Genomic DNA, 144,179 nt, shown 5'->3' with positions numbered 1-144,179 from the left:
AGTATAACTCCTTCCTGAAAAATCAATATTACATTACCCAAAGGCACTCATGAATACTTTACATCTGGTTGAGCTAGGTAAAACCTGATTTCACAAGGCAACATCTGTGCTTATTAAGTTACCTGCTTCAACTCCTGGAGCTGATAATATAACTATTCACAGCAGTCAAATACTGAAAAGAGTCCTTTGAGATGAGGCAGAGAATGAAATGTGAAGATGAGCAAAAAATGCATTCTCTAAATTATACTAAGATGGTCTGCAAATCTCTCAGGGCATAAAGAAACCCAGGAACTGAATAAGATGTCTTTTCCATCCTTCTGTCTCAAAAACCATTTAACAGAATAGCTTCAGGCAGCTAATGTCTAGCCCAGATGCTTAGAACTCAAGGCCTTTAGTATTCAAACCCACCTCACACAAGTTCCCCTTTCTAGGAGGTGAGTGGAGTCTGCTAATGTTTCCTCTGTTTGATAGCTTTGCTGGAATTCCATTTTTAATTCCATAATTGTTAAGAATTATCCTTATCTGAATCTGAGAAAGAAAGACGGACGGACGGAAGGAAGGAAGGAAGGAAGGAAGGAAGGAAGGAAGGAAGGAAAGAAGGAAGGAAGGAAGGAATTCTGACTTTATATTATAGCAGTTATAAGTGTAACTTATCAAAATTATTCTGATCCAAATTTGAGAAAGGAAGGAAGGAAGGAAGGAAGGAAGGAAGGAAGGAAGGAAGGAAGGAAGGAAGGAAGGAAGTAATTAATTAATTCTGACTTTGTATTACAGTTATAAGTGTACCTTATCAAAATTATCCTTACCCAAATTTGAGAAGAGAGAGAGAGAGAGAGAGAGAGAGAGAGAAAGAAAGAAAGAAAGAAAGAAAGAAAGAAAGAAAGAAAGAAAGAAAGAAAGAAAGAAAGAAACCATATCATAACCATATCAATGGTGGGTTGCTATTGGTTCACTCCGGTTCGACCAAACCAGTAGTAGCAGTGGTGGGAGGCTCCACCCACCCGCCCAGACATCAGCAAATATGCTCTGCGCATGTGCAGCAATCCAGTAGCAATGGTAAGTGAAACCCACCACTGAACTATATCCATATGTATGTCATCTCTATATATTTATCTATATCATTTATATCAATATCAATATAAAACATCATATCATAGTGCAGAGAAATAGAATCTTGCTTAAGTATTCTAAAATTCTCAGCTTTTTGTGGAGGTTTTGGAGGTCAGTTTTGATTCTACCAATAACTTACTTTTTTTAGTAACTTAAAAATCTTGTTCAGTCATTTTGGCCTGAGTTAGCAATAGGAATACATAGAAATCACCCAATCTCTATAAATTCCATTTCTAAACAAACCAGTCCAATCCACTTTAAAACATTGACAAATGATACTATTTCTCCCCTCCCCCTAATCATTTTTATAAATTGTACTTCAAGACACATCCTCAGCTTTATATACAAAAGAAATGTGTTTGATTATAATGAAATTATATTGATTTCAGTGACATTTATTTGCAAGCTGAAAAACACACTAATTTAGCTGCAGCACAGTTTTACCAAGTAAGAATGCATAAGAGATATTCAAAACATGTTAAAATATTAATTATTTTCAGTTAATATTAGCTGTGCATTATTTTGTATAATTTCCTTTTTCTGTAGTTTGTTTTTATTATTTTTGTCTGATGTTAGAGTATTGTAAATTTTACGACACTGTTACACAATGAGGAAGTATCTTTTGGTTTTATATGCTTTGCCGCAAATCTCAGCATAACTTGATGCATTCATTTTGTATATGGATAAATTTCAATACTAAAAAAAAAGAAAAAGAATAGATAGGTTATATTTGCTCCACCCACATTGTCAGCCACATTCTAAATGTAATATCATTTGATGTTTAAAAATCCAAATTGGCTATGGAACGCCACTTCTTAGTCTGTACTTTGAAAAACAACTTTGGAAGATATAAAAATTGAGAAAAAATGCAGCAGCTTTAAAGAAATGTTACACTTGTGCTCCTGTGTCCTGAAGTACTTCTTCAAAATAATTTTCAAAACATACTCTGTCTTGCTGTCTATCCACTGATTTTAGTATATCAAATTAAAGTTTCCTTAAATTGTGTTACACACACACACACACACACAAATAAAATTTAAAAAATGGTTTCAGCCTTAAAATTGGCTTAGTACATTTTTAATTAAAAAATCTATCACAGAGGCATTAAGCAATCAATCAATAAATCTGTATAATTTTAATAATAGAGAGATAATAATTAATAGAGAAATAGAATCAAGATCACGTGAAGTTCTGGTATCACTTTATAAAACCGTGGTAAGTCCACACTTGGAATCCTACATCCAGTCCTGGTCACCACAATATAAAAAGGATGTTGCGACTTTGGAAAGAGTGCAGAGAAGAGCAACAAGAATGAATAGGGGGCTGCAGGCTCGAATATACAAAGAACAGTTACAAGAATTGAGTATGTTTCGTCTAATAAAAAGAAGGGCTAGGGGTGACATGATAGCCCTGTTCCAATATTTGAGAGGCTCCTACAAAGACAAGGGGTGTGTGTGTGAAGCTAATTTCCAATGCACCAAAAATCAAAAGATCAAGATCACGTGAAGTGTTAATACCACTTTATAATGCCTTCGTAAGGCCACACTTGGAATATTGCATTCAGTTCCAATGGGTGGAAACTAATCAAGGAAAAAAGCAACTTAGAACTAAGGAGAAATTTCCTGACAGTTAGAACAATCAATAAGTGGAACAACTTGCCTGCAGAAGTTTTAAATGCTCCAACACTGGAAATTTTTAAGAAAATGTTGGCTAACCATCTGTCTAAGATGATGTAGGGTTTCCAGCCTGGGCAGGGGGTTGGACTAGAAGGCCTCCAAGGTCCCTTCCAACTCTGTTGTTATTATTAAAAAGTAAAACAAGAAACAATGGATGGAAACTAACCAAGAAAGGAGGCAACGTAGAACTAAGGAGAAATTTCCTAATAGTGAGAGCAATCAACCAATGGAACAGCTTGCCTTCAGAAGTTGTGGGTGCTCCATCACTGAAGGCTTTCAAAAAGAGACTTGACAATTATTTTGTCTGAAATCAGTGGTGGGATCAAGCCAGTTCGCACCACTTCGGGAGAACCGGTTGTTAACTTTCTGAGCAATTTGGTGAATTGGTTTTGGAAGAAATAATTAAGGCAGAGAACCGGTTGTTAAATTATTTGAATCCCAACACTGTCTGAAATGATATAGGATCTCCTGCTCGAACAGAAAGTTGGACTAGAAGATCGCCAAGGTCCCTTCCAACTCTATTATTCTGTGTTCCTTTTCCCTAATGTGGGATAATGAAAGGAACAGTGGGTCAGATCTGCTCTTATATTAATTCTTATTCAGATGGTCTTTGTGTACAACCTTTTTTTTTTTTTACTTTCTGTCCTGTATGCACATTGTTATAGCTTCCAATATTTAGTAATGGCTCTTCTGTGGTTTGCAGAATTCTTTTTTTTATACTACATTTTCCATTTGAAACAACAACAAATATGACTATGGATCAAAATTCCATTTTCTGTATGAAGACTCATTAATACTGAACCAGAAACCTTGAGATAGTGACACTTATTCCTGGCTGAAATAATAAAATAATGAAATACCCAACAAGCAACTTGTTGGGTATCTGATTCTTATGCTTTCTTGTGCTTTATTTATTTCCCACAACACCAGGATAGTATTTGTTTCATATTCCTATTTCCTCTCTGAACAATATTTTTTGTATTTAAGGCACAGGCAAGATGTGTTTTAATTTCCAACCGAATGCTTTGGAAAACAGCCCGCATAACGCTGAAAACTTGGAAGCTGCTCCAATTACCAAAAAGCATAGGGAGATTTTGGTAAAGCAACTATAGGTTGGGATGCTGGGTGGGAATGCCCTGAAAAATAGTAAAACCTAATAAAAGTCTCTAAAGCCAAACCTCAATCAGAGCTGTTTTATAATAGGCTCTGGTTTTCCATTGGCTAATATCACCTTGTGAGAAGGTGACACCAATGGCTTTGCTTAACATGCCCCATAGACCTGAAATCAGGAGATGACCTTCTACTGAAGACGAAGGGAGTGAAGTGGAGATCTTAATCTGGAATTAAGATTTTGGTAGATCTCTCAGATGAATTTAGGAGTTCTGTGAACTTGTATTGGAAAACAGTTATGAGTTTATTTTCAATAATTGAAATTTAGCATTTCAGTAGGCAACGAAGTAATTGATAGCCTTGAAATTCCAAAAGAAAAAATGTTTGTTGACTTCAGTAAATTTATCTAAAACTATTACAACTGAAAAGGGTATTAGCTTGTATTGACATAATGATAAAGGAAAAAAAAACCCTTATCCATCTACATGATATATTTATTTTGGTAATGTTTTTGAGCATAATCATTTTCTTTTGTAGTTTAATTTCTATCTATGCAGTTTCAACTATGCATTTAGTTACATTTTTTTTTTAAAAAAGGTTCTTTAGGTTTCACTAGACTCTCAAAGGAGTCCATGACACAAAAAAGGTTAAAGTGTAAAGTCATTGTGGTGACTGATAGTGGGGAAACCAAATTTTATTGTGTTATAGTTTTCTGCTGGTTCAAGGACAGATGAGCAATTTTCCAGCTGAGCTATAGAACTATATCTGGAGACATCATCTCTTTTGAAGGAAAAATGATGGCCTTGAATCAGAAAGAATTGTTACATTTATCCAATACAATAAAATAAATGTTTCTTTTTGTGTGTGCCGGCACTAGTACCTAATTGTGAATCGTTATAATTTTGTCATTCCAAAAAAATGTAGAAATAAATAAATGACATTGCTTTTCATGCTATAGCTTTAATTACGAGCAGTACTGTAGAGAGATGGAAAAAATGTCCAGCTGTTTCTATAATAGTCCCTCCCGTGTGTACTTTTAGTAAATGAAATAGCTTCTGACTTTTCTTTTTTTTATTATTATTTGCTTTTAGTAATTCATAATTATGCTCTGCATGTAATTTTCACTTAAAATCTTATGAATGAGACCTGGGAAACTATTGGAATGTTTTTTGTCAATTAGTTTAAAACAACCTAACAAACATTTGTGGCTTTCATTGTGTGCCTTGTTGCAATTTTGTTCTGTATGATTTTTTATTTTTTTTTGCAATTAGCAGGACATTTTGAGGATGGAAATGAATTATTTATTTTTCTATAACAAAATAAATGGAGATATCCCTCAGGGATTGCAAAACATAGTTGTTCTGCATCTTTATTCTTTTGTATGATATGCAACAATACAGGACACAAGTTGTCATCTGGGAACAACTTTTTCTGTCCTGGAAATTGTTATCAATATAGATTATTGAAAACTTTAAATCTATTTAATTTGCATTAATGTCTCTGAAACTAGATGGTAACAATTCTTCGGAATACCATAATGGTCAAAATTCCTGCTACTATACAACATGAAAGAAATGAGTGTTTCCATGTGATACGACACTGACAGTCAACCTCGTCCCTACCGCCCACTAGTGGGGTTCCAGCTTTCATGGTGGGCAGTAGAGGTTTTGTCCAATACTGAAGCACTTTCCTTTTTTTAAATTTAATTGACTTTTTAAAAAAAATTCATAGCATTATTTAAAAACATTTTCATTAGGTTTTCATAAAATTCCCCGCGACAATTTAAATTTCTGAAAATATACTATTTGTATCGCCCGTGCGTAAGTTTAGTTCACGTTACGTAAGTGAAACTAAATGGCGCTATAGTGCGACTACAAACAAAAGAGCCTTGTCCCAGAATAGTTCGTGCACATCCCCCCACACCACCCAGCTGTAATAGACAAGTAGAGCTGGTAGCCGGCGCACCCCCCAACCCAATCCACGAAGCGCGAGAGGCATGCTCAGACGATAATACACGGCACATTACTGTGGAACCAGTTGGCGGTTAGAAAATTTTACTACTAACAGAGATACAAAAGTGGGTGGTAGGTATAAAAAGGTTGACTACCTCTGTGATAGACAATAACAAAATCTGTTTTTTCATGGTGGTTTCTTTTTTTCTCCCTCCCTGTGCTTGTTCTACCTAACATGTGAGAAATAGATAATTAGAAAAGACCAACCCATGACCAGGTCAGCAGGATTAAGGTTGAAAGAAACCAGAGTCAGAGTTAGGTCACATGTGAATTATCAGTGTGCATTCTGATGAAAGACTATTTAATCACACAGTGTTGACAAGGAAAATGTTACCAAACTTTTCCTGATGCATTAATTTTCTGGGTTAGGACTAAAAAAACAAATTAGCCTCTTTCTGTAGTTCAACAGTTAACTACCAGTTTCTACAGCAAAATAGATAACGCAGACTTTAGTTGTGTTTATTCTCTAATCAAAGTTTTGTTGAGATACTTAACGTTTAAAATGCACTTGGAGAATATTCATTAATATGCATAAATTAAATTAGTTAAATAATTTGTTTAATTATTTTATACCTTCATTTCAGGGGAAGGGCCTTCTCTGTGGGGGCTCCCGCCCTCTGGAACGAACTCCCCCCAGGACTTCGTCAACTTCCGGACCTCCGAACCTTTCGCCGCGAGCTTAAAACCTACTTATTCATCTGCGCTGGACTGGGTTAGTGTTTTAATGGGTTTTAATGGGTTTTTAGCTCTAAATTTTAATCCTGGCCAATTTTAATAAGTTTTTTAATTGTATTTTAATTTGTATTTATTGTATTGTATTTTTACCTGGCTGTGAACCGCCCTGAGTCCTTCGGGAGAAGGGCGGTATACAAATTTAAATAATAAATAAATAAATAAATAAATAAATGTACAGTATTAACATTTAATAAATTACATAAAAGACCTCTATCAGAAAAAAAACAAAACATCACGGATATAGAGTAGATAATTGAAAACCTTTGTTAGAAATATATTTTAAAAACTCATGAAGTAAAAAAAAAAAGGGATTGGGCAGAATCAAACAGCCACAATGCTGATACTATTATGGGACATATGAATTTGTACGAAAATAATTAAGAAATAATCAGTCAAGGGTAAGGTCACAGTTCTAATGATCATCCCATCAACTCCAACATATAGATCAAATCAGAAATTAATTTAATAGGAAAGAAAATTTATTTTTATTTAGGTTGGCTATAGTAATCTTGTAAGTCTGATTTTTTGTACCTCCTTCTCCTTTTTATACTTCAGTGAATTGGGGAGACATCTCCTGAACTACTTTTAAATGTTATCTTGTTGTTCGGGACTTAAAAAATGTTTCAGTCCCTGAATTCTCGTCAGAGATCTCTTAATTCTCTGGTCAAAAAAGTTAAAAGGGTTACACCTCCAATTTAAGCTAGATAAAAAATGCATACTTAGAATCAGGGATGGTCTGCAGGGGTTCAGGAGAACCTCTAGCTAAGACTCTGTTCAGTTCAGAGAACCCCCAAATCCCACTCCTGGCTGGCCATGCCCACTCCCCTCCTCCCCTCCAAGGAGTCCCCACATGGCCCATTTTGGATGCAGGTAAGTGCAGGGCACGCAAGGAGGATGAAAAATGGATCAACTGGAAGTTTGAAAAGGCTGGAAACGGACCCGTTTTCGCTCCCCCGCTCTCCTGTTTTTGCTCTCAAGGAAAGCCTCCGGAGCCCAGGGAATGCAAAAAGCCTCCCCCCCATCAAGTAGGAGGCTGACTAGGCCAAGCCCACCATGGCAATGCCCACCCAGCAACCGGGCAAAGAACCCATTGCTAAAATTTTGGAAGAGACTCTGAAGAGTCAAGAAGAATATCAAGATAGTCTTGAAGTTATTCAAGATAGTCTTGAAGAGATTCTTCAAGACTATCTTGAAGAATATCAAGATAGTCTTGAAGACAAGACTATCTTGAGTAGAGCCAATATTAGCTACATTAACTGTTAACATAATAAAGGTCCTTATGCTAATTAATACAGTCACTAATACCTTAGTTACCTCTCATTTGGACGGCTGCAATGCATAGTATATGAAGCTGAAAACCACTTGGAAGTCAGAGTTGATGCAGAGTGTGGAACTGCAAGTATTATAGGTTATTTCTGTGTGACTATGTAATACTCTACTGTGTAAACTACATTGGTTGTCTGTGGGCTTTTGTTTTGCTTTTGTGTGGTAATAAAAAGAAATGTTCTGACAGTGAGAACAATCAATCAATGGAATAGCTTGCCTTCAGAAGTTGTGGGAGCTTCATCGCTGGAGGCTTTCAAGAAGAGACTGGACTGCCATCTGTCAGAAATGGTGTAAGGTCTCCTGCTTGGGCGGGGGTATTGGACTAAACGACCTACAAGGTCCCTTCCAACTCTGTTAATCTGTTAAAACCTTCTTAGTTCCTGAGAGTCACTCTGTGTCAATGGCATTGAAGAATAAACAATTTATTTAACTTTTAAAAGGTTAAAAGGCACCCCACTAATGTGCACCTCATAATGACAGTCTGAGCTGTTGTTATCCCAGCCCTAATTTTAGAAGCTGTTCTAAAATTTTGCCACACGGTAAGCTAATTTGATCACCCTTATCTGATAAATAGAAATGAATAAGAATGAAATGGTTCAAAGGACTTGGAAAATTCAACGGAATTGACTTAATGTACATTGACTATCTCTATTAACAACTGCAATATAGAAAAACAGATGGATAAGCTTTTTAGTTCCTTCTAAACCTCGACTGGGACTGCAGAGCCTAACTGAGATAAGTGGATAGCTGCTCTAATCTTTTCTAACTATTTCTCTGTCCTTGCAAAAATCCACCCAACTGCCTTGGGAGAGAAGTTCAACGGCTATTTGTTTTCATTTCCTTCTCCCTTTCTTATGACACCAGTATAGCTCTGAATTGGGAAAACAAAAAAGAACCTCATCACCCAAATTGTGGCTGGATTTTTTTTCCTTTTAGAATAGAATAGAATAGAATAGAATAGAATAGAATAGAATAGAATAGAATTGAATTTTTTATTGGCCAAGTGTGATTGGACACACAAGGAATTTGTCTTGGTGCATATGCTCTCAGTGTACATAAAAAAAAAGATACGTTCATCAAGGTACAACATTTACAACACAAATGATGGTCAATATATCAATATAAATCATGAGGATTGCCAGAAACAAAGTTACAGTCATACAGTCATAAGTGGAAAGAGATTGGTGATGGGAACGATGAGAAGATTAATAGTAGTGCAGATTTAGTAAATAGTTTGACAGTGTTGAGGGAATTATTTGTTTAGCAGAGTGATGGCCTTCGGGAAAAAACTGTTCTTGTGTCTAGTTGTTCTGGTGTGCAGTGCTCTATAGCGTCATTTTGAGGGTAGGAGTTGAAACTCCTAGTTTTGAGGGTAGGAGTTTTAAGGCAGGGGTACCCAACCAGGGCTGTGAGACGATATTCCATGGGGTGCGAAAACTTGGGTTTAGAAGTTTCAAAATTATAGTGTATATGCATAATTATATACATATAATTATTTACTTTTGTAAGGGGTTCAAGAATATATCAGAAGCATTCTAGGGGTGCGGGCTATAAAAATTTTGGGAACCTCTGTTATTAAGAAAAAAAAAGAGAAAGTGGCTAATTATAGATTAGATATTCATAGAAAAAAAAGTATCATGGATAAAATCTGCAAAACATGATCACCACTGAAAAACTGAAAAAAATACACATTACATATTAAATATTGGATAAAAATATGTACATGGCTGGAGAAGACGATACAACAGCATATTGATATGAAACCTGAATTATTTTTGGTGGTGATTTTACCAGAAATTTACAGTAAAGAAAATGTATATTTGATAATTCATGTAATACCTGCAGCTAGGATTTTATTTGCATAAAATTGGAAAAAATGAAGAGATCCCTATGGATGACAATGTGATTAGGAAAATATTAGAATGTGCAGAAATGAATAAATTAAAAAGAAGGATCAATTTGATTATTATAACATATGGGAATTATTTTATCAATGGTTAGAGAATAAATATGAAAAGTGAAAAAAATCAGGAATGAAATAGAGAAAATATTTTAATAAGGATAAATAAGTTAAGAAGAGGACTCTTATAATATTAGGTATGGTATGTATTAATAATAGTATTAAGTTAAGAATAGATAAAATAATAAACATGACTGTAAATTGTTATTGTATAAAATATTTGCCCAAAATATTTGTATCCAGACAACACTCTGTTTAATGTAAAATGAAGTTTGAATCAAAATAAAATTTAAAAAATTGTAAAAAAAAATACACATTATTGGAATGACCAGGTACTCCTTGTTTAGGGACCACAACTGGATCTGGCAACTCGGTCAGTAAGTGAAGCAGCTGCTAAGTGAAACCACAATGGTGCTTACCATATTACTTCAGCTTTCCTTTGCTTTACAGACTTGTACAACCCATAAATCATAGTTGTAACCGTGAATAGTCACTAAATAAGGCAGTTGCTAAGTAAAGACTGTCTGCATTTTTAAAATTCTAATCCCTCATCAGTGATGCCCATGTTTTAAAAAAACTTGTCCAACTGTAGCCTTCTAAGAAAGTGAAGTTAAATTTGCTAATTTGTGTTATAAATGTTGTACTTTTGATGAAGCTTTTCTTTTTTCTTTTTCTTTTATGTACACTGAGAGCAGATGCACCAAAACAAATTCCTTGTGTGTCCAATCACACTTGGCCAATAAATTCTATTCTATTCTAATTCTCATGTTTTCTTTCCATCCTTTTGGGTCCTTCTTAGTTTCCCAGAGTTGATTATCTAACTTATTTTATTTGGTTAATGAGACAAAAATCCAAATGTTCCTTTCAGATCTCTTGTCAAGTTCTGCATTTCTAGCAACTTCTTGGGCAGAGTGGATCGTGGGGTTGAAATCTGATAATCATCCGCAAACACTACTTTTGGGGTTTAATACAATTATTTTAATTAATTTGCATATGTGTGTGTGCATGTATTCTTTGTTTCAAATCAGATCTGCTGATTTTAGCATTCTAAACAAAGAGGGTTTGCTCTTCTTTTGCAAAGAAATTTTGGTACAAACCACCTATTAAAAAGTGTCTTACAACTGACAATTACTCCAAAAATGGTTATCTATATCCCAGGAAAAAAGTAAAACACAAAGTCACTAAAACGTTGTCTTTAAAACTCGTATAATTAAACCATTTCTTAAAAGTCTTTAAAGCTTCCTTTAAATAATGCAGAAAGTAACCAACTGCCTTTACTAATGTCCTTTTTTGTCAAAAATGGCAAGACTCCAGTTATTTACAGAATGCCTGGTAAAAAGCGCTGAAAACAGCATTTATGCAACATTTATGACATCAAACAACATTTAATGGGAAAATAATAAAATGAGAAAAGCTTTGGGCTTTATGGGGGAATGAAAAAAAAAAGAGAGTTTGAGGTAGAGATAAAGAAGACAGAGGAAATAGAGATAGGGAGGGAGGGAGGTGGGTTTCAGTAGGTTCTGACCGGTTCTGGAGAACCAGTAGCAGAAATTTTGAGTAGTTTGGAAAACTGGTAATAAAAATTCTGACTGGACCCGCCCCCATCTATTCTCTGCCTCCCAAGTCCCAGCTGATCAGGAGGAAATGGGGATTTTGCAGTAACCTTCCCCTGGATTGGGGATGGAATGGAGATTTTACAATATCCTTTCCCTGCCATGCCCACCAAGCCACGCCCACCAAGCCATGCCACACCCATCAAGCCACACCCACAGAACTGGTAGTAAAAAAATTTGAAACCCACCACTGGAGGGAGGGAGGGAGGGAGGGAGAGAGAGAGAGAGAGAGAGAGAGAGAGAGAGAGAGAGAGAGAGAGAGGGAGGGAGGTCTCAGCTAGTTAAGTACTTTGAAACACTGCATGGGCTTGCTCTCATTTTGTTTCAAAGCAAGCGCTGAACTCTTGCCTCACTCTCAAGTCCAAATCTGACTGCAAAATAAGATCTGTTTCTTCTTATTATTGATTAAATCGAAGCCTCGGGTAATGTTCCTCTGTGCTTGTCCTGTTTTTTGCCATTTCATTTTGTAAGATTACAAAAGCCGTAGAGAGTAATTCAAAGAAAAAGCACCTTTATCAATTTGTTACTGATCAGCAGAGCATTTTGTCATAATACAAGGTTCTTCCCAAGGAATGAGTTCATCTTTGCGATGGAGAATAACAGCTATGTGTCTTTTTTTTCTCTTCCAGAAATGAATTTGCACTTATCTAATTCAAGCAGCATGTCAAATCAAGAAGATCTTGCTTCTTCCCTCCCCTGTGATAATTATTTGTACAAAAATTGTAGGCTTGGTATAATAAAATAAATGCAATAAAAATAAAGGAAAAATCCTGTCTCTCCATGTGCTATGCCTTGTTAGTTTCCATACAGCAGAAAGCATCTTGTCTATGACAGTAATATGTAACTATTATTTGATTTTTTATTTTTTATTTTTTTATTTATTTTATTTATTTATTTATTAAATTTTTATACCGCCCTTCTCCCGAAGGACTCAGGACGGTTCACAGCCAGATAAAACAGTAAAAAGTGCACAATAAAAACAGTAATTAAAAACTTATTAAATGTAAGACCAAATTTACATTTACATTTAGGGGGGCAGAGGTCGACCCCGAGGCGCCTCACTTGTGGGGTGCCGCAGGGGTCGATCCTCTCGCCCCTTCTGTTTAACATCTACATGAAGCCGCTGGGTGAGATCATCAGTGGTTTCGGCGTGAGGTATCAGCTGTATGCGGATGACACCCAGCTGTACCTTTCCACGCCGGACCACCCCAACGGCTATCAAGTGCTGTCCCGGTGTCTGGAGGCTGTACGGGTCTGGATGGGGAGAAACAGGCTCAAGCTCAATCCCTCCAAGACAGAGTGGCTGTGGATGCCGGCATCCCGGTACAGTCAGCTAAATCCGCGGCTGACCATCGGTGGCGAGTCATTGGCCCCGATGGAGGGGGTGCGCAACTTAGGCGTCCTCCTGGATGAACGGCTGTCTTTGGAAGATCATTTGACGGCCGTCTCCAGGAGAGCGTTTTACCAGGTTCGCCTGGTGCGCCAGTTGCGCCCCTTTCTGGACCGGGATGCCCTGTGCACAGTCACCCACGCACTCGTGACGTCTCGCCTGGATTACTGCAATGCTCTCTACATGGGGCTCCCCTTGAAGGGCATCCGGAGGCTGCAGTTAGTCCAGAATGCGGCTGCGCGGGTGATAGAGGGAGCCCCTCGTGGCTCCCATATAACACCCATCCTGCGCAGACTGCACTGGCTGCCTGTGGCCTTCCGGGTGCGCTTCAAGGTTTTGGTGACCACCTTTAAAGCGCTCCATGGCATAGGGCCGGGTTATCTACGGGACCGCCTACTGCTACCGAATACCTCTCACCGACCCATGCGCTCTCACAGAGAGGGACTCCTCAGGGTGCCGTCAGCGAGGCAATGTCGTCTGGCGACGCCCAGGAAGGGCCTTCTGTGGGGCTCCCACCCTCTGGAATGAACTGCCCCAGGACTTCGTCAGCTTCCGGACCTTCGGACCTTCCATGAGCTTAAAACATATCTATTTAATTGCGCAGGACTGAGTTAGATTTTAGTTTATGGGTTTTATCTTGGGTTTTAATTTTTATATTTTTAATTAAGGCTTTTGAATAAGTTTTTTAATTGTTTTTAGAATTGTATTTATTGTATTTCTTGCTTTTAAATGCCTGTAAACCGCCCTGAGTCCTTTGGGAGATAGGGCGGTATATAAATATAAACAATAAATAAATAAATAAATAAATAAATTAAAATCCATTTAAAACCATAAAACCCAATAAAATTTAAATCCAAATATTAAAAACTACTAAAAATTCTATGCCAGTCCTGCGCGAATAAATAAATATGTCTTCAACTCGCGGCGAAAGGTCCGAAGGTCAGGCAGTTGACAAAGTCCTGGGGGAAGTTCATTCCAGAGGGTGGGAGCCCCCACAGAAAAGGCCCTTCCCCTGGGGGTCACCAGTCGACATTGCTTGGCGGATGTCACCTTGAGGAGTCCCTCTCTGTGAGAGCGCACGGGTCGGTGGGAGGCATTCGGTAGCAGCAGGCAGTCCCATAAGTAACCCGGCCCTAAGCCATGGAGCGCTTTAAAGGTAGTAACCAACACCTTGATCTGTCATTTGTAGATTCTTGACGTTGCAGGCCATCTGAAGTTAATGTAACAAATGAAATTCTAAAACTAATGGATCTTCCCCTTTTTCTCCTACTGAGAGATGGAAACTTTTCTTGTGGAAGGTCCTCATGGATTTGTCAAACAACTGAAGTGGCTAAATTGAAGTTATTGGTAGAAGTGATACTACCAAGTTTGGTTGGTGTTAGGAACAGCTGATGTTAACATTTGATCTTGTCTACATGTATGCATTAATCCTGTAATGCCATCCCACCTAAAGCTTTCACAGTATCCAATTTTCAGTATTTCAATATATCCAGTATTTTGCCTTTCACATGCTGTACATGCCTGCAATATCATGGCAAATACAAATAGGTGGAACTTCCATTTGTCTCCTTACAGATGTCTACAATAGTGGCTAAAATTGTGGAAACATTTTGGGAAAAGTGAATTTTCTAAAACTAGCTAATAACACCATTTTTTTAGGAGTACCATAAAATTCTATATCAATGGAAAAATAATTTAATCAAGAATGTAATACAATAACTTTTATGAAGGATTTGCTATTAGAATATACAGTATAAAGTATAAAGAAGAGAAGTGAAACACGTAGAAAAAACGAGATATACAAAAATTATCACCATGTCTGTTAATACTAAGTTGAGTAAACTTTAGCATGAATTACGGCCTTACAATGTCTTCCCATGGAGTGAACCAAGTCTTTTAGTTCTGCAGCTGTTATAATGTGAAACCAAGATTGAATGATTGCTTCCATTAACTGGGTTTTATTGCTGGGTCGCTTCTGACTAACATGTTTCTTTAGTCGGCTCCCCATAGATTTTCAATTAAGTTAAGGTCTGGGCTATTCCCAGGCCATTCCAGCAGTGGAATATGATAATCTTGAAACTCGCCCCCAAAAATGGTGTTATTAGCCATCAATCCTCAAAAATACCCTTTTCCCAAAAGGTTTCCACAATTTTGGCCACTACCGTATGCATCTCTTGTTCTTCTCTCTCCCTCCCTCTCTCTTCATATGCTGAGCAGAACATTCATTGAATGAAATGGGACAGACAAATACTCTGGTAGTGTACAAATAGTCCTCAACTTACAACCATTTGTTTAGCCACAGTTCAAAACTATAATGGCATGGAAAAAAGACCCTTATAATCACTAATCATGCTTAAGACCATCAGACTATCAAAATTCAGTCACTTAGCAACCAGCATGTATTTGGGATCATGAAATCGTCATTTCCAACCTGCTTAATTATTTTATTTATTTATTTTATTTGTCACAACATTATATATAAGCATAAGCATGAAATAACTATACGATATATAGGCATATATATAACCATAAGTATTTAATAGCTATATAATTGTATACAATCAAAGGGAACATTAGGACAGGAACGGTAGGCACGTTGGTACTCTTATTATTAGTTGACTTCCAACAAGTCAAGTCAATAGAGGAAGCCAGATTCGCATAAATATTACATGATTCCCTTAACAGCTACAGTGATTTGCTTGGCAAAAGGACTGAAAAAATGAGTTTCACTCAGTAAACCAGGGGTCTTCAACCTTGGCAACTTTAAGCCTGGCGGACTTCAACTTCCAGAATTCCCCAGTCAGATGGCTGGGGAATTCTGGGAGTTGAAATCTACTAGGCTTAAAGTTGCAAAGGTTGGAGACCCCTGCACTAAACAATTGCCTTGCTTAGCAATAGGAAGTCTTCTCCCGATTGTGATCATATGTTGAGGAACTGTTCTGTTAATTATACACACAACCAGATTGTGCTACAAACTCAAGGTATGCCTTGCATTAAAAGCCCTTATAACTCTTGGGCAATGGGCAAAGGCAGTGTAGTCCAAGGCAACTTGACATTTCAACTTATTAAACAACTTACAATAATATTACTACATTTTTAAACCAATTTTTTTTTTCTGTGGGGAATATTATTTTCATGCTTTGTCACACGGGAAATGGATGGACGAACAAAAATCCCATCCCAGACATGATTGTTGTCCATTGCTAGCATTGCTTCTGGAATATGGAATATATTTCAAGTTCTGTTCCATAAAATTCAACATACTGTTTTAGATCTGTATTTCTCAATCTTGGCAACTTGAAGGTGCGTGGACTTCAACTCCCAGAATTCTCCAGCCAGCATGCTGGCTTGGTAATTCTGGGAATTCATCCACTGATTTTTCAAGTTGCCAAGATCGACATACACTGTTCTAGATAGACAGTTTTGTTCTGACTTTGAACAAAAATACTTTTCTTGTACTGTTTAGGTTTCCAGCAATTTAAGGCTCTAGCAATTGAGAGGTATCATATCTCTTGAACTTCTGCATAATATACAATAGATGCATTTATTCTATTGCACTGCAAAAGGTCAGCTACTCTGAAAACCAGACAGGAACAATTGAGTGGCATCTGAAATTTTAAAGAGCAATTGCGTGCTTTCAATTTCCATACTTAGACTGCCTAAATGAGCATTTGTAGTGTCTTCCAGATCTTTTGGACTGCAATTTGTACTGATTTTGGATCAGTTTTGATTTGGCCAGCGAGGTCATTCCAGAGATAATGGCAGTTGTAGTTCAAAACATTTGGAAAGCAATAGAATGCCTTCTTCTGGAACATAGACCACGTAACATATATAAAAGAGAAAAAGCTTGCTTTCCAAAGCATTTTTACCAAAACAGTACTGAAATGGTTACTAGAGATTTATCTGTGCATAAAAAACTTGATTCCTAAAGAATTGTAATTAAAACACAAATGTTTCAGAGAGTTGGTTACATTTCATGGTTAGTGCTCTTCTTGACCTTGGCAATTTACATGCATTTCCACAGTGGTGTTTTTCCAATGGTGGGATTCAAGTAATTTAACAACCAATTCTTTGCCGTAGTGATTTCTTCCAACAACCAGTTTGCCAAAATGCTCAGAAAGTTAACAACCAGTTCTCCAGAAGTGGCGCGAACTGGCTGAATCCCACCACTGTGTTTTTCCCATTCCAATTTATTTCTGTTTCTATGACTACAGACTGAAATTCAATCAGCCCCCTCAAAACTAGATACTTTCATTGACCATATCAATCAAAATGGTTGCATAACTCAACGAAATTTTTTTTTTAAAGTTGGTTGACAGCGCAAGTTTCAGAATTTCCTTGTTAAATGATAGCTTTGATACCATTTTTTCTCTCAGTTCTTCTGTGGGATGAAATTTTGTATTTGGTATTACTGGCATCATAGCTAGGTAGCAAGGGGGATTCATGACACATTAAATACAGATGAATGTGATATAGATTTGTTGATATAGTTACTAACCTATGTGACATTTCAGTTTCAATCTTATTGTCAGAGTTTTTTAAGAAGAGGAAGAAAATCACAAGCAAAACTCACTCCTGGTGATAACTCACCCCAAACGTGCTTTAAAGAACTATTTCAAATCACTAACAGACATATTTTTTTAAAAAATAGTAAAAAGTAAAAGAGAGTTCAAACTACTGGAACCATTAAATTTAATGGAAGAAAGTTAAAGACATGTTTAACTCCGTTTTAACTAAGAAGATTTACAAATGCTTAACATTGGATAGCATCAAATGCATTTATTTCAATTACTATCATGTTTCTCCAAAAAGAAGGCCAGTTCTTATTTTTTTTCACCTCCAAAAAAAAAGGCTAGGCCTTCTTTTTGGAGGGTTCTAATTATTGAATCACCTGACAGCCCCACCCAGCAGGAGCCCGCTACTGGCCCACTTCTTCTGCACCCACTTGCTGCCACTCACACACATTGCCCTGGCCTCTGTTTCGCCTTCAGATGCCTTTGGCAGGCTCCGCAGCCAATAACCGAGCTCCAACAATACCAATCCTGCTATACCTTTGACTGTTATCAGATTCTGTACAACAGTGCTTAAAATTTGTTGGATGATGACCTATATCATAAACCAGTCATAATTTTCATCTAGTTCAGGGTTCCCTAATCTTTCTGACTTTGTGGAGGGGGAGAGAGGAGATGGTTCATGGTCTGCAATGGGTAAATAAATGCATGTGCAATTTCATTTGCGCAAGCAGCAGGCACGCAGGACTACTGATCCCATAATTGGATCCGCAAGAGCTTGCCCACTGATTCTGCAGCCCTGTTCTAAATGGGCCAAGGCCCAGTATGGGATCGTGGTCCAGGGACCTCTGATCTAGTTCTCCATTCTAATTTGATAGGCTCTTGTTTACACACAGACACACAGACACACATTCTGTTTTAACACATATATTTTTCATATTTTTCAAAGATTCTGATATATTTTCTATCCTTTTAAATTGACTATACCTCAAATGCCTCATGCAGATCTATGGTTGAAATAGATTTGACTTCTGTTCATTTCCATGTTGCCTTATTTTACTCACTTGGCAAAATACATGGAGAAATTAAAGAAACAAAGCTGGTCTCCAAAGCATTAAAACAGCTGCTTCCTTTATAAAAACTCTTATTGCTGCTTTCAAGCTCTCTTTAGCAATCCCCTATGAGAGTACAGACTTCTGTTGTATCATCCCTTCTGGTTTTGGTGATGTTCATGTGCATAGATTGACGGAATCGAAGACAGTTTTGAAACACTTGAGACTTTCAAAAGGTCATAGCTTCCTCTAACATTTAAATCAGAAGTACTTTAATCGTGCTAACACTTTTTTCATAGTACCTCTTCCAAATGTTTTGTACAGTCCTATTGCAGGCCCTGAGGTGAACCTTGCATTATTTCAACACTTTAATGATTAATATGGTACCTTTGGTGTCTTAAATGAGCAAGACATGAAAGTTCATAAGGAATTTTCAAGCTAATATTTAAGAAGTTGGATTTAAATAGGAAAGCAATTTGTGGTTGAGTTACTGACTGAGTTACAGTCAGCAACTAAAAATTAATTTATTCATATTTATGGGATGCTATACATTTTCTCCTCTTCGAAAACTCAGTTTAAAATAAGTAATTTCCCTAAAATAATTTCCCCAGGCTCTTTTCAAAAGTTGATTACAATATAATTCTTTTAGATGTCATAAAGAATCAACTCAATATCAGAGATTTCTGTTCTAACAGTGATTTCAGACTGATGATTTGATTGTTTCTTTAAATTGAACTGGAAATCTGCAGACCAAATTGGATGCTTTCAAATTAATGTGGTGGTTTCAATGGACATCTTTGCCCAAACATGCTCAGTTTTCACTAAAACAGTGGTCTGATCATGTGAACTCATTCCACTGAACTGGGAAGATGAAGAAAATCAACTTTCAACTTTTGAATTGGACTGACAGTTGTTATGAACATTCATGTTTGATCATTCCCTTTATTTTTCTCATGGTATATAAGAGAAAGTGTTTTTCTGAAATGAATGGAATATTTTCTTAAGATATATAAGTTGGATGGATAGGATCAGTGGTGAAATCCAATTTTTTTTACTACCAGTTCTGTGGGTGTGGCTTGGTGGGTGTAGCAGGGGAAAGATACTGCAAAATCTCCATTCTCACCTGACTCCAGGGTAAGGATATTGCAAAGTCTCCATTCCTACCCTACTCTGGGGCCAGCACTCTGAGGTGGTATTTGCCGGTTCTCTGAACTACTCAAAATTTCCACTACCGGTTCTCCAGAATCTGTCAGAACCTCCTGGATTTCACCCCTAGCTGGGATCCAAACATAAGCATTACATTCATGCTATAATATCAGTCAGGATCTAATTATCAGTTGTTTAACAGCTAAATCTAACAGTGTCTTTTGGTGCCAAACTATATATGACATATAGGTCAGCCTAACCCTGAATCCTAGCCTAACCCTAAAAGGGATGTGGTGGTTCAGTGGCTAAGATGCTGAGCTTCTCAATTGAAAGGTCGGCAGTTCAGTGGTTCAAATCCCTAGTGCTGCTTAATGGGGTGAGCTCCCGTTGCTTGTTCCAGGTTCTGCCAACCTAGCAGTTTAAAAGCACATAAAAAATGCAAGTAGGAAAATAGGGACCACCTTGGTGGGAAGGTAACAGCATTCCGTGCGCCTTTGGCGTTTAGTCATGCTGGCCACATGACCACGGAGACATCTTCGGACAGCGCTGGCTCTTCGGCTTTGAAATGGAGATGAGCACCACCCCTTAGAGTCGGGAACGACTAGCACATATGTGCGAGGGGAACCTTTACCTTTACCTTTAACCTTGGATCAGTTCTGATCTGGACATTTCACCTTCACTTAATAAAATGAACTTCAAATGAAATTCAAAACACTTCATAATACTTTCATTCAGTGTGACACCTCATAGATAGTTAAGCTTTTAAACATGACCTTAAATTTATAAAAAACTTATGGCTAAATAATGAAAACAAGCACAAGTGTTCTGGGTTAAAGCGTGCTATGAACTGAAGATATAATTATACCAGCTTCTTGTTTATAATTTTGGCTGTATTTTGAAATGTTTATGTAAACTAATTCCCAACTTCCTACATCATGGCTGAATGTCCTGCCTCAGCACACACTTAATGACAGAAGCAGACATTTGGGGCTTAAAACTATCAGCTTGAAAAGCAAAGATGCCAGCCCCCATTATTCATTGTTGGTGCTCAGTTACACAACGCAAATCATTGCTCATCTACTTGGTGCATTTCCTGGTTATTGCAAAGACCATACTTCTGTTTGGTGAAACAGATTGCAGAACTGGAAAAAAGGCAGATTTTTGAAAACATAAAATTGATTATGTTTCTATATTTAATACAGATTATATTCCCACTTAAGTAACAATTACCAATTCTGCAAAAAAGGAAAAGAAAAGAAAGAAAGAAAGAAAGAAAGAAAGAAAGAAAGAAAGAAAGAAAGAAGAAAGAAAGAAAGAAAGAAAGAAAAGGAAAAACAAGATTATCTTGCAATTCAAGGAGAGAAGCAACTTAGAACTAAGGAGAACTAAATTTCCTGACAGAACAATTAATAAGTGGAACAACTTGCCTCCAGAAGTTGTGAATGCTCCAATACTGGAAGTTTTTAAGAAGATGTTGGATAACCATTTGTCTGAAATGGTGTAGGGTTTCCTGCCTGGGCAGGGGGTTGGACTAGAAGACCTCCAAGGTCCTTCCAACTCTGTTATTCTAATTCTAATTGGAAAACCTGTGTCCAAACAAGTACCAAAATGATCTTTATCTGGTTCATCTTTTATCATCTCTCAACAGAAGGAATAAATTGCCACAAAGCTGAAATTGCGTCAGATTTCACATACCGAATTGCTAGTTCCCTTATACCAACTTCCCAGATTTTCTTAATTTTTCTGTACTTCTGTCATCAAACATTACCAGAGATTCATGTGCACCGTACTGATACTGTATCCAAAGTGAGTCTGCATGAATAAATAACACCAGATTGCTTGTTTAATCAATTTCATCAAAAAAGTCCTGTTTCGCTTTGTTTCTAGGTACCACCACTTTTTTGCTTTTTTTGCTTGAAACTGAAAGAAATGAAAGTTTAATTTGGGGATTTGACTATTACATCTGTTTGATTATAGAAACACTGTACTATCATGATTTTTAGAGTGAGAGTTATGTATGTCATATTTGTAATTGTATCAAAAAAATTAGGAAAATACTTTTTTTGCATCTTTCCCTCACTGATTCTTTCCTCTGTAGTTTATTCTTTGTTTTTCTTTATTTTACTTTTTATTAAGATTTAATAGTTTTTTGGGGTGTATCATCCATTAAGTCAACCAATATGTAGTGTGCCAATGGAAATTATTAGCCTCTGGTTTCAGTAACAAGTTACATCACTTTTAGCTGTGTTAACATCAGGCAAATGCTTCTTGTAATTACTGATTAGTCTTTCACTCATTACTGTATTTTTCGGAATATAATATGCACCTTTTTCCCTCCAAAAAAGAGGGTGAAAATCTGGGTGTGTCTTATACTCCAAATGTAGCCCCACCCAACTTCTCAAACAGAGGTTTCAGAAACTGAAAAAAGCATCAGAAACTAAGCTTCAGAAAAGAAGCTCCCAGAACTTCAGAAAAAAAAAAAGCCCCAAACAGAGCTTCAGAAAAGAAAGCCCCAAACAGAGTTTCAGAGGCCATTTTTCTGAAGCTGTTTCAGAGGCTTTCAGAGGCAGAAAAAAGTTTTTTTCTGAAACAAAGTTTCAGAAGTTTCAGAGGCAGAAAAAAAAGCAAAAAGAAAAAAAAAGCAAGGCACAGAGCTCACAACCAAGGAACCTGTTGCTAAAATTTACCTTTGGGAACAGCTGATTGGGGGTATTCCGGGAGGAATCAGCTTTTTTCTTATTTTCCTCCCCAAAAACTAAGGCACGTCTTATACTCCGGTGCATCTTATACTCCGAAAAATATGGTATGTAGGGATTTAGACCATCCCTCCATGAAAAAGTCTTCCAGCTCAGTAACACTTGAAGGTTTTCTAATATAAACTACTCATTTCAAACCCTGCCATGATATATCTATGACGTTTAATCAGAGCTTTGACTTACTGCAGCCATTCCAGAACTGTTGATTTGTTCTTCATCATTATTTTGTTGACTTGGTTTTCTTGGAGATGATCTAAAATACTTGCTACTTGACCCAATGGAACTTCAGTTTAGGTAATGGGTACAAGACCTAATATTCTCTTATGAATTTCACTGTTACATAGGACCATTTCTATTTACTTTGGTGGTGGCAAGCCATGCAGATTATAAGGCAGCAAAGCATCCTGAACTAACATGTTGTCAACTTCATGCAGTGTATAAGGCTCTTAATGTAGAATGCATTATTTCATTTTTGCAGTAAGTATTAATAGTTATGTAGCTTGAAAGCATCCACTTTTATTTCATCTGTCCATGGAATAGTCTTTCTAGACATCTAGAGAACAATCCAAGTGGTTTTTGGCAAAAGTGAGATGAGCATTACTATTATTCTTAACAGTGAATTAACAGTTACTATTAGCATTACTGTAATTCTTAACAGTGAATTCTGTTGTGCTATTGTCCCATGATCTCCATTTGAACTTCTATGCCTTTGAGTTGGTGGAGTAATGAAAACTGAGCTTAATGCTATCATTTATAGGTAGTTTTTTTCTAGTCAAAGATGATAGTGAGCCATGGTGGCGCAGTGGTTAGAGTGCAGTACTGCAGCTACTTCCGCTGCCTGCTGGCTGCCTGCAGTTTGGCAGTTCGAGTCAGTTCGAGTCAGCCTTCCATCCTTCCAAGGTCAGTAAAATGGGGACTCTGATTGTTGGGGGCAATAGGCTGACTCTGTAAATTGCTTACAAAGGGCTGTAAAGCACTATGAAGCAGTATATAAGTCTAAGTGCTATTGTTATTGCTAGTGGCTATTTTCCAGTGACTTTCAACAATTAACTGCCACCTAGGACAACAAATTATCTTTATTTTCATCTTTCTTTTAAAATGAGTTTACCACAAAGGGGGAAAGGGCCCTAAGGAACCACAGAAATTTTTAAAAGCTGAGAAAGTGGAAAGTAGTTACTCTCATTTTAATTTTTCTGGCAGATCCCTTACAGGTGCTTTGGACTAAATACTGTTTTTGTGGAGAAATTAAACATATTGTTCAGAACATGTCTGGCACAAGATATACACATTTTGTCACAATTATTGGTGTATATTTGATACATACCTGTTGGATTTTCAAGTTGAAAGTCTTATTTTGAATTATAGTTTTTCTTCTTGTTTTTATAGTTGTATAATAAAAACTCAAAATGTGGGATTGAGTCCAATCTTAGTCCCATCTGAAATTGTTACAACAGTAATAAGTCATGACTGACCTCATTTTACTGGGTTTGTTCCAAATACTATTAAATCTGGATCAGTGTTCTTCAAATAATAGTGTCAGTTAATGCATAGATTATAATGCACAAGTTTAGCAAAACTGAAGCTACCACAAATAATGAGAACTAACTATAATATATCTTGATTTTTAGTGTAGTCACAGAGGAAAAAAATTGACACCTAACTTTTAAAATACCTGAACACTAGGAAATCAGATGCAGATAATGGTTTGCAATCCCATAGTTTTTGCAGCTACAAAATAGAGTATATAAAGGTATAGGTAAAGGTTCCCCTCTCACATACGTGCTAGTCGTTGCCGACTCTAGGGGGCGGTGCTCATCTACGTTTCAAAGCCGAAGAGCCAGCGCTGTCCGAAGACATCTCCGTGGTCATGTGGCCGGCATGACTCAATGCCAAAGGCGCACGGAACGCTGTTACCTTCCCACCAAAGGTGGTCCCTATTTTTTCTACTTGCATTTTTACATGCTTTCGAAACTGCTAGGTTGGCAGAATATATATATATATTATATATATGTAGGTCTTTGGTTATTCGGGTTTTCTCCAGCGTAAAATTGGAAGTGTCTTGGTGACGTTTCGACAAAGTCTCATTCGTCATCTTCAGACTTCAGCTTCGTGCTTCTGGGAGCAATGTGTGATCACAGCTGTTTCTTCCTTTTAACTGCTAGTGGGGGTTTGAACTGATTGGGTGGGAGCTTGGCTGTGCTCTGATTGGATGGGGTTTTTTTGTGCTCTGATTGGCTGGGGGTGTGTCCTGTTTGGGTGGGGGCTTGGTTGTGCTCAGATTAGTCTGAGTTGCAGGGGGATTTGAGCTGGTGAGCTGCATTGCTGTTGTTTGGCTTCGTGTTCGTGTTCGTGCTACATCTTCATAGTGGGTGTCAGTCTGCTGCATGTATGGATTGGAGGGGTTTGAAATGGCTAATGTTGCAGCTGCGGTCTGGCTTCTGGTCCTTGGTCATGCTTCATCATCAGTGTGGGTTTGGGTCTGCTTTCTGGGTGGATGTGTGGTGGTGACATCCTGTGTGGACCTCGTGAGTGTGGGTCTGGTGTCATTCCTCGTGTTAAGGACTCGTTTGTCAATAAGGGTGGTTTCCAAATGGCTGGTAGGCGGGAGGTATCATCTCGTTTGTTCATGCTGTGTGGGCGTTTTTCTATCTCGATGGCTTCTTTGATTATTCTGTTGTTAAAGTGTTCAGTTTTGGTGATAGTTCTGGTCTTTTTAAAGTCAGTATCATGTCCTGTGGCTTTAAGGAGTTGGACCAGGGAAGAAGTTGGTTCCTCTTTTTTGACTAAGTTCTTGTGTTCTTCAATGCGTGCACTTATTCTTCTGTTGGTTTGTCCAATGTATGTGGTGGGGCAGGCGGTGCATGGGATTTCATATACTCCTTGATTTTCTAACTCAATTTTGTCTTTGAGGTTTCTTAGGATGGTGGATATTTTTTGGTTTGTGCAGAATGCTGTCTTGATGTTGTGTTTGTGGAGGATCTTGCTGATTCTGTCTGATTTTATATATGGGAGGAGGATCTTGCTGATTTTATATATGGGAGGAGGGATGTGCCGTTTTCTTGTTCTCTGTCTTGGATTTTATGGGGGGGGATTCTTTTTGGATTAGTTTGGTAATCTTATTTCTTAGGAATCCATTGGATGTTAGTACGTTAGTGAGAGTGTGTAGTTCGGTTTTTAGGTGTTGTTCGTCAGCTAAGCGTTTTGTTCTGGAGATGAGTGTCTTGACTACGGAGTTGATCTGTGCTGGGTGGTGGTGTGAGAGTGCGTGCAGATAGTGGTTTGTGTGTGTTTTCTTCTGGTAGATGGCGTGTCCTAAGGAGCCATTGGGTTTCCTGTAGACTAAGACATCCAGGAAGGGAAGTTGGTTGTTAACTTCTGTTTCCATGGTGAACTGTATTTTGGGGTGTAGGCTATTGAGGTGTGTGAGGAAGTTGCCAAGTTTTTCTTTCCCGTGTGGCCAGATTATGAAGGTGTCGTCTACGTATCTGAGCCAGAGTTTGGGTTTGTGATCAGATTTTTCTAGAGCTTGGGTTTCAAAGTGTTCCATGTAGAGGTTGGCAATGACAGGTGAGAGGGGTGATCCCATGGGTGCTCCTTAATACATACATATATACATATACATATATATACATATACATATATACATATATATACATACATATATATATATCCTTCATACACATATATATATATGTATATGTATGTGTAGGTCTTTGGTTATTCGGGTTTTCTCCCGCGTAAAATTGGAAGTGTCTTGGCAATGTCAGGCTGGTGTCTTCAGCTTCGTGCTTCTAGAAGCTTGCAGCTGAAGACACCAGCCTGAAGATGACGAATGAGACTTCGTCGAAACGTCACCAAGACACTTCCAATTTTACGCGGGAGAAAACCCGAATAACCAAAGACTGACATACAAACACCCGCAAAAACCTCAGAAAATACACACACACACACACACACACACACACACACACACACACACATTATTGTCAGGCTTATTGAACCTGTTCTATCCTAATTATGTCTCATTTGAAAAAGGTTTCCCAGCAGTAGATCTATACAAATAATTGAATGAATGGAATATATCCCAGATCCATTCCTGAAGGCCATAAAACAGTAGCTTGAAAGCTTGGTGTGGGCATTTCGAGTCCTTGCCCAGAAAACCTCAAAATGGTTTTAACAATTTCTACCTTTGAAGAATAGATCACTGATTTACACACAATCAGCAGCCAACCAAAGATAGACTATCTGAAAGACTATTTGAATGAATCCCCTTGCTCAAATTAGAAATTAACTTGTGATGGGCAGATGGGATATCACACTGGCCTGAAACAGGCTGATCTGTGTCATGTTAATAATAGAACAGCTCTTCTCATCCACTCACTGTGCCTCTAGTCATACAATTGAGATCTTACTCTACATTTGTTTCAATCCCCTAATGAGGACTGTATGTCTGCAAATATAGTAAAATTATCTTCAGTTAGAAACTTGGTGACTATCAATGGAAACTTAGTGACTTCCCAAACCATCTGAACCCTTTTCATTTTATTTGAATTAATTTTCAATCTCTTGTATGATTTCCTCTCATCTCATTCTTTATCAATTATTTTCTTTCAGCATAAAAAAGGCAGGCATGATTTAATTTCCTTCACAAGTAGGCATGCCTACACAAGAAAATAGCTATACTAGATATGGAAATAAACTATCAATTTGCAGGATCAAACAGGATCAGATTTATCTCTTTTTCCCCTCAGAGTTCAGATTAAGAGCAACACTGGGCCAGTGCTTACCATTGGCTCTAATGAATTTTATACTTCTCTTTCCCTGTGCCTGTTTTACAGGTTTTTTTTTTATAGGAAGGGGAAATGTCTGGTTCACAATCCAGCAGAAGCAATTTTTTTTAATTATTGTTTTTCTTTCCAAGCTTCTTATTTTCCCCTTAGCTTTATTTCTATTTTCCCCACTCATCTGAAATAGACACATCAACTTCCAAATAGCCACTGGCCCTTGTTAGCCTCAATCTAGACAGGATATTTTTGAGCAAACTAAGAGTTAACCCAGCATAAGCACAGGACAAGAGCAGCTTAAATAGTGCCTTTAATCATTTGAAAAAAGAGATGGATTTACAAATGGAGTTAGGGCTAGACATTGAAATGGGGAAACATCAGCTAACTGGCACAACCAGGATGTTCTTCCTCAAAATGTTAAGAAAGCTACATCCTAATGAAGGCTTTAAACACTATCTGATTAAGCAGAGAATCTGCATCTGCAAGCAAAAGACTGAGAAGGCATCCAAATATTGAACCTTCTATAGCAGGGTTATCAAACTCAAGGCCCGGGAGCCAGATTCAACTCATGGGGTGCTTAGATCTTGCCCACGGGGCCACCCTGGAAACAGTGAAGGACTGATTTCGGTGGTGGGATTCAGCCGGTTTGAGCCGGTTTGGGTGAACCGGTAATTAAATTGCTGGCTAGCCCCGCCCCTTCTGGACCCACCCCTTCCAGGATTCCCCACACGCCCCATTTTGGCTCCCAGGTAGGTGCAGGGAGGCCTCCTAGGCCCAAAACAGGGCATGTCAGGCAGCGTGCTTCCCCTTCGGCCTGTTTTTGCTTCCCAGGAGGCTTCAGGGAGGTTTCCTAGGCCCAAAATGGGGTGCTGGGTGAGTGGTGTGTCCCCCCATGGCCCATTTTTGCTCCCAGGGGGGTACAGGAGGCCGAGTGCTGTCTGTCACACCCCTGGCCACACCCACCATGGCCACGCCCACCAGCTGGTCATTAGGGCAAAGAACCAGTTGTTAAGTTATTTGAATCCCACCACTGACGGGCCCGCAGTGTCTCCGTCAGTGAAAATGGAGCTTGGGAGGGCAGCATATGACAGACGGTTGAGGAGCCAGAATGGAGCTCAGGAGCCCATTTTCTCCTGCAGAGCACTCAGGTCACCACAGGTGCCCCTGACATGAGTGACATCAAGCTGGCCATGCCCATCCTGGCCACGCCCACTCTGCCCCCTCCCCCCGAGGTAAAACATAACCCTGATGCAGCCCTCAATGAAATCAAGTTTGACACCCCTGTTCTAGAGCAGGGGTGTCCAACCTTGGCAACTTTAAGACTTGTGGACTTCAACTCCCATAATTCCCGAGCCAACGCTTATGTGGAGAATCTCTTGAAGTCTTAGTCTTATAAAAAACAGCCATTGTTGTGGTGCTGAATTCATAAGTATTGAATTCATTCATTACAATGATGAGGATCTGTGGCTAACTTTTTTCAAAAGGTTAAGAAAGAAAATAAATAGTTGGCACACTCAGGTGCAAGTATGTATTGCCTTGGTCTACTTCACTTTTACAACATTAAAGGTGACTGTTCTGGATTCATATTCAGTCTCTTTTGTTGATCCTTTCCTCAAATCCTCCTGAGGATCATTACTTTGATTGGTACACAGTGTGGCATGCCTTTTCTTCTCTAACCAGCGTGGCTCAAGTAGATAAAAAAAATATTTGCCAGATACTGGTCATTTTTGTAGCTTAAAGATCTGAGAACTTTTATTTTCCAGAAACCTTATTCAGAACTCATCCTATGATCAAAACATGCATGCACAGAGTGTAATACAATGCACAATATTAATGACATTTCCCCACTTTTCTATTCTGTACCACATTGCCTAAGAAAAAAGAAAAAAAGGAGTCAAATTATTCTCCAAAGCACCTGAGGGTAGGACAAGAAGCAATGGGTGGAAACGAATCACGGAGAAAAACATCTTAGAACTAAGGAGAAATTTCCTGACAGTTAGAACAATTAATCAGTGGAACAACTTGCCCCCAGAAGTTGCGAATGCTCCAACACTGGAAGTTTTTAAGAAGATTTTGGATAACCATTTGTCTGAAGTGGTGTAGGGTTTCCTGCCTAGTCAGGGGGTTGGACTAGAAGACCTCCAAGGTCCCTTCCAACTCTGTTATTCTATTCTAAAACTGGCATGCATGAGCTCAGGTTTAGAAAAATTTGAATTTTTGGGTGGAAGGGGAGGTGGAAAATAGAGCCTGAATGTCCGTGTGCATTACCAATGAATGCACAAACTTAGATACATACACACGAAGTCTAGCAGGATATAATATAATATAATATAATAACAGAGTTGGAAGGGACCTTGGAGGTCTTCTAGTCCAACCCCCTGCCAAGGCAGGAAACCCTACACCATTTCAGACAAATGGCTATCCAACATTTTCTTAAAAATTTCCAGCGTTGGAGCATTCACAACTTCTGCAGGCAAGTTGTTCCACTTATTGATTGTTCTAACTGTCAGGAAATTTCTCCTTAGTTCTAAGTTGCTTCTCTCCTTGATTAGTTTTCACCCATTGCTTCTTGTTCTACCCTTAGGTGCTTTGGAGAATAGTTTGACTCCCTCTTCTTTGTGGCAACCCCTGAGATATTGAAACACTGCTATCATGTCTCCCCTAGTCCTTCTTTTCATTAAACTAGACATACCGAGTTCCTGCAACTGTTCTTCATATGTTTTAGCCTCCAGTCCCCTAATTATCTTTGTTGCTCTTCTCTGCACTCTTTCTAGAGTCTCAACATCTTTTTTACATCGTGGTGACCAAAACTGAATGCAATATTCCAAGTGTGGCCTTACCAAGGCGTTATAAAGTGGCACTAACACTTCACGTGATCTTGATTCTATCCCTCTGTTTATGCAGCCCAGAACTGTGTTGCCTTTTTTGGCAGCTGCTGCACACTGCTGGCTCATATCTAAATGGTTGTCCACTAGGACTCCAAGATCCCTCTCACAGTTACTACTATTGAGCAAGGTAGCACATATCCAGTACCTGTGCATTTTGGTTTTTTTTTGGCCTAAATGTAGAACCTTACTTTTTTCACTGTTGAATTTCATTTTTTTAGTTAGCGCCCAATGTTCAAGTCTATCAAGATCCTTCTGTATCTTAGGTAAATGATAAAATGATAGGATAAACTATCATTTGTGAGGGAGGTTTTCTTGGTATCTACTGGTAGTGTATTGTGATAGCCATGATGTTGATTTCCAGGAAGAGTTCTGTTTATGACTAAGCCAACAGATGGCTGGTGTTCTCAGAGGCTGTTCACAAGCCAGAATATAAATAGCAATAGTAAGCACAAGAGAAATGTTCAATCGGAACAAATTATTAAACAAAGCTACTTTAAAATAGTCTTTGTTTCCTCTTTAATTAGATCAAAACTCTAGACATACATACACACTCCATACAGAATATCTAAAAGCTCAATTACATGACTCAGGGTTCTTTTCAATGCAATCCACCCACAGAATTACGTTATCATTGTACGCATTCTCTTCTTATCTCTGAAAAAGATGGCTTTTCATCAGAGACCCTGTCAACTAGGAAGTTGAGCAACAAATCAGAATTGCCACTTCGCGTACAGTGTATTAAATGGCAGATTCAGTTTTATAAAACACCAGAATAAGGGTATCATGAGATGAAGAACCTAGACTGTTTGAACAAATGATCTGGGTTGGCAGCTATCTCAACTTCATCACTATGAATCATGATGGCTGGGTAACCAACCTTTCTAGAACTTTTACAGCAATTAAAAGGAGACCATTCCAAACAGCCCGTCAAAAGTTAATTATATCACAATCTAATCTCACTCATTTTTAAATTGGTTATCCCTTATGTTTTCAGAGGTGATGGATGGGGAAAAGGATTGTTACAAAAGGCGATTTTTGTTCCTGACATTCTGCCAATCTTTACAGGTTTGTTTATCCATGAAAAGATTTGTTCATTCCTAACCTCCCCAAAAGATCATATATAAACTGACAAGTTCACAAGGGAGGTACATGCAATATTAGTGTACAAATATTAGTTTATTTGCAGTTAAACAATCTGAGGTAACATTATTATTGTTTACCTTTCCTAGACGCCATGCTGCAAAACAGGTTTGATAAAGTGAAAATACCATCTTTTCCCCCCTCAAAACACATACACACACAGCAAAACTTAAAGGGAGGTGGGTGGGAAAAACCTGATCCCAAACCTCTGTATTACTTTTTCCAAAATTGTCAAGCTTCATTGATTTATTTATATTGATTATATCCCACCTTTCTTCTCTGCCAGTACTCAGGAAGTATGGGTGTGTATTGGGGTGAAATCCAGCAGGTTCTGGAGAACCGGTAGCGGAAATTTTGAGTAGTTCAGAGAACCAGCAAATACCACCTCTGGCTGGCCTCAGAGTGGGGAGGGAATAGAGATTTTGCAATATCCTTCCCCCAGGAGTGGGGAGGGAATGGGGATTTTGCAGTATCCTTCCCCTGGAGTTGGGTGGGAATGGAGATTTTGCAGTATCCTTCCCCTGCCCCGGTGGGAAACTGGGAGGGGGGATTGTATGGAGCAGGGGTGATATATAGTCATAATAACATTCCTTTCTCAGAGAGTCAAGGACATCTTGCCCTGCACCAGGAGGGGCATGACTGGGTGGCATCTCCAGCTGGGATGGTGCTTTTATTGGACCACATGATGGACTTGTGGGTGCTGGGCAGAGACTTGGACTTTCCTTTGGGTGGGGAAAATCTGGAAGATTTCAGATTCAAGTTTCCCCAAATGTGCCAATATGACATCTCTAATAAAATAGAACTTTGAGGAACTTCCAGCCTTGGAGTCTTTTTTTTGTTGGGGGTGTTACTTGGAACCCTGACACCTGTTTGAAGAAGAAATATACTTTTTCTAAAATGTATGAAAAAGGGTTGTAGGAATTGAGTATGTCTAATCTAGTGGAAAGAAGGACTAGGTGTGACCTGATTTCAATATTTGAGGGGTTGCTACAAAGAAGAGGATTCTGATGCTATTTTCCAGCGAACCAGTGGTAACAAAATGTGAAACCCACCACTGATTTCAATACAATTTCTACTCCTTACATATTGGATGCATAGAGCAATGCAAACACAAAAGGGCAGAGCTTGCATCTTGGCAGCAACTCATCATACATAGGAATGGAGGGCTATGATTGGCATTCTGGCATTCCTACCTGATGCTCAACCTTGTGGTAATATTGGTGGCCAATACATTTTAAAATAATTTTTTTAAAAAACAAAACCTTAGCACTTGGCCTACTCTGGAGGTGTGCTATATCTCCTCAACAAGACTGGTTTTTAATGGTGTGCTTTTTTGGGGGGGGGGAGGGAGGGAAGAATTAATATGACCTAAAAGGCCAAGTGGAGATTTGTAACCTTTAGAAGAAGATTAGTTTGAAATGAAACTAATTGTTTTGCCCCCAGTGCCATATTATGTTCACAAAATCTAATTAGAATAATGTTTTTTCTTCAAATAAATAACTAGCATTTTTTGGGAGGAATAGTGATTGAAAGCAGAGAGGAAGCAAGATTGCCTTTCTTCTTCCTTTCTGTATAGGATAGTGTTACTATGAATTATGGGAAGAATAAGATTAGAGAGAGTGCCTGGGGCAGTCACTCACTCTGCAGAATGAAACTCAGCCTTCTCATCTCTGATCACCAGGAGCAAACCAAATGACCCATCAATTGCAGTAGCAGAATTTCAAACAGGCTATCTTATGTACTCTGTCTCATCAAACCTTCACCTTATTCAGTCCCAGCCAAGAGTTGGATTTTCTAGGTTCTCAAGTCTTAAAATGGATACCTAACATGAAAAACCAAAGGTACAAGTACAGATTAGGTGAAACATGACTCAAAAACAGTAGCTGTGAGAGTCCTAGTGGCCAATCACTTAAACATGAGCCAGCAGTGTGCAGCCGCTGCCAAAAAAGCTAATATAATCAGGACACATACACCTAACATTTATTTTTTTATTTATTTATTTTTGTCACAACATCATACAAAAAGATTATATAGTATATAAACATATATATGAGTAAATATTAGGAGGTATAAGCACATATATAAAGAACCCCCCACTAAAATCCAAGACAGAGAACAAGAAAACGGCACAGCCCTCCTCCCATATATAAAAGGCACCACAGACAGAATCAGCAAGATCCTCCAGAAACACAACATCAAGACAGCATTCTGCACAAACAGAAAAATATCCACCATCCTAAGAAACCCCAAAGACAAAATTGAGTTAGAAAATCAAGGAGTATATGAAATCCCATGCACCGCCTGCCCCACCACATACATTGGACAAACCAACAGAAGAATAAGTGCACGCATTGAAGAACACAAGAACTCATTCAAAAAAGAGGAACCCACTTCTTCCCTGGTCCAACACTTTAAAGTCACAGGACATGATATTGACTTTAAAAAGACCAGAACTATCGCCAAAACTGAACACTTTAACAACAGAATAATCAGAGAAGCCATTGAGATAGAAAAACGCCCACACAGCATGAACAAACGAGATGACACCTCCCGCCTACCAGCCATTTGGAAACCCACCCTTATTGACAAACGAGTCCCTAACACGAGGAATGACACCAGACCCACACTCACAAGGTCCACACAGGATGTCACCACCGCACATCCACCCAGAAAGCAGACCCAAACCCACACTGATCATGAAACACGACCAAGGACCAGAAGCCAGACCGCAGCTGCAACATTAGCCATTTCAAACCCCTCCAATCCATTCATGCAGCAGACTGACACCCACTATGAAGATGTAGCACGACCACAAAGCCAAACAACAGCTATGCAGCTCATCAGCTCAAATCCCCCTGCAGCACAGACTAGACTGAGCACAACCAAGCCCCCACCAACACAGGACACACCCCCATCCAATCAGAGCACAGAAAAACCCCCATCCAATCAGAGCACAGCCAAGCTCCCACCCAATCAGTTCAAACCCCCACTAGCAGTTAAAAGGAAGAAACAGCTGCGATCACACATTGCTCCCAGAAGAACGAAGCTGAAGCCTGAAGATGACGAATGAGACTTCGTCGAAACGTCGCCAAGACACTTCCAATTTTACACGGGAGAAAACCCGAACAACCAAAGACCTATATACAAACACCCGTGAAAACCTCAGAAAACAAATATATATATATATATATATATATATATATATATATATATATATATATATATATATATATATATATATATATATATATATATATATATATGAGAAGAAGAAAAGGAAAACAATAGGACAGGAACGGTAGGCACGTTTGTGCGCTTATGCACGCCCCTTATGGTCCTCTTAGGAATGGGGTGAGGTCAATAGTAGAAAATTTTTGGTTAAAGCTTTTAGGATTATGGGAAGAGACCACAGAGTCAGGTAAAGTATTCCAAGCACTGATGATCCTTTTACAGAAGTCATATTTTCTGCAATCTAGAATAAAACAGTTAGCATTAAGTTTAAATCTATTGGTTATTCTTGTATTATTGCAATTAAAGCTGAAGTAGTCTTTAACAGGAAGGACATTACAATAGATGATTCTATGAGTTAAACTTAGGTCTTGTCGTAGGCGATGGAGTTCCAAGTTTTCTAAGCCTAGGATTTCAAGTCTGGTGAGATAAGGTATTTTGTTGTTTTCAGAGGAATGGAGAACTCTTCTTGTAAAATATTTCTGGACACGTTCAATTGTATTGATGTCAGAGATGTGGTGAGGGTTCCAAACAGGTGAGCTGTATTCTAGAATTGATCTAGCAAATGTTTTATATGCTCTGGTTAGTAGTGTAGTGTTTTTGGAAAACATCATTAAAAAAAAAAGCACAACAAAGAATGCTCTTTCTGCATCAACTCAGAAAGCTCAAACTGCCCAAGGAGCTGCTGATCCAGTTCTAAAAGAGGAACTATTGAGTCTGTCATCTGCACCTCTATAACTGTCTGGTTTGGTTCTGCAACCCAGCAAGACAGACATAGACTTCAGAGGATAATTAGAACTGCAGGAAAAAACAATTACTACCAACCTGCCTTCCATTGAGGACCTGAATACTGCATGAGTCAAAAAAAGGGCTGTGAAAATATTTACAAATCCCTCACATCCTGGACATAAATTGTTTCAACTCCTACCCTCAAAGCGAAGCTATAGAGCACTGCACACCAGAACAACTAGACACAAGAACAGTTTTTCCCCCGAACTCTGCTAAAGAAATAATTCCCTCAACACTGTCAAACTATTCACTAAGTCTGTATTACTATTACTATTAGTCTTCTCATTGTTCCTATCACCCATCTCCTCCCACTCATGACTGTATGACTGTAACTTGTTGCTGTATCTTTACGATTTATATAGATTGTTTCCTAGTATGATTCAATTGCTTATTTGTACCCTGTGACTATCATTAAGTGTTGTACCTTATGATTCCTAATGAATATATCTTGTCTTTTTATGTACACTGAGAGCATATGCACCAAAGACAAATTCCTTGTGTGTCCAATCACACTTGGCCAATAAAGAATTGTAATGTATTGTATTGTTACCTGTTGTTACTTGGCAATTGCCAAAGTATTTGCCAAAGATTTAGAAAACAACAAGTCGATTACAGTTTTTGGAATGCACAAAACCATATGACCAAAAAACCCACTTTTGTCCTGAGCTCAGACCAATTCTATTCAGTACGTCTTTACACAATACATACATAAACACAAAAACGCTTGTGTTTCATCTAATGTTGAAGATAAAACATTTTAGAACAAGATTGTTTCATTGTTTCATACCAAGTTTGAAGTACTCAAACCATCAATTCCAGGCAGAGGAGAAGTTGAACTCTATGTGTTTGGCATAATCCTGCTCAGCAACTCCCATATAATTCAGCAGTAGCCTTCTTCTATCGGCACATTGAAGATTTAGTAGTAGGCAGAAAAAGGGGGGGGGGGGAAGAAAGAAAAACCTGCAGTTGCATATCGAAGTAACTCCTTTTCCCTCTGTCATTTTTTCACAGGTGTGTTTTTATAAAACATTTTTATAGATGTTTTAAATATTGCTTACCTTTAAACACGAAAGAAAACCAAAACATTTTTAAAACAAAAACAAGTGTAAGATGCATCCTTTATGTGTAAATATATTTAGCTATTGCAGTTTATTATGGCACTATTGCTTATCCTAACATTTCTTTTGTTCTGGAAAGCCTGGATATCATGTAGCTATTAATAAACTAATAGCGCCAATTATGCACATAATTGCCATTGCTATTATGTCTCCACTACTTTCTATATGCAGACCCTATTTTTGCTTTAGGGAGTATATTTTAAAGAAAAGGGAAATAAGAGAAGAGTAAAGAAAAAAAGGAGAAGGGAAAAGAAGAGAGAAGAAAGAGAAGAGAAGAGAAGAGAAGAGAAGAGAAGAGAAGAGAAGAGAAGAGAAGAGAAGAGAAAAGGAAGAATGCATAGGTATTTCCAGCAGTGCTTTGATCAAGTATACTATAGTTATACACCTGAAGATGGTGCTGTATCACAACAGTTTCTTCTGATCTCAGATAAACAGAAGGTACCAGTGTGTTCTGAGCTTTATTTTTTCCCATTTTAAATTAGCAGACAAAAAAATTACACGTCGTTGCCCAGGAAAACATCACAGCGGGCAAAACCTTAACAGCATGCAGTAACTCATATGGTCATTCTTGAGTTTCTTGTAAAAAAGTTATATCTATCTATCTATCTATCTATCTATCTATCTATCTATCTATCTATCTATCTATCTATCTATCTACATCTATCTACATCTATCTATAATCTATCTATCTATCTATCTATCTATCTATCTATCTATCTATCTACATCTACATATCTATCTATCTATCTATCTATCTATCTATCTATCTATCTATCTATCTATCTATCTATCTATCTATCTGAGATGCACAGGTGCCTTTCTGATTTGAAACATTTGGTTTGGTAGTTCTGTATTAAGTGTATTATAAATTTTCTTCACCATATCTGATCAGTGCAGGCAAAATTCTGGGCAGAAAAGTAATAATAATAATAATAATAATAATAATAATAATAATAATAATAATAATAATAATAATAATAATAATAATAATAATAATAATAATAATAATAATAATTTAATTTGTATACCGCCCTTCTCCCGAGGGACTCAGGGCGGTGAACAGGCAGATAAAATATAAATACACACAATAATTTAAAAACAACCCTTAAAAAACTAATTTAAATGCCCAAAACGTTAAAAAACATACTCCCCTGTAAAATAACACAATTTTAAAAACCCATCCAATAAAAATAAAAATCAGGCTAGTCCAGCCATATGAAATAAATAGTAGAATTTAATGCTGATGATAATTGCCTTTGAGAGAGAATCCTAAGTACAGAGTATTATAAATCTCACAATGAATGATCAGGAAAAGGATTGGGGGGAGGGTAGTTATTTATTGATTTGATTTGTATTTTGCTTCTCTTTCATAGCTCTAAATAATGTACACAGCAGTATTTCTTCCCGTTTTATCTCAACAAGGACACCATGAGACAGACTGGATAAATATTGAATGGATGATTGGTGCAAACTTACTCAGTGGCTGCATGGACTTGAAACTGGTTTTTCTTGGCCTTAATATAACCTTAATGATTGCCCTAAGCACATTTGGAGAATTTGGAGACTTTTAAACAAGAATCAGAAAAAAATAATAGAACATAATGCTATTATGGATTACACATAGTTTTCAGTTAGCAACCAGTTCTGTAGTGATCATTCAAAATTACAAGAGACCTCCCTTGAGTTATGTATAATCTAGTTCTGGAGTTTCTATGGCACACATACACACACACACACACACACACACACACACACACACACACACACACACCAGGGGTGCTATTCAGCAGGTTCTGACAGGTTCTGGAGAACCAATAGCAGAAATTTTGAGTAGTTTGGAGAACCAGCAAATACCACCTCTGGCTGGCCCCAGAGTGGGGTGGGAAGGAGGATTTTGCAGTATCCTTCCCCTGGAGTGGGGTGGGAATGGAGATTTTGCAGTATCCTTCCCCTGCCATGCCTACCAAGCCAGGCCCACAGAACTGGTAGTAAAAAAAAAATTGAATTCCATCACTAACACATACACACACAGAGAAAGAGAAACAGAGAAGAGAGAAGAGAGAAGAGTGAAGAGAGAGAGAGAGAGAGTCTCATGTGATTGCCCTTCAGTGCTTGGCAAATGGTTCACATTTATAGCATCCCATGAATTTATGTATTTATTTATTTATTTATAAAATGTATAGGCAATCCACCTTACCTCAAGGTAACATGACTGTAATTTTCAAGATTTTGTGCCTGTTTCTGGCATTTACAATCAGTTTCCAGCAAAAAAAAAAAAAATGTCCATTGAAGAAAATGGGTTCACTTAACAACCACTGCGTTCACTTAAAACCTCTATGTTTGCTTAACAACTATAGCATTCACTTAATGACTGTGTTTTTTGCTTAATGACTACCGCAAAAAAGGTAGTAAATCAGAGATGGTTATAGAGCAACAGCCCTTAAACTTATATATGGCTTCACAGTGCTTTACAGACCCTCCCTAAGCAGTTTACAGAGTCAGCCTCTGTACAGCATCCAACAATCTGAGTCCTCCTTTTACCGATCTTGGAAGGATGGAAGGTTGAGTTAGCCTTGAGCCGGTGAGAATCGAACTGCTGGCAGTCAGCAGAATTACTCTGCAACACTGCATTCTAACCACTGCACCACCAGGGCTCATAATATATTTGAACTGTGCTTAATATACAGGGGGACTAGTAGTGGGTTTCAAATCCTAGTGCTACCGGTTCACTATCGGTAATGTGCAGTGCTTCTGAACATGCGCAGAGCGTCTTGATGGTGTCTTGGTGGGTGGTCCTCCTGGCGCCACCACTACTGGTTTGCTCGAACCGGGATGAACCAGGAGCAACCCACCACTGATGGGGACATGTTTAATGACTACCACATCTTACAACTGTAATTCCAGGCTCAGTTACTTTGATCAATGGAGGACAACCTGTAGTATTAATCACAAAGGTTCATGATATGTTTATTATCAGAGTCCCTGTGCTTCCCAGAATTAGGTTTAGGAACACATGCTAAATATACTACTACTATTAGGATAGTATTCTTACAATTATCCAGTTGGGAACAGAAAGCTGTAACTATGACGTGATCCAAAGTGGCACTTCCTGCATTCTTCTAATGATCCATATCTTTCCTTTCTGCAAAACTGTTAAAAATATGAGATCCTGTTATTTCAAGAAAGGATGGCATAGTGCTATAAATAGGAAACTTTAGATTTCTGGTACTTGAGCTCAACATCTTCACCATAGTGAAATTTCTATCATTTCTTTTGTAATGCATGGTGATAATGTAAAATCAAAACGAGGCTTCCTCATCCAAGGAGCTTCAGAGTGCCTGTTGTCTTTTTCTGTTCTAACACAAACACATTTTGAAAGAAAATTATCCAGATGATCACACAATCAATGCATATTCAAGAAGTTATCCAATCATTTGTCCGAGTGCTTTCATCCATATAAATTACAATCAGTTTCACAATTATGATGAGCAATTAAGAAGAATAGTTTGAGGTAATAACTAGATCTGTTTCTCTCCAAGCTCTTAGACCTTCTGACAAATTGTGCCTGCTTTCTTGATATTATGCCATGTCACTACTCGACCAAATATCGGCTTCCACATTCAGATTCAGATGGAATGGAATGGAATGGAATGGAATGGAATGGAATGGAATGGACTGGGACGGGATGGAACAGAACATTCTTTATTGGCCAAGTGTGATTGGACAAAAGGAATTTGTTTTTTTGTATAAACTTGGGATTTCATCAGGTATTTTGCAGACTTGATTTTTCACAATCCAGTGGAACCTATTTTAAAATAAACCCCAAATATATGGTTGTCTTACGATGAATCAGCTAAAGCCATGCTAAAATAATTTCAGAGAAAAATTCAGAATGATCATTTAGCTATTTAATCCAGAATGGCACAGAATCTTATGGGGAAGTCTAGATATAGTCTTCATTCAAAGATGAAATTTATCAGATGAGAGATTTCTTTTGTTCTGTATTTATCAAAAAATGCCAGACCAGCAATTTCTCCTGCCTTTTAGAAGCATTTGATAGTTTTCATTCTCAACTTATCTACTTTGACTATTTTTCCAAATCAGTATAATTGAAGTGAAACAAAATTCAGATCTAAATTTATGGGAATTTTATATGGGATTATCATTGTGATATATTTATTCCACAAGCTTGTGTCAGGCACAAAGAATCGGGACCACATATTAAGCTCCAGTTATTGCTCATGCTGATACACAAGAATCTAGTCAACTCACAGTCAGCACTAAATTGATCCTAGAGAAGGGTTAATTCAAGGAGTGGAGCTTAAACTTGGATTGCTTGTGGGAATATAATGACTCCAGACTGATTCCTTTCTTTGCTTCTTTGTCTCTACAACTTGTTAGAGAGTCTAGGCGATATTATAATGCTATTGTTCACTGCTATGTAAAGAGATTATCATTCCTGCTGAGAAGTTTATCTCTGTGTGCGTGTCCATGCATATGAGTATATGGTTCTAATAGCAATAGCAATAGCAATAGCACTTAGACTTTATAGTCCTCTCTAAGCAGTTTACAGAGTCAGCATATTGCCCTCAACAATTTGGGTCCTCATTTTATCCACCTCAGAAGGATGAATCAACCTTGAGCCTGGTGAGATTTGAACTGTCAAATTGTAGGCAGCTGGCAGTCAGCAGAAGCAACCTGCAGGACAGCACTCTAAACACTGCGCCACCATGGCTCTTATATAAACTTGAGAAAATAATATAAAAACAACATGTTCCATGACATAGCTTCTGAATCTTTATATGACATTGTATATCTGTTGGGGGGGATGTCTGTGAAGTTTTAATTTGAATTTTTAGTTGAAAATGAAGTTGACCGTCTCTTAGCAATGTCTTGACTTTCCAAACTCGGTGTGTATTTTGCACTTAAGGGTAAACCAGGATTTAGGATTTGGATCAAATTGTTGACTAAAGTTGGTGTTTTAACCTTCAGAATGAATTGACTGTCTAAATTGTATGAATCTGATCTGAAGATTAGCTTGGTAGTCCAATCCAATCCAATCAATCTAAATTAATTGATGATTCAATAAGAATGGATAAGTTGAATAAGATCAATAGAATAGAATAGAATAGAATTTTTTATTGGCCATGTGTGATTGGACACACAAGGAATTTGTCTTGGTGCATATGCTCTCAGTGTGCATAAAAGAAAAGATACGTTCATCAAGGTACAACATTTACAACACAATTGATATATCAATATAAATCATAAGGATTGCCAGCAACAAAGTTACAGTCATACAGTCATAAGTGGAAAAAGATTGGTGATGGGAACGATGACAAGATTAATAGTAGTACAGATTTAGTAAATAGTTTGACAGTGTTGAAGGAATTATTTGTTTAGCAGAGTGATGGCCTTTGGGAAAAAACTGTTCTTGTGTCTAGTTGTTCTGGTGTGCAGTGCTCTATAGCGTCGTTTTGAGGGTAGGAGTTGAAACTTTTTGAAATTTTAATTTTAAACGGGGTTTTAGTTTCTATATATTTTTAAATTTTTAGGCAAATTATAATAAGTTTTTTAATTTTACATTTTATATATAGTGTCTTGTTTGTTTTTATTTGCCTGTACACCGCCCTGAGTCCTTCGGGAGAAGGGCGGTATAAAAATCAAATAAATGAAAATGAAATGAAATGAAACAGTTTATGTCCAGGATGTGGGGGATCTGTAAATATTTTCACGGCCTTCTTCTTGATTCGTGCAGTATACAGGTCCTCAATGGAAGGCAGGTTGGTAGCAATTATTTTTTCTGCAGTTCTCATTATCCTCTAAAGTCTGTGTTTTTCTTGTTGGGTTGCAGAACCGAACCAGACAGTTATAGAGGTGCAAATGACAGACTCAATAATTCTCTGTAGAACTGAATCAGCAGCTCCTTGGGCAGTTTGAGCTTACTGAGTTGGCGCAGAAAGAATATTCTTTGTTGTCCTTTTTTGATGGTGTTTTTGATGTTAGCTGTCCATCATTGTCATTGTCATTCAGATAACATTCAAGTAAAACTCAATGATTTATGTTGATGTGTTACAGATTTCCCATATACATGTTCTATTACATTACTTCAACACTCTTCTTTTTAATTAAATTTTTAAAAAGGGATAAGAGATAGGAGCTCAGTAGTAAAGCTACAATTTTACATGTAGAAGATCTTAGGTTCTATCTATAGCTGGAATCTCTCCAACCTTTAAGACTTGTGGACTTCAAGTCCCATAATTCTCCAGCCAGCCAAGGTGGAGAACCCTGATCTACAGCACTTTTAGGAACAACTGGAAAGATTGGAGAGCCATTAGTGTCACAGTTGTCGCTATCGTGTTAGATAGACCGAAGGTTGGATTTCTGATTTGGGAAACCAGTAGGAATGGGTTACAATTTCACTGACAGAAAATGATAATTCCTGACTAAATAACAGGTTTTTAATAAACATTTACAGATTCTTGTATATCCTTGATATATCAGAGAAGTCACAACAAAAAGATAGAACGATTTGAAATATTTAGTAAAACCAAATATGTGCACATTGACATTATGATGGCCTTTTTTAGAGAATGATCTCAGCAAGCAAATGAAAGTTAGAAAATGGCAGAGACAGGAAAAAGCATTGAAGAGAACAGGTTGTGAATATGTCATTTAAAATGGAAATTGAGAATAATGCCTGAGAAGAGAAGTGATTAACCAAGGAAATGGATCAGAGGTCAGCATATAAATTGGCAGTAACAAAAATTGCTGATGGGAAAAATGATTGGGGATGAGATCAGGTAGAAAATAAGAAAAAAAGAGCAAGTTATACAATGGTAACAATTTGCTTTTAAGCACATCCTGGGATGTGATGTGTTGCAGCAAAGGATGTAGGGCAGAACATGTAAAACTAACAATAAAACGTTCATTGATCATGACCCCTGGAGAAAGCAGTGCGGAAGGACTAAAACTTTGCCCCAGAACTTTTTATTTCTTCTTTACCATTCATAAATGATATGGAAATGAAAGACAGATATAACCATTAAAATCTCAGTGGCTTGCACTTTTATATGACCCTTTCTGGGATAAAAAGGCTAATCAGAAACAGGCCCAGTTAGTAGCTGAATGGGAGCTCTCCAAGAATTCTAGGGACAAAGGCTAGATTGAAAAGTGATTGAGATGTAAAAAAGACCTGGAGACTCTAGAACAGGGGTCCCCAACCTTGGCAACTTTAAGCCTGGTGGACTTCAACTCCCAGAATTCCCAGCAAAGCTGGCTGGAGTATTCTGGGAGTTGAAGTCCTCCAGGCTTAAAGTTGCCAAGGTTGAGGACCCCTGCTCTAGAAGGAGTGCAGAGAACAGCAACAAAGATGATTAGGGGACTGGAGGCTAAAACATATGAAGAACGGTTGCAGGAATTGAGTATGTCTGGTTTAATGAAAAGAAGGATTAGGGGAGACATGATAGCAGTGTTCCAATATCTCAGGGGTTGCCACAAAGAAGAGGGAGTCAAACTATTCTCCAAAGCACCTGAGGGTAGGACAAGAAGCAATGGGTGGAAACTAATCAAGGAGAGAAGCAACTTAGAACTAAGGAGAAGTTTCCTGACAGAACAATTAATCAGTGGAGCAACTTGCCTGCAGAAGTTGTGAATGCTCCAACACTGGAAGTTTTTAAGAAGATGTTGGATTTGTCTGAAGTGGTGTAGGGTTTCCTGCCTAGGCATGGGATTGGACTAGAAGACCTCCAAGGTCCCTTCCAACTCTGTTATTCTATTCTATTAAGTCAAACAACACAGAGAAGAAGGCAACTGCGAACTATTACATACTGTTGCTAAGAAAGCTGCTGGTTGTGTCCATAATCAAGAAGAGTTGAACTTGTCTCAAGGGAGATGTTACTTTTATAGTCATTAAGCATCCAGGAATTAATTGAAAAAGAGTAAATGTTTGTTGCCAACATGTCTTCTGGGTTTTGGCCCTCCGTCCTCCTCTAGGAATCTAATTCTAAAGAGTAAGGCAAGTTTTAAAGAGTAAGGCAAGAAAAGTACAGCTTGACATTTACCTTGCTATATATGATAGATATTTGAAAATGAGTATCTGTCAGTGCTGTAGCATCAAAGTTAAATTCCCTTCCTCATTAACTATGCAAATAGCATAGCCTAGTAATCTCCCCAGTATTTTTTTGGTACTCTGAGACACCCCTCAGCATTAAAGAATTGCTACTTATCAGTATACTTACTAATTATCATAATGCAAAGGACAGCTAAAAAAAAGAGAGGATGTTAAAGGTTCTGATTATATTAATTTGCCTCCTTTCTCTAGTGAATTTCGATTCATCTAGGAACATCAGTTTATAACAGTGAAGAATGGCATTTTCTCTATGTAAGCTCTAGGTGGCTAAACCATGCTGTGTCTCTATTTTTAAATAAGACAGAGCCATATTTACACTAACTGTGTTACATTTCCTACACTCCAAGATCAGCTTAGTATTCAGACAGAAGATTGTTGTTTTACACATTTTCCGTGTTATATAAATCTGAAGGAATAAGCATCATTTCTGGAAAATAGTTGTCATCGTGGAAGCATTCTTATTTGCTTTATTTCTCTGTTTGCATTTCCATGCATTCATGTTTTTGAAAATCTTTCATCACAGACTAAGGTGCACAATGTGACATACATTACAATAAGTTAGACTGAAGCGAGGAGGGGAACATAGACCATGTGCACCATTACTCATAGTGACTGAAAAGTGTGTGTGTGTATTTGTTGCATGTAAGATACGTATTGGTCCATGCACATTGATCCACTATGGTGGCTCATGGGGTTAGGACACTGGGTGATGATTGGCAGGCTTGTATTCGAGACTGGTTGCTGCTGCAGGATGGGGTGAGTTCCTGCCAACTCAGCAGTTTGAAAGCGAGAGACCATGAGATGATAAAAGAGTACCACTTTGGTGGGTACTATTTAACGAGGACATGAAAGAAGCCCCCAACTGGGCATCCCCTAGACAACAGTGATGTTATCATTCAGTCCTTTCAACAGAAGTACTTCATTGCTCTTGACAATACTGTACCTGTAGTAATTGGTCCATAAGCATAGCTTGTTAATTGAATTATGGAGGATGGGAGAATTTGTGTCTGTGAACTCATCTATTCCTATTAAGATCTAAAATCCCAATCAATTGAAGCCACATAGTATGTGTAGTTCCAGACGGATTAACCATCCTTTCCAATTTCTAGAATTAAGACATTCCTCTTTTCCATTTTTTTCCCCATTTCCTAGCATTTTTCCCACAAATGCATGGCCGACTTTTTAAAATCAACTGAGCATTAATCTATTGGTTGCAACAGGAATTGACTGACATTGTGAGATGAGACAGAGCGACGGGCCCAAAGTCACCCCGCCAGCTTCCTTGCCTAAGGCAGAACTAGAACTCAGAATCTCCTGGTTTCTAGCTTGGTGCCTTAACCACGAGACTAAATTGGCTGTCCAACATTCTCTGCCATCTGTTAGTCTCTAAATCTGATCTGATATCAGATTTTAAAAGATATAGATAACTGTATCCATGTTATTGTTTTAATCTCAGCAAGTGCCTGACCTCATTTGGGCTCACAAGTTAATGAGGGAAAGATTTCATTTGTACCAGAATGCCAGGGCTAGATTGATATTAAAAAAAAACAAACCCACCACCAAAGGGCAATGACAATTCACTCTGATACTTTTGCTAGGATAGCAAAATAAATTGTTTGAATTGTCCATTATATCACCAGGAACTGAACCTAATTTAAGGAGACTTTATTTTTAAAATTATTTCAGATGAGTGCCTCTAAAATGATACATGCCTAGTCATAATGGTATATGTAATATAACCAGTCTGCTTTTTGCTGAGATGCCAGATCTAAAATCATCACACAAATTTCTTTTCCTTTTCTCCCATCCTATCAGTACAGATTTTAAGGAGATTGGCAAATGAATGTTAGAACAGTAATGCCAGATTTGCATCATACCAAATTTCTAAGTTAAGGTTATTTTTTCTTCGTCTCATTATAAGTATCTCTTAGCAACCAGAATAGAGAATCTATGCATTTCATGCATGCTTTCTTAAGTAATTAACTAATTTCTCCTGTTAGGAAACAGCTCTATGCATTATACATATTTTTTTCCTCCTTTTTTACTAAATTAAGATGTCTTTTTCTAAAAGTATTATTTCAGTAAAGATCTGTAGGCTTGGAAGATATCAGATTGTGCAGCTATTTTTCCGCTAACAAGAAAGAGATGCTGCCTCCGGAAGGCAAGTTGGATACAGCACTTTTAACATTTATATTTATTTGAACTCTAGGTCAAGAAATCCTCTCCTTGGTTGACTTACTTTGATGATATTTTTTCAGGATTAGTCTTTTTGCAACAATAAAAAAAGGTGCCCCCATTACTCGCGTTTTGAGAGAAGATGAGATGTAACATCTTCAAGCAAAGATGTTGCTGGTTTGGTATAACGGTCAGAGCGGGGTACTTTAAAGCAGGATTGTTAGCTATTCCCCCATGAAACAAATCTTTATGGAGTTTCAGTCTATCATTCCAATTCTGATTTCCTCATAAGCAGAAAAAGTATTTTAAAAAATCCCATGTACCCTTTAAAAAATGAGCATCAAGGTATAAATTTTATGAACACATTTATAAATGGAGTCCAGGTAATGGTTTTATGAAAATAAGAGCAAATGTTCATTCATAAACCTTTAAAAATTCTCATGAGGACGAGGCTTTTCTCTTTTCTTGAGATCTACATTTATATGTTCTGATTTACATATTTTTAAAAACCCCATAAAACTATCTCTGATGGTAAGCCTATAAGAGAACACTTATTTAATTTGTTCATACACCTGTAGACAGGGGGAAATGATCTGACAAAATCATAATCCTGAGCATTATTAGGACTCTAATGACATTTTTGTCAGCTCTGAAAACCTTCAGTTTGGAGGAAAGATATTAAATCAAAATGATTATGTTTGTATTTGATCTGAAATTCCAATGCACTTGGTGAAATGTTCAACACTTTACCATGTGCAATAAAACAGGACTGATTCATTACTGATTACTTTCTGGCTGTTTGTGCATGATAGACCACTGGTAACTCCTAAAGCTGTGCTTCATCATGTTGAACTTAATGACCGTGGATTCTGGCATAAAAAAACATCACACAAGTACACACAGAGGGCTCTTGTACAACACGAAATTAGAGATTACCAAAGTAGCCCTCTAAATAGTGAGTACATATAATTTGATTGACGACACATACAAAATTGATGAATACAAAACAAAAAAGAAGTTTTAAACTACAGTACATATATAAACAGAACAATTTTAAAATACCAGCTAAAAATTGTGACTTCTGTTTATATATGTGGAAATTCTTTCAGTCTCAGAGGTTGTTTCAGTTAATGTTTTTCACTTTTCCTGATTCTTTTTAAAAGTTATTTCTATTCAAGATTTTGATAGTTTGATCCTGAGACTTACACATCTGCACAGCCATAGAATACATCAGTTTTACCAGATACCTTTCAGGTATTTTTCAATCTTCTCTCATCCACTGCAGCTCACTGGGTGACGTTGGAATGGTGCCTGTCCCACAGTCCAATCTAATTCACAAGGAAGTTGTCAGGAAAAAATAAAATAGCATTATCATGGTGGTAGAGCAGGATGCATAGAGAAAAGGTAGATTTAATTAATCTTGATTCATTAAATTAATTTAATTATAGCCAACTTTTCAACACAACATTTGTGACACAGGTCAGTGCCACGGGTCCAAATAATAGATCTTACGAGAAGCAAAAAACTCTGAGGCAGGTGAATCCCTCAAAGAATAGCTTTATTGGAAATATCATGTTGTTGTTGTTAGTTGCAAAGTCATGTCCAACCCATCGCGACCCCATGGACAATGTTCCTCCAGGCCTTCCTGTCCTCTACCATCCTCTGGAGTCCATTTAAGCTCATGCTGACTGCTTCAGTGACTCCAACCAGCCATCTCGTTCTCTGTCGTCCCTTTCTTCTTTTGCCCTCAGTCGTTCACAGCATTAGGTTCTTCTCCAGGGAGTCCTTCCTTCTCATTAGGGCTAAAGTATTTGAGTTTCATCTTCAGGATCTGGCCTTCTAAAGAGCAGTCAGGGTTGATCTCCTCTAGGACTGACCGGTTTGATCACCTTGCAGTCCAAGGGACTTGCAGGAGTCTTCTCCAGCACCATAGTTCAAAGGTCTCAATTCTTTGGCACTCAGCCTTTCTTATGGTCCAACTTTCACAGTCATACATTGTAATTGGGAAAACCATAGTCTTGGCTATACGCACTTTTGTTGGCAGGGTTATGTCTCTGCTTTTTAGGATACTGTCTAGATTTGCTATAACTTTCCTCACCAGGAGCAAGCATTTTTTAATTTCTTGGCTTCAGTCCCCATCTGCGGTGATCTTGGAGCCCAGGAAAATAAAATCTGTCACTATCTCCATTTCTTCCCCATCTATTTGCTAGGAATTGAGAGGGCTGGATGCCATGATCTTAGTTTTCTTAATTTTGAGTTTCAAGCCAACTTTTGCACTCATATTGGAAATATCATATTAGTACGTAACTGGTGAAAATCAACTCTGAGGCTCCCCTTTTCACCTAATTAAAAGTAAAAGTTTTTCCCTCAAACCCAAACGATCAGTTACATGGCCCAATCTGCAGCGTCTGTAGATCTGGTGACATAACTCCTCCTTCCTCCAGCCAAGAGTGAGAACATCCTTGGTTCCCAGGGGAAAGTATTTTATTTTGACTACACAACCCCAGTCCCTATCCCTCAGTTCCATTGTGGTAGCATTGAAACTCCAAGATGGCTTCGGCCAGATCAGCTTCAGGGTTGACAGTCAGATTGGGAAAGGCTAAGATATTGACATGTGTATCTCCTATATTGGGACACTTATTTTTTCTATGCAATGGTTCAGAAAATATCCTAAAGCAAGACTATAGGACCATGATGGTGAACCTGTGGCACGCATGCAATATCTGTGGGCATGCGAGCGTTTCCTTAGCTCAGCTCCAGCGCACATGTGCATGCCGGACAGCTGATTTTTGGCCCTTCCAGGCCAACTGGAAGCCAGAAAACGGGCTGTTTCTGGCCTCTGGAGGGGGCCTCCGGTGGGGGAGGCTATTTTTACCCTCCCCGGCTCCAAGAAAGCCTCTGGAGCCTGGGGAGATCAAAAAACAGGCCTTCTGGGCCCACTGGAAGTTGGAAAATGGGCTTTTTCTGGCCTCTGGAGGGCCTCCGGGGCAGGGGAGTTGGAGAAGGCTGTTTTCACCCTCCGAAGGCTCCAGAGGCTTTCTTGGAGCCTGGGGAGGGCATAAAACGGGCCTACCAGGCCCACCAGTAACCTTTTTGATGTCATGTGCCAAAAGCAGAGGGAGCACAGGGGGGATCGCACATGCATGCATGGGGGGGGCTGGGCATGGGCATTACCCCCCGCGCTCCCCACGCTTTTGGCACACAATAGCAAAAAGGTTAGCCATCACTGCTATAGGATGATTTTAGAATGTCCAACCAAGTACTGCTATGCAAAATGTTAGGAAATATTTTTGTTTTGTTTTATAGCCTAAACATAAAGAAGAAATGTACCCTTGCTGGCCATTCAAGAAGTTTTTACATTTCTATACTTCCTTCCAAATTTAAAAGAAAAAAGTCTCCCAATTTTCACTTGCAAGGATGGAAAAATACGTTTGTCAAAAACCAAGAGTTATAGTCTGTTTCCCAGTACTGAAACTCTAAGCCTGCTGCTTGCTATTTGTCATGAAGAAAGCAAAGCCCCAAATGAACACAACATGTAGCAATGAATTTATCTATATACTGTAAATTAACATAGACTTACTAAAAAAAAAATAGCCAGTATGAAAATAAATCTAGTGCTTAAAGGAGTTAGAAACAGAAGAGGTATAATGTAGCCAAGGTCACTTTCTTGAACAAGATGCTGTTAGCCTTTAAGGTCCATTTTAATTGTAGACGAAAAGAATTTTTCAGTAGTCAAAATTGGAAATTACGAATCCCTCAAGATTTAACTGTAATTTCTTGAGCCTTTTATGCTTGCTACTCACCAGTATCAAAAGGGTGGAGTCATCCATCACCACACAAGTCCTGTCCAGGGGTGGGCTTCAAAAATTTTAGCAAGGGATTCTCTGCCCGGGTGCTGGGTGGACATGGCCATGGTGGGCGTGGCCTAACCGGCCTCCTGCACCACAGCTGGGGGGGCATTTTTGCCCCCCCTGTGCTCCGGAGGCTTTCCTCAAGCCTCCAGGATGGTGAAAACAGCCTCCTCAAGCTCTGGAGGCTCTCTAGAGGCTGGAAATGGGCCTGTTTCAAGCAATGCCAAACTTCCGATAGGTCCATTTTTTGCCCTGTCTGAGCCTCCGCACACGCCCTGCACTTACCTGCATCCAAAATGGGCCACGTGGGGACTCCTGGGAGGGGTGGGGCAAAGTGGCCAGGGCCAGCCAGGAGTGGGATTTGAGGGTTTTCCGAATTGCACAGAATCTTAGCTAGAGGTTCTCCCGAACCCCTGCGAACCACCAGCAACCCACCCCTAGTCCTGTCCCTTTTCCGCATGTGTTGTGATGCCACTTGTCCAAACAAAAGTGTTGGAGATTGCAGGGCAGTGCTGTAACACTATTTCCATCATTCAGACAAGATCCTGCAAGATCCTGCAGATGGTTTTTTTAGGAGTTTTAAGAACCTCCAGACTTGGAAATTCTACTTTGGAGAGGACAAACCGTAAGCCTGGATTCAGGTAAGCTACTTCTGGCCCTCACAACATAATTGCCAACAGTTGAATAACAACTGTTTGGATCAGGGGTCTCCAACCTTGGTCCCTTTAAGACTTGTGGACTTCAACTTCCAGAGTCCCTCAGCCAGCAAAGCTGGCTGAGGAACTCTGGGAATTGAAGTCCACAAGTCTTAAAGGGACCAAGGTTGAAGATCCCTGGTTTGGATAACATCTCAAGGGGAAATTTCTTTCATTTTTATCCTCTGAGGCAAGATATTAATACATGTTCGAAAGAGGACTTTTGGAAGAACCAAAAATGTAGTAAATAATTAAACAGTGAAGTAGAATCAGGCCTGATTAGTCATTGGAGAGACTATCAAGAAATCTCAAGACTAGACTTTTAAGTTAAAAAGAAAAATAAACTGGAATTAGAAATAATTGTAACAAAGAAAACATGGGTGTATCCGTATAGTCACCAGGAAATGTAGAAACATAGAATAACAGAGTTGGAAGGGTCCTTGGAGGTCATCTAGTCCAACCTCCTGTCCTAGTAGGAAAGTCTATACTATTTCAGACAAATGGCTGTCTAGTCTCTTCTTAAAAGCCTCCAGTGATGAGTTATCAGTTTGTTGGTTTTAGTGTGAGGTGACTTTACCTTTTAATGAAATTCTCATAAATACATTTATTTAAATGATCAGAGTTTATTTTTTTTAAATGAAATAGAAAAAGGGAGAAGCAAACTGTCAGCTTTCATGGAGTATCATAGTAGGAAATCCATTTTACCTTTGTGAAAACTAGTGAGAGGGACAGGTCTGAGAGGCCTCCTCAAATTACATTTCTCTCAAACACAAATTTCTTTTATCTTATTGTTGTCCTGGTTGCAACTCTTTCTTCAAGATTATTTATTCCTACTGCCCACTACACAAACCATGCTCCATTTGACTCCAATTCACATAGTGCAGTGCAGGGCTGTCAAACTCCCGGCCCATGGACCAGATGGGTCACACACTGCATCTGCACACCCATGCCCAGTTTTGCGAAAGGGGAAAAAGCCCCAATACATCACGTGATGCTGCCGTGACCCCATGAGTTTGTAATGTGTAGGTCAGGGGTCTCCAACCTCGGCAACTTTAAACCTGGAGGATTTCAACTCCCAGAATTTCCCAGCCAGCTTTGCTGGGAGTTGAAGTCCTCCAGGCTTAAAGTTGCCACGGTTGGAGACCCCTGGTGTAGGTAACGGATAGATAGATAGATAGATAGATAGATAGATAGATAGATAGATAGATAGATAGATAGATAGATAGATAGATAGATAGATAGATAGATAGATGATATAGATATAGATATAGATATAGATGATATAGATATAGATATAGATAGATATAGATATAGATATAGATATAGATATAGATATAGATGATATAGATATAGATATAGATATAGATAGATATAGATATAGATATAGATATAGATATAGATATAGATATAGATATAGATAGATATAGATATAGATATAGATATAGATATAGATCCCTTCAGTTAGGACAATTCTTTCACCTTTCCAAAGATAACAGTTATTTTATTCAACCCAACAAATATTATTTGAATTCAGCCTTAAAGAGGCATACTTTTTAAAATCTGGCATCAGGCACCAAACACAATTCTGTCAAATAGCTGGCAGTAGATTAACTCTGACAACTAATGACATGCCGAAGTCTGACAGAATAAAAACTTACTATATAACCAATGTCAGTCATTCAGCAAGTGCCACTTCAAATGTTTATCCTGTTAGTGGAGACATCCATCTGTGCCAGAATTCAAAACACGGCTGTGTGTCACTGAATATGAAAACCCACTGAATATGAAAACTCAGAGAATATGAAAATGAAACTATCTCAAAATGTGTAGAATTGAGTGTGTAGGTTTAAAGGCAAAGAACAATGAAGAAAAGATGGAAAGAAAAAGATCTTTCTTTGAAGCAAACAATCTTTGATAGTGTGTCAAGTAACATTGTGTGGTTCAGTTGAAATTCAGTTGACAGCAATGCGTCATTCATTCAAGTTATCTTAGTGGATTTTTTTTAAAAAAATGCAAAAATAATTCTGTAATTGTTATATAAAACTCCCTTTAATATATATAATATAATATATTTAATAAAAAGGAAAAAAAACAGATCCAGGAAACTACAGACCTATCAGTCTGACCTCAATACCGGGGAAGATTCTGGAAAAGATAATCAAGCAACGAATCACCGAACACCTAGAAGCAAACAAAGTAATAACCAAAAGCCAACATGGGTTTGTCAAAAACAGATCATGCCAGACTAATCTTATCGCATTCTTTGACAAAATGACAAAATTAGTAGACCAGAGGAATGCTGTTGATATAATTTACTTGGACTTCAGTAAAGCATTTGATAAAGTAGACCATAACCTACTACTAGATAAAGTAGAAAAATGTGGGTTAGACAGCACCACCACCAGATGGATTCGTACAGCTCTGACTCTTCGGCTTTGAAACGGAGATGAGCACCGCCCTCTAGAGTCAGGAATGACTAGCACGTATGTGTTAGGGGAAATTTACCTTTACCTTACAGCAGAAAAGGTATGTATCCTGGACTCTATCAACTGGTATTCCCTGACTGGTGGGACTGGAAGCATTCCCAATCTGCTGGATCAGATAATTAGGGAAAAAATGGGAATAGATGGTCCCTGAAGTAATATAGCAAGTATTTCTTTCTGAAAAGATATGCTATTTTACATGTAATTTTGGAGGCAAGAAACATTTTGTGATATATGTTAGGAACTTAAGGATGTATCCATTCCTGCCATAAAGTGGTTTCATTATAGTTTGTATGTCTGATTAATAACTTGGTTGCACTTTGGTTATTGTTTTTAATGATTGTGACTCACCCAGAGAGACTGAAATAAATAAATATGTATAGAAAATAGCAGTTTTATTTTGGTAATCACATCTTTACGCCTCTGGTGGCTCAACAGACTAATGCAGTCTGTTATTAACAGCAGCTGCTTGCAATTACTGCAGGTTCAAGTCCCACCAGGGCCAAGGTTGACTCAGCCTTTCATCCTTTATAAAGTAGGTAAAATGAGGACCCAGATTGTTGGGGGCAATAAGTTGACTTTGTATATAATATACAAATTAAAATGTATAGCAGCCAACGAAGATGTCTTCGGACAGCTCTGACTCTTCGGCTTTGAAACGGAGATGAGCACCGCCCTCTAGAGTCAGGAATGACTAGCACGTATGTGTTAGGGGAAATTTACCTTTACCTTACAGCAGAAAAGGTATGTATCCTGGACTCTATCAACTGGTATTCCCTGACTGGTGGGACTGGAAGCATTCCCAATCTGCTGGATCAGATAATTAGGGAAAAAATGGGAATAGATGGTCCCTGAAGTAATATAGCAAGTATTTCTTTCTGAAAAGATATGCTATTTTACATGTAATTTTGGAGGCAAGAAACATTTTGTGATATATGTTAGGAACTTAAGGATGTATCCATTCCTGCCATAAAGTGGTTTCATTATAGTTTGTATGTCTGATTAATAACTTGGTTGCACTTGGTTATTGTTTTTAATGATTGTGACTCACCCAGAGAGACTGAAATAAATAAATATGTATAGAAAATAGCAGTTCTATTTTGGTAATCACATCTTTACGCCTCTGGTGGCTCAACAGACTAATGCAGTCTGTTATTAACAGCAGCTGCTTGCAATTACTGCAGGTTCAAGTCCCACCAGGGCCAAGGTTGACTCAGCCTTTCATCCTTTATAAAGTAGGTAAAATGAGGACCCAGATTGTTGGGGGCAATAAGTTGACTTTGTATATAATATACAAATTAAAATGTATAGCAGCCAACGAAGATGCCACAATTGATAGTTGTTAGCACAATCAAAAGACAAAACCACAATTGAGGTTCCAGGCACAGACACAGAACTAAATCTTCATAAGCCCTACAGACTTGAGATATCTGGAGGAAAAAAAATTCCATAAGGCAGGTGCTACAGCAGAAAAGGTATGTATCCTGGACTCTATCAACTGGTATTCCCTGACTGGTGGGACTGGAAGCATTCCCAATCTGCTGGATCAGATAATTAGGGAAAAAATGGGAATAGATGGTCCCTGAAGTCATATAGCAAGTATTTCTTTCTGAAAAGATATGCTATTTTACATGTAATTTTGGAGGCAAGAAACATTTTGTGATATATGTTAGGAACTTAAGGATGTATCCATTCCTGCCATAAAGTGGTTTCATTATAGTTTGTATGTCTGATTAATAACTTGGTTGCACTTTGGTTATTGTTTTTAATGATTGTGACTCACCCAGAGAGACTGAAATAAATAAAAACAAATTCTCATCATAAATATACAAATTAAAATGTATAGCAGCCAACGAAGATGTCTTCGGACAGCTCTGACTCTTCAGCTTTGAAACGGAGATGAGCACCGCCCTCTAGAGTCAGGAATGACTAGCACGTATGTGTTAGGGAAATTTACCTTTACCTTACAGCAGAAAAGGGACATGGTGGCTCAGGGGCTAAGATGCTGAGCTTGTTGATCAAAAGGTCGGCAGTTCAGCGGTTTGAATCCCTAGTGTAACGGGATGAGCTCCCATTACTTGTCCCAGCTTCTGCCAACCTAGCAGTTCGAAAGCACGTAAAAAATGCAAGTAAAAAAAATAGGGACCACCTTTGGTGGGAAGGTAACAGCGTTCCATGCGCCTTTGGCGTTGAGTCATGCTGGCCACATGAGCACGAAGATGTCTTCGGACAGCTCTGACTCTTCGGCTTTGAAACGGAGATGAGCACCGCCCTCTAGAGTCAGGAATGACTAGCACGTATGTGTTAGGGGAAATTTACCTTTACCTTACAGCAGAAAAGGTATGTATCCTGGACTCTATCAACTGGTATTCCCTGACTGGTGGGACTGGAAGCATTCCCAATCTGCTGGATCAGATAATTAGGGAAAAAATGGGAATAGATGGTCCCTGAAGTAATATAGCAAGTATTTCTTTCTGAAAAGATATGCTATTTTACATGTAATTTTGGAGGCAAGAAACATTTTGTGATATATGTTAGGAACTTAAGGATGTATCCATTCCTGCCATAAAGTGGTTTCATTATAGTTTGTATGTCTGATTAATAACTTGGTTGCACTTGGTTATTGTTTTAATGATTGTGACTCACCCAGAGAGACTGAAATAAATAAATAAAAAAACAAATTCTCATCATAAATATACAAATTAAAATGTATAGCAGCCAACGAAGATGTCACAATTGATAGTTGTTAGCACAATCAAAAGACAAAACCACAATTGAGGTTCCAGGCACAGACACAGAACTAAATCTTCATAAGCCCTACAGACTTGAGATATCTGGAGGAAAAAAAATTCCATAAGGCAGGTGCTACAGCAGAAAAGGGACATGGTGGCTCAGGGGCTAAGATGCTGAGCTTGTTGATCAAAAGGTCGGCAGTTCAGCGGTTCGAATCCCTAGTGTAACGGGGTGAGCTCCCATTACTTGTCCCAGCTTCTGCCAACCTAGCAGTTCAAAAGCACGTAAAAAATGCAAGTAAAAAAAATAGGGACCACCTTTGGTGGGAAGGTAACAGCGTTCCATACGCCTTTGGTGTTGAGTCATGCTGGCCACATGACCACGAAGATGTCTTCGGACAGCTCTGACTCTTCAGCTTTGAAACGGAGATGAGCACCGCCCTCTAGAGTCAGGAATGACTAGCACGTATGTGTTAGGGGAAATTTACCTTTACCTTACAGCAGAAAAGGTATGTATCCTGGACTCTATCAACTGGTATTCCCTGACTGGTGGGACTGGAAGCATTCCCAATCTGCTGGATCAGATAATTAGGGAAAAAATGGGAATAGATGGTCCCTGAAGTAATATAGCAAGTATTTCTTTCTGAAAAGATATGCTATTTTACATGTAATTTTGGAGGCAAGAAACATTTTGTGATATATGTTAGGAACTTAAGGATGTATCCATTCCTGCCATAAAGTGGTTTCATTATAGTTTGTATGTCTGATTAATAACTTGGTTGCACTTGGTTATTGTTTTTAATGATTGTGACTCACCCAGAGAGACTGAAATAAATAAATATGTATAGAAAATAGCAGTTCTATTTTGGTAATCACATCTTTACGCCTCTGGTGGCTCAACAGACTAATGCAGTCTGTTATTAACAGCAGCTGCTTGCAATTACTGCAGGTTCAAGTCCCACCAGGGCCAAGGTTGACTCAGCCTTTCATCCTTTATAAAGTAGGTAAAATGAGGACCCAGATTGTTGGGGGCAATAAGTTGACTTTGTATATAATATACAAATGGATGAAGACTATTGCTTGACATAGTGTAAGCCGCCCTGAGTCTTCGGAGAAGGGCGGGATATAAATGCAAATAATAAAATAATAATAATAATAATTTATTATCAGCGATTAAGGTCTACTTCCAGAGTTTCTCCCTTTACCATCCAAAAGCCAAGCATGACCTAAAATATAAAAGGGTAAAATGTGAGATTTCCCTCTAACAGGCTCTAATGATTTCCTGCTGATTACCAATTACTAATGTACTCTTTTAATAAGTATTAAGGCAACCTTTAATTAAAACGATGCATCAAGAAATCCTAGGCCTTGCAATTATCGGCCATCAAACAGGAAAAAGCTACCAGAATAAAAATTATATTTATTAAGTAATTTAAGGCTATCAAATAAAGAACCCTTTCAGAATTTGTCGTGCAATATAAGTTATGTGTACAGGCACTGGCATTAAAGGGTGCATGTCATTCTTTGCAACTAATTATGGCTTAACCTTTGACTTGACCTCTTAAAAAAAAACATACAGACAAAAACTATTTCCTAGTTTTAGAGAATAAATAGGAAGCTCATGAATCCAGATAAAGATTCGTTACGAACTACTGTATTTGAAGATCTTCAGCTACATCCCATTCAGAACACATTGAAGTCATTCAATTCCAATGTCACCATAGTCACAATTAACTGTACTTTTGGTACGTCAGCTTTAATTGGATGAAGGTGTTTTGGCTATTACTTGATCAAAGCTGAACCTGTGAGCACTCCCAAATGATGAACATGCTTTGTCAAGGGGAATATTATGAAATTTAAAAGGAGGTTTTGTTCAGAGGCTGTCTAACTGGAAGCACATCTTTATAACTGAATTTTCAATTACCAAGCTCTCATCTAGCAACTTGAATGTAACCAGAATGACATTTTCTTAGCATTAGAGGAAAAATTATGTGTCATCAGCAATAGCTTCCTTTTCACCTTGAAAATCTCCCCCAATACTTCCATGGGTGTCTTCTGTAACATGGCTACAATTTAACCCAATGAGACAGTAGACACCAGGAATTCAGAAGTATTCATCTGCATCCTCTTCTGAAGCTGTTCTTTATTATGGCCTAGAACAGGGATGTCAGACTTGCGGCCCACTGGCCACGTCTGATGAACTGTGCGAAGGGGGAAAAATTGTGATATGGCATGTGATGATTACATGATGCAACGAGTTTGACACCCCTGGCCTAGAACTGCACACTTTAAGACCAACCTACTTCCCACACAAACTAATCTGGAGAGATACATTTTCAGTACGATCCTGAAGTTATTTTGAAATGTAATGTGATTTCCTGGCTCTGAGATGCCATTATAATTCTACTTTGTAGAAAAAAGTCAAGCTAGAGATAGTCAGAAACTTCAGCAAACCTCCTATGGCTGCCAAGAAAGGTAGAAATCATACAGATAAATGAATTTTAGGTTATCTGGAATATAGTCTACAATTTTGGGTTGAACCCAGAGGTGGTATTCATCAGGTTCTGACCAGTTCTGGAGAACCGGTAGCGGAAATTTTGAGTAATTTGGAGAACCGGTAAATACCACCCCTGACTGGCCCCGCCCCCATCTATTCTATGCCTCCTAGCTGATCAGGAGCAAATGGGGATTTTGCAGTAACGTTCCCCTGGAGTGGGGAGGGAATGGAGATTTTACAGAATCCTTCCCCTGGAATGGGGTGGGACTGGAAATTTTACAGTATCCTTCCCCTGCCACGCCCACCAAGCCACGCCCACCAAGCCATGCCCACAGAACTGGTGGTAAAAAAAATTGAATCCCACCACTGGTTGAACCATTTTAGCATATCTATTGCATAGAATAAATAAATATCACAGATGAATCACCAAGCTCTGCCACGATCATGTTTATTAAAGCATATGCTATTTATAATATATAAATACTATTCATAAAGTATCGAGTTGACCATAATAGTATCAACCATGAACAGTCTTGTAGGGTTGAAGGCAAACCTTGAAATGATGAGATTCATCATCAACTTCTTTACTATCACCACTGAATTTCATCATTTTCTCTATAATAACTTTCATAAGACTAATCTAAATGAGAAGTCTAAAAATAATTTTAAATCCATGAATATAGTTGTCACCCATTAAATTAGGCATTTCCCATGTAATTGGGACACTATTTGGATGTCTTTTTTTTTTCAAAGAGAAGTTCAGTCATAGAATAAATGGTTTTAATGCTCTTTAATAATGCCTTTTAATTTCATCAAGTGAAAATTAGTTAAAGAATCAAAATCAGGTCAATGCTGTACAGCTGTGATCGCAACAGAATGCTTGTTGATCTGTTTTGAAGTTATCTTTCACCTACAGGTATTTTTTGAAAAAAGGAACAAAGATTTACGACTTTTCTACAATAATAGATCATTGATTGTCATTTCTTTGTTGTTTTCTCCTGAACGGTGTATTGAGACAGAAACCAGAAAATGTTATGCAGGGTGTTTTTTTTTCTTGTGTTCTAATACAGAAAGAGGTTGGGTGCAAGTAATTGCGCCATAATGTATTGAATTCCAACTACATGAATTTAATAAATTGGGGTTACACACAAATAAGAGCATATGATTTCTTGAATCAACTTCAACATGAGATAAATCTTTAAGGTATAATGCCCTCTGACCAAAACATCTAATTCTCAACATTGCACAAATATGCAACTAATAAACAAACAATTCTTGATGAACTGTGCCCTGTCTTAACTTCCAAAATGTATTAAAATATATATATAAAAAAGAGGTGCTACTGCTTGTTCACTTTTGATATACTTAACATTTTGAAAATATAATTGTAAATTTCTAAAGGTAGTCTTCAACTTATGACCACAATTGAATCCAAAATTTCTGTTGTTAAGTGAGTTTTGCCCAGTAGTGGGATTCAAGTAATTTAACAACCGGTTCTCTACCCTAATGATTTCTTCCAACAACTAGTTTGCCAAACTGCTCAGACAGTTAACAACCAGTTCTCCCAAAGTGGTGCGAACTGGCTGAATCCCCCCACTGGTTTTGCCCCATTTTACAACCTTTCTTGCCCCAGTTGTTAAGCGAATCACTGCATTTGATAAGTTAATAACATGGTTTTTTAAGTGAACCTGGCTTTCCCATTGACTTTGCTTGTCAGAAAGTTGCAAAAGGCGACCATATAACTCCGGGACACAGCAATGGTCATAAATATGAACCAGTTGCCAAGAATCTGAATTTTGATCACATGATCATGGGGATGCTGCAAAGGTCATAACTGAAAAAATGGTCATGGGTCACTTTTTTCAGTGCCATTGTAACTTTGAAGAGTCACTAAATGAACTGTTAGAAGTCGAGGACTTTTTAATCTATCAGTGTTATTTTTGACAGGTCTAAAAAAACCCAAGAAATACAAGTGGTAATTCTTCCAAGCAAGCTCTCCTATTAAAAAGCCAACACAGTTCTGGGCTGCATAAAGAGAGGGATAGAATCAAGATCACATGAAGTGTTAATACCACTTTATAATGCCTTGGTAAGGCCACACTTGGAATATTGCATTCAATTTTGGTCACCACAATGTAAAAAAGATGCTGAGACTCTAGAAAGAGTGCAGAGAAGAGCAACAAAGATGATTAGGGGACTGGAGGCGAAAACATATGAAGAACGATTGCAGGAACTGGATATGTCTAGTTTAATGAAAAGAAGGACTAGGGGAGACATGATAGCAGTGTTCCAATATCTCAGGGGTTGCCACAAAGAAGAGGAAGTCCAGCTATTCTCCAAAGCATCTGAGGGTAGAACAAGAAGAAATGGGTGGAAACTAATCAAGGAGAGAAGCAACTTAGAACTAAGGAGAAATTTCCTGACAGTTAGAACAATTAATCAGTGGAACAACTTGCCTGCAGAAGTTGTGAATGCTCCAACACTGGAATTTTTTAAGAAAATGTTGGATAGCCATTTGTCTGAAATAGTGTAGGGTTTCCTGCCTGGGCAGGGGGTTGGACTAGAAGGCCTCCAAGGTCCCTTCCAACTCTGTTATTCTATTCTATTCTATTCTATTCTATTCTATTCTATTCTATTCTATTCTATTCTATTCTATTCTATTCTATTCTATTCTATTCTATTCCATTCCATTCTATTCTTTTCTCTACTATATCAACTTCCTCAAGTCTACTTGGGACCATTTTGATTTTAACCCAGATGTCATACAATATGAACTAAATACTAAATAATTTAAGTAAGAAAATATTGATTCTATAATAATTTGCTTGGTTTACCTTAACTCACGGATAGTCCAAGTTTAATGACTACTCATTTTGGCAACTATTTCAGTGTTGGTAAACCTTTTCAGCACTGAGTGCCGAAACGGGAGCACACGGATCTGTGCGGGGGAGCACCAGAAACTGGAAGAGCGCTCCCACGTGTGTGAAGACCAGCTAGCTGGCACGCATGTGCTCTGGAAGAGCAACAGGTGATGGCTGGTGTGCCCATAGAGATGGCTTTGCATGCCACTTCCAGCACACATGCCACAGGTTTGCTATCATCTGCACGGTGATGTCATTGTATTTCAGGCACTTAGCAACTGGTTCACATTTATGATGCTGTAGTATTCTGTGGTCACATGATCACCATTTGCAGTCTTCACACCAGCTTCTAACAAGCAGCAAAATGGAGAAGTCAATAGGAGGTTGTAAATTGTGATCATGTAATGTTGGCCTAACAAATTCATGAGATTCATGTAATGATGGCAGTTGGGACAGTTGTCATATGTAGGAGCATTCACATGATATTTTACTTTACAATCATGTCACTTAGTGAAGTAGCATCCAGCTCTAATTACTGTTAGCAAGGAAGAACTATTGTATTACATTTGTGAGCATGCTAGTACAAGATAATTCCAAGACATTAACTTTATTTTAGAATAAAAATTAAAAAGCAGCAACTTTTCTTTATTGCTGAGGTAAGTAAAATATATAATTCTTCACAAATGTGCATAATAAATAATAATATAGAAATGAACAAATATAGAATTAAATCTAGATATGATAATGTTATGTTTGGGTATTGACGAGGCAGGAGACCAGGTTAGTGACAACAGCTCTTTAATATAGTGTGACCCAGCAACTCTCTGGAGAAAAACCTCTCCTTATATACACTTCAGCCTGAGGCTGCATCCAATCAGAAGCGAGATATTTCCCGCCTAAAACTCCCGCCAAAACTTACAGTAATACATTACACTCCTTCCCTCCCAGAAGGCACTTTGCCAATATTTGCATATTACTTCTCTACGTAGTCCTGCAGGTACGTGGGGCGCCTCCTGACTCTCCCGGACCTGCGCAGTTCACTTTCTGGAGTTGAGTCGAGCTTGCCGGAGGGACTTTTCGTTCCTCTGAGCTCCTCCTCCCGGCCATCCGGCCCTGGATTATTCGGCTCGGACCTGCTGTCCTCTAGAGGACCGGAGGGTGTCGCTGGACCTCGCCTGACTCAGATAAGTCTCTGTTTGGTTCTTGCTTACGCTTTCTGTTTGTTCTCGGCTCCGTCAGCTGTGGGGTTAATTAAATCATAGTCAGGGCTGTCTCGCCTAATTCTGCCTTATCGCTCAATCTGTTTCTTAATTGATCTATGTGGCGCCCAGACTCTGCCATCGTCTAGTTCCACTAAGATTTGGGGCCCGTTTGTCTATGACTATCCCCTCTTCCAGTTAGGGCCGCCGCTGTAATTATGTGCCCACACCGAGTCTCCTATGTTTAACTCTCGGATTCTATCTGGTTTTGTTTTGAACCCGTCCTGTACGTAGTTCGGTGTAGCCGGTCTAGCGGGCACCGTAGCTTCCGCCCATTAATAGCTCGGCTGGGCTGCGGCGGTGGCCACAGGGGTCCTGTGTTGGCCAAGCATGACCTAAAATATAAAAGGGTAAAATGTGAGATTTCCCTCTAACAGGCTCTAATGATTTCCTGCTGATTACCAATTACTAATGTACTCTTTTAATAAGTATTAAGGCAACCTTTAATTAAAACGATGCATCAAGAAATCCTAGGCCTTGCAATTATCGGCCATCAAACAGGAAAAAGCTACCAGAATAAAAATTATATTTATTAAGTAATTTAAGGCTATCAAATAAAGAACCCTTTCAGAATTTGTCGTGCAATATAAGTTATGTGTACAGGCACTGGCATTAAAGGGTGCATGTCATTCTTTGCAACTAATTATGGCTTAACCTTTGACTTGACCTCTTAAAAAAAAACATACAGATAAAAACTATTTCCTAGTTTTAGAGAATAAATAGGAAGCTCATGAATCCAGATAAAGATTCGTTACGAACTACTGTATTTGAAGATCTTCAGCTACATCCCATTCAGAACACATTGAAGTCATTCAATTCCAATGTCACCATAGTCACAATTAACTGTACTTTTGGTACGTCAGCTTTAATTGGATGAAGGTGCTCTTGGCTATTACTTGATCAAAGCTGAACCTGTGAGCACTCCCAAATGATGAACATGCTTTGTCAAGGGGAATATTATGAAATTTAAAAGGAGGTTTTGTTCAGAGGCTGTCTAACTGGAAGCACATCTTTATAACTGAATTTTCAATTACCAAGCTCTCATCTAGCAACTTGAATGTAACCAGAATGACATTTTCTTAGCATTAGAGGAAAAGTTATGTGTCATCAGCAATAGCTTCCTTTTCACCTTGAAAATCTCCCCCAATACTTCCATGGGTGTCTTCTGTAACATGGCTACAATTTAACCCAATGAGACAGTAGACACCAGGAATTCAGAAGTATTCATCTGCATCCTCTTCTGAAGCTGTTCTTTATTATGGCCTAGAACAGGGATGTCAGACTTGTGGCCCACTGGCCACGCCTGATGAACTGTGCGAAGGGGGAAAAATTGTGATATGGCATGTGATGATAACATGATGCAACGAGTTTGACACCCCTGGCCTAGAACTGCACACCTTAAGACCAACCTACTTCCCACACAAACTAGTCTGGAGAGATACATTTTCAGTACGATCCTGAAGTTATTTTGAAATGTAATGTGATTTCCTGGCTCTGAGATGCCATTATAATTCTGCTTTATAGAAAAAAGTCAAGCTAGAGATGATCAGAAACTTCAGCAAACCTCCTATGGCTGCCAAGAAAGGTAGAAATCATACAGATAAATGAAATTTAGGTTATCTGGAATATAGTCTACAATTTTGGGTTGAACCCAGAGGTGGTATTCAGCAGGTTCTGACCAGTTCTGGAGAACCGGTAGCGGAAATTTTGAGTAATTTGGAGAACCGGTAAATACCACCCCTGACTGGCCCCGCCCCCATCTATTCTATGCCTCCTAGCTGATCAGGAGCAAATGGGGATTTTGCAGTAACGTTCCCCTGGAGTGGGGAGGGAATGGAGATTTTACAGAATCCTTCCCCTGGAATGGGGTGGGACTGGAGATTTTACAGTATCCTTCCCCTGCCACGCCCACCAAGCCACGCCCACCAAGCCATGCCCACAGAACTGGTGGTAAAAAAAATTGAATCCCACCACTGGTTGAACCATTTTAGCATATCTATTGCATAGAATAAATAAATATCACAGATGAATCACCAAGCTCTGCCACGATCATGTTTATTAAAGCATATGTTATTTATAATATATAAATACTATTCATAAAGTATCGAGTTGACCATAATAGTATCAACCATGAACTATTGTATTACATTTGTGAGCATGCTAGTACAAGATAATTCCAAGACATTAACTTTATTTTAGAATAAAAATTAAAAAGCAGCAACTTTTCTTTATTGCTGAGGTAAGTAAAATATATAATTCTTCACAAATGTGCATAATAAATAATAATATAGAAATGAACAAATATAGAATTAAATCTAGATATGATAATGTTATGTTTGGGTATTGACGAGGCAGGAGACCAGGTTAGTGACAACAGCTCTTTAATATAGTGTGACCCAGCAAAACTCTGGAGAAAAACCTCTCCTTATATACACTTCAGCCTGAGGCTGCATCCAATCAGAAGCGAGATATTTCCGCCTAAAACTCCCGCCAAAACTTACAGTAATACATTACACTCCTTCCCTCCCAGAAGGCACTTTGCCAATATTTGCATATTACTTCTCTCGTAGTCCTGCAGGTACGTGGGCGTCTCCTGACTCTCCCGGACCTGCGCAGTTCACTTTCTGGAGTTGAGTCGAGCTTGCCGGAGGGACTTTTCGTTCCTCTGAGCTCCTCCTCCCGGCCATCCGGCCCTGGATTATTCGCCGGCTCGGACCTGCTGTCCTCTAGAGGGACCGGAGGGTGTCGCTGGACCTCGCCTGACTCAGATAAGTCTCTGTTTGGTTCTTTGCTTACGATTTCTGTTTGTTCTCGGCTCCAGTCAGCTGTGGGGTTAATTAAATCAAAGTCAGGGCTGGTCTCGCCTAATTCCGTCTTATCGCTCACTCTATTTCTTAATTGATCTATGTGGCGTCGCCAGATTCGGCCATCGTCTAGCTCCACTAGATAGGATTTAGGGCCCGTTTTGTCTATGACTATCCCCCTCTTCCAGTTAGGGCCGTCGCTGTAATTATGTGCCCACACCGAGTCTCCTATGTTTAACTCTCGGATTCTATCTGGTTTTGTTTTGAACCCGTCCTGTACGTAGTTCGGGTGTAGCCGGTCTAGCGGGCACCGTAGCTTCCGTCCCATTAATAGCTCGGCTGGGCTGCGGCCGGTGGCCACACAGGGGGTCCTGTGTTGGACGGTTAGGAATGCGTCGATTTGTGCCTGCCAATCGCCGGGGCCGCTTCGTGATAGCGCTTCTTTCGCACTCCGGACAAAACGTTCAGCAAGGCCGTTCGACGCAGGGTGGAACGGCGCTGAGAGGGCATGTCGGATGCCCTCTTCAGCCAGGTACCCTTCAAATAATGCTGCGGTGAACTGTGGGCCGTTATCGGACACGAGGGTGTCCGGTAGCCCGTGCGTGGCGAAAAGGTGTTTTAGTGCTGAGATGACAGCTCCCGCGGTTGTGGATTTCATTAGGATGATCTCCAGCCATTTGGAGAATGCATCCACCACAATTAGAAATGTTTGGCCGTGGAAGGGGCCGGCAAAATCAATGTGTATGCGGGACCAAGGGCCTTGGGGTTTCTCCCACTCCAAAACTGGGGCCGTAGGTGGTAGTGGTCTGGATTCCTGACATACTTGGCATCGGCCAACCCTGTCACTGATTTCCCTGTCCATTAGGGGCCACCAGACATAGCTCCTAGCCAAACCCTTCATCCTCACAATTCCTGGGTGACCCTCATGCAGGAGTTCCAGGACTTTTTTCCTCAGTTTCTCGGGGACTACCACCCTATCCCCCAGAGCAGGCACCCCTTGTAGACAATTCCCCTTTTTCTTTACAAATTCCTTAAAACGCTCGCCGGTAGCGGGCCATCCCTTGAACCCAACTGATTACAGTTCTTAAAACAACGTCCCGGTAGGAGGCCGAGCCACTTCCTGCGATGTGACTGGCCCCGAGTCCAAAGAGTCAATTAGTAGAACGGGGTGCCCGGAGTAGGGTCCTCGATTTCCCTGGCAATGGGCATCTGCTCAATGCGTCCGCATGCCCCAGCTCTTTCCAGGCCGATGCTGCAGTTTGTAGAGTAGGCGGCCAAAAAATAGTCCATCTGGTCAGTCTAGGTGATAGTGCCACTGGCGTTGGGCGGTCGCCAGCCAGTAACCCCAATAGCGGTCTGTGGTCAGTGATAATTTCAAAGTCTCTCCCAAAAACGTATTCGTGAAATTTTTCACCCTGACACTATTGCGAGCCTCCTATCTAGCTGGCTGTAATTCCTCTCAGCCGGGACATCGTTCGTGAATAGAACGCTATAGGGGCTTCAGTGCCGTTTGGGAGTCTGTGGCTAAGTACAGCTCCTACTCCATAGGGGGACGCATCACAAACCAATACTAACGGCAGTCTGTTGTTGTATTGTATTAACAGGCTATCGCTTGATAGCAAACTTTTTACTGCCTCAAATGCCCTATTCTCTGACTTCCCCCACGACCAAGCAGTGTTTTTTCCAAGCAATTTATGCAGCGGTTCAGCAACGGTTGCCTTGTCTTTTAAAAACACGGCGTAAAAGTTTACCAGACCCAGGAAAGCCTGGAGTTCTGTCTTGTTTTTGGGTGCTGGGGCTCTCTTTATCGCCTTGACTTTGCTCTCAGTGGGGTGAATCCCTTTTTTGTCTATTCTATAGCCCAAAAATTCAACAGATTCGACCCCTATCTGACACTTGCTTGCTTTGACTTTTAATCCTGCCGACCTAAAAATGGCCAAAACTTTCCTTAACCGCTTCCCCAGTTCTCTTAAATCTTCCCCTGATACCAACACATCATCGAAATAGGGTACGACTCCCGGTAACCCTTGTAGGAGCCGCTCCATCAAATTTTGGAATAGCCCCGGGGCCACACTCACCCCGAACTGTAACCGGGTGCACTTAAAGGCACCCCGGTGCGTTACAATGGTCTGGGCTTCAGCTGTGCTAGCATCTACGGGTAGCTGTTGGTACGCTTGTGCCAAGTCTAATTTGGCGAAAACTTGTCCGTGCCCTAGTGAGTGCAATAAGTGTTGCACTACTGGAACTGGGTAGGCGCTCTTTTGCAATGCTTTGTTCAAGGTAGCCTTGTAATCAGCGCAAATTCTTATGGACCCGTCTGGTTTTATAGGGGTGACGATTGGCGTCTCCCATTTGGCATGGTCAACTGGCACTAGTATCCCCTGGCTGACTAATTTATCTAACTCTTTGTCGATTTTAGGTTTGAGTGCAAAAGGAACCCTCCTTGCCTTTAACCTAATGGGAGCTATTTGGGGGTCTAAATTGAAGGAGATAGGGGTCCCCTTGTACTTGCCTAAACGGTCCTCGAATACGTCTGCGAATTCCTCCATTAGGGCGTTTTGCAGGTTGCATCCGCTCCGGTGGACGCCAGTCACCCCCATTCCCAACGCCCTGAACCAGTCTAGCCCCAGCAAGCTTGGCAAGGTTCCCTCGACTAACGTGATGGGCAGGGTCTTTTCGTATGTCCCGTACTTGACCTCGACGGTCGTTGTCCCTCGAACAGGGATGCGGTTGCCCTGGTAATCCTGCACCGGGCCGTTGTTTCTGTAGCTTGCGCTGCGATGTGCGGCAAGGCTTTCACAAAAGTGTCCCAGGACATGATTGTGATTGCTGATCCTGTGTCTACTTCCAGTCGGCACGGTACGCCTTCAATTGTCGGGTTTGTGAAGATCTTTTCTTCGATGCGGGTAGCTGCGTGGTCTATGGTAACAGTCATTCGGTTTGACTTGCGCTCTTTCTTTCCTGGCCAATCGCGGCTCGCCTCGCCGATCTTGCGCTCTGATTGGCTGGTTTGAAATTCCGGCGGGGATGTGGGGTTTGCATCTCTGACTCAGAGCCGCTCTGATTGGCCGATTTGAATTTTCGGCGGGAAGGTTGGGGTGCTCGGCAGACTTGAGCCAGGTGCCCTTCCTTTCACACCGCCGCAAATGGCGTCCCTGAACTTACATCTTTGGCGCTGATGTCGCCCGCAACTTCCGCATTCCTCCGGGTCTTCCTTGTCGATTTTCCGGTGTAGTGGACTTCTTCCTCCTCTTCGCTGGTTGACTCACGATAGGTTTCTTCGTGGTGGACTGTGCTCGGCTTTGCGCCCGCCATCGGCGTGAGTCGCTTTTGTAAGGTGTCTGCTGCATGGTTGGACATCTCATGGGCTCTGGCTTCGTCCAGAGCGTTTGCCAATGTCAGGTTGCTCTTGGCTAGCAACCGTCTCCTCAAACGGATGTCTCTGACCCCCCGTATAAGTTGTTCCAGCAGCTCTTCGTCCAGATCGCGGTACTCGCAATGCTTGGAGGCTTGTCTCAGGGCTGCCATGTAGTCGCTGATAGACTCGCCTTCCTGTTGCCTGCGCTCCCCAAACTCGTACCGTCGAACGTATTTGGACGGGGCTGGTGCGTAGTGATTCTTCAGAAGGGTCTGAAGGGTCTGCCACGATACGGAGTGTAGCGGTGTTGGCTCCGCTAGGGCTTCTGCGACGGCGATGACTGCGGACCCACAGTGGCTTATGAAGTAAGCCCGTTTGCGGTTGTCGGAGACTCCCTGTAGCTCGTTTGCCTCCAGGAAACTTTCGAAACGGGTCATATATATTCCCCATGTCTCCTGGGCAGGGTCAAACGGAGTGGGTGGCGTGTAGCCGGTCATCGCTGCATTCGCCATTACTTTGCTGGGTTTGATTCTCGTAGTGAGTTCAGCTCTGTTCTGGTGCTCTGCCTCAAGATCCCACCTTCGTCGCCAATGTTATGTTTGGGTATTGACGAGGCAGGAGACCAGGTTAGTGACAACAGCTCTTTAATATAGTGTGACCCAGCAACTCTCTGGAGAAAAACCTCTCCTTATATACACTTCAGCCTGAGGCTGCATCCAATCAGAAGCGAGATATTTCCCGCCTAAAACTCCCGCCAAAACTTACAGTAATACATTACAGATAACTTCCATCATTGCCCTAAGGAGCTACATTTTTGCCAGGGTCTTGTGGGGTCAGTATTTTTGCACCAATATAGTGTTATTAAAAGCTTGATTGCATACATTGTACAAAGTGTCAGCATTTGTGGACCCTGAATAACTGCAAAGATTAAATATTAATTTGTTTTAAAACAGAAATCAAACTCTCTCTTCCAACTAAAATAATGAATTTAATAGCTTTCCAGCCCATTATCATTAGCAGGAGAACACAAAACCCTGGCTTTAAAGCAAGACCCCCATAAAGTTGAAGATGTATAATAATTCAATGCAGATTAATTTGGGGAAGTTTCTTAGAGGGAGCTAAAACTTAATATGCTTTCACTGCCAATATCTTGCATCCAAACTCTTATCCAAGCGAATAGGAATTTTTCAACTAATGATGAAACTCTAAATATAACTACCAAAGAGTAAACTCAATTAAATGTGATAAAATGTATAATATACGTCTGAGTAAACAGTCGTAAGATTGTGCAGGACACTCACTGTTCTATTTCAAACTGGATTTCTTAAAAAAAAAATTAGGAAGTTTTATTATACCAATAAGCTGGGATATTTCCCAGATATGGAATCTTGTTCTATGTGATACCGTAGCTCTGAACTAATAAAGTTCACATCCACTTTTCTAACAAGATAGTCTGAGATTGTTACTCTTATGATACCTCTTGGCATATTTCTGTTTGAGAGCTAACACCAACAATTGCTTCTTTTAAAAACCCTGTTTTGAGAAGCAACTATGAATGTGTCTCTTAAGAAAACTTCACTCAGATATATTTCTATAGCCACCTAAACAGAAATCTTCAAGAATAAACCCTTTTGTTTTTATCATTTGCTTTGAGTGGATCTCATGTATTCCATTTTTAAAACTTTGCAATCAAAATAGAATGTAAACTTAAGCTCTTTGTTTGGGAACATACCCATTGGTCTTTTGTCAAATGGCTTACATCTGGGTGTCAAACTTAAGGATCGCAGGCTGCATCTGGCCCACAATGTGGTCGGATCTGGCCATGGGGTAGTCCTGGAAAATGTAAGGGGCTGGCCTGTGTTGTGTCAGCCCATCTACCCAATAGGGCTTTGGCCTGGTCTACCCAGTGCGAAGAGGAAACATGTCAGCCATTTGGGAAGTAGTGTCAAGCTGGCCATGCCTACCCAGTAGGCCACACACCCCCATTCAGCCACATCCATCCCAGGGGTGGGTTCTAAATTTTTTTACTATCGGTTCTGTGGACGTGGCTTATTTTGTGGGTGTGGCTTGATGGTCATGTGACAGTGGGTGTGGCCTGATGGTCATATGACTGGGTAGGCGTGGCCAACTCAATGTCTCTCATGTCAAGGGGTACCTCGCCTGGCCCCTCCCCTCCCAGCCATTCCTTGTCACACCCAGCCTCAACGTATCTATAGTTCTGCAAAAATGTTGTTCACCTTTTTTCAACTTTATAATCTTCATACTATAGATCAGGGGTCTCTAAACTTGGCCACTTTAAGACTTATGGACTTCAGCTCCTAGAATTCCTCAGCCAGCTTTGCTTTCTTAAAGTCTTAAAGTGACCAAGGTTAGAGACCTCTGCTATAGATGCACTTTCATGGACCACTGAAAGGAGGAAATGGCTCACATGCTTTGCCCAAGAGTGTGATAGGCAACAGGCTTTTAAGGGGCTGCTAGAAAGAAGGGGGGGGAAGTATTTTCCAAAGCACCAGAAGGCAAAACAAGAAGCAATAGATGGAAACTCAACAAAGAGAGAAGCAACCTAAAACTAAGGACAAACTTCCTGACAGTGTGAACCTATATAGGTTTCAGTCATAATTTCGCATATAAAATAGCCATTCATGTAATACAACCTGCATATTGTTCAAAACAATCATTAGTATTATGGCTGATGTTTGACAGCAAGCCTAAAATCCCCATTCCCTCCCCACTCCAGGGAAAGGTTACTTCAAAATCCCCATTTCCTCCCCACCACACTAATCTGTTCTGGGAAGGAATCAAACTCCCCCCTCTTCATTTCCCAAATAAAATATCCCAGATAATTAAGGAATAATCAAGCTGCTAGCAACGAACCTGCCTGGAATTCCACATTCCTGCCAGCTGCATAAAGGAAACTTTGTAAGCAGAAAACAGCTACCGGTGCTTACAGATAATATAAAGTGGAAGCTGGAAGTTCGGCTCCATTTACAAGCAGGCAAAAAACCCATTCAAGACAGGATACTTCACAATGGAAATCGCCCAAACCTTTTTAGAAACACAAAGCCCATGTTGCACAAACCCCAAAATTTCAAAAATATTGAACCATATAAGAATTCCTCCTCTTATCCAATTTGTTGTTCAGCTGACAGAGAAAGGAGCTTCTAGCCGCTCTGTCAATTTAAAACGACAGCGTTTCCCCCCCCCACCACTTCTTCTTTGCTAAACGATCTGCTGCCTGAGAAGTGAGCCGATCAGTTGGGAGGCTTCTTGGCTTCTCAATTTAAAGGGACGGTGTCTTGTTTTTTTTTTCTCTTCTTGGACAAGTGAGTCTTGATTTTTTCCTTCTAGCCAATCAGCTGGGAGTTGAGACGCAGCAATAGATTGGGGGCAGGGCCAGGCAGAATTTTTACTACAGGTTCTCCGAACTACTCAAAATGTTTACTACCGGTTTTTGTGAACTAGGGAGCAACCCACTACTGATCCATCCAGCCCCCGGAGGTTAACCACAGCCCTGATGCAGCCCTCAATGAAATTAAGTTTGCCACCTATGGCTTACATGAACATACTTTCAAATATAAGAGCGACAGCTAAACATCTAGCTGTCACACATGCATGCACACAAGTTCAAAATGAGAAGACCTAACTTCTCATGCATGAAAAAGTTGTGGTGCCCTACTTGATCAACAGCTACATACAAAAAAAGTTGTGCAACGTGGCTGCTGAAATTATCCCCAGTGCTAGATTACAGTAGCCCACATAAGAGAATATAATTCAGATTATACTCCTTCCTTTTTAAGAGCTAATCATGCCAAAATTTGAATACCATGTCTGCTCTCATATGTCATGCTTTAAGACGAACATCATGAAGCATATTGCAAGCATGTAACTATGTAAGTATGTCTGGATTGGGAAATCAAAACCTATGAAGAATGGTTACGTCATCTGTATGCAGTTATCTAAGAAAAAGATTACGGGAAGATCATTCAGAAAATAGAGAATGAATTATTCCTTTTTTTGTCTGGAATCTGGAGCAAGATGGAAATAGTAGATTAAACATTAGGCTGGCTCAGAGTCTCCTATGAGCTATATAATTCTATTACATAATTAAATGGTTAAAATCCATTAAAATAATGTTATTGTGCTGCATTTGCACTGATATGAACATGGTATTAGACATGCCTAATACTATCAGCTGATAATCCTATAAACCAGAATCATTATAGTTAATGTGCGATGTGTTTTTGCTAGTTATCCTATGCATTAGTTGATTTAATGTCTGTTGGATCTGAAACCTGATTAAAATAATGAAGACGATTGAAAGGATTATGAAACAAGAGGTTGAAAAATAGGTCATCTGGCTCTAAGATATAAGATGACAGTTTTTTTTAAAAAAATTAGCCTGCTATATTTTGCAATATCTATGTTCAGCTAGTATATGCATTGCTTTCATGTGTCAAAATTATTTATGGCAGTGGTACAGAAGTAGTGCCTGACTGAGGACTACATTAGGCCTTTGAGTAGTATGTTGGGCAATGGATTGACAAAGTGGTCAAGAACCAGAACTCTGACTTCCAGTGGCTCTGCTCTCTCCGAAGGACGCCCTAAGGGCGCCCACGCTGGGATTCTGTAAAAAGCCGGCGAAAACAGCGAATATCAGCTGTTCGCCAGCTGAAAGTACTTTCCCTGGTAAAGGGGAAAGGAAAGAGCAGAGGAGGGATAGGTAGAACTCTCTAGAGGCCCCGCTTTCTCAATTTGAAAGCAGGGAACTCGAAGGGGAAAGTTCCCTGGAAATCCCTCTGCAGCAGCTCCAGACCCAGCGTATCTCTGCTTCGGCAGAAAGAGAAGAGAGCGACCACTTCTGCTTCAAGTGATTGTTATGGATTTTTATAAGCAGACGGAACAAACACAGGAGATCAGTCATTTAAATTGCAAGTATTAAATCTGACTTTTATTTTTTTTTAAACTTTTTTTTCTTCTTTCATCAACAAAATGGGGTTTACTTGCTGAGAAAGTGAAAGTGAATGGAGACTTTATCTTATTGTGCTGGACTGTGGACTGTTGGATTATTTTAGTTTGTTTAAATATTTCATAAGGGGATTCTCAGCAAGAACTTTGCCATGAAGGTTCTTTCAGAAGAATGGATTCGTGACTTTATATAGGATTATACAGAAAGAATGTATTTAATTATTCAAAAATACGAATTGATAAAAAATGGGGACGTTTTGGATGAGAGCTTGGAGGAAATTAACCAGTGTAATCAGTACTTGGAAAATGGAATGGAGGAGATGCAAGCAAAAGTGGATCCCACCGACCCGTACGCTCACACAGAGAGGGACTTCTCAGGGTGCCATCCGCCAAACAATGTCAGCTGGCGGCCCCCAGGGGAAGATCCTTCTCTGTGGGGGCTCCTACTCTCTGGAATGAACTTCCCCCTGGTTTACGCCAAATACCTGACCTTCGGACCTTTCGCCGCAAATTGAAAACACATTTGTTCATTCGCGCGGGGCTGGCTTAATTTTTTTTTTTCTTAAATTGCTTAAATTTTTAAATTCTAAATTTTATTCATTTTTTAAACTGGGGTTTTTAGATTTTAAATATTTTAATTTTTCGGCCAATTGTATAATAAGTTTCTTAATTTAGTTTTTAATTGTACATTGTTTATGTTTTATTCTGGCTGTACACCGCCCTGAGTCCTTTGGGAGAAGGGCGGTCTAGAAATCCAATAAATAATAATAATAATAATAATAATAATAATAATAATAATAATAATAATAATAATAATAATAATAATAATAATAATAATAATAATAATAATAATATATGATCGTGAATAAACAAGATGATGTAAAGAGGCTCTTTTAAAAAGTTTAGATGAAATGCCTGAATCTGTGTTACAAGAGGATGCCTCCCGAACCGGAAAAATTCACAGGGTTAATGCTTTCCAAGAGTTCTCTTTCCGGACTGATGGAATATATGGCAGTAACATATGGATTGTTGGACATAAGGAACTATTAGGAAATATTGTGATTGACTTTTTAAAAGGAGTAATGAAGGAAAGACAGAGACTAATGCATCAAAAAAAATTGCAAGAAATAAAAGTATTATCCTTGAAAGAAGCTTTTTCTGAAATATTAACAGATAAAAATATTAGCATTCCTGAAAGACTATATGTGAGAAAGATCTGGAAGAAATGGGTTGATTATATGTTTCACATCTATCATAAAAGACTAGATATTTGGATTTATATTGGATTTTGACGAGGAAGGACTAAAGTTGAATAGATATTGTAATTTCCTGTACTGAAATTATATAATGTGTTGTACTGAATTTTAAATAGAATATTCTTGAAAGATCTTATGTAAGAAAGACTTGGGGGAAAAATTATATGGTTATAGAAGCTATAAGGGAGATATTCTCTGAATTGGATTGGATTTTTATGCATTAGCTGGTTTTAAATACTTTAGGATTAATCTGTTCTATTGACTTATATATTTTATTACTGTTAATTGTTAATTTTTTTGAAGGATTTTGGTTATGTAAGGAGGAAGTCAGAACTAGAGAAGGAAAATTGGTATAATAGTTTTGGGGGAATTTTTTTTTAGCATATGTTTGTTTTATTTTTAAATATACCTTGCGTTTGTTCCGGGAAGTCAGGGGGGGAGGGGGGGTTGTGAAGGGAGGGGGAGGGGAGCTGGGGGGAAAGGGGGAAAAAAATTTTGTAAAATTTTTTGAATAAAAAAAAAAAGAACCAGAACTCCAAGTCCCAAAATAATTTTGATTTGATTACACAGTTCATTTACTATTCAACATTGAGAAGAAGGTAAGGTTAGGATAGCTTCAGAAATTGTTTAATACCCATATGGATAACCTGCAAAGAATAGTTGTGATGAAGTTAAGAAAGGAATTGGTCAAAACACAACAAACATACTTCTGTATGTAGACCGTGTATTGTTGGCTGAGAATCCAAATGACATGCAACATATTAGACTGTATGATTTGGTAAAGAATGTGAATCTGAACATTAATTCATCAAACAGTGAATTCCCTGTTTAATTCAAACAGTGAAATACATGGTGGTTGCATTTGGCAGGGAAAACGGAGTGAATGATGGAGGCTAGAATTGGTAGGTTAGGAGAAACATAAAAGTAAATTGGATACAGCAGGACTGGATCACTTTAAAATTCTAAATAGTAAAACTAGAAGAAATAGGACCAAGACTCAATGGTGCTAAATTATTAGAATAGAATAGAATAGAATAGAATAGAATAGAATAGAATAGAATAGAATAGAATAGAATAGAATAGAATAGAATAACAGAGTTGGAAGGGACCTTGGAGGTCTTCTAGTCCAACCTCCTGCTTAGGCAGGAAACCCTACACCGCTTCAGACAAATGATTATCCAACATCTTCTTAAAATTTTCCAGAGTTGGAGCATTTATAATTTCTGGAGGTAAGTTGTTCCACTGATTAATTGGTCTAACTATCAGGAAATTTCTCCTTAGTTCTAAGTTGCTTTTTTCCTTGATTAGTTTCCACCCATTGCTTCTTGTTCTACCCTCAGGTGCTTTGGAGAATAGTTTGACTCCCTTTTCTTTGTGGCAACCCCTGAGATAGAGGAACACTGCTATCATGTCACCCTTGGTCCTTCTTTTCATAAGATTATCCAGTTCGAGCAACCGTTCTTTATATGTTTTATCCTCGAGTCCCCTAATCATCTTTGTTGCTCTTCTCTGCACACTTTGTAGAGTCTCAATGTCTTTTTTACATTGTGGCGACCAAAACTGGATGCAGTATTGCAAGCGTGGCCTTACCAAGGCATTATAAAGTGGTATTAATACTTCATGTGATCTTGATTCTATCCCTCTGTTTATGCAGCCTAGAACTGTGTTGGCATTTTTGGCAGCTGCTGCACACTGCTGGCTCATATTTAAGTATTGTCCACTAGGACTCCAAGATCCCTCTCACAGTCACCACTATTGAGCAAGGTACCAAATATATGGTACCTGTGCATTTTGTTTTTCTTGCCTATTTTTCTATTGTAAAAAATAATTTTTATTTCTTAGGATAGGATAGGATAGGATAGGATAGGATAGGATAGGATAGGATAGGATAGGATAGGATAGCATAGCATAGCATAGCATAGCATAGCATAGCATAGCATAGCATAGCATAGAAATGTATACTAACATTGAGCAGATCTTGCACCGTAGAAAGTGAATCAACCAGAAGACACGTGTATAAAAGAAGAGCAAATGCTTTGAGAGGAAAAGGAAAACTGAAAGATTTATGGTGAGGTATTTGAAAGAGATTGTCTACAATAAAAATAAGATTTTAAGAGCAAAAAGCTATATGAGCAATGGTAGGATTCAAATAATTTAACAACCGGTTCTCTGCTCTAATGATATCTTCCAACAACCAGTTCACCAAACTGCTCAGAAAATTAACAACCAGTTCTCCCAAAGTGGTGCGAACTGGCTGAATCCCACCACTGTATATGAGTAGCTATGTATGGATTTTGGAAGCAATGAAGTTTTACGAGCACAGAAAAGCATGGAGAATATAACGAGTGTGATAGGGCATAAGTGGGATTTAGTAAGATCTCATTTCCTTTTTATTTATAATCTGTGTTTAAGCTCTTTCGTCTTCAACTTCACACCCTTTTACTGCACTTTGCATAAAGTTCTTTACCCCAAAAGAGAATAGGAAGATGGGTATGTACTGTAAGTGTGGCTATTACTGATTTTAACAGTTAAGAGAGCAAAAAGCTCAAGATCTATTGCAAAAGATTCCAATATTAGCTGAGAACCCTTTAAAAGCATTATCACGGTCATGGATGAGAGAATAGAACCTGTGGATTAGAGTAGCATCCCATTCATCCATAAGTACTTAACTGCTAGAAGGATCAGAACTAGGAAGAAATGAGAGATAGGGTAACTTAGCTGCATATTGGAATTATTTACTAAAGGGGAATGAATTGCCATTATGCAAATTAGGAGAACATATCATTATTAGTAGTCACATTACTTTGACTTTTCACAAACATTATGTGCTTATGCACACTTAGAGGGAAGTCTTTTGGGCAATGGACTCCCTTTGAATAAATATTGCTTTTTTTACCATTGCAGATTCTTACCAATAAAAAAAAAGGTTTGTCGTACAAAAAATCAGTATAAACAAGATTGGCCTATCCTTAGAACAACATAAAGAAAAGATGACCAATGCATCTTGAGAGGCTGAAGGAATTATTGCTACAATATTCCATATGCCATTCAAAAACTCCTTTAATATTATGTATTGTTCTTGTTCTGTCAGCTATAACCACTGTGATCATTTTATTTAATAAGGAAAGTCAACACAATCTTACTTCTGTAAATAAATAAATCCCATCCCATTTCATTTATGATGATATATATACTATTAATCTTCTCATCGTTCCCATCACCCATCTCCTTTCACTTATAACTGTATGACTGTAACTTTCTTGCTAGTATCCTTATGATTTATATTGATATTGATTGTTTCTCAATTGTTTATTTGTAGCCTACGACTATCATTAAGTGTTGTAAGGGTTGTACCTTGATGAAGGTATCTTTTCTGAGATACACTGAGAACATATGCACCCAGACAAATTCCTTGTATGTCCAATCACACTAATAAAATTCTATTCTATTCTATTCTATATGAATGTCATTATTAAACTTTTGGAGAAACTGATACTCTCTTCCTTCTGATAGTTGCATATAAACCAGGGGTGAAATGCTACCAGTTTGCACTGGTTCAAGCGAACCACTAGCGGCGGTGGTGGGTGGTTCGGAGAACTGGTAGCGGTGGCAGCACAAGGCTCTGCCTGGACGTTGTTAAAACCAGGAAGTAACCTGTTTGTTACCCTCTGTGCATGCACAGAAGGGTTTGCGCATGCTCAGAGGGTCCAAGCGCGCATGTGACATGGCATGTGCACTTCCGAACTGGTAAGGAAGGTAAGTAGATTTCACTCCTGATATAAACCTCCTAAACATATGATTTGGTGCATTGGGACTCACTTAAGAAAAATTGTAGGAGCAACTGACCATAAGAAAAATAGAATTTCCATTGTGGAAATGTTGTACTATATTATGTTGCGATAGGAAATGTGAGTTGTATGAACAGAGAATAATATGACAGTCATGATCTCTAAGATAGGAAGAGTTGTCAAATTATCATTTTTCAACTCAGTTAGAATCCTTATAATGCAAGACCCATTCTTTTTTGGGAAAAGTGTATATGTTTATATAAATATGGGTAGAACATCCTTTCAGAATAAGCAGCGGGACAGAGAAGAGGTCACAATCTAAAAGGCTGGAGCCAGCGTATTACCAGCTGCAATCTACACCTTCAAGAATTCAGATGAACGTATCTTCTAACTTCTCTGATGCAAGAGAAAATGAGGGACCCATCTCTCCATTGTTCTAATTCAGTTTTCTTTCCTAAATTCTTGATGTGCCTTATAATAGATTAAACAATAGGACATGTGGAAGGAGTGGGTTGAAGAAGGCATAAGGTGGTTTATTCCTATAAAAACATTTTCCATTATTGGTTCAGTTAGTCAGTGATATTATCAAGGGAAATCCTGCTGTGCATACCATGCACTTTGCTAAAAGCCAGTTTATGAGTCATGGTGGTGCAGTGGTTAGAGTGCAGTACTGTTAGAGTGCTACTTCTACTGACTGCCGGCTGCCTGAAATTTGGCAGTTCGAATCTCATAAGGCTCAAGGTTGACTCAGCCTTCCATCCTTCCGAGGTGAGTAAAATGAGGACCCAAATTGTTGGGGGCAAGATGCTAACTCTGTAAACCGCTTAGAGAGAGCTGTAAAGCACTGTAAAGTGGTATATAAATCTAAATGCTATTGCTTTGCTACTGTTATTGAAACTGCTTATGAACAGTCTTTCTGTTGGCACCGGGTATTCAAGAATTCTTTACCCTTTGGGATTTGGGACTATATGCTATATCTCACTTCTTCAATAACTCTCTCTCACAATGAATATTGGAAGAACATTTTTGCTGTGCTCGTTCTTTTCCTCCCATCTCTTTTAATGAATTTGTTTTATTAAAGATTGCCTTATCTTGTTTCATGAATTCTTTATTGTGCATTTTATGGCTTTTTTCATTCTAAATTGCTTTACAAAGGAAGACTATAAATATAGACAATCAATAAATAAAGACTTCTACAGAGAACACTGTGGGTCCACTATTTGGTCTAGAAGACGATATTCTGAATGCTAAAATCTAACACAAAGGTAGAGGGACAAAGATGTATGCTCAAAGAATGGTTTCTTCTGATGTAAACCACAGGTGCTTAGGCCCCCAAAGAGCCAGGATTCTCCAGAATGCCTATAACCACAAGTTTTTTAAAAAAAATATAAACTGAGGAATAAGCATAAATATTTCAGCCCATCATAAGATTTCTTGTGTTTTTATTTTCACCTGAGATGTCCCAGTCTCTATGTCACATAGCCATTTTCATCTTCCATAATTACCTTCAACTGCTCAAATTTAATGAATAAAATCCTTTAAAAAATGGTAATTACTAATGCATGAATGCAATTAGAGAAGTTATTTTAATAAATTATGAGAATCATTTTTAATGAAAATAGCCCAGAAGTGATAATTAGGTAGAATATCAGAAATGTAGTAATTTTTCACAAGGCAATTAGTTAGCCATTCTAAAGCATACAAGCTGTTCAAAACGGGTCCATCTTCTCTTGAAATGTTTTAGCTGTGAAAATGTTCCTGGTTGGAATAGCGTTTCAAATTGTGAGCTTCCAACTGGTTAGCCAAACATCAACATTCATTACTTTCAAGGATTTCAGTTCCGATTTTTTCTAAATACCAGACCTTGATCAGACCACAAGTATGTGTACCATCCATCATTTGATCAGTTATTATAGTAATACACTATTTGGCAATGGCAAACCACTTCTGTTCTGAATAACCTTGCCAAGAAAATTGCTGGGACCTCTCTCAGCAGTCTCCAAAAATCAGACATAATTGAATGGAAAGGCGAGGTGGGGGGGGGAGAAACTATTCTGAGATGGATGTTACTTATTTTATATAGCTTTATTTTTACTCATAGGCCATGACAATAGAGTTATCCATATTTGATTCAATAGCTCATTCTTTTATTGAATAGCTAAATGGCACAAAGAACCCACAATGAAAAAAAATCTTTCCCACCACATCATTGTAGAAGCAGTACGGAAGACCATGACTATTTTGAGGAATTTAGGGACATATTTTTATTTATCCTTTACTAGCTGATAACCCAGCATTGCCCGGGTATTTATGTATCCCAATCCTTACAGGGTTTTAAAAGTGTACGTACAGTATACACAATATGAAGTAATATCATACACAAAATCATTATAAGTCTTTGGGCCCCACCCCCTGTCCATAACCACTGGTAACCACCATCCGGTGCCATGACTAACTCTGGGGCTGTGCATGGCCAGCCACCACAGTAACCACCTGGATTGGCACCCGCCTGGTGGCAAAAGTCCTCCTTGCCATACGAAACAGCCCAGCAGGTGGTGCATGGCTGCTGCAGAAGGCTGCCAGGACCGATCATAACATAACATAACAAGAGAGTTGGAAGGGACCTTGGAGGCCTTCTAGTCCAACCCCCTGCCCAGGCAGGAAACCCTACACCATCTCAGTCAGATGGTTATCCAACATTTTCTTAAAAATTTCCAGTGTTGGAGCATTCACAACTTCTGAAGGCAAGTCGTTCCACTTATTAATTGTTCTAACTGTCAGGAAATTTCTCCTTAGTTCTAAGTTGCTTCTTTCTTTGACCAGTTTCCACCCATTGCTTCTTGTTCTACCCTCAGGTGCTTTGGAGAACAGCCCGACTCCCTCTTCTTTGTGGCAACCCCTGAGATATTGGAACACAGCTATCATGTCTCCCCTAGTCCTTCTTTTTGTTAAACTAGACATACCCAGTTCCTGCAACCGTTCTTCATATGTTTTATCCTCCAGTCCCCTAATCATCTTTGTTGCTCTTCTCTGCACTCTTTCTAGAGTCTCAACATCTTTTTTACATCGTGGCGACCAAAACTGGATGCAATATTCCAAGTGTGGCCTTACCAAGGCATTATAAAGTGGCACTAACACTTCACGTGATCTTGATTCTATCCCTCTGTTTATGCAGCCCAGAACGATCAGCTGGGCTGTGTGGCTGCTATATTCACCCTGAAGGGTGTTAGGGGTGTCTTACCCCACACTATTTTTTCCAGAGAGTAAGTCATCTGTGTTCCACGTTTGGTTGAAATTGCTCGAGGCATTCCAGAGTTATGCTGGAACACACACACACTGACACACATAGCCATTTATATAGAGATAGAGAGAGAGGGGGGGGGGAGAGGGAGAGAGGGAGAGGGAGAGAGAGAGAGATTAGGAAAAGTTTAGAGCTCATTCGGAGCTAACTGCTTGTTTTTCACTCGTTTTCTGAATAAAGGAGAAATCTGTGAAAGTCTCAAACTTTCTATTTCCATTACATTATCATGTGCCACCTAGTCAAGATAAACTCTTGCAGTCTCATGACCATGAAGTCATGGTTTTGATAAAATTTTTAGGATTGTTGTTGTTTGTTGGGAGCTTCTCACTGTGAACCTAGCCCTGGTTATTGTGGAGATCAGTTGTCCTTGGGGTATTTCTGTTGTTAATTAAAGAGCTACTGACAGCTAGTAAAAGATTTTGGCTTGTAAGAGATTTGGGTATCATCTTCCTTGGCATGTATGCATTTTATATTAGGAGTTTAAATCCATTTGAATTAATTTAAAAGCTTAAAATGTCTTTATTCACTGGTGTGCTTGTTGTCTCTGGATCCAAACCCCTCCCTTCCAATTTCCTAGGCATTTGATCACAAAACAATCATAGCACATAGAATGTGTCATTCCTTCAAGGTAGATGAAACTAGGAAGCCAATGCCATGTAGATCAATATTATTTTTATTGCTAACCTATATTGTAATAACAAAAGCTTGCAAATCTGAATGTGCTTCCCTCAATTTTCTTTTATCTTTAGTTGAACCGGAGATGTTCTTGTCTGAGATTGATTGATTGATTCATTATTTTTGTCAAGCATGTATTAGATAACAGATATCCTAAGAGGTCTGTAAGGGGCGTGCATAAGAGCACATACGTGCCTACCGTTCCTGTCCTATTGCTTCCTTTCATTATATCCAATTAATATAGTTATTACATACTTATGCTTATATATATGCTTATATATTGTGTAATTATTTCATGCATATGCTTATATATACCATTGTGACAAAATAAAATAAAATAAATAAATATAAGTATAAACTTGAATATGAATACATGAAATGGATACGAATAAAAAGGAACATTAGGACAGGGACGGTAGGCACGTTGGTGCGTTTATGCATGCCCCTTAAAGACCTCTTAGGAATGGGGTGAGGTCAACAGTATATAGTCTAAGGTTAAAGTTTTGGGGGTTTGGGGAAGAGACCATAGAGTCAGGTAGTGCATTCCAGGCATTGACCACTCTGTTGCTGAAGTCGTATTTTCTGCAATTGAGTTTGGAGCGATTTATCTTAAGTTTGTATCTATTGTCTGCTCGTGTACTGTTGTGGTTGAATCTGGAGTAGTCATTGACAGATAGGAAATTGTAGCAAATAATTTTATGTACTATGCTTAGATCAGACCAAAGGAGCGTAGTTCTAAATTGTCTAATCTCAAAATTTCCAGTCTGATGGCATAAGGTATTCTGTTGTGAGCAGAGGAGTGGAGGACTCTTTTCGTGTAATATCTCTGGACTCTCTCGATTGTATTAATGTCCGATAATCAGTGTGGGTTCCAGACAGATGAGCTGTATTCGAGAATTGGTCTAACAAATGTTTTGTATGCTCTAGTTAGCAGTACAATATTACCAGAGAAGAAGCTACGCAAGTTTAGGTTAACAACTCTTAGTGCCTTTTTGGCAATGTCGTTACAGTAGGGTCTGGCACTTAGATCATTAGAGAAGAGTACTCCAAGGTCCTTGTCAGAGTGAGGGGAGATGTTACTCACTTTACAGTCTTGCCCAGGGCTCAGGCCTGTTTTATCTGACTGTGCCTTGGTAGTGGCTTTTTATGTTTACCTTTACATTACCACACAGTTTTGCCACATGTTCTTGATTGTATCTGTGGTGTTTGGAAGGAACACTGGTTTAATACAGATCATGGGATTTTAAGATGTAGTTTTATCCCACAATGTCAACCACCACTGGTGGTAGGAAATTTTTAAAATGAAACTATAGGTTTTTGGTTTGGGAGCAAGATACCTCATATGTACTTTGGTCATTGCATTACAAAATAAAATTAAATTTGAAAAACTACAAATTAAATCACTGTGGAAACTTGCTAAGCTTTCTCCAAGGTGTTTGTAAATTAAACCACTCTCAGTCTGACAAAGTTACACCTGGAGTACACAAATAAAATTTCAGTGTCTTTTGAACATATTAATGGAATAATTAATTATGTAGGTGTAAAGGTGTAAATATGGTGGGTTTTTTTAAAAGAATCTTTAATTAAAGCACGTAATTTATTTCTATCATTACCGCAGTAAAACTCCATTTATACTGAGCCACATATTCTGCAAGAATCTTATCAGTACGTTTAACTTCTTCTATTTATAAAAGCCTTAAATATTGACAGAGTAGTTTATTTTGGAAATCAAATTATTTGTGGCACCAGTCTAGTCTTTATTAAATTTATTCTGCACATCATTTTTTTGGCTTCAGAAGAACTATTTCAAAAGTTGTTTCAGGCCGTTGCTAAAAAACCATTTCCTCATACAAGAAAGAAAACTCACTGAATTAAGGAACATTCCAATAACGATGTTTGTATTTCTCCATAATGTACATACGCCCAGACTTCCAGGCAACCATTCAAAAGTAGATGCAGCCAACAGAGGTGGGATTCAGTTGGTTCAGACCAGTTCGGGCGAACAGGTAGTTATAGCCAGTGACTATCCCTTGTTATAAAATCATCGTGTTTTTGACGCAGCGTGCATGTGCGCAAGGTGCACACCCGTGAGTGAAGTGAGTGCGCGTGCACACATACTCACATTTTTGATTCTGGATGAACCGATTGTTAAATTATATGAAGCCCACCTCTAGCGGCCAGGCATAAAATGCTTGTTATAAAAATCCTAAAAATTATATGGAATCACATTGTAACAGGGAATATTGTGTTATCTAGTCTTTGTCAGGACTTCAATTATTTTTTGATATTTGGTAAGCAGAAAACATAATAACAGAGTTGGAACGGACGTTGGAGGTCTTCTAGTTCAGGGGTCTCCAACCATGGCAACTTGAAGACTTGTGGACTTCAACTCCTAGAATCCCTCAGCTAGCAAAGCTGGCTGAGGGATTCTGGGAGTTGAAGTCCACAAGTCTTCAAGTTGCTAAGATTGGAGAGCCCTGTTCTAGTTCATCTTCTAGTCAAACAGGAGAGTCTACACAATTTCAGACAGGTGGCTGTCCAGTCTCTTCTTAAAAGCCTCCAACGATGGAGCAACCACAACTTCTGAAGGCAAGCTACTCCACTGGTTGATTATTCTCATTGTCAGGAAATTTCTGCTTAGTTCTTGGTCGGATCTCTCTTTGATTAGTTTCCATTCATTGTTTCTTGCTTTGCCTTCAGTTGCTTTGGAAAATATGTTGACCCCCTCTTCTTTGTGGCAGCCATTCAAACTACTACTAACGTAGTAAGGAGTATTTATTTTATATTAGTTCAGTTTATTATATATAAATCAATTAATTTAGTTTATTATATGTTAATTAATATATAATAAAGTAAATACAGATGAAATATGAAAATAATATAGTATATTGGTATGTGAAAAACATTCCCAATTAACTACAGGAAAGCCTCATTTACTGACTGCCTTGTTTAACACCATTTGAAGTTATGATGGTGTAAAAAAAAAGCTTCGAGACCAATCCTTACATATATGACCCATTGCAGCATCCCATGGTTATTTGTGTGCTTCATAACTGGGTTGCAACAAACAAAAGTTAATGGAGAATATGGAAGTAAAATCATAAGCCTTGGCCAAATGGTGTTTCACTTAACAACCAAAGGAGAAATGAGGTTGTAAAGTCTGTTGTGGTCATGTGATTTTCTGCTTAGTGACTCCAACATTTAGCAACTGAGTTGCTGTTTCCTATTTTGGTTGCTAAGTGAGTACTACCTGTGATCAGGTAAGATTGTTGCCTTTAACAGATGACCCCTATCTGATCTAGCTAGGAAGTTCTTAGTTGAATGGCTTCAGCTTTATGCTAAAGTCTTTCTTACTATTCATGTATTTATACCTTACTACCTTGGAAAAAGTAAAGTTGCTTACTTATGGAGTCCCAAGAAGGCTACAAGTTCAGCGGTTCTAATCCCTAGTGCCCCATAACAGGATGAGCTCCTGTTACTTGTCTCAGCTTCTGCCAACCTAGCAGTTTGAAAGCACATAAAAAATACAAGTAGAAAAATAGGGACCTCCTTTGGTGGGAAAGTAACAGCATTCCCTGCACCTTTGGCGCTTAGTCATGCCGGCCACATGGCCATGGAGACATCTTTGGACAGTGCTGACTCTTTGGCTTTGAAACGGAGATGAGCACCGCCCCCTAGAGTTAGGAATGACTAGCAAATATGTGCAAGGGGAACCTTTCCCTTACTTTTATGAGGTCTATCCTGTCATTTAGTGACTTTAAATGCTATGGTCTGGCTGAAAAATAAAGTTGGCAGTTAAACAGGATATGACTGATGTTCTTTGTTTGGGATGACCACGTTAATTGAGAAATCAAATCAGCAACCCAAAGGGTGGGGACAAGGGAACAAGGAAGTCTGCTCCCCCCCTTCAAAAAAGTACCTATTATCTTTACATTTGCTACTGCAGTAAAATACCTATTTTTAAATGACCCATCCCAGTAACCTTCTTTAAACACACAGATTTCCCATTAACCATCCACACTATCTTTTTGCTTTTTATTTCCACTTCATCAAAGGTGCTTTGGATCAGAATGGGACAGAAGTCAAGGGAGATTATTACAGGGCTGCTGAGACCTTCAGAGGTAGGCTTCTTTAATTTTGTATGATGCTTTTGAAATAGTTCTTCAAAGTATGATGCCTCCGGATTAAATTTCATTCCTAGGTGCTGATCTCATTTTCTAGCAAGTCAGCTCTTGCAATTAGAAGCCTTCCTCAGTAGCTGATCCTGTCAATTTTTCACATAAATCAGCACCTACTACCCCAAGTAATGTTCATCATAGACCAGCTACCATTTTACCTATAATATATGAAGAAATTATAAATAAAATAATTCACATTTTGTGTTGTGAATTTAGGCAAGAAGCATAGCTGTTCCGCAATATCAATTTCAAATTGCTATTGTGCTTGTGTATCCACCCTTAGATGTAACCAGTTGAAAGTAAATAATAATAATAATAATAATAATAATAATAATAATAATAATAATAATAATAATAATAATAATATGCCTAAAGATCTAGGCAAGCACTTAAGAGCAATTGGCTCTGAAAAGATCACCACTGGTCAGCTGCAGAAGGCCACCTTACTGGGATCTGCTTGCATAATTCGCCGTTACATCACGCAGTCCTAAACGCTTGGGAAGTGTTTGACTAGTGATCTGTGATACGAAATCCAGCATAATTATTTTGTTTGCTGTGTATATTGTCATTTTGTGTAAATATTATTATTATTATTATTATTATTATTATTATTATTATTATTATTATTATTATTATTATTATTATTATTATTATTATTTTAATCCACTGGTCATTATGTAAAAAATATGATTTACCTGTATCTAAAAAGTCATGGGAACATAAAGTGGAAAAAGATATAGAAAATGAGAAGGTGAAGATCTTGTGGGACTTTCAAATACAGTTGGGTTGGAATACAACATGCCAGATATCACAGTTGTTGAAAACTGAAATGTACAATTTATTGACATCATGGTACCAGGAGATACCAGAGTCAAAGAAAAAGAACTGAAAAAAATAATGAAATATCGCTACCTGGCCATCGAAACTACATGGCTATGGATGAAACATGTAACAGTGATACCCATTGTCATCGAGGCATTTGGTACCATGTCCAAGAATTTTACAAAACACATCAGCTTCCTGCAATAACACCAGCGGAACTGCAAAAAACTGTGCTACAAAGGAACATCGTACATCTTAAGAAGGTACTTGGTTGATACCTAGGACGCTGGCAGCAACCCATATCAACCATTAGCACCAGTCAGTGGAATTTGTGATGCATTTTTGAATGTTCAGTTGATTGAGTTTCATGTTTAATGAATAATAATAATAATAATAATAATAATAATAATAATAATAATAATAATAATAATAATAATAATAATAATAATTAAAAAGAAGAAGAAGAAGAAGAATATGTCTCACTTAGACATATTAGCAATACCTAAAATGAATTGTCTTTCTTTTCAGACAATTTGAAGTTATTTTAAGCTGACTGGTAGAAAACACATGCAATTAAAAAAAAGAGCTCGCACATAGAAAGTTAAGATTTGTTCCAACAACTTATACTGTATTTTATATTTGCAACATTTATGAACTGCCAAATGGCTGTCAAGGTGGGATAAATAGTTCATGCACCGGATAAAAGAGTACTGAACTCATCCAATTTGGTCTGGCAGGCTGGTCCCTATCATCCAAAGAATGTCAGCTGATGAGAACTAGGAGATGTGGCTTCTCTGTGGTAGCCCCTGCCCTCTGGAACATTCTCCCTTCAGTCTTGAGCATGACCCTGATCTTTTTGGCCTCTCATATGGTTTTGGAGACCTGGCTTTATGCCCCAGACATGTGAAGAATCCCATTTCCTGGCTGTATATTGACATCTATGATGACGTTTTTTTCTTAATTCATATATATATATATATATATATATATATATATATATATATATATATATATGTCTTTGGTTGTTCGGGTTTTCTCCCGTGTAAAATTGGAAGTGTCTTGGCGACGTTTCGAAGTCTCATTCGTCATCTTCAGGCTTCAGCTTCGTGCTTCTGGGAGCAATGTGTGATCGCAGCTGTTTCTTCCTTTTAACTGCTAGTGGGGTTTGAACTGATTGGGTGGGAGCTTGGCTGTGCTCTGATTGGATGGGGTTTTCTGTGCTCTGATTGGCTGGGGTGTGTCCTGTGTTGGTGGGGGCTTGGTTGTGCTCAGTCTAGTCTGTGCTGCAGGGGGATTTGAGCTGGTGAGCTGCATAGCTGTTGTTTGGCTTTGTGGTCGTGCTACATCTTCATAGTGGGTGTCAGTCTGCTGCATGAATGGATTGGAGGGGTTTGAAATGGCTAATGTTGCAGCTGCGGTCTGGCTTCTGGTCCTTGGTCGTGCTTCATGATCAGTGTGGGTTTGGGTCTGCTTTCTGGGTGGATGTGCGGTGGTGACATCCTGTGTGGACCTTGTGAGTGTGGGTCTGGTGTCATTCCTCGTGTTAGGGACTCGTTTGTCAATAAGGGCGGGTTTCCAAATGTTCAATTGGAAGCATTTGGGGATTAAATTTTGATCGCGGCAGTTTCGTAGGAATGCGAGGTCACATAAAATGGAAGCTCTTTGGACTTCTAGTTTTTCATAGGTCCTGGTCAGATGGTGGATTTCCTCCCCGTAGAAAACAAATATATATATATATATATATATATATATATATATATATATATATATATATATATATATATATATATATATATATATATATATATATGAATTATATATATGAATTAATATGAATTAATATATATATATATATGAATGAATGACTGGCAGTTAAAAAGAAGAAACAGCTGCGATCACACATTGCTCCTAGAAGCACAAAGCTGCAAACACCAGCCTGAAGATGACGAATGAGATTTCGTCGAAACGTCGCCAAGACACTTCCAATTTTACGTGGGAGAAAACCCGAACAACCCAAGACCCACAAACAAACACCCGCGAAAACCTCAGAAAACAAATATCGCACTTCTACGGGGAGGAAATCCACCATCTGACCAGGACCTATGAAAAACTAGAAGTCCAAAGAGCTTCCATTTTATGTGACCTCGCATTCCTACGAAACTGCCAAGATCAAAATTTAATCCCCACATGCTTCCAATTGAAATTCCATCTAGCAGTTAAAAGGAAGAAACAGCTGCGATCACACATTGCTCCTAGAAGCATGAAGCTGCAAACACCAGCCTGATGATGACGAATGGGATTTCATCGAAATGTCGCCAAGACACTTCCAATTTTACGTGGGAGAAAACCCGAATAACCAAAGACCTATATACAAACACCCGCGGAAACCTCAGAAAACATATATATATATCTTTATGTAGAGGTTCCCCTCGCACATACGTGCTAGTCGTTGCCGACTCTAGGGGGCGGTGCTCATCTCCATTCAAAGCCGAAGAGCCAGCGCTGTCCGAAGACATCTTCGTGGTCATGTGGCCGGCATGACTCAACGGCAAAGGCGCACGGAATGCTGTTACCTTCCCACCAAAGGTGGTCCCTATTTTTTCTACTTGCATTTTTACATGCTTTCGAAACTGCTAGGTTGGCAGAAACTGGGACAAGTAACGGGAGCTCACCCCATTACACGGCAGCACTAGGGATTCGAACCGCCGAGCTGCCGACCATTCAATCAACAAGCCTCAATGTCCTAGCCCCTGAGCCACCGTGTCCCTTTTATATATATATATTTATATTTATTTATTTATTCGTAGGTTTTCACGGATATACGTATGTAGGTCTTGGCATATTCGGGTCTTTTCCTGTGTAAGGTTGAGAGTATCTTGGCGACATTTTGATGAGGTCTCACTTGTCATCTTCAGGCTGGTGCTTGCGGTTTTGTGCTTGTGTGAGCAAAGCGTGGTCGGAGCTGCCGTCTCTCTATAACTACAGCACAAGACTTAGGATGTCACAATACTAGAGCTCAGGATGTTACCACACAGCCCATTACCCAGGTCGTTACAATACAGAAGACTAGTGGGCACACAACTAGGACCACACCCACACAGGATGTTATGAAAAGCTGACTAATCTGCAAACATCAACTCCACCAACCAATCAAGATGTAACAACATAGCCAACCAACCCACTTACAGCAACAAAGCCAGCACTCCGCACCTCCCCACCAGTATTTATAGAGAGATGGCAGCTCTGACCATGCTTTGCTCGCACAACACAAAGCTGCAAGCACCAGCCTGAAGATGACGAGTGAGACCTCGTTGAAACGTCGCCAAGATACTCTCAACCTTACACGGGAAAAGACCCGAATACACCAAGACATACATAGATACATACATACATACATACATACATACATACATACATACATATATGTGTGTGTGTATGCATGTATATACATACATATATACAGTCTATATATAATGTGTGTGTGTATGTCAGCCATGAAGATCATTATTGGGGATGCATTACTTGGAACCTTGATCACACACACACACACACACACACACACACACTGTATATATATAATTGTAATTGATTTTAATTGATTATTCACTGCCCAGAGACACTTGTTTGAGATGGGCAGCTATAAAAATGAATTTATTAATTAATTAAATAAAGTAGCCTGTGAAGGTTATGCCATAATAAATGTGCTAGTAATTAATTTGCTGCACATAATCTTAGTGCTTAACTCAGGATTACCTAGGGAGCTTTATAACTACATAAGGTTTTGTGTTCAGCCTTGCCCGGTCCATGTTGAATACTGTCACTACATCTTTAGCTAACATTTTTTTCTAGTTCATTACTATGACTTTAGACAGCAGATTTTCCAAAGTCTATCAAAGACATGCTACGTTGTACTTCTAAAAATGGTACTCTACTCTACTGTAAACTCTTTTATGAGTTTATTACAATCAGAGATAATTTAGAATAAAGATGACAGACCAGAATAAATCTCCATTTAACCCTCTACTTAGAAGAAACTGTTAAGTCCACTGTTCTATCTTGTTTCACTTTTTCCATGAGTTTCCCATTTTAAAAAGCATGGAGAATTCAGTTAAACTATTTAAGGAGTGGAAAGGATTTTTGCTTTTAACGTATGAATTTGTATCAGAATCTTTCAACTTATATTAATTACTGTAAAAGTGCCCTGCATATTGAAAACAGTGAAGTTTACTTTCTAGGCAGGTTTCTCTTTCTCCAGTACTGCCCCTCCCACAAAACCACACCCTCTCCCCCCCTTCCTCCTCATTCTGGGCCACCACCACAGAAAGGTTGAGGAACTTTGGTCTAACACAGTGATTCCCAAAGTGTGAGCCGCGGCTCCCCAGGGAGCCGCGCTATCGTCATGGGGGCGCCGCGGAATATCTGCGCCCGCTGGGTCTGGCGCTGATGCGCCATTTCTGGGGCGTCTGGTGCGCATGCGCAGTTGCAGGTCGGATTTCCGGGGGAGCCGCGGGCGAAAAAGATTGGGAACCTCTGGTCTAACAAATTTTTTAAGGATTTTTCCCCCCCCACTCATGGATCATTCAATTTAATTAACTGGACCCCCTGCCTGGATTTAAAAGGGCCTCAGATGTCCAATGAGTGTTGAGTCTCTTAACTGAAACTTAGTAATGGTTTGCTGTATAATTTCACCTCTCTGAAAGCCGGACGGATGTCTACTCTGAGATGAAATTAAATGGGATTGTGGGAAAACAAGAAATATGAACCATAAATCTTTTCTACCTCAAGGTATTTTTTTTCCCCCTTTCTCAAAGCTGGTTCCATTAAGGGAGGCTTGGCTTCTGATACCCATGCTTCAAACGTTGGCATTTTACCAACTTTTGCAGGAATTTCTGACCTGTAGCTGATTTTTCACTCCCATTCATTTTTTTCAGTCTTGATGTGGTTTACGGAAAACGTATTTATTTAATATGATTCAAAAGCTGCACTTCGGGCAGGTTACAGGTTTTAAAGATAGAAACAATGAAATAAGCACATAGATTATACATGTCCAGAAGGAAACAGTACTTAGTAGACAATAAATAAACAAATCTGCATATTTCAAAAGTAGAACTGAGAGATTGATAACATCAGGAATCAAAATATTCTCTGGGATGTAAAGTAATTACAGGCATTTTAGCACTATACTTGTAATGATTTTTTTTCCTTAAGTCTAGAATTTGCCATAAAGCTCCAATGCAACTACTTTATAACATCTGGTTAGATGCTGGAAAGCTTGTAAATTATTCTATGGTTTACAGGTTAACATATACTTAAAAGGCTACTCTCTTGCTGAAATGCCTGAATAGGTGCTAAAGCAATTCCAATTAATAAGATCTTTAAAGATTGCCAAGGTTTCTGTTTTCTGTTTATTCCAACAACAGCTGCTATTGCCGTATAGTTTGAATTTTTGAAAAACTGAGATATGTCATGCATGTGAAATCATCACCATCGTCCTATGTGTTATGTTGCCTCATACAAGTCCTCACTTAACAACTATTTGAAGTTATGATAAACCTCCCCAGCTGTACTTATGAACCAGTTTTGAATTTCTGTTGGCTGCCACTCTGCAGTCATGTGACCTTGTTTTATGACATTTTTTTGCAGAAAAAAACAGCATTTTATTTATTTATTTATTTAGTCACACAGTATATATAAGCATAAGTATGAAATAACTATACAATATATAAGCATATATATGAGTATGAGTATGTAATAACTATATTAATTGGATATAACAAAAGGAAACAATAGGACAGGAACAGTAGGCACGTTTGTGCTCTTATGCACGCCTCTTAGAGACCTCTTAGGAATGGGGTGAGGTCAATAGTAGACGGTTTTTGGTTGAAGCTTTGGGGATTTTGGGAAGAGACCACAGAGTCAGGTAGTGTATTCCAAGCATTAACAATTCTATTACTGAAGTCATATTTTCTGCAATCAAGATTGGAGTGGTTAATATTAAGCTTAAATCTATTGTGTGCTTGTGTATTGTTGCACTTGAAGCTGAAGTAGTCTTCAACAGGAAGGACTTTGTAATAGATGATTCTATGAGTTAAACTCAGGTCATGTCGAAGGCGGCGTAGCTCTAAATTTTCTAAACCCAGATTTCTGGTGGCATAAGGTATTTTGTTGTATTCAGAGGAGTGGAGAACTCTTCTTGTAAAATATTTCTGGACACGTTCAATTGTATTGATGTCAGAAATGTGGTATTACTTCCCAGTTTTGGCAAAACAGTTCCATAACAAATTATTGTCACATTTAATGATCACAGTATTTATTTAATGGCTGCAGAAGTCACTTCTCCAAAAAAAGGCTTAAAAGGTTGAGTTGTAACTGTAAAGTTACATACTTTACAACTGTTACAACTTACAACTGTAATGGGCAGGCTCCACTTTGATGTAAATCAAGGACTATCTCTAAACCATCTGGTACACAGAGAAATGTAAATGCCTTTTAAATTTATTTTCATTGTTAATATGGAATAGGAAACACTAATAACTTTTCAAAATGGAAGTTTTCTTAGATTCCTTTAGAATTAAATAATTTTAATTCTAGACATTAGACTTGTCCAGAACAATCTGTAGACATGCCATAATCAACGTAATCGTTTCAGTGTCTCTTCCATTTACAGATGTGACTGCACACTGTGACACACATCAAACAGCCCAGCTGATCTATAGCAGCATTTTTAAATATTAAATTAGACTAGGGCAATTTTTATGTTTTCTGGAAAAGTATTAGAACTTTCCATAGAAATGATCAAACATGCAAATGTGTCAGTAGAGAATAATGTAACCGACAGAGTGGCCTCTTTAATCAGCAGTTACTGATTAAACTTTGACTAGGGATGTGCTGGGCATTCTATGATCCTTTGATAAGAGTAAATTATTCCTTTATAGTATGATATGTGGTAAATGTACTTCATAAGATAGCCATTGTAAGGCCATACAGCTATTCGGTGGATGCTCACTCCCGTTCATGTAGTTATTTTAATCGTTCCTGACTTTGTGCCTAGACTTTATTTTCCAAATGTACAATATAATCATATCCATCAACTGAATTATGACATCAAAAAGGAGGAGGGAACTATTTAGGCTATCAAAGTTCAATCCACTCTTCTGTGCAGAAACCAGAATAAAGTCCTTGATGAATGACAGCCTATGTTCCAGTTCAATGCCTTCAGCTAAGGGTACCTCACCATCTCTTCAGTTAATTGGTTCTATTGTTAAATTGTTCTTAGTGGGGGTTTTTTTTCTCTTCTCACATTTAGTTGCAATCGGGTTTTTTGTGAGTCCATTAAGCTGCATTCGGCATCTGGAATGAAAGACAATACATCTTCCTCTGCCTGACATTGTTCTATAATGTTTACGATATCTGCCCTTGGGACTTTATCTGCAAAGAAAAAGAAGGAATGCAGGTTTTTCACCTACACGTATTTATCTCTTTAAACCCGTTGAACTCAGCTTTATCAGCTGTGAAACCAGATCCCATATTTACCTTGATCACAGAGGTTTAGAATGGGGGGGGGGGGAACCCAACAACTTTCCTCCCTCCTTTCCTCACCAATTCTTTTAAAATTATATTTTCTGTGCAGCAGGATTTTGTGACTATTATACAATGCCTTTGTTAGATTTTAAGATGCCCTGAGTGTCTATTGCATTTGCTTCAACAGACCTCCACTTTTTATAATATATTAAACACCGGAGTGGCCATTAGAACATAACATATCATTTCACTGGGAGTAATTACTAAGTAACTCCCTGTAGTTTGACTTGCTTTCAGACTAATGCCTGAAAAGTACTGAAATGAACAATAGTGAAGACCCTGGATATCCTTGTGTTGGAAGAAATATCCATCTGGGTTCAGTTCCAAGTGGGGACAAAAACACTGGAAATATGGAGGCTGCTTGGAAAGAAGGTTTAATGGTGGTCAGGATCACATGGCTTGAGTTCCTGAACAGAAAAGGGGTGAGATCCTGTGCGCTCCCTAGCTTTATGCTTTTTCTGAGCTTTGAACTTTCTGGGGCACAGGAAGAGTATCCTGATTGGCTGTCAGACTGCCAGGGGGTGGGGGTCTTAGCTAGCCTTGCTGGCTGATGTAATCTTCCCAGGTGTCATGTGGTGAGTTTCTGTTGCTAGATGGGTCCTATTATGTTGCAGATGATGATGGCCCATTGACAAAGGTGGGGAGAATGAGTTTCTACCTCTGACCCATTGACAAAGGTGGGGGGAGTGAGTTTCTGTCTCTGACCCATTGACAAAAGGGGGGGGGAGGCAGGAAGCTGCTTTGTCTTTAAAACATGTTTCTCCATTTCTCATCCAGGGAAATATATTCTGCCTTTTAAATATTTTCTAAAATATTTCATTCTTCTAGGAGGGGGGTGGGTGCTAAATTCCTACACTTGTCTTGCCCTTTGTGAATATCACAATATTTATTTAGTTTCTACTTATTTGTACTTCCTGAGAAGTACATATTGATCTAGTTCTACACAGGAATTATTGAGTCTGTCATTTGTTCTTCTATAACAGCCTGGTTTTGGTACAACTAAACAGGAAAGGTGCCGATTTAAATAGATAGGATAACAATTGCAACCAGCCTGTCTTCCATTGAGAATCTGTATACTGCATGAGCCAGAAAGAGGGCTAAGAAAATATCTGCAGAAACCTCAGATCCTGGACACAAACAATTTCATCTCATCCCCTCAGGATGCTTCAATAGAGCATTGCATGCCAAAACAACTAAAAACAAAGACAGTTTCCCATCCTTGTGCTATCACTCTGCTAAACACTAATGTCTGATGTCTGTGTAGTAGGGCTGTATTACTATTCTTCTTCTCATCTTTCCTATTACCTTCTATTATTGGTATCTTGTGATTATATTACTTTATTGTTTATGTACATTGAGAGCTTATGCACTGGAGACAAATTACTTATGTGTCCAATCACACTTGACCAATAAAGAATTCTATTCTATTCTATTCTATTCTATTCTATTCTATTCTATTCTATTCTATTCTATTCTATTCTATTCTATTCTATTCTATAAAATTATCTCCAAAGTTCATGTGTTCCACAACTCTAAAGAAAAAAAATCAAGTTCAAATTGTCAAAGTCCTTCTCTACATCTTAAATATATTACAATATATTACAAAATATTCAGAACCGTTCTAATATTATCACAAGAGGCTTGGATAAAAACACCATATTGATCTTCATGAACAAAAAAGGCAAACAATCTTATTTGAAGTAGTCATTAGTCAAGTGACCAACTTTTGCAAAGCTAATTGTCAACTGTGCATGTTTCCTATTCAGTAACATAGTGTTGGAAGAAATATCCATCTGGGTTCAGTTCCAAGTGGGGAAAAAGACACTGGAAACATGGAGGCTGCTTGGAAAGATGGTTTAATGGTGGTCAGGATCACATGGCCTGAACAGAAAAAAGGGCTGAGATCCTGTGTGCTCCCTGGCTTTATGCTTTTTTCTGAGCTTTGAACTTTCTGGGGCACAGGAAGAGTATCCTGATTGGTTGTCAAACTCCCAGGTGGTCTAGGGGTCTTAGTTAACATTGTAGGTTGTCCCTCAAGCTTGCTGAGCCTTGCCATGTGGTGAGTTTCTGTTGCTAGATGGGTTCTATTATGTTGCAGATGATGGCCCATTGACAAAGATGGGGAGAATGAGTTTCTACCTCTGACCCATTGACAAAGGTGGGGGGAAATGAGTGAGCTTGGTTGAGGCTTTAATGGCCCATTGACAAAGGTGGGGGGTGGCAGGAAGTTGCAGGGAGCTGCTTTGTCTTTAAAACATGTTTCTCCATTTCTCATCCAGGGAAATATAATATTCTGCCTTTTTAAATATTTTCTAAAATATTTCATTCTTCTAGGAGGGGGGTGGGTGCTAAATTCCTACAATAGACAATAGCCTTTAAAAAATGAAGGATACTTGAATAATTGGGTAAATTTGGGCAAATTCTGATGTGAACTAACACAACTTACACCTCCTGATTTACATCCCATTTCATACTTTATGGTATGAAATTTAATTTAATTACGTCTTAAATGTGCATTTGGATAACTTTTTAAAAAAAGCTCAAAATAGTTTTAAATGTAATGTTGCATTTTCTTGCATGTGTTTTTCAGCAGTTCGGACTGAACAAGCTAGAACAGTCTTATGAGAGAATAAATGTGGAGCTGGCATCAGTTATAGAAGAAGAATGTCACTTTTCTTCCTCCCCCTCATCAATTAAATGGAAAATATTTAGGAAATGACTACAGAGAATTCTAGCAAATTTTGGAGGCTGGGAGTGTGTACATACTTTAAAAATGATTCAGAACAGGTGCTCTAGAACTCATGTTAGCACAATCATGCTATTCAGTTCATATGCATGTGTGTGTGTGTCAGTGGTGGCTTTCAAATTTTTTTACTACCAGTTCTGTGGGTATGGGCTTGATGGGTGGGGCAGGGGAAGGATACTGCAAAATCTCCATTCCCTCCCCAATCCAGGAGAAGATTACTGCAAAATCCCCATTTCCTCCTGATCACCTGGGACTTGGGAGGCAGAGAATAGATGGGGGTGGGGCCAGTCAGAATTTTTACTACCGGTTCTCCAAACTACTCAAAATTTCCGCTACTGGTTCTCCAGAACTGGTCAGAACCTGCTGAAACCCACCTCTGGTGTGTGTGCTTATGTGTCTTCTACTAAGTTCATCCAACTTTGCTGAAGGAGACTTGCTTCCAATTGAATCTATATAAGAGATTACGATTTGAACAAAAACATTTGTAAATTATTTGTGAATACTCTATTTTACTGAGAACAAACTGGCAATCACCCTCTAAAGCTTTTTAGAAATGGGCCAAGATCACATACCCACTAAGTCATAATGTGATTTGTTTCATTGGGCTGACCTATGGGTAATTCAGTCTACAAATTATGATTAGGGAACCTCCATCTTGATGTGTAAGTTTTCACAGATAGACTATATTTCAGAAATATTTTCCCTGATTTCCTGAATGGGATCTGCATTGTCATTTAAGATTGACAACTTTGAATATTAACTTTTATGTAAGGGGTCTTGAATCACATATTAGTGCATTTCAATGATTTTTCCCCCCCTGATGGTATAATATTGGTTCAGCGGGGTTAAAAATGTCAGACTTATTTTAAAAATGGTTCCTCCTCTTTCTATAATTTGCCATATGCAGTTCTATTCAGAAAGGTCAAATATCTACTTGTTCCGTTCCCAGAAGAAGCACCCGGCTGCTCTTCTCCAGCCAAATAGTTAAGAATGTTATCTGTATAAACTAGAGATTATGCAAATTAAAGTTCAGCTTCTCTGGAAGTTACATCTTGGAATTGGCTGTATAGTAATGAAGAAATGAAGACACCCGTACTTGCTACTTGGTCCTAAAGACCATAATTTTATAAGCGGCTGCAGAATTGGAATATAACAAGATTGCTTTCCTAAATCTCTCTGTCCTTTGCATTTAAGGCAGGGGTGAAATGCTACCGGTTTGCACTGGTTCGGCGAACTGGTAGTAATAAAAGCTACCAATTCGGGCGAACCAATAGAAAAAAAAGCTACCGGTTTATCTGAACCAGTATTTCCACTGATCAGTTGTGCCACATGATTTATATTCGCTAGAAAACAGGAAATCCTGCTTTCTAGCACATCTAAATCACGTGGCACAGCTGTCCCCCACTGTTCCACTTACCTTCAACAACTCTTCTTCAGTGCGAAGCATGCATTTGGCATGCACTGTGCATGCTCACACAGTGTGCATCTGGTGCGTACTGCACGTGCACATGCGCACAGCGTGGGTTTGGCGCACACCAAGCATGTGCGGGCAGCGAACCGGTGGCAACCCGCGGAGGATTTCACCACTGATTTAAGATCATTGTGAGTTCAGCTGAGTTTAGTAGCATGCATTGGATTGTGGTGCTACTTTTGAATTCTAAATCAGCACTCCTATTAACAGACAAGAGGCTATTTTTCAGGCTTCAATCATTTCTATAAAAAGCTGCACACAACCAGGAATCATATAAATGAGTAGAATAAACCTTTGGTCCTGGTGACTAACTTACAATTGTATTCTTCAATATATTACAGCCTAAATTATCAAAGAAAATGTTTATTTTCCAAATGGAGTTTGGTTGTACATCATATGTCTCCAGATCATTTCATACTGTGAAATGTGGCTGTTTTTACATGTATTTGGGCTACTAGTATGGGCCACTATGATCATTAAACATTTCCCCCTTATAAGCCCTATTTCCATAAACAAATATATACATTTTTTCCTAAATAAATAATAAATAAAAATGCAGTTTGTGTTTAGGGATCTCTTTTTCTTCCTCCCTAACATGTTCTACAGTGCTCTAAAATAATTCCAACTAAATTAAAGGTAAAGATTCTCCTTGCACATATATGCTAGTCGTTCCCGACTCTAGGGGGCAGTGCTCATCTCCATTTCAAAGCCGAAGAGCCAGCGCTGTCTGAAGACATCTCCATGGTCATGTGGCCGGCATGACTAAACAGCAAAGGTGCATGGAATATTGTTACCTTCCCACCAAAGGTGGTCCCTATTTTTCTACTTGCATTTTTTATGTGCTTTCGAACTGCTAGGTTGGCAGAAGCTGGGACAAGGAACAGGAGCTCACCCCATTATGTGGCACTAGGGATTTGAACCGCTGAACTGCCGACCTTTCGACTGACAAGCTCAACATCTTACCCACTGAGCCACTGCATCAGTTAAATCCAGTATCATTTTCAGACCAGTTAGGTATTAATACTGGGGAAAAAATTGCATTGATTCAGCAAAACTACTACTCCATGTCGACCATTTTAGCCAATAATCCTAAAGGCTTAACCTATGGTAGCTGGAATACTCTGATTTTGAATTTCCATTTCTTTTTGTTAAATTACTCAATATGTACTTTGTGTGAGAAGAATCAATATAACTATAAAACAACTTTTCTGGATGGCAATACTTACTATGTGGAATACTATCATGTAATCTCTCTCTCTCTCTCTCTCTCTCTCTCTCTCTTTCTCAGCTGAATTACTGTCAAGTATTCCATCAAATAGGGATATATATCTCTTTCTCTTTAGTGTCTTTTCAGCAATGCTGGCCAGGGATCAAGTTATTAAAAATCATATAGCTTTTGTTTCAGTTATTGAACTGGCATTAAATCAAAGAGGCATTGTTATTCCAGCTGAATCTGTTGGTTTTTCACGGCCATGCTATTTCTGCACTTCATTGACTCATGAATGCATGCTGCACAAAACCCATGGGTAACCAATGACCAAATTCAGATAACTAACAATTCTCTGTATTTGAATTTTTTAAAAAATGTGGTTAGTTGTAGAGAATATAAACATTTCTAAAGAAAGAAAGACTTCCTTGCTTTTATTTATGTATAACTCATCTCAAATGACATTTATTTTTTTATTTTTTTATTTATTTGTCACAAAGTACATATAAGCATAAGCATGAAATAACTATACAATATATAAGCATATATATGAGTATGAGTATGTAATAACTATATTAATTGGATATAACAAAAGGAAACAATAGGACAGGAACGGTAGGCATAGGCACGTTGGTGCTCTTATGCACGCCCTTTACAAACCTCTTAGGAATGGGGTGAGGTCAATTTTTTTTTATTTATTTATTTATTTTTGTCACAACATCATACAAAAAGATTATATAGTATATACACATATAAACATATATAGGAAGAAGAAAAGAAAAACAATAGGACAGGAACGGTAGGCACGTTTGTGCGCTTATGCACGCCCCTTATGGTCCTCTTAGGAATGGGGTGAGGTCAATAGTAGAAAGTTTTTGGTTAAAGCTATTAGGATTATGGGAAGAGACCACAGAGTCAGGTAAAGTATTCCAAGCACTGATGATTCTGTTGCAGAAGTCATATTTTCTGCAATCTAGATTAAAGCGGTTTACATTAAGTTTAAATCTATTGGTTGCCCTTGTATTATTGCAATTAAAGCTGAAGTAGTCTTTGACAGGAAGGACATTACAATAGATGATTCTGTGAGTTAAACTTAGGTCTTGTCGAAGGCGACGGAGTTCCAAGTTTTCTAAGCCTAGGATTTCAAGTCTGGTGGGATAAGGTATTTTGTTGTTTTCAGAGGAATGGAGAACTCTTCTTGTAAAATATTTCTGGACACGTTCAATTGTATTGATGTCAGAGATGTGGTGAGGGTTCCAAACAGGTGAGCTGTATTCTAGAATTGGTCTAGCAAATGTTTTATATGCTCTGGTTAGTAGTGTGGTGTTTTGGAAAAGAAGCTACATAAAATTAGGTTTACAACTCTTAGAGCTTTTTGCTATGTAGTTGCAGTGGGCTTTGGCACTTAGATCATTTGACATGAAAACTCCAAGGTCTTTAACGGGATGGGGTCGTCTGTAAGGTAATGTCCATCTAGTATGTACTTAGTTTTAGAGTTCTTTTTCCTATATGTAAGACTGAGCATTTGCTGGTTGAAATTTGGAGCTGCCAATTTTAGACCAAGCGGTTAGATGGTCAAGGTCGTTTTGAATGATAGAAGTGTTGTCTGTGGTGTTAAATAGTTTGACATCGTCAGCAAAGAGAACACAATTACTTGAGATATGGTCACAAAGATCATTAATGTATAGAATAAAGAGTGTTGGTCCAAGGACGCTGCCTTGAGGAACGCCACTCTTGACAGGAACAGGATTTGATAAAGCATTGCCAATTTTGACCACTTGTTGTCTGTTAGACAGAAGAGCAGATATCCATTTGTGGAGGGGTCCTGAGATGCCATAGGATGTTAGTTTAAGGAGAAGTTTATCGTGTACTACTGAGTCAAAAGCTTTGCAGAAGTCTATGTAGATTGCATCTATTGATTTGCCTTGATCTAGATTTGAAGTCCATATGTTTTTGCAGTGGAGAAGTTGTAAGTTACATGATAACTTTTTCCTGAAACCAAATTGTTTGTTGGAGAGTAGGTTGTTAGTTTCTAAGTGTGAGGTAATGGATTGATTGATGATAGATTCCATGACTTTGCAGGTGACGCAGCAAAGGGAGATCGGTCTGTAGTTTTCAACTAAGCTGGGGTCTCCTTTTTTGAAGCTTTGGGGATTTTGGGAAGAGACCACAGAGTCAGGTAGTGCATTCCAGGCATTAACAACTCTGGTACTGAAGTCATATTTTCTGCAATCAAGATTGGAGCGGTTTACATTAAGCTTAAATCTATTGTGTGCTCGTGTATTGTTGTGATTGAAGTATTTCCAGAAACTGTGTTTAGAATGCAATGGGAACTAAGTTTTTGCTTTGTTTATTAGATGGAATCAAAGCATCCACCCAAGAGAAGAGCTTCTCTTTAAAGCTATATTGTTATTGAAAATAAGGCCATAATTAAAGCAATCAGCAGAGCCATCCTAGGTAGGTGTGTACAAATGAGATTGCCTGCAATCACTGATAGGAAGAGAAACAACTTTCTCTTTGAGGCACTGATAGCAGCACTCAACCAGCAGAGTAAGACCTAAAAATTGGTGACATGGAGAAATAAAAGAAAAGGATGATCATATTGCAAAATATATAGGATTTTATATGCAGTGTCAGAGTATCGATGGTGAACAACAGTCCTAACCACAATGGATTGTTTTTGAACTGCTTTGCTAGGAGGTATGTTACTTGTGTGTGCACACAGGCCATAGATATCAATGTATTCATAAAAGTTTTAAACAAGTCTCTTTTGTAAATCCAATATAGAAAAATTATCAAATTCATTTTGTTTGTTATTTGTGTACACCTTTAAATTACTATGCCATTCGCTGGTTTCTTTTGTATGTTCAGTGTAACATATTTTTATGACATTCATGTCATTTTGAAATTCACTTTAAAATCAGTCTCATTCCTATCAGGTAAAAGGTGCTTCTTTTCTGTGACTTCTTAAAAACATAGTTTAAAAGAAAGATAGACTCTCCAAAATTAATTTCTGAATCCATTGTTCAAAAATATTCTTCAAAATGTCCAGTGTTAAAATATTTTGTTTTGCTCTGCCTTTATGAGTTGAGTTGAGGAGTGTTTTTCTCCTTTGATTATAATCTTATTTTTTAATTAAAAAAGACATTTTTCCACACAAAGAATTCTTTATAATTAATCCCAGCATCCTTTTTCTAGACCCTTAGTTCATTTGTAATTTTCTAAAATAAAAGTATTTTTAATTAATCTTTTGCTGCTTATTCCAAAATGTTTTTAATATAATTAAGCTTATATTTAAAACTTATTTCGTTAGAATTGAAGGAAATTCACCTGGTGCTGTAAAACCTGTACATCTAAAAGTTTCTAATACTGAAAAACAATTAACAAGCAATTTTAAAAAGTGATTAGAAAAGGTATATGAGAACCTAATGTCCTTTCAAAAGAACCAACCACTGTTTGGATGGATGGATATTTCCTTATTTCCCAAAACTGTAAGTCTGTCAGAGTTCAATGTCTCATATTGTCCGCATGAGAAATAGCTGCCTGGAGCACTAACAGTTGATTTCAATTATTCACTTTGTACAAATAAGAATTATAAAGAACTGATCTACTCACCAGCTCTCCATTCCGCTGTGGTCGTCAGCTCTGTTTTTCATGGACCCATCCATAGTTCATCATTTTTTTCCCTAAGATCATCTTCATACAAATCCTTTATCCCTTTTTCTTTTAACCAAATAAATGGAAGAAGAACAGAATCAACTTTCATTAAAATGACTTAGAAAAGATATAGGAGACGTTTTGGTATAATAATACTTTTTACTCAGGATCTGAACGTGTGAAGAGTTAAATAATCAAGATTCTGAACTATAATGGAAATCTTTTATAAAATTCTGCAAGATGTAAAATTGTGCCATAACTGTCATAACTGATTTTTTTGGTCTTTTCAAGATTATGAACCCCTTGGAAATGTTGTCAATAGGAAAAGCAATGCATGATTTTTGCAGCTTCTAATAAATGAAATGCATTTAGGAAAAGGCTAAAAAAAAGTTACAGAAAGCAAATAGAAAGTCTCAAATAGTCATTTTCTAAGTGTATTTGAAGGACACTCTACTGTGTCACAAAAGACACACTGGTGTACTCTGAGAAATAAATTAAACAATTAAAGTCACAGAAGCCCAATGAATTTAGTCATTAAGGAGATGACCTACTATTCAATGACTCATATAATTAATTATTGTGGCCCTTCCCTCCCTCCAATTAATTAAAGAAAATTAATTTATGAGGCATTCTACCATAATGCCATAAAACACTGGTACAAATGGAGCATTCAACCATTCCTGGAATAAAGTTGTAGATGAATTGACTATACTCATAGGAAGTTGCCAACTGCATCTCTAAATGAGCCAGTATTGGTAAAATTGTCTTCTTCGGACCCAATACAGTCACAATGGTTTTAAACTGTTAGTTTTAACCCCAAACTGCTCTGAGTTTAGTATTATTTGAAGAAGATCAAAAGATTAGCTCTCTCTTGTTGCTGCAGGCACAAAGATGAAGTCCTAGAATGAAAATAGAATTGTTCTAAGAATTTCATTTAATAAATGAAAGTAGAAAAGAATGAAATAGGAAAACCTTTCCAAATTCCAGCCAGGGTGGTGCCTACCTAAATAAGGCAACCTTAATTTTTTAAATACATCTCCCAAGAAGTAAGGAAAAGTGACAGAAATTGACAGCCTCTCAGCTCCTTTGTAGTACTTGAGTGTCCAATAAAAATTGATTTTCCTGATCATCACTGCCCTGGATTAAATGATTACCTTATGAGAACCACAAGCTGAATTAGATGTGTATATTCAATTAGTTCAGGTTCTGGAGGCTGAATCATTCTTGTGTTCACTTGAGAACTGATTTAACAGTCTAGTAAATCTTTTAAAACTTTCCCCACAAGTGGTATAAATGGGGGTGGGATACTGAAAACTTTAGAAACATTTATGATCTTGTCAGCAGTAGCTGAAGCAGCAAATAGCTCCCTTTCCCAACTATTTCTGGAATGCTAATAAAAAAAAATTATAAAAGCCCTTTTTGAGGTGAGCTTGATTATTGGTGACACGTCTATGATTTTTTTTTTTTTTGCAACAAATGGGAAAGTGATTTGTCATCAGCTTCCTCCTCCTTCTGTTGTGCCCTTTTAACAAATAGGTCTAGCCAATGATCCTAGAGTAGGGGTGTCAAACTGGCAGCCCATGGGCTGGATGCGTCATGCGCAGGCCACCCCCACTCCAGCTCCGCAAAGGGAAAACCATAACAAAATGTCACGTGATGGCAACATGACGCTGTGAGTTTGACACCTGGGTCCTAGAGCAGGGATCTCCAACCTTGGCAACTTTAAGACTTGTGGACTTCAACTCCCAAAATATTCTGGAAGTTGAATTCCACAAGTCTTAAAGTTGCCAAGGTTGGAGACCCTGTCCTAGAGCTTTCTTGATGTCTCCCATCCTAGTAACCCAACCTGACCTGGTTTATCTTTGCAAGGAACAGGCCAAGATTGAGTGTAACTACTTATGGCACTTTGGAAGTACAGTATGTGATGGTTTAGCAGTTTTCCCTTTGCAGCTGATTTTGATTGATTTTCTTTTTTTGGCCCCACAAATGATGGTCTTTTCACCCTGTATCATGGGCTATCAAATAAACGGGTCTGGATGGGGAGAAACAGGCTCAAGTTCAACCCCTCCAAAACTGAGTGGCTGTGGATGCCGGCATCCCAGTATAGTCAGCTGCAACCGTGGCTGACTCTTGGGGGTGAATCATTGGCCCCAATGGAGAGGGTGCGCAATCTGGGTATTCTCCTAGATGGACAGTTGTCTTTTGAAGATCACTTGGTGACCGTCTCCAGGAGAGCTTTTTACCAGGTTCGCCTGGTCCGCCAGTTGCGCCCCTTTCTAGACTGGGATGCCTTATGCACGGTCACTCACGTCCTCATCACTTCTTGCCTGGACTACTGCAATGCTCTCTACATGGGGCTCCCCTTGAGGTGCACCCGGAGACTTCAGTTGGTTCAGAATGCAGCCGCGTGGGTGATAGAGGGAGCCACTCGTGGCTCCCATATAACACCGATCCTGCGCAGGCTGCACTGGCTACCTGTGATTTTCCGAGTGCACTTCAAGGTGCTGGTTACCATCTTTAAAGCGCTCCATGGCATAGGACCAGGATATCTTTGGGACCACCTTCTGTTACCACATGCCTCCCACTGGCCGGTACGCTCCCATAGAGAGGGTCTTCTCAGGGTGCCGTCAGCCAAACAGTGTAGGCTGGCGACCCCCAGGGGGAGAGCCTTCTCTGTGGGGGCACCTACCCTCTGGAATGAGCTTCCCCCAGGACTTCGACAACTTCCTGACCTCCGGACCTTTCGCCGCGAGCTGAAGACGTATCTCTTCTTCCGAGCAGGACTGGCTTAAATAGGGTTTTTAAACATGGATTTTATTGGGGTTTATTTTATATTTTGTATTGTATTTTAAATTTAGACCATATTGAATAAGTTTTTTAAATAGTGTTTTTATTGTAATATATTGTATTATTTTATCTGCCTGTTCACCGCCCTGAGTCCTTCGGGAGAAGGGCGGTATAAAAATTAAATAATAATAATAATAATAATAATAATAATAATAATAATAATAATAATAATAATAATAATAATAATTAAACATAGTCTTGTTTAAGTGGATCAACTATTACAGATTTGCTAGCAGAGGAAAGGTGAAACAATCTCTTAAAATGACAGTCATGGCTTTCAGCAGCACTGTTTTTCCTTGAAGTAGGTGAGTAATCATTCTGCTTTCTGAAATTACTGACAGGTCATCAATAGTTATTAAAGTTCCCTCTGACACTGTACAAGAAATTGGCATTGCATCATTTGTAGATATTCCTTTACTAGTGTCAATCAACATTACTACCTGATTTTTTTTAAAAAAATTTCTTTTGGTCACCATCAGTGTTATTATTATAATCTGATGTATCTGATGGTAGTGAGAGAGAGATATTCCTTTCTTTATATGATATTAAATCTAGATCCTCTCATAATTCTTATGAATAACAGCTTGGCTTTACACAACCAGCAGCTACAACAGCCGATATTCTGGCTTCAGTAAAATGTCAGATTACTACAGTATGGTACCACAAACCTGATAAATTTGTTTCAATTCTCTCTAGCCGCTCATTTTGTTTTGTTGTTTTGATGAAAGCAAGGTTTAGCCATTGCCCAGGAATTTCAGAGTGATAAGTCAGTAACTAAATTATTATTTGGTCTTTCTGTTTGGCTTTCACTAGGGCTAAAACCCTGTGAAAGGGTCTTTTAATTCATAGCTTGCATTTCTTGAAAAGAAGGATAAAAACTTCAGATATTAAATCCTCTGTGCTATTCATACCAGCTTGAAGATCAGGAGTGGAGCATGATCCAGTGATGTCCAAGCGGTTGGGGAACTTCACAACTTTAGCATTATTTACAGTATAATATCCAAGAAAGAGAATAAACTGTTAATAAACTGTAGATAAAAAGAGAATTTCAGACCACTTATGGATAAAGTTAGTTTTAGTAGCAGAACTTAAAAGTAAAGTTTGGAATGTGGGAGAGCTCACTTTAGCACCAACGTTTCTTAGAAATAATGGATATGTAATTTTAATTGTATCTTTAATACATAAAAATTACCTCAGGTGATAGATGTATCTTTTGCACTTCACCCACCCAGCTTCCTGTTATAGATAATGAGATAGTGGATATTCTTATCATTTTACATATAGATAAGGGTCTATAGAAGATGCTTTATATCATGAAATATATAAATCAGCTGCAGCTGTCTGTTGGGGGCGAGTCATTGGCCCCAAGGGAAAGGGTGCGCAACTTGGGTGTTCTCCTGGATGGACGGCTGTCGCTTGAAGATCATTTTTTTTTATTATTATTTATTATTAATTAGATTTCTAGACCGCCCTTCTCCCGAAGGACTCAGGGCGGTGTACAGCCTTTGACGGCCGTCTCCAGGAGAGCTTTTCACCAGGTTCGCCTGGTTCGCCAGTTGCGCGCCTTCCTTGATCGGGACGCCTTATGCACAGTCACTCATGCTCTGGTTACCTCTCGCCTGGATTATTGCAATGCTCTCTACATAGGGCTTCCCTTGAAGTGCACTTGGAGGCTTCAGTTAGTTCAGAATGCAGCTGCGCGGGTGATTGAGGGAGCCCCACGTGGCTCCCATGTAACACCACTCCTGCGCAGACTGCACTGGCTGCCTGTGGTCTTTCGGGTGCACTTTAAGGTTTTGGTTACCACCTTCAAAGCGCTCCATGGCTTAGGGCCTGGGTACTTACGAGACCGCCTACTGTTACCCCATGCCTCCCACCGACCCGTACGCTCACACAGAGAGGGACTTCTCAGGGTACCGTCCGCCAAACAATGTCGGCTGGCGGTCCCCAGGGGAAGATCCTTCTCTGTGGGGGCTCCTACCCTCTGGAACGAACTTCCCCCTGGTTTGCGCCAAATACCTGATCTTCGGACCTTTCGCCGTGAGTTGAAAACGTATTTATTTACTCGCGCGGGGCTGACCTAAGTTTTTTTGTTAATTTTTTTAAATTTCTAAATTTTAGATTAATTTTAATGGGTTTTTAGTTTTTAAATGTTTTATAATTTCGGCCAATTGTATAATAAGTTTTTTAATTTGTTCTTAATTGTATATTGTTACTGTTTTATTTTTGGCTGTAAACCGCCCTGAGTCCTTCGGGAGAAGGGCGGTATAGAAATCTAATTAATAATAATAATAATAATAATAATAATAATAATAATAATAATAATAATAATAATAATAATAATAACAACAACAACAACAACAACAACAATAATAATAATAATAATAATAATAATAATAATAATAATAATAATAATAATAATAAAAAAAAAAATTATGAATTGGATGTCAATTTTCTCTAAAATCCTTAACTAAATGTATTCAGATGCTCATACAGTCTGAATGGAATTTAACTATAGTTATATTTATCTTTTTGAAATGTATAGGTCATTGCCTGTTAATTATAGACCAGTTGATATAATAAATAATATGGCTAAGATGCATAATTATTTATAATTGAACAAGGTAGGAAAAACATCCAAAGCACAGCATTTATCATTCTTTCTAGTCCCTTTACCAGCTTAATATTTTCTTCTGGTTAATGAAGCATTGTATTGCATCTGCTGGTGTTTATGCTTTTCTGTTCTCCCCTCAAATAGTGTCTCATTGTCTGTGTGCATACAAAGCAACATAGGATGTGTTGTGTATGTTGCAATCTGGATCACAGGAGCAAGAGCAAGGATTTTCCAGATTTTTTTTTTTTATTTCGCAACCCCCAGTTTGATCTGGTCCATTTTCCAGCTCACTGTATCTATTCTTCTCAATTTTCAGAGAGTCTTTGTGAAATTCATTATACTCTTTACATAATTTCTTTGCAACTGCAATTTCTTTGCAGTTTGGAAGGAATGATTGGAGAGTGGGTACAGATTAATAACAGCTTCTTTGGTGTAGTTATTTTTATTGATAACTCTTGTATTCTAAAGCATTTGTTTCATAAATCTCCATATGCCACAAATGGCACATAGTTTGTTTCCTCTAACTGATTTCAGGGAGCATTCAATATAATTGATAGGAACCTTCTTTTGGAAGAAATGTATTTGTTCTTAGATTGATCCCCAAACATACAATTTCAAGTGACTGTTAGTTCCACCAAACCAGTCGAAACAAATTTATCTATTGGCTCTTTAAAAAACAACATAATGCTTTAATTCAGAAACTAAGAGTTCTGAGATTCTCTGCTCCCTCTATTCAAAGAAAAATATTTTCTTTTTTCCTTCTATAAATATTCTGTTTTATTTTTTTCTGTCTAGGTAGGTTTCAGGAATCTCAGGAGCCAAATGTTCATTGATTGATAATTAATTCTGATAAATCAAAAGTGAAGATTAGAAAGATGGGCAGAAAATAATTAATAAATAGGATATTAATCCTGTGATTATGGATCATCAATGAGGGTAATATTTAATTCTCAAACTATTAAAGATGAAATTATAACCCCAGAAAGAAATGAGACTGGAATATTGGGATTACAAATTCTTCATAAAACAATCTTCAGAACAAAATTTTGTTATTTATGTCAGAAACAGTATGTTTTTAAGTGAAAATTGGGACTTATTGATTGTTTGGACTAACATATCAAGAAATCTTTGGCTATCAATAAAAATTGAATATAGGTTTTCTAAAGCAGGACACACACAACCAGAAGACCTGGTTTATATCTATGAAAGAAATTATTCTTGGTCAACAAAGTTTTTGGCTCCACTCTAGAGATTTGGTTCTCCTCAGTTATTCTCCTCCTATTTATTTCAGACAAACATTGATGATGAATTAAGACAGCAACAGAGATGTGTCCTTATTGAATTATTTCCCTTCCCAAACATCAAGAGTTCCCATATGCAATAATTAAAAAACAGAAACTAGGGACTGCTACATATCTTTCTATATTCAACAAATATAGAAATATACTCACTATGTTATTATGGTGAAACTAACCAGTTAGATCTCCCATATTATCTATTTTAGTATTTGTATGAAGTCTGTATAAAATTAGTCTATACTTCATAAAATCGACATGTATTTATTTATTCAATCAACCAAGAACCAAGAATTGTAGAGGATACATTCTTTTTGACATCCTAAAAGTAATATTTTATTGTTAAACGTGGTAATGGGTTATATACTTTATTATTAATTGCTCTATTTAATTAAGTTTTAATACCACTTTATAATGCCATGGTAAGATCAGACTTGGAATATTGCATCCAGTTTTGGTGCCCATGATATTAAAAAAGACAAGATTCTGAAAAAGTGCAGAGAAGAGCAACAAAGATGATTAGGGAGCTGGAGACTAAAACCTATGAAGAACCGTTGCAGGAACTGAGTGTGACTAGTCTAAGGAAGAGCAGAACTAGGGGTGGCATGATATCTGTGTTCCAATATTTTAGGGGTCACAAAGAAGACCTGGTTTATATCTATGAAAGAAATTATTCTTGGTCAACAAAGTTTTTGGCTCCACTCTAGAGATTTGGTTCTCCTCAGTTATTCTCCTCCTATTTATTTCAGACAAACATTGATGATGAATTAAGACAGCAACAGAGATGTGTCCTTATTGAATTATTTCCTTCCCAAACATCAAGAGTTCCCATATGCAATAATTAAAAAAGACAAGATTCTGAAAAAGTGCAGAGAAGAGCAACAAAGATGATTAGGGAGCTGGAGACTAAAACCTATGAAGAACCGTTGCAGGAACTGAGTGTGACTAGTCTAAGGAAGAGCAGAACTAGGGGTGGCATGATATCTGTGTTCCAATATTTTAGGGGTCACAAAGAAGACCTGGTTTATATCTATGAAAGAAATTATTCTTGGTCAACAAAGTTTTTGGCTCCACTCTAGAGATTTGGTTCTCCTCAGTTATTCTCCTCCTATTTATTTCAGACAAACATTGATGATGAATTAAGACAGCAACAGAGATGTGTCCTTATTGAATTATTTCCCTCCCCAACCATCAAGAGTTCCCATATGCAATAATTAAAAAACAGAAACTAGGGACTGCTACATATCTTTCTATATTCAACAAATATAGAAATATACTCACTATGTTATTATGGTGAAACTAACCAGTTAGATCTCCCATATTATCTATTTTAGTATTTGTATGAAGTCTGTATAAAATTAGTCTATACTTCATAAAATCGACATGTATTTATTTATTCAATCAACCAAGAACCAAGAATTGTAGAGGATACATTCTTTTTGACATCCTAAAAGTAATATTTTATTGTTAAACGTGGTAATGGGTTATATACTTTATTATTAATTGCTCTATTTAATTAAGTTTTAATACCACTTTATAATGCCATGGTAAGATCAGACTTGGAATATTGCATCCAGTTTTGGTGCCCATGATATTAAAAAAGACAAGATTCTGAAAAAGTGCAGAGAAGAGCAACAAAGATGATTAGGGAGCTGGAGACTAAAACCTATGAAGAACCGTTGCAGGAACTGAGTGTGACTAGTCTAAGGAAGAGCAGAACTAGGGGTGGCATGATATCTGTGTTCCAATATTTTAGGGGTCACAAAGAAGACCTGGTTTATATCTATGAAAGAAATTATTCTTGGTCAACAAAGTTTTTGGCTCCACTCTAGAGATTTGGTTCTCCTCAGTTATTCTCCTCCTATTTATTTCAGACAAACATTGATGATGAATTAAGACAGCAACAGAGATGTGTCCTTATTGAATTATTTCCCTTCCCAAACATCAAGAGTTCCCATATGCAATAATTAAAAAACAGAAACTAGGGACTGCTACATATCTTTCTATATTCAACAAATATAGAAATATACTCACTATGTTATTATGGTGAAACTAACCAGTTAGATCTCCCATATTATCTATTTTAGTATTTCTCAATCTTTGCAACTTTAAGGCTGGCAGATTTCAACTCCCAGAATTTTCCAGTCAGTCACAGCAGCTGGGGAATTCTGGGAGTTAAAATCCATACATCTTAAAGTTGCCAGGGTTGATATACACTGATCTATTTGTAGTCTTTGTATTTAAGATATCAGTAATCTTCATTTTCAAGATTGTATGAAGTCTGTATAAAATTAGTCTATACTTCATAAAATCGACATGTATTTATTTATTCAATCAACCAAGAACCAAGAATTGTAGAGGATACATTCTTTTTGACATCCTAAAAGTAATATTTTATTGTTAAACGTGGTAATGGGTTATATACTTTATTATTAATTGCTCTATTTAATTAAGTTTTAATACCACTTTATAATGCCATGGTAAGATCAGACTTGGAATATTGCATCCAGTTTTGGTGCCCATGATATTAAAAAAGACAAGATTCTGAAAAAGTGCAGAGAAGAGCAACAAAGATGATTAGGGAGCTGGAGACTAAAACCTATGAAGAACCGTTGCAGGAACTGAGTGTGACTAGTCTAAGGAAGAGCAGAACTAGGGGTGGCATGATATCTGTGTTCCAATATTTTAGGGGTCACAAAGAAGACCTGGTTTATATCTATGAAAGAAATTATTCTTGGTCAACAAAGTTTTTGGCTCCACTCTAGAGATTTGGTTCTCCTCAGTTATTCTCCTCCTATTTATTTCAGACAAACATTGATGATGAATTAAGACAGCAACAGAGATGTGTCCTTATTGAATTATTTCCTTCCCAAACATCAAGAGTTCCCATATGCAATAATTAAAAAAGACAAGATTCTGAAAAAGTGCAGAGAAGAGCAACAAAGATGATTAGGGAGCTGGAGACTAAAACCTATGAAGAACCGTTGCAGGAACTGAGTGTGACTAGTCTAAGGAAGAGCAGAACTAGGGGTGGCATGATATCTGTGTTCCAATATTTTAGGGGTCACAAAGAAGAGGGGTGTCAACTTATTTTCCAAAGCACCAGAAGGCAAAACAAAAAACAATGGAAACTAATCATGGATAGAAGCAACCTAGAACTAAGGATAAATTTCCTAATGGTGAGAACGATTAACCAATGGAACAGCTTGCTTTCAGGGGTTGTGAGTGCTGCATCACTGGAGGCTTTTAAGAAGACACTGGACATCCATTTGTCTGAAATGGTATAGGGTCTCCTGCTTTTGAGCAGAGGATTGGACTAGATGACATCCAAGGTCCCTTTCAACTCTGATGATGATGATGATGATGATAAGAGTAGACAACCAAACAACTGTAGCCCCTTCTGTCTTCTTGATTCTCTCTCCACGTCTTGTTTCCTATATCTTTCTAAGGCTAAAAGAAAGTGTGGAAGGAAGATGTAGGAAGCAAGAACAACTGCTCCATTTCTTCCAGCTGTATCTTGTTAGAACTCCTCCTAGTCAGGAAAGGAAATTGGCCTTTTAAGAGCGGGATTGACCACCCCAGAAGGAAAGAGCTGTTATAAACAACTGCAAGAATTAGTATTTCCACTAGAACATGGCATGGAAGAAATCAAAATATATCATTCTGGGGTCAATAAAAGAAGACTAGAATTGCAGCAGGGCTGGTAGAGGTGGGATTCAGCCAGTTCTGTCCAGTTCGAGCGAACCAGTAGTAGCGACTGTGGGAGGCTCCGCCCACCCACCTGGATGTAATGCGCGAGCACATTTGCAAAGTCGTGCTCACATTTGTGAACCGGTAAGGAAGGTAAATGAATCCCACCTCTGAGTGCTGGCATAAGAAGTAGAGTGGAGAATTGGTAAAGAAAAAGATCAGATAAGACCTGATGGAAGGAAGCAGACAGTAGGCTTGAACAGTGTGTCAAATTGAAAGTTCCTCATCCCACTCCTAAGTCATAAATCAGGACCACAGTTATACAACAAAGATGATTAGGGAGCTGGAGACTAAAACCTATGAAGAACCGTTGCAGGAACTGAGTGTGACTAGTCTAAGGAAGAGCAGAACTAGGGGTGGCATGATATCTGTGTTCCAATATTTTAGGGGTCACAAAGAAGAGGGGTGTCAACTTATTTTCCAAAGCACCAGAAGGCAAAACAAAAAACAATGGAAACTAATCATGGATAGAAGCAACCTAGAACTAAGGATAAATTTCCTAATGGTGAGAACGATTAACCAATGGAACAGCTTGCTTTCAGGGGTTGTGAGTGCTGCATCACTGGAGGCTTTTAAGAAGACACTGGACATCCATTTGTCTGAAATGGTATAGGGTCTCCTGCTTTTGAGCAGAGGATTGGACTAGATGACATCCAAGGTCCCTTTCAACTCTGATGATGATGATGATGATGATAAGAGTAGACAACCAAACAACTGTAGCCCCTTCTGTCTTCTTGATTCTCTCTCCACGTCTTGTTTCCTATATCTTTCTAAGGCTAAAAGAAAGTGTGGAAGGAAGATGTAGGAAGCAAGAACAACTGCTCCATTTCTTCCAGCTGTATCTTGTTAGAACTCCTCCTAGTCAGGAAAGGAAATTGGCCTTTTAAGAGCGGGATTGACCACCCCAGAAGGAAAGAGCTGTTATAAACAACTGCAAGAATTAGTATTTCCACTAGAACATGGCATGGAAGAAATCAAAATATATCATTCTGGGGTCAATAAAAGAAGACTAGAATTGCAGCAGGGCTGGTAGAGGTGGGATTCAGCCAGTTCTGTCCAGTTCGAGCGAACCAGTAGTAGCGACTGTGGGAGGCTCCGCCCACCCACCTGGATGTAATGCGCGAGCACATTTGCAAAGTCGTGCTCACATTTGTGAACCGGTAAGGAAGGTAAATGAATCCCACCTCTGAGTGCTGGCATAAGAAGTAGAGTGGAGAATTGGTAAAGAAAAAGATCAGATAAGACCTGATGGAAGGAAGCAGACAGTAGGCTTGAACAGTGTGTCAAATTGAAAGTTCCTCATCCCACTCCTAAGTCATAAATCAGGACCACAGTTATACAACAAAGATGATTAGGGAGCTGGAGACTAAAACCTATGAAGAACCGTTGCAGGAACTGAGTGTGACTAGTCTAAGGAAGAGCAGAACTAGGGGTGGCATGATATCTGTGTTCCAATATTTTAGGGGTCACAAAGAAGAGGGGTGTCAACTTATTTTCCAAAGCACCAGAAGGCAAAACAAAAAACAATGGAAACTAATCATGGATAGAAGCAACCTAGAACTAAGGATAAATTTCCTAATGGTGAGAACGATTAACCAATGGAACAGCTTGCTTTCAGGGGTTGTGAGTGCTGCATCACTGGAGGCTTTTAAGAAGACACTGGACATCCATTTGTCTGAAATGGTATAGGGTCTCCTGCTTTTGTGCAGAGGGTTGGACTAGATGACATCCAAGGTCCCTTTCAACTCTGATGATGATGATGATGATGATGATGATGATGATGATTATGATGATAAGAGTAGACAACCAAACAACTGTAGCTCCTTCTGTCTTCTTGATTCTCTCTCCACGTCTTGTTTCCTATATCTTTCTAAGGCTAAAAGAAAGTGTGGAAGGAAGATGTAGGAAGCAAGAACAACTGCTCCATTTCTTCCAGCTGTATCTTGTTAGAACTCCTCCTAGTCAGGAAAGGAAATTGGCCTTTTAAGAGCGGGATTGACCACCCCAGAAGGAAAGAGCTGTTATAAACAACTGCAAGAATTAGTATTTCCACTAGAACATGGCATGGAAGAAATCAAAATATATCATTCTGGGGTCAATAAAAGAAGACTAGAATTGCAGCAGGGCTGGTAGAGGTGGGATTCAGCCAGTTCTGTCCAGTTCGAGCGAACCAGTAGTAGCGACTGTGGGAGGCTCCGCCCACCCACCTGGATGTAATGCGCGAGCACATTTGCAAAGTCGTGCTCACATTTGTGAACCGGTAAGGAAGGTAAATGAATCCCACCTCTGAGTGCTGGCATAAGAAGTAGAGTGGAGAATTGGTAAAGAAAAAGATCAGATAAGACCTGATGGAAGGAAGCAGACAGTAGGCTTGAACAGTGTGTCAAATTGAAAGTTCCTCATCCCACTCCTAAGTCATAAATCAGGACCACAGTTATACAACAAAGATGGAACAGTTGGAAAAGAGGGACTCAGCAGCAAGTCAAATGGGAAATAATCAAAGAAGGCAATAACGATGATGTCCTCAAATGTTGAGATGAGTTCCTGCAGAACTTTTAAGTCAGAAATGTGGAACATGTACGCCCAAAAAAGTATCTCCAAGGACTGGACCAATGGTCCCATTGTTAAGAGGCAAAGATAATTGGAAGTTCCATGGAACTGACAAGGGCAAATGAGAGGCCAGGCTTGGCCACAAATAGGGAAGGGGGGATCGTCAAAAAGGTGCAGTCATCTTTTCAAATGTAGCTTCCCTACTGCAGGACTCAACTGATCCTTAGCAATTGGGAGTGGTCATAAAATTATAGGGAATGAAGTGAAAGAGTGAAGACATGCCAGTAGAGGAAAAAAAGGAAAAAGAACAAGGAAGTTTGGAAAGTGTTAAATCAAAATTGAAGAATGTGAGAATATTAGTGGTCAGGCTAGGAAAGCTAGAGAAAACAGGACAAATTCAGGCAAGATTATATTTTGAGTTGGTAAGGAAAAGGGGACCTGGCAGAGATGACAAACCCTGATAGGAGTAAAGAAAATGAAGAAAAGGGAGCTTCAATCATGCTTTCCAAAAACTTCGGCAAAGAATCAGGACTTTATGGCTCATCAAAATACCAGGAGAGTGCACAAGAGATACTGTTTGGGTCAGGTAGTGAGGTGGCATAGGTTGAGTGTGTGAGGTCATGGATGTATATTAGAAGTGCCATGTGGGTTAACCAGGGCCCACAGGGATATGGTTCAGGACATGAAGAATGGATGGGGGTTGCAGGGGTGCTTGAAAAGCATTGCATCACTCAGGAATGGCATTAATTGGGGAGGGTGCCTGAGGGTTTTTTGAGTAAGCAAGAGGTGCAGGTCAGGGACAGTACACTGGTGACTGATGTGAATCAGGAAGAGTGTATGAGGATGCCAAAGATGTGCCACATGGATTGGGGAAGGCACAAGGAGGGCTGCAAATTGGGTATGTTAAGGGCAATCTGGGTTCACAACCAAGGTTGTGGACTGTTGAGCAGAGTACCCTACGCATGACAACGACTGAGACTGGTTGTATACAATAACAGTCACTTGCAGACAAACTGGTAGTCCTTTTTTTTCTCCTTTTGTCACAACAGTATACACAAACAATTGTCATAGATAAAACAACATGTCTTGAAGAAAATATATAAGCAAAAAATATGCATCAACTATATTGATATAATGAAGGGAACAATAGGACAGGAACGGTAGGCACTATTGTGCTCTTATGCACGCCCCTTATAGTCCTTTTAGGAATGGGGTGAGGTCAATAGTAGACAGTTTTTGGTTGAAGATTTTGGGATTTTGAGTAGAGACTATGGAGTCAGGTAGTGAGGTGGCATAGGTTGAGTGTGTGAGGTCATGGATGTATATTAGAAGTGCCATGTGGGTTAACCAGGGCCCACAGGGATATGGTTCAGGACATGAAGAATGGATGGGGGTTGCAGGGGTGCTTGAAAAGCATTGCATCACTCAGGAATGGCATTAATTGGGGAGGGTGCCTGAGGGTTTTTTGAGTAAGCAAGAGGTGCAGGTCAGGGACAGTACACTGGTGACTGATGTGAATCAGGAAGAGTGTATGAGGATGCCAAAGATGTGCCACATGGATTGGGGAAGGCACAAGGAGGGCTGCAAATTGGGTATGTTAAGGGCAATCTGGGTTCACAACCAAGGTTGTGGACTGTTGAGCAGAGTACCCTACGCATGACAACGACTGAGACTGGTTGTATACAATAACAGTCACTTGCAGACAAACTGGTAGTCCTTTTTTTTTCTCCTTTTGTCACAACAGTATACACAAACAATTGTCATAGATAAAACAACATGTCTTGAAAAAAATATATAAGTAAAAAATATGCATCAACTATATTAATTTGATATAATGAAGGGAACAATAGGACAGGAACGGTAGGCACTATTGTGCTCTTATGCATATAGTCCTTTAGGAATGGGGTGAGGTCAATAGTAGACAGTTTTGGTTGAAGATTTTGGGATTTTGAGTAGAGACTATGGAGTCAGGTAGTGAGGTGGCATAGGTTGAGTGTGTGAGGTCATGGATGTATATTAGAAGTGCCATGTGGGTTAACCAGGGCCCACAGGGATATGGTTCAGGACATGAAGAATGGATGGGGGTTGCAGGGGTGCTTGAAAAGCATTGCATCACTCAGGAATGGCATTAATTGGGGAGGGTGCCTGAGGGTTTTTTGAGTAAGCAAGAGGTGCAGGTCAGGGACAGTACACTGGTGACTGATGTGAATCAGGAAGAGTGTATGAGGATGCCAAAGATGTGCCACATGGATTGGGGAAGGCACAAGGAGGGCTGCAAATTGGGTATGTTAAGGGCAATCTGGGTTCACAACCAAGGTTGTGGACTGTTGAGCAGAGTACCCTACGCATGACAACGACTGAGACTGGTTGTATACAATAACAGTCACTTGCAGACAAACTGGTAGTCCTTTTTTTTCTCCTTTTGTCACAACAGTATACACAAACAATTGTCATAGATAAAACAACATGTCTTGAAGAAAATATATAAGCAAAAAATATGCATCAACTATATTGATATAATGAAGGGAACAATAGGACAGGAACGGTAGGCACTATTGTGCTCTTATGCACGCCCCTTATAGTCCTTTTAGGAATGGGGTGAGGTCAATAGTAGACAGTTTTTGGTTGAAGATTTTGGGATTTTGAGTAGAGACTATGGAGTCAGGTAATGAGTTCCAAGCATTAACAACTCTGTTATAGAAGTCATATTTTCTGCAATCAAGTTTGAAGCGGTTGACATTTAGCTTGAATCTATTTTTTGCTCTTGTAATATTGCGATTGAAGCTGAAGTAGTCTTTTATAGGAAGGATATTGCTATAGATGATTTTGTGTGTTAAACACAGGTCATGTCGAAGTCGACGGAGTTGTAAATTTTCTAATCCCAGGATTTCAATTTTATACATTTTATACATTGGCTACAGAGCTCAACCAATCAGGATGCTTGCATGATGCAGCACAGCCTTAAAGCAATATCATGCTTTTCTACAAACATACATAGTTTATATATTGCCTGGCCAACTAGTTAGGCAAATAACAATTTCCTGATAGGGTATGAGTCAGGAAAACATGCAGAGGACAACACATACCAGGGAAAGGTATGCAAGACATGCTGTATGGATCAGAAAAGATGTGTGGGGATGACCAAGGTCTGGGAAGGAATGCAGGGTAGCAGCACTGATCAGGGGAGTGAATGGGGATAGCATGGGATGGGAAGGGTGGGTGGGTGGGTAGGGAGTCCCTTCTCTTCCTTTTTCAGCAGATACGTAAAAGGCTGTTGCTGGACAGAGAAGGAAGCAAAGGTTTGCAAGACTGGCTGGGAAACTGTCACAGAACATTGAAAATGAAAATCATGTGACCAACACTGGCTGAATCAACCACAATTTCCCCAGATTTCATATCTTTGGGAGTCATGGGTTTTTGGAAGCCAACCTCAAATAAGATGGAAAGTAGATGCACAGCAAAATTAAATTATTTTGTACAAAATTGATACATAAAAAGTGTCCTCAAAAACCAAAAAGAAGAAGAAGGAGAAGAAGGAGAAGGAGAAGGAGAAGGAGAAGGAGAAGGAGAAGGAGAAGGAGAAGGAGAAGGAGAAGAAGAAATGGGGTGGGAAAGAGGTGGGAAGAAGAAAAATGGAGAAGAATCAAAGATTCTTCTTTTATAATCTCCTTTTCATATAATCTCTCAGTATTTCCTTGACTCACCCCATAATTTTTCCATGAGCTTTTCATGGGTTTTGGACTCATTCTGTAAGTTAAAAAAACATTAAAAAATAAAATAACTGCATATAATATACCCTTTGTCTGTTTCACCTAGGTAAAGTTCATGGCAATAAGTTTTAATAGTATATAAATAAAATTGTTCTGCCTCCTGATTGGCTTGGCTGTCATCCTAGTTGCCAACCTCTAACTGAAGTGATGGGTTTTTGGAAGCCAACCTCAAATAAGATGGAAAGTAGATGCACAGCAAAATTAAATTATTTTGTACAAAATTGATACATAAAAAGTGTCACCCAGGGATCGTAAGGATGAAGGGTTAGCTAGAAGCTATGTGTGGTGGCCACTCATGGACGAGAGATTGCTGAGAGGGTAGGGAAATGCCAGGCTTGCCAAGAGTCCAGACCTACCCCAACGGCCCCAGTCAGGAATGGGAAAAGCCCCAAGGGCCCTGGTCAAGAATCCACATTGATTTTGCTGGCCCTTTCCACGGCCAAACGTTCCTAGTGGTGGTGATGCATTCTCCAAATGGTTGGAGATCATACTCATGAAATCCACCACGGCCAAGCAGTAATCGCAACCCTGCGCCACCTATTCGCAACTCACGGGTTGCCGGACACTCTGGTGTCCGACAATGGGCCCCACCACGGCAGCCCAGTTTGAAGAATACCTGGCAGAGGAGGCATCCGACATGCCCTCTGCGCCTTTCCACCCTGCGCCGAATGGTTGCAGAGCGTTCCGTCCGGAGCGCTAAGGAGGCATTGTCCAGGCTCAAGCCAGGTGACTGGCAAACAAAATAGACTTTTTCCTAGCCGTCCAGCACAGAACCCCAAGCACAGCCACCGGAAAAGCCCAGCCAATTACTAATGGGACGGAAACTCCGTGCCCACTTGACTGCTTGAACCCCATTACACACCAGAGGGTTACAAGGGGAACTAGAAAAGACAAGGAAATGAGCATAGGCGACCGGTGTGGGCCCAAACTATGGGGACGGCCCTAGTTGGTCGCAGGACAAATAATAAAGATAACCGCCCAAAATCGTACGTGGTAGAGCTACCAGACAACCGAGTGTGGAGGCGCCACATAGATCAGTTAAGGAAACGAATAACTGACCAAACCAACCAAATGAAACAGGTATGACCAATACCAATTTGAATCCACAGCTGACAATGACCCGGGAGGCGCAAGACTTAGCTGAGGTCCCAGAGTTCCAGCGACGCCATCAGGTTCCCGAGGGAAACAGCAGGAAAGTTTCAAAATAATCCAAGGCCGGATGGCCAAGAAAAGAGTCGGCCAATAATCCGGAGCCCGCTGGCTCAGAGAAAGAGCTGAGGAGAAAACAGCCCCTCCGACCAGCTCAAAACACCACCCAGAACTGAACCGCGAGGTCAGAAAGAACTAGGAGACGCCCAGGTTATTTGCGTGACTACGAAAAATAACATGTAAATAAATATGTAAATAGAGGCAAAGTGTTTTCTGGGAGGAGGAGTGTTATGTATTCCAGGTAGGGAATGGAATCTCCAACCACGATGCATTTTAGTTTAGAGTTGAAATGTATTTCTGAGATTGAGAAGATGGAGAATCCAATCAAAAATTAGAATTTATTTCCGAATCCCTAGCAAACAGCTTGCTTGTGAGACTCCAAATTATACCCTTAGCATTTCTAAATCTAGCCTGAACAAGTTTACAACTTTAAACAGCACAATAAAATTAAGTTATGTATTTCCAGGTAGGGAATGGAATCTCCAACCACGATGCATTTTAGTTTAGAGTTGAATTGTATTTCTGAGATTGAGAAGATGGAGAATCCAATCAAAAATTAGAATTTATTTCTGAATCCCTAGCAAACAGCTTGCTTGTGAGACTCCAAATTATACCCTTAGCATTTCTAAATCTAGCCTGAACAAGTTTACAACTTTAAACAGCACAATAAAATTAAGTTATGTATTCCAGGTAGGGAATGGAATCTCCAACCACGATGCATTTTTAAAATGCCATTTTCACAAAGAAGTGATGTGGAAAGAGATGGGACCTGTTTCAATAGCTCTAAGTAGTTCCTTATGCATAAGTCATTACTGTGAATTTCTATTTCTATAGTTGTATTTCTACATATTTAATTTGCTTATCAAAAAAATCAGCCTCTCCAAGGCTGGTTCAAGGTATTTTGGTAGAAGATGGGTGATGGACCAAAGTTATTAGTGCTTTAAGGGCAATACACTCATTTTGGAGCAGAGGTCTTACTTGCAACAATATGGAAATACAATTCAAGCTCGACTCTCATGTAATATCACACCACATGTTTTTTTTTTCCATTTGGCATCAACTGGGGTAGCTGCAAAGACTTGTGCAAGCAGCTATAGTTTTCCAACACAGGATCATGTTCTCACTCTTGTCTGGCTAACTCTTAAATATGTGCAAATTGAGGGTAAGGTGAGAAAGACAATGCATCTGTTAATCTGCCAATGTACTTGCAGCACCCTAGGGATGGAGCTGCTAAAAGAGAAGGTGAAGAGTTTTTACGTTAACTTTAAGAGATGCTCAAAGGAAGGGAGAGAGTAGGGAAAATTGAAGAAAGAGAGCTCCAGAAATCAGTGTTTTAGAAATTTTTAAAAAGGAGGTATGGAGATATTGAAGAACAGTAGCCAGGTCTGTTCCATTATTAACTCTTACATAAAGAGAATCAGGGCCTCAACCATTTTGGATGCATTTTAGTTTAGAGTTGAAATGTATTTATTTATTTTTATAAGGTGGGCCAGAAATCTATACCCTTTTTTTAATTTATTTTTTATTTGCATTTATATTCCGCCCTTCTCCGAAGACTCAGGGCGGCTTACACTATGTTAAGCAATAGTCTTCATCCATTTGTATATTATATACAAAGTCAACTTATTGCCCCCAACAATCTGGGTCCTCATTTTACCTACCTTATAAAGGATGGAAGGCTGAGTCATCCTTGGGCCTGGTGGGACTTGAACCTGCAGTAATTGCAAGCAGCTGTGGTAATAACAGACTATCTTAGCAGTCTGAGCCACCAGAGGCCCCTCCTCCCCATATGTAATTTTAATGATTGCAGCAGGGATGAAATCCAATTTTTTTTTACTACCTGTTCTGTGGGCATGGCTTGGTGGGTGTGGTGTGGCTTGGTGGGTGTGGCAGGGGAAGGATACTGCAAAATCCCCATTTCCACCCCGCTCCAAGGGAAGGATACTGCAAAATATCCATTCCCACCTCATTCCTGGGGGAAGGATATTGCAAAATCTCCATTCTCACCCCACTCCAGGGGAAGGATACTGCAAAATCTCCATTCCCACCCCACTCTAGGGCCAGCCAGAGGTAGTATTTGCCAGTTCTCTGAATTAGTCAAAATTTCCACTACTGGTTCTCTGAACTGCTCAAAATTTCTGCTACTGGTTCTCCAGAACCTGTCAGAACCTGCTGGATTTCGCCCCAGGATTGCAGAATGACAAATGTTTTGCCATTTCTCAGGCAATTGTGATTCTTAAATGAAAAAAAAACTGTCATTCAATAAAATGCCTTAAAGGAAATATATATACATAGGATATATATACAACCATTAATAATAATGGCATGAAAACAATTGTATTGCTGAAGCATCGCATCAACTTTATGTGATCACCAAGAAATTACAACCTAGAGATTAACTGCTACATTATGACCTGTCAGCCCATTGAGATAGGGAAGGACAAGAAACAGGCATGGCATGGATTTCAGAAATGCTCTTTATTGCTTTGGAGTAGAATGACAAAATCTTGAAAGCCCACCAGGTCCTCTTTCTTGCGCCAAACAAAATAAGATAGGGCTAGGTTAAATTGCTGTCTTAAAATTTTCTCAGGTCTATGTAATTTTTTTCCTAAAAGTTCCCCTTAGTGATTGTCTTCTTTCTTTCCAATTCCCAAGGCTGGGATTTCAGCTTCTGTGGTTGAGGTATGGAAAGTTATCATGTTATGTTATTTTACGTTCATTCTCATCTTTGCTACAGTTATCTATGTTATATGTTGTTAAAACATCTAGATCAGGGGTATCAAACTCACGGCGTCACGTCAACACTTGACGTATTGTGGCTTATTTCCCCTTCACTAAACTGGGGAGGGGAGGGAGTGGTCAGAGCGTGACGCATCCAGCCCGCGGGCCGCAAGTTTGACACCCCCAATTTAGATCTTTGCATTTTAAGTACGATGCCCCTATTTGAAGTACCATAAATTTGATTTTGCTGTAATTTTTTTAAATGGTAGCTTACATATAATACTATGCAATTTAATTTGTGATTACTGGTAGTAACATTCTTAACTCAAAATGAAGAATCAGATCTTGGACAGGTAATGCAAATCATTTCCCTGCTCACATATTAGCCTTAAAAATGGCTTTTTCTGATTTCAGATAGCCAATACAAAATAAAATTGAATAGGACTGTTTTGTGAATAAGAAGGATTCTAAATTCCTTTAATTCCCTTCTTGGCAGTGTGAGATTTAAAACCCAGATTTGATACTCACAACTCCAAGACAAGTCTGATTAACAAAATCAAAGATTTATTGTAAAAAAATATGAAAATAAAATAAAATAAAAAAGCGGTTGCAAGCGCGGCTTCTTAGACTGTTCCCAATTGGATTGAGTTCAAAGAGCGCAAAAAGCAGTTTTCAAGCTACACATTTTATACTCCTACACAATGCACGCCACACCTAAGAAATTCCCCCCTTACCCACTTTGTCCTTTTAGTTGTTTTACACCTTTAAGGGTCATCTTGGCAATTTCCGTCCATTCTCTGATATCTTTTCTTATTTACTTATAATTTTCACCTTGGGCCGATGTTCCTGTCTCCTGATAGGATTTTTGGCTCAGGTGTAAGTTTCTGTCTCTGGGGAACTCTTATCAAGTCATAAGACATTGTCTCCACAATTGATTACATTACCAATTGTAGTCACTTTGCATAGTCAGAAAACAGCAAACAGATAGTCTCACACTTTGGTATTACATTTGTTACAATTTATAAAAGAATAACCTTTATTTATTTCCTTTAGCAGGATATTTGGAATGGCTCTAAATAAATACCTTCCCTTTGCAACAAATAAGAATAAGTGTTGGGATGTCTCCTAGCACTCATTTCTCCTTCCCTGATGTCTGTACATGATGCATGGCTTTGGCATCACTGCAATATTAGAGGACTGTTTATTTATAAATGAGCAAGTCTAAAATTCAAGGGTAAGTTAGGAATTAAGGGTTTTTGTCAGGGAGGGTGAAATATTTTCTTTCAATCTTTCAATCTAACAGAGGTTTGCAGTCCCTCATATTTTATTTTATTTTTATGTATTGATTGGCTGCAAATGACAGGGATTGGGCTTCCTTTTCTCAGTGAGTTGCTACCAAAATTTACTGATGAAAGTTCTGGGGTTTTTGCCAAAAAAATAAATAAAATTGCAACACTTTGAAGAGTCATATGCAGCCCATGGACCATGTCTTGACTTGAATTATTTTCATGTTTCTCATTTATACTGAACTTCCAGTTCTGTCTTATTTATGGCTATTAGAGCTTGGTTGCTCAGCGCTTCTGTGACATCCAAACAGCTAAATCCATAGAAGTTAGTGACACTCTGACCAAGCTTGCTCCCAGTCCCTGTTGTGTCTGCAGAGATGAGATCAAACCTTTCCTGCCACTTCATATTCTGCCACCGGCTTGCGAACATGTGAATATTTCACATCTTTACCATTTTGTTTACAAATTGCACTTGGAGGAAGCATTCATACCCGGCTTTGTTCTTTTCCCAGTAGTGAAAATGCCAGTAAAATACAGTAGGAAGCTGTATAACAGGGATCAGCTTTCCAGCGTGAAAATGCCTGCTCTTTTCTTCAAGGAAAGAAACAAATAGTCAAGGTCACAAATGAAGGAAATGAAGATTTAAACCCCTGGCATTTAGAAGTCCTTTGGCTCCTACGGTTGACATTTGGCAACCCTGGGGTTTTTTGTGATTGGCTTATCCTTTCTCTGGTGGGCTCAAGGGCTACTCTGTGATTATGCTCATCCATCCATCTACCTATGGCTGTCTTCTTTACAAAAGACCTTCGGTTCCACAGATTTCCCCTTACACCTTTAGGATAGCTCTTTTATTAAATTATCTATAATCGGCTATCTATTATTAAATAAAAGCTATTTTACTGAGGCAGGAACAATCTCAGAAGTGCAAGAAACCTATTAGAAGTTCAGTATTCTTGTTATAGGTAACAGATGGGACAGAAAGTAGCGAGGGAAGTGAGAGAGCAAACTAATGCACTAGAGATACACACATCAATCAAAGATGACAGGGCAAGACTGGAAAATACAAAGAGGGATGTTTTCCCCAAATGCTTATTGTTTCTCAGATAATTCCTATCCAAGTTGAGGAGAAAACAGGAAAGGCAAATTCATCCTGGATTATTTTAATGCTACAAGTGTCTCCAGTTTGATGATGTACAGATGGCTTGGATTTTAGAGTCTATAATCTCCTAGATTAGCAAGAGTTGCTGTTTGGTTCCCATCCATTGTTCTGGACTATAGTTCCCAGTTTTCCTTTTGATTGGGCTGATTAGGTCAGGGTGATGTGTGTCAAAAATGTGCCTTGAACTAAAACCCTACTGCATGTGGCTTATTACAGGGGGTTTGATGGAGAATGTGGGGCTAGGATATGAGCAATAAAAGAAAGTGTACAATAGTGCAATCTCTATTATTTAAGGGCAAAATGGTTCCTCTGTAGGAATTACTACTAGATTTCCCCGAAAATTATATTTTTTTGAACCCTGAAATAAGCGCTTGGCCTTATTGCCATGTGTTCAAAAGCCTGTTTCGGTTTATTATCAGGGGATGTCTTATTTTGGGAAAAACAGGGTATGTCAGAGTGATGGTGATACTGGACTTTATCTTGACTTTTTCCAAGATGCTTGAAGCATCATACATTGATGGGTTCCCCTCATTTTGTCCATACCACACTAACCCTGTGATGTAGGCTGAGCTGGAAAATATTGTTTGACCCAAAGGAAATAATTCAAAGATTCATGGTCATCAGGAGACTAAAGTTTTCTGGTCCTAGTCCAATTTAAAATTTATTCATTGTGCTGATGATCCTTCTAATCCATAATTACACTCAAAATAATCACCTGAACAGGTAGATTAATATCAATAGCAATAGCAATAGCACTTAGACTTATACACTGATTCACAGTGCTTTTACAGCCCTCTCTAAGTGGTTTACGGAGTCAGCCTATTGCCCCCCAACAGTCTGGGTCCTCATTTTACTGACCTCAGAAGGATGGAAGGCTAAGTCAACCTTGAGCCTGGTGAGATTCGAACTGCCAAATTGCAGGCAGCCGGTAGCCAGCAGAAGTAGTCTGCAGTATTACATTCTAACCACTACACCACCAAGGCTCATTAAGCTTGAAAGAAAGAAAGAAAGAAAGAAAGAAAGAAAGAAAGAAAGAAAGAAAGAAAGAAAGAAAGAAAGAAAGAAAGAAGGAAGGAAGGAAGGAAAAGAAAGAAAGAAAGAAAGAAAGAAAGAAAGAAAGAAAGAAAGAAAGAAAGAAAGAAAGAAAGAAAAAAACATACATACATACATACATACATACATACATACATACATATATTTTGGCCATCTCACTTAATGTAAATAAGGTTGTTTTACATTATGGTACTGCTGAAATTTCAGCCAACACTTCAAAGTTCTGAAAATTGGATTCCTACCTTGGCAGAGGTAGTTGATTCCATAACTAGAGGGGCATGTAAATTGTGGCTCCCAAGGGCTCTTTTGCTGCCAATCCATGCTGCTCCTTCCCTCACATCACAATGCACAAAGTAGACAACACAAAGAAATGGTCAGGTTCTTCTTTCTCCTCGTTGTTGTAGAAATATAATGGTGACATATATTATCTAGGTGACTTTGTGCCTAAGGCAGGATTTGAACTCAAACGCTCCCAATTTGTAACCTGATGCTTTAACTACTGCACCAAATCGTTTTTTCACATACATATAATGCATGCACATGTCCCCAATTCCATCTCTCCCTTTTTCTATTCCTTAGGGACTAGCTGACTTTGGGACAGTCATCTTTTTCAGGAGGAGGAGGAGGAGGAGGAGGAGGAGGAGGAGGAGGAGGAGGAGCAGGAGGAGGAGGAGGAGGAGGAGGAGGAGAAGAAGAAGAAGAAGAAGAAGAAGAAGAAGAAGAAGAAGAAGAAGAAGAAGAAGAAGAAGAAGAAGAAGAAGAAGAAGAAAATGGAAAACCACTTCTGAAAATCTTGCCTAGAAAACTGAGTCTGTTTGTATGCATATGTATGTTTGTATATACTGTATGCAGATATCCTGAAATCTAGTTGCCCACATTGTTCTTTTTTTCCTAATCTAAAGAATGAGATAATAATGAAAATCTGTGCCATTGGCAGACATGACATCTCCCTTGCCTAGTGTGAGCACCATACACTTAATGTTTCTAGAGGGCAGGAATGTGTTGTCTTGTCTTCAAACCATCTCCATTCTACAGCAAATTCAACTTCCACTCTTGCTTTCCTGCATTTCTTTGAAACTTTTGGATGGCAGAATGGATGACAACCAGTTCATCTGCTTCTGCTCCTATAGGATGGCCAGAACATGCCTAACTTCTGGTCTCCACATTTGTTTTATCTTGAACTGATGAACAGGATAGCTCACTCAGCAGGAACCACCCCAAGTATTAATTCAATGAACCGCTGAACCATTATCTCCCTCAACAGGTTGTGTTCGCATAATCCTGCAGATCTTTAACTGACCTAGTTACACATGTGGCATAAATATAGCCTCATTTACACCAATAGTTACAGTTTATAAAACAAGTCTTTGGTGTGTCTTTTTTAAAAATAATCCTTTTTTAAAAAAACTTAACGCTATTGACAAAATTAGAGCTTGTCACTGGCCCCCTGCTGAACTGTTTCAGATAAAGAAGTAAAACGGATAGCATAAGGAAATAAAAGTAACTATTAAAAAAATCTGTTCATTTTAAAGCACTACTGGAGCAACAGCTGCAATGAAAGCTAGGAGTTTCAACCTAGGAAAAATGCAAGGAAAGAACATCAGATAAAGCGTGTAGCTTTAGGTTTTATTTATGCCTTTATTTTGATTTATGCGGCTGCTCATTTTGCAATAACGACTCTAGGCAGCTAACACAAGAATAACACCTTAAAATAATAATAAAAAATTGCACTGATTGTAAACAATGCCTCCTAATAGGACACAAAGGCAGCACAAATCATAAATAAGGTACATGTTACTTATGCAAATGTGTGCATTGTGATGTTTCAATTTATTAACAAACCTTATTCTTTTACAAAAAGTATCCGAGTTCTGTAAGACCCAACTAGAGAAAGGAACTGTTCTCTTAGCACAGGTAGGGAGGGTAACAAGGAGGAAATCCATTAATTGAAAGCCAATATTAAGGTGGCTGAGTAGATGATTGGCCATTATCAATATAAAATGTTTTATAGATGGCATATGCACCCTGAGAAACTAGCAAAAATGTTTAAAGATAAATCAGCTAAATATTGGAAATGTCACCAGTTACCAGGATCTTATTATCATATGTGGTGGACATGCCCAGAAGCTAAAAACTATTGGAATAAAATTAAGATATGGTTAGATGAAATGATACAACAGCATATTGATTTAAAACCGGAGCTGTTCCTATTGGATATCCTTCCAGAAACAATTAGTAAAAAATATATTTATTTGATTACACATGTAATAACAACTGCAAGAATTGTTTTTGCACAAAATTGGAAAGCAGAGAAAATACCTTTAGAAGAAGTAATTAATTTTTTTTTTAGAATATAATGCAGAAATGAATAGATTAACTTTGATAATTAAAGCAAGAGAGGATTCAGAATATTTTAAGATATGGGATCAATTTTACCACTGGCTGGAAAAGAAATATAGATAAACAAATTAATAGTTATGCAAGGAAATGGTATAATTAGAATAGTGTTTTTTGGAGAAATGTAATAGATTAAGTGTGAATGAAGACAGAAGAAGCAACAAAAAGATGAAGATACGGAGAAAACACTGAGATGTCACATGGAAAGAACGACTGATGTATTATGTATTTGTTTATGTATAAAATAAAATCAAAATCAAAACAAAAAAGTTGATTGGTCATTAATGAGATCAAAGGAGAGGAATGGACTGAAATTTAGAGATTATTTTAGTCCCCAAATCCCAAATGCCGATTTAAAATCATGCATTTTTTTCAGTTGAAATAACCTCAAGATATACTGTAGGGTAAAGTACAACAAAATAATTCTTCACGAACACAACATCTTCCTTTGGAAAATTAGCTCATCAAGGAAGGACGTCCTACATTGTATGTTTTCAGTAAAATCAAATTTCTATTACAGCAAGCTTTTCTAAGCCCAAAATTGTTTAGTAATTTTTTTAAAAAATGTTATGCTCTTCAATAGAAAATAGTAGATAGATAGAATTCTTTATTGGCCAAGTGTGATTGGACACACAAGGAATTTGGTGCATATGTTCTCAGTGTACATAAAAAGACAAGATACATTTGTCAAGAATCATAAGGTACAACACTTAGTGATAGTCATAGGGTACAATAAGCAATCAGGAAACAGGTTTTTGGGCTCTGCGCATGTGCAAGATGGCAGCTCGCTAGAAGATCGGAGCCGACGACGGGATGATCTGCGGTGGATGGCGGCGGTGGATGCTTGCTCCCCCTGGCCTGCTGTATCATCCCCTCGGCAGCCGTGGGAGAGGTCTGCAGACCTTCTCGGACTCATGGCTGCTGAGAACGAGGCCGGGAGGGCGAGGGCAAGCGGCGGACGGCGGCCATTTTCCTGGGTGCGAGGTGAGGCTGCAGCTCGTCGTTTGCTGATGGAAGACGAGGCCGCGGCTTGTCCTTCTTCCCGCAGTGGAACATCTGCGATGTTCCGACCTTCCCCCCGGCCTTGCTTCGAGCGGCGATGGGGGTGAAGGGTTGTTGCCGGTTCTCCTATCGTCTTCCCTGCCTGAGACTCTCTACCAGAATGTTACGTTCTGCTCCTTGCCGCATTGGGATCTGCGGCATTTTACAGCGTGCCGGCCCTCCTTGGAGGTGTCTGGCCTGGCCCTTGGAAAAAGCCTGGCCCTGTGGAGTGGTCAGGCCTTTGGACAGGACCTGGATTTTTTGGAGCGAGTGGCCTGCCTTGGAGAGGTTTTGGCCTTGGTCCATCTTGGCGGAGGGCAGCGGTGTGGTGGGCGTCGGAGGAGTCCTGGCCTACTTTGGCCTGTTTCTTCCCATTAGTACAATGTGCAATGTCATCTGTACTTTACATGGCCTTTTGGGACTTTTTGGCCATGATTGTTCCCTTGGAACTGCTGTGGAAGATGTCTTGAGACCAGTTTGCGATCTGCCGGGGGACTTATCTGGAAACAACGGTGGACACCGATGGCGGTGATAGAAGAGCCATCTACCTCATTTTTAAGGATTTTAGGACTGAGCTGTGAGCGGATTAGCAGTATATCCTGGACTTATTAAGATCCTTGGACCAGGACTTTATTATGGACTAGTTGCCATAAATGCTATCTGCCTATTTTTCCGTCTTTATACTATCTTTGTCATCACATGCCAGCCCCCATTTGAAGAGTCATCAGATAATGGGTATCCATTTGAGGAACTACTATATAATATTCTGCCATCCTGGGACAGTACCACCTTTCGCCGATTCCTATCTTATCTATGTGATATTCTGTACATGAACTCTTGCGCCTGCGAGGTGCCCCCGTCTCGCAGGAGTGGCCTGCCTCATTACCGAGGGCCGGCCTCAATGACGGGTCTTGGGACCCACAGAGGTGGCATGCGTCGAGGAAGAGCCTTTGGGGTTTTTTAGATAGGGAATTTTTAAGGGGTGGGAGGGTAAGGGCGGGTGTTGGGGGTAGCCCGTCGGGGGTGGCAGTTCCTGCGTGTGCTCGCGGCATCCATTTAACAGGTTCGAAGGTTATGGGGGAGGATTGCGTTCCTTCTGGTGAGGGTGGTCCTATTTGTACGGTAAGTGGGAGGGGCAGATATGGCGGAAGTGAGGGCTCACATCATTTTTTGGGGGCGTGCGCTCGATGTTTGAAGGTCCCGATCCCTCAGACTTCTCCCGTTCCCTGGATGGTCAAGACCTGGGCCTGGGCCTCCTGCTGATGTTGTGCAATGCACGGTCCGTGGTTAACAAGGCCCCCCTAATATATGATCTTATCCAGGGGGGTTCCGCGGACCTTATGGGCGTTATGGAAACCTGGTTGGGCACAGAAGGGGGCGTGCCCCTTGTTGAAATGTGCCCACCGGGTTTCCGAGCATTCCATCAGCCGAGGGCCCAGGGTAGGGGTGGGGGGGTGGCAGTTGTTATTAAGGAGAGTCTAGAGCCGAGGGAGACCACTGTACCTCAGATTGCCGGCTGTGAATCCCTCTTTGTGAGGTGGGGTCATAGGTGTCAGATGGGCTTGTTTGTCACGTACCTGGCTCCTTGCTGCGTGACAGCAGCCCTGCCCGAGCTCCTGGAGGTGCTTGCTGGAGTGGCAGTTGAGACCCCCAGACTTATGGTCATGGGGGACTTTAACTTGCCATCGACCGGCATGTCATCGACAGCAGCTCGGGAGTTCATGGCTTCCATGACGGCCTTGGACCTGACTCAAGTAGTTGATGGCCCTACTCACATTGGGGGAGGCACGCTGGACCTGATTTTTATCTCTGGACAGTGGTTGAAGGATCTGGACTTGAGAGATTTAGTCACTGAACCTTTGTCATGGTCAGATCACTCTCTCCTTCGCCTGGACTTTCTGACCACCACTCAACACCGCAGGGAGACGGGACCAATACGTTGGTTCCGTCCCAGGCACCTGATGGACCCGGAGAGATTCCGGATGGAGCTTGGGCCGTTTCCTGAGAGTCTGGCTCACAGCACGGCTGAAGAACTAGTCGCGGCTTGGGAACTGGCCACGACTGGGGCTCTAGACTGTGTCGTGCCTTTGCGGCCTCTGACCCGGCGTAGGTCTCAACCAGCCCCTTGGTTTTCCGAGGGGCTGAGGGAGATGAAACGCCGGAGAAGACACCTAGAGAGTTCTTGGAGGTCCAGTCGTTCGGAGGCTGATCGGACACTAGTTAGGTCATATAATAGGGCCTACTTAGTGGCATTGAGGGAAGCGAGACATTGTTACGTCTCCTCCCTCATTGCGTTGGCAGATAACCGCCTGGCTGCTCTGTTTCGGGTGACTCACTCTCTCCTTCATCAGGGGGAGCGGGATGACCCGTTGCAGGGATGTGCTGAGGAGTTTAGTGGTTATCTATATGATAAAATCGTTCAGCTTCGGGATGGCCTGGATCAAAATTGGGTGGATCCAGGTGAGATGTCGGACAGCTGTCTTGTTGAGACTGTTTGGGATGAGTTTGACCCTGTGATTCCCGAGGACATGGACAGGTTATTGGGGAGGTTGAAGGCCACCACATGTTTACTGGACCCGTGCCCCTCCTGGTTGGTACTGGCCACGCAGGAGGTGACACGAGGCTGGCTCCAGGGGATTACTAATGCTTCTCTGTTGGAGGGGATCTTTCCGGCCGCCTTGAAAGAGGCGGTGGTGAGACCTTTCTTCAAGAAGAAATCCCTAGACCCAGCTGTATTAGGTAATTATCGTCCGGTCTCCAACCTTCGCTTTGTGGCGAAGGTTGTAGAGAGTGTGGTGGCATGTCAATTACCCCGGTACCTGGATGAAACTGTCTGTCTAGATCCATTCCAGTCCGGCTTTCGGCCCGGATACAGCACTGAGACGGCTTTGGTCACGTTGGTTGATGATCTCTGGAGGGCCAGGGATAGGGGTTATTCCTCTGTCTTGGTCCTATTAGACCTCTCAGCGGCTTTTGATACCATCGACCATGGTATCTTGCTGCACCGGTTGGAGGGATTGGGAGTGGGAGGCACCGTTTATCGGTGGTTCTCCTCCTATCTCTCTGATCGGTCGCAGACGGTGTTGATGGGAGGGCAGAGGTTGGCCCCGAGGTGCCTCACTTGTGGGGTGCCACAGGAGTCGATTCTCTCGCCCCTCCTGTTCAACATCTATATGAAGCCGCTGGGTGAGATCTTCAGTGGTTTCAGTGTGAGGTACCAACTGTACGCTGATGATACTCAGCTGTACTTTTCCACACCGGGCCACCCCAATGAAGCTATCGCTGTTCCGGTGTCTGAAGGCCGTATGGGTCTGGATGGGGAGAAACAGGCTCAAGCTCAATCCCTCCAAGACAGAGTGGCTGTGGATGCCGGCACCCCGGTACCAGTATCCGTGGCTGACTGTTGGGGGAGAGTCATTGGCCCCAATGGAGAGGGTGCGCAACTTGGGCGTTCTCCTGGATGGATGGCTGTCTTTTGAAGACCATTTGACGGCCGTCTCCAGGAGAGCTTTTTACCAGGTTCGCCTGGTTTGCCAGTTGCGCCCCTTTCTAGACCGGGATGCCCTCTGCACGGTCACTCATGCTCTCGTGACATCTCGCCTGGATTACTGCAATGCTCTCTACATGGGGCTCCCCCTGAAGAGCACCCGGAGGCTCCAGTTAGTCCAGAATGTAGCTGCGCGGGTGATAGAGGGAGCCCCTTGTGGCTCCCATGTGACACCTCTCCTGTGCAGACTCCTGTGGCCTTTCGGGTGCGCTTCAAGGTTTTGGTAATGATCTTCAAAGCGCTCCATGGCATAGGGCCGGGTTACCTACGGGACCGTCTGCTGCCACCGATTGCCTCCCACCGACCCGTGCGCTCTCACAGGGAAGGACTCCTTAGGGTGCCGTCAGCCAGGCAGTGCCGACTGGAGACACCCAGGGGAAGGGCCTTTTCTGTGGGGGCTCCAACCCTCTGGAACAAACTTCCCCCAGGACTTCGTCAACTTCCTGACCTTCGAACCTTTCGCTGCGAACTTAAGACACATCTATTTATTTGTGCAGGACTGGATTAGAATTTTAAATTTTAAATTTGGTTTTAACGGGGTTTTATTATTTTTATTGCAATTTTAATATTCGGCCTTATTTAATAAGTTTTTCAATTGGTGTTTTATTTTGTATTTATATGTATGTTTTTTATCAGGTTGTAAACTGCCCTGAGTCCCTCGGGAGATAGGGCGGTATAAAAATGTGATTAAATAAATAAATAAATAAATAAATAAAATCAATATCAGTATAAATTGTAAGGATACAAGGAACAAAGTTACAGTCATGCCATCATAAGTGGGAGGAGATGGGTGATAGGAAAAGTGAGAAGACTAATAGTAATAGTAATGCAGCCTAGAAAGATTGAGAGAATAAAAAATATATAAATCAGATGAATTTTAAAATAAAGTTTTCAACTAGTACACTTTCAAAAAAGGGTTTTATGTGTATTTCTCAACCCAACACATTTATTTTTCATATTTAGAAATCAGTGGATCCCCATATGATTCGGTGGATGATCAGAAGTGGGAACCTTTTTGCAAGTATACATTTTGGGGCTATAATGATGAAATGATTTCTTTACTGAAATGGGTAGAATCAAATTTTCATGTTGCTCTGTTTTTACTATAGCGAGTCTCAAATAAAGAAGCTATCTTCAAACCATTAGCAACTTACTCTTTTTTTTTTAAGTGCCCCCAGTTTATCCTGGGTGAACTCTGTAGCCTATAAAGACAAAAGTTGCTATGGTCTGGAGGAATCCTATGGTCTAGCTCAGTATTTCTCAAACTTGACAACTTTAAAATGTGTGGACTTCAGCTTCCAGAATTCCCTGGCTAGCCATGCTGGCTAGGGAATTCTGGGAGCTGGAGTCCACAAATCTTAAAATTGCCCAGTCTGACAAATGCTGTTCTAGTTCATAACAGGATGAATGCCTGTCAAATTGCATTTGTTCTGCATTTTTGTATTTTCATGTCTAAGCTATGAACCAGCTAACAAACTATTAAGAGCTTTTATAAATCATGAACTTGCTTTAGTCAAAGCTGCTTTATTTTAATCACTTTGCCAATGCTTTTTGCTTGATATAACCTAATGTTGTTAGGATCAGCAGTTAGTGAACACTTACTTTGATGCTTACTAGAAGTTAAAGAAACTGGCCACAAATCCTTGAGTTGTAGGAGCTGTTAGTTTAGTTGCCTGGGTTTGGATTTGCAACTGTTCTGAATAATTTTGAAAGACGGCTCATTACTGGAACAAGGAAAAGTATCATGGAAATCTACTCAACCTGTTGTGAAGAATATCTGGGCAAAAATCTGAAAGTAAAACGTTCATCTTTAGCATATTAAAAACCACAGCCAGAGCTGGAGAATTTAGCAAATTAAGTGCAACCCACTGCTTATTCTGAGATGAGAATCTAAACTGCACGTCTCTTCAATAAATCGAGAGCAAGTGATGAAATATCAGGAAATTCTGATGCATATATGTGGTTTTATAGCATAGAGGCAGTTTGTTGAATATCAGCAGGCTCGCTTGATTTTAACATGGATGTCAAGCATCCATCTTTATTTCTGCACCGAAGTAAAATACTGAACTTCAGTTTTCTCTTTCATCCTGATCATTGGCTCAAATTCTGCCAGGTAAAATGACAGTTTTTGGCTGGGCCAACAGATATGTAACTTTTAATTTGTCTCTTATTCATGATACTGATTTGAATCTAATGGGTACACATTACATAAGCAAATCTTAGTCAATTACTATTGGATTGCATTACTTCAAACACACACACAAACATTAACATTGTCCAAGATGCCCTGATCTACAATAAACTAAGGTTTGTTTGATGCTGATCATATGTCCTGACTTTGACAATGTCACACCTTTGATCTTGGCCGGATTGTACAATTCCTTTCTAGAAGCTACCAAGGTTGTACATGGTGGATTAAGGCGGCATAGTCTTGTGGATTGGCTAGGAAAGTTCATTTACTTCATATCACTGGCTTAACACAGACATATGTCAGAGACCATAAGTTAGGAGAGAAAAGAGCTGGAGTCACTGGCAAACAGATCAGTTTAGTTATACTTTAATCTGTTCGCTTTGTGGCATTTACTCACTGCTTCCTTGCCCAAAGGGCAAACACCGTCATAATGAGCACACATGGACAAATGACTTTTTCCAGGCTGTGATTAATTTTCACAAGCTGACTTTAATCACTGGTTAATTAATAGGAGATTTGTTGACTTACCCCAAAACTATAGTCCTTATAAGCAGTGTTATATTGATTTGTTTTTCTTGTGAATTCAGTGTGCTTGCAATTTAATTTAGGAAGTAGCCCTGCTGAGATTCCATAGCAAACATAATTTGGCAGAGCAGAGGCTATGTTTTCGCCACTTGGTTGATTCAGTTTGTTTACTTCTTTGATTTGGGACAGATACCAAGCCACAAATAAGAGTTGTCCTAGTTTTACTTGATGTTTGAGCTTACGGTGTTCAAATAGATCAGCCTTTTCATTAGCTTTCCCAGTATACTCTGGATTTGTTGGTTTGCCTTTTTGGTGTAGTGGTTAAAACACCAGCCTTGAGTTCTAGTCCTGCCTTAAGCATAGGGCCAGATCAGAGGTGTTATTCAGCAGATTCTGAACCGTTCTTGATGTTTCTTAACGGAAATTTTGAGTAGTTCGGAGCATCGGTAAATACTTCTTACTGGCCCCACTCCCATCTTTTCTCTGCCTCCTAAGTCTCAGCTGATTGGAAGGAAATGGGGATTTTGCAGTAACCTTCCCCTGGAGTGGGGAGGGAATGAAGATTTTACAGTATGCTTCCCCTGCCATGCCCACCAAGCCATGCCCACAGAACTGGTAGTAAAAAATTTTGAATCCCACCACTGAGCCAGATGGGTGACCTGGATCATTCTTTCAGTCCTAGGAAGAAGTCAACATCAAAACACTTCCAAACTCTTGCCAAGAAAAGAATAGGGGCTTGTCTAGGCAGTTGTTAGGATCCAGCATCGACTCAAAAGCACACATACATACATGTTGAATTAATTCCCTTTATTTGTGTAGGAAATTGTAATCCCAAAACATTTTAGAACTCTTATCTAATTATACTTTGAGAATATCAGTTTGTGGAAAATTATTCTAGTCCCCTTATTGAACAAACCAAAATCTGTACCAAATGACATAATAACAGTGATTAACATCTGACAGTAGCGAAAGTTTGAAAATTAAAATGCTATTGATTTAGATATGCAAATCTGTATTCATTAAGAATTCTCATTTATGCTTTCTGAGGCACTTCCATAAACATAATCCTATTTAGGTAGTATTGAAATAGATTAAGTTAACATAGGAGTTATGGATTGAATTGCTGTGAGGTCAATCTTGTATATATAATGTATAGATAACCTTGGAGGTATTTATGTATTCAAGAGAGTACCTGAAGGACTTGTGGGGGGGGGGAACACCTGTGATTATTGTCCTATGAAGATTTGTTGAGAGTAAGTCTAGGATTACCAAATAATTAGTGATACTGTGAGCTCTAAGTGTAAATTGTATTTCACACATTATCCAGAAAAAAATCTGAGAGTTATTTTTTATCCCACCTTTATTATTCTTTAAAGTAAGGCAGTAAATACCCCTAATACTTTTTCCTCCTATTTTTTCCACAAAACTCCACCTCTCTGTAGTATGTATTTATTACTTCCATGCTGTATATAGATTCAGAACACAGAGTAGAAGCAGTAATTTGAATCTGCTTAAATGAAACGACCAGAATAGAATAGAATAGAATAGAATAGAATAGAATAGAATAGAATAGAATAGAATAGAATAGAATAGAATAGAATAGAATAGAATAGAATTCTTTATTGGCCAAGTGTGATTGGACACACAAGGCATTTGTCTTTGGTGAAAAGAAAATTTCAAAGTATATGTGATTCCTATAGCTCTCTATAACATGCCTCAGACTATAAGAAATTGTTTTCCCATTTTCCTGCCAACCAGAAAAAGCAAATAGCAACAGATATTTCATTTGAACATTGGTCTTTTCTTTCTAGGGATCATTTAGTTTTATTGGAAGAGTCCACTCTTGGCTTGCAATTTGATGTAAGATGCATGGAAAAGAAAATTAAAAAGTGGGTCTCAGAATTTATATCTGTACCAATAAAGGTTAAAGTTTAATGCCACAGTCAGTAACAGTCTTGGTATCAACCTAGCTAGCAACTACTGTTCTCCTAGTGAGTTTCATATGTCTTCAAGAAAATTGCAGGTTAGGAAAGATTAATCTTCCATGATATTTCTGCTTTACATTATTTACATTACTTAAAGTATAAAAATATAGAATCCAACCAATATTTATCATTCATATGTATAATATAGAAATAATTGTATAGCAATCTTATTTTACTCTAAACAAAGCAACTGAACCAAATCCAACAAAACCAAATTCTAATTTATCTGTATTGTGAACAATGAAGTCTTCTCTTTTCTGAATATACTATCAGTCATTTTAAACCCTTTCTATAACTTATTCCCCTTCGAGAAGACAGGATCAAACTATTTTCCAAAGTCCCAGAAGGCAAGACAAGAAACAACCAATGGAAATTAAACAAAGAGAGAAGCAACCCGGAACTAAGGAGACATTTTTTAATGGTGAGAACAATTAACCAGTGGAATGGCTTGCCTTTAGAAGTCATGGGTTCCCAATCGCTGGTGGCTTTTAAGAAGAGACTGGACAACCATTTATCTGAAATGGTATAGGATGTCCTGCTTGAGTAGGGGATCGGACTAGAAGACTTCCAAGGTCCCTCCTAACCAGTGGTAAAATTCAATTTTTTTTACTACCGGTTCTGTGGGTGTAGCTTAATGAGTGTGGTGTGGCTTAGTGGGCATGGCTTGGTAGACATGGCAGGGGAAGGATTGCAAAATCCCCACTTTCTCCCCACTCCTGGGGAAAGGATATTGCAAAATCTCCATTCCCACCCCACTCTGGGACCAGCCAGAGGTGGTATTTGCTGGTTCTCATAACTATTCAAAATTTCTGCTACCGGTTCTCCAGAACCTGCTGGATTTCACCCTTGCTTTTAACTCTGTTATTCTGTTATTCAATTGACTCTTATTATGGTGTCTATACTTTTTGCTTGATGGGCGGTTGAAACTACTCATATTTGTTGGGTAACTTTAGTGATGCATAGTGTCTTCTCCTAATTATATTTCTGAGACGGAAACTAATTATATAGCATACCCCATGTCAAGGCAAACTAGCCTCACAGCTGCATCATTGATTTGTGCAAATGTATCAATTTCTTATCTGTTTTCAAGACCACCAGTTGGTTTACCATAAATGTCTCCCCTTGATATTTTCTTCCTCCATCTGTGGCCAGTATATTATTTTCAAAATTCCATTTCACTAGTATTGTAATTTTTCACAACCATCTTTCTAAATGGCCTGGGGTGTCAGCTTCTGGTTAAGTATCTGTCAAATAGAGTTGTCTAGGTTGTATATTTGCACACTGAAATCCAGCTGGTTTGGAATGGATTCAACTCTTCATCAATGCTATTCTGAAGTGCTGGCAAAGAAGAAAAATGTCCATGTGGAATTATAATAGCTGTTCTCATCCAGGATTTGTGTCCCTTTTTTAAAAAAACCAATGGTAGCAGTGGGATGCTGGAAAAGCAATTTAACACATATCCTTGAGTTGTCTAGCAAGAGCATAATGCTGCCATTGGTACCATGCATAATTCCATTACAAAATAAAACATCAATTAAAATTCCATTAAAATAATGTTATCCTGTTGTCTTTGCACTGATGTGAACTTGGAACCGCATCTGCCTAATACGATCAGCTGATAATTCTATAGAACTCGAGTCATTAAGGTTAATGTGCAACATGGTTTTTTAGCATTTACGCCTTGCATTAGTTAGCTACAACATATGTTGGAAATGAAACCTGATTATAATAATGATAATGATAGGAACACAAAGGAGTATAAAAACAATTGAAAATGCGTAAACTGGCTTTAAGATGAAAGATGAAAGGCTGACTTTTTATTGAATCCTATGCTTTGAAAAACTGGTAGATACAGTACTTTCAAATATGATAATATCATTGTGGCACAAAATTTTAGCTAGCCTGAACATTACATCTGGCTTTGAGGGGCCATGCTCCCTAAATAGATAAATATTAGAGGGCTAGGCTAAAACTACATTAAAATTGAATTCACATTCATTTAGAACAAGGTTTCAGACTCACATCGTCATGGTGGTGTCACGTGATGTATCAGGACTTTTCCCCCCTTCGCTAAACCGGGCGTAGGTGTGGCCAGCATGTCACCCATCTGCCCCATCGGCTGGGAGTTCGACAGCCCTGATTTAGATGCCTTAAAAACAGTTCATGAGATATGTCCTGAATGTATCAGTAGGTTGCATGTATCTCTGTATTAGTGGCCAGGTTAGTTGCCAAGGAAGTCTCTGTAGATAGTCTTCAACTTATGATCATTCATTTAATGATCATTCAGACAAGACAGACTTGGAAAAAGTCACTTATGACTGGACTTTAAAGTTATAACTGTTGCACTATCCCTGAGACCACACAATCATTTGGCAATTGATTCGCGTTTACAATAGTTGCAGCATCATGCAGTCATGTTATTGTAACTTATGACCTTCCCAGCCTTTGACAAATTAAGTCAAAAGGGGAAGTTGAATTTGCTTAAAGACCTTGTATAAAATGGTTGTAAAATCAGCTATATGATGACTTGCTTAACAACCACATTGCTTTGTGACACATTGCTTTGTGACTCATGCTCTTGTCACCTCTCGCTTGGATTATTGCAATGCTCTCTACATGGGGCTCCCCTTGAAGTGCACTCGGAGGCTTCAGTTAGTCCAGAACGCAGCTGCACGGGTGATAGAGGGAGCTCCACGTAGCTCCCATATAACATCACTCCTGCGCAGACTGCACTGGCTGCCTGTGGTCTCTTGGGTTCACTTTAAGGTTTTGGTTACTACCTTCAAAGCGCTCCATGGCTTAGGGCCTGGGTACTTATGGGACCACCTACTGTTACCTCATGCCTCCCACCGATCCATACGCTCACACAGAGAGGGACTTCTCAGGGTGCCGTCCACCAAACAGTGTCGGCTGGCGGCCCCCAGGGGAAGATCCTTCTCTGTGGGGGCTCCTACCCTCTGGAACGAACTTCCCCCTGGTTTACGTCAAATATCTGACCTTCGGACCTTTCGCTGCGAATTGAAAACGTATTTATTTATTTGCGCGGGGCTGGCTTAAATTTTGTTGTATTTTAAATTTATATTTTATATTTCTAAATTTTATATGAATTTTAATGGGTTTTTAGAATTTTAAATGTTTTAATGTTTTTCGGCCAAATTGTATAATAATTTTTTTAAATTTTGTTTTAATTGTATATTGTATTGTTTTTGGGTTTTTTATTCTGGCTATACACCGCCCTGAGTTCTTCAGGAGAAGGGCGGTATAGAAATCTAATAAATAATAATAATAATAATAATAATAAATTCCAGTCCCAGCTGTGGTCATACATTGAGGCCTACAGTATCTGTATATTACATATTGGTTGGTTTGCATAGATTAGCATGGTGTGTTTTGTGCTTAAAC

Source organism: Ahaetulla prasina, chromosome 7, assembly GCF_028640845.1.
Source record: "Ahaetulla prasina isolate Xishuangbanna chromosome 7, ASM2864084v1, whole genome shotgun sequence".
Lineage (NCBI taxonomy): Eukaryota > Metazoa > Chordata > Lepidosauria > Squamata > Colubridae > Ahaetulla > Ahaetulla prasina.
This window is presented reverse-complemented; position numbering follows the sequence as displayed.